Below are 126,189 nucleotides of genomic sequence, written 5' to 3'. Positions count from 1 at the left end.
ATCACTATAATAGTAAATAATTTGTATGTAAATACGTAATATTATTATACGTCCATACCGCTACAACCTATTTACAAAACTTATCTAAAATTATACCGAGATGATATGTGTCACTTCTTTGCGAGAATTTTCCGCGCACGTTTTTAACTACCAAAATTAGATAAATGCTTAGTATTAAGAATCAATTACTAATTACTCCGTAATTTCGAATGTAATTAGTAGGGTAAGAAAAAAAAAACTTGTGGATGAGTCGATTGGATATCTAATAATCGTAAACATGGATTTTATTAAACATGTTTTTTCTTCAATTTCCCCCCGAAAAAACTGAAAATAACAAAGTCTACATGTGTTTTGTATGTATGCAGTACAACATACACCATGTTTAATTAATATTGGCCAATTTAAACTAATTATGTTTAACACAAGTTTATAATTTTTATGTATTGTTATTTGTATTTGTATCTCATTTGGTGTTTAGTGTGTTTGTCACGTCAAAAGAAGAAGATCGAATTGTTCCATTTATGGAAAAGGTGAAACAAAACAAGACTTGATAGATTTAGTAGATTTGATGCAAAGCGTGATCAAACTTCTTGTTCCTCACCGAAGTGATCTATCTTTTCTCTCTTATCACTTAAACCATTTTTTCGACCTGATTAAAAAAGGTTGATTGGTAAGTATTTAATTTTCACTTATGTGTCACTATATTTTTCAATTTTCGATGGAGCTAGAGATTCATTTGTACCGAGACAATGGGATAATGATAACGATGATGATATTTGTATCTCATATTTTTTTTCAACCACACATAACAAATACAAATAAATTTTATTTCAATAAAAAATATTTCTCAGTTATAAATTATTGTTTACGAGTAATTAATAATACTCCGTAAAGAAATTTAGTAGCATCCGTGTGTTTCACGAGTCCTAACCTAGTTATATGCTACATTTTAGCCATTGTAAACTTATGTAATCAAGGGTAAGTAAGTAGCATAAATACAATTATTATCTAATGAAAATATAGAGCTTTCTTATGTCTCAACACATTAGTGATATACAGAGATATGGTGGTATGAGGTATCCGGCCTATTTTAATTGTAAACTAGTGGCTCTGCTTTGATTAAAACGCCCCAACTGACCATATATATTAACGCACCTTTCTACGTGTAACGTTCATTGTATGAAACACGATTAGTTGTTCCATCGGTGATATTTAAGTCACATAGTCCACCAAAGTATAGATAGAGTCATAGAGTTGATTGATAGAATGATACAATATCTCTTGTGCGCATTCAGTGTATAATAAAAAAAAATTACATCATAACAACTTTTACAGTTCACAGTTATATGCATGAGTTATGTACTACGTGAATGTGTGATTTACATCAACATTTTATCATCTCAAGAACTCTAATTATTAAAAAAAAATAGCTTATAATATTTATATTTATCCTTTTCTTTTACATTTTTTTTATTTTATAGCTTAATATGAATATATTTTATTAAATTAATATTTTTTTTATGTTAGTTAAAAATTAATTCTGATTTTATGATTGTACAATCATATTTGGACGCTCTCAATGCCCTAGAAAAAAAAACTCCCTTTCGATTAGATTAATATACTCCAACTTTGTGTAGAATCTATTAATATATACTAAAAGACACATCAGGAATGACACGTGTCACATCCTGCCATCCTGGTGAGTCCTTAATTTTCTTTTTTCTTTTATAAAAAATATATTTTAATTGAAGAATCTTTTATCCTTAGTATTTTTTGTCTTTTTTTAAAATAATACTTTAATTAAAAAATCTTTTAGAATATCTGATTTACTGAATTTTTTTTTCTTATTTTTTCATTCTATTTAATATAATAGAAGTATATATTAAAAAATAATTATGATTTCATGTAATACGACAAGGATAAAATAAATATATTAATACTGATTTGAAAAACATATATGTAACACCCCGTATTTTTAAACCTTTTTTATTATTCTGTAATTACGATTATTAACGCAATTACGTCCTAAATTTTTCCGATATTATTTTATTTATCGTATTATGTCTATCTTTTTATTGTGACATAATACCAATTAATTGAGCCCAATTTATTTTTGTACAAGCCATTTCATTACTCCAAAAATCTGATTTTTATTCTTTGATATGGAAATTATAATTTTATCCTTGGTTAATTAGATGACTAAAATTCAATTCTTTTCTCTCCTTCCATACGTGTAAATGGTGGAGCTTGCCACCAATATTTTGACCCTCTTTCTTTCTAAAAGCTGTCCAAATTAACATCAAAGTTCATTCTAACTTCTCCTTCCTTGCGTGGCTAGTAATTTGAATGCCAGATGTTCATGAATTTCTTCTCCTTCATGACTCATCCATGCCAATAACAGCTATAAATACCACCTTAATTTTTAAGCATTTTCAAGCTCAAAATTCCATCCCCATTGATGAATTTGTTGAGTAAATTAACATTGTTTCTTCTTCCTTATTTCGTGGGTTATGGCTTCCATGGCCAATCCATTCAAGCTCTATATTTCACCAATAATACCCACGAGAGTAACAATTTAAACCCAGAAATCTCAAACCCGAAACCCGAATTATTCAATTTTCTCTCACCTCTGTCTGACCACCGCCTCTTCTGCCACCACCTCCGCCGGCTTTGCGGTGTCCAGCCAACCACCTTGCTCGGCCTCCTCTGATGTACCTCCGCTGCCGAGGTGACGGAGCTGTTGGCTATGTTTCTTGTGTTTCGGTTGTTGCGTGCTACTGTTTTTCTTCCTCTTATGAAAATTATTCAAAAGAAAAGGGGATTGTTATGAGTGGGCCGTGAGGTTTAAACCAATGAGGACTTTTTCTTTTCGGCTTTCCCATGAATACAAAGGCTAAGCTATTTAAAAGAAGTAAATGAGCAGGAAATTGGGCTTTTCAAAGCAAGTTTCGTATAACAAAGTTAATAAGTTATCTTCCGGATTATTAAATTAATGATGGGGCTTATGGATGCCGATAATTTTGGGATTTGAGGAAATAGTATGAACGGTCAAGGTAACTATTATGTCCAGCAATTATATTTATGCCCGTATTTAAAAGTATTATTATGTAATCTTTATGTCCAGCATTTATGTTTATGTTCGTATGTGTATTATGCGAGACTACATGATTTTTATGTGATTTATGTGCTAAATGATATGATATATGTTTATGATTATGACCATGATGATATGTTAAAGTATTTTATTATTTTATGATGTTAACGACGTTGTTCGGAAATAATTATGATATTTATAAAGTTATTTTAAAGAAAGACGATGTTGCTTTTGTCGGCCTGGAAAAGTGAACTGAACTAGTAAATGGGCAAGTTACAGGTGGAGGCAAGTTAAAGTCAAAGTTAAAGTTTGGGAAACAGTTCCCCCCTGAAAATATGTAAGAAAAGTCCCGCCAAAGCCTGTACTTGCCAATGAGCTGTAAAGAAAATGATTACTTGCCGACACAGTTTTCAAGATAATGAGATTAAGTTAGTTATTTCCGAACAATAAATGCTAATGATCGATATGTGCCAAATGATTTTCAAAACAAAACCGTTTTGACGGGCAGGAGTAATATTACTGAGTTTTCCACTCATTTTTGGATTTTTCTATATTTTTCCTGTTTTCTATTTTTATGATGATGTACAGGTTCGGTTAAGGAGCTAGAGTTGCTCAAGACGAAAGTTATTACTGGAGTTAATATTTTATTATGGAGATATCGAGATGAGAAATTATTTATTATGGAAATCCTGTTACTGAGGTTGTTATAAGAATATTGATTTATATTTTATCTTGGGAATATTGTATTATTTGTGGAATGTTATTGAGGATTATTTTATTTGTGGGCCCATACCCACAGGTCCCAGGATTAATTATGCCCAATTCCGCTGTTAATAAAGAGCTAAGTGCGGTCTATTACAGATAATTAAGGATCCGAAAAGTCGGGGCGTTACAGTATGGTATCAGAGCGGAGCCCAGTCGGAAGTGCTCTGCACTGCCTGGGTATGATCTTTGGGATATAAGAATATTTTTGAGGTTTTAATAACATATTTGGGATATTAGATTTTATTGAAGATGGGATTAAATTTTTTGATGAAATGAAATGAGTCTATGAAGTTTTACTTGAAAATTATAGTAATAAGGTTATCTGAGTTTAGACTGACCTTAAGTTTTGAGATATCCAGTTTCGAGGACGAAACTTTTTCTAAGAGGGTAAGGATGTAACACCCCGTATTTTTAAACCTTTTTTATTATTCTGTAATTACGATTATTAACGCAATTACGTCCTAAATTTTTCCGATATTATTTTATTTATCGTATTATGTCTATCTTTTTATTGTGACATAATACCAATTAATTGAGCCCAATTTATTTTTGTACAAGCCCATTTCATTACTCCAAAAATCTGATTTTTATTCTTTGATATGGAAATTATAATTTTATCCTTGGTCAATTAGATGACTAAAATTCAATTCTTTTCTCTCATTCCATACGTGTAAATGGTGGAGCTTGCCACCAATATTTTTGACTATCTTTCTTTCTAAAAGTTGTCCAAATTAACATCAAAGTTCATTCTAACTTCTCCTTCCTTGCGTGACTAGTAATTTGAATGCCAGATGTTCATGAATTTCTTCTCCTTCATGACTCATCCATGCCAATAACAACTATGAATACCACCTTAATTTTCAGGCATTTTCAAGCTCAAAACTCCATCCCCATTTATGAATTTGTTGAGTAAATTAACATTGTTTCTTCTTCCTTATTTCGTGGGTTATGGCTTCCATGGCCAATCCATTCAAGCTCTATATTTCACCAATAATACCCACGAGAGTAACATTTTAAACCCAGAAATTTCAAACACGAAACCCGAATTATTCAATTTTCTCTCACCTCTGTCTGACCACCGCCTCTTTTGCCATCACCTCCGCCGGCTTTGCGGTGTCCAGCCAACCACCTTGCTCGGCCTCCTCTGATGTACCTCCGCTGCCGAGGTGACGGAGCTGTTGGCTATGTTTCTTCTGTTTCGGTTGTTGCGTGCTACTGCTTTTCTTCCTCTTATGAAAATTATTCAAAAGAAAAGGGGATTGTTATGAGTGGGCCGTGAGGTTTAAACCAATGAGGACTTTTTCTTTTCGGCTTTCCCATGAATACAAAGGCTAAGCTATTTAAAAGAAGTAAATGAGCAGGCATTTGGGCTTTTCAAAGTAAGTTTCGTATAACAAAGTTAATAAGTTATCTTCCGGATTATTAAATTAATGATGGAGCTTATGGATGCCGGTAATTTTGGGATTTGAGGAAATAGTATGAACGGTCAAGGTAACTATTATGTCCAGCAATTATATTTATGCCCGTATTTAAAAGTATTATTATGTAATCTTTATGTCCAGCATTTATGTTTATGTTCGTATGTGTATTATGTGAGACTACACGATTTTTATGTGATTTATGTGCTAAATGATATGATATATGTTTATGATTATGACCATGATGATATGTTAAAGTATTTTATTATTTTATGATGTTAACGACGTTGTTCGGAAATAATTATGATATTTATAAAGTTATTTTAAAGAAAGACGATGTTGCTTTTGTCGGCCTGGAAAAGTGAACTGAACTAGTAAATGGGCAAGTTACAGGTGGAGGCAAGTTAAAGTCAAAGTTAAAGTTTGGGAAACAGTTCCCCCCTGAAAAGATGTAAGAAAAGTCCCGCCAAAGCCTGTACTTGCCAATGAGCTGTAAAGGAAATGATTCCTTGCCGACACAGTTTTCAAGATAACGAGATTAAGTTAGTTATTTCCGAACAATAAATGCTAATGATCGATATGTGCCAAATGATTTTCAAAACAAAACCGTTTTGACGGGAAGGAGTAATATTACTGAGTTTTCCACTCATTTTTGGATTTTTCTATATTTTTCCTGTTTTCTATTTTTATGATGATGTACAGGTTCGGTTAAGGAGCTAGAGTTGCTCAAGACGAAAGTTATTACTGGAGTCAATATTTTATTATGGAGATATCGAGATGAGAAATTATTTATTATGGAAATCCTGTTACTGAGGTTGTTATAAGAATATTGATTTATATTTTATCTTGGGAATATTGTATTATTTGTGGAATGTTATTGAGGATTATTTTATTTGTGGGCCCATACCCACAGGTCCCAGGATTAATTATGCCCAATTCCGCTGTTAATAAAGAGCTAAGTGCGGTCTATTACAGATAATTAAGGATCCGAAAAGTCGGGGCGTTACAGTATGGTATCAGAGCGGAGCCCAGTCGGAAGTGCTCTGCACTGCCTGGGTATGATCTTTGGGATATAAGAATATTTTTGAGGTTTTAATAACATATTTGGGATATTAGATTTTATTGAAGATGGGATTAAATTTTTTGATGAAATGAAATGAGTCTATGAAGTTTTACTTGAAAATTATAGTAATAAGGTTATCTGAGTTTAGACTGACCTTAAGTTTTGAGATATCCAGTTTCGAGGACGAAACTTTTTCTAAGAGGGTAAGGATGTAACACCCCGTATTTTTAAACCTTTTTTATTATTCTGTAATTACGATTATTAACGCAATTACGTCCTAAATTTTTCCGATATTATTTTATTTATCGTATTATGTCTATCTTTTTATTGTGACATAATACCAATTAATTGAGCCCAATTTATTTTTGTACAAGCCCATTTCATTACTCCAAAAATCTGATTTTTATTCTTTGATATGGAAATTATAATTTTATCCTTGGTCAATTAGATGACTAAAATTCAATTCTTTTCTCTCATTCCATACGTGTAAATGGTGGAGCTTGCCACCAATATTTTTGACTATCTTTCTTTCTAAAAGTTGTCCAAATTAACATCAAAGTTCATTCTAACTTCTCCTTCCTTGCGTGACTAGTAATTTGAATGCCAGATGTTCATGAATTTCTTCTCCTTCATGACTCATCCATGCCAATAACAACTATGAATACCACCTTAATTTTCAGGCATTTTCAAGCTCAAAACTCCATCCCCATTTATGAATTTGTTGAGTAAATTAACATTGTTTCTTCTTCCTTATTTCGTGGGTTATGGCTTCCATGGCCAATCCATTCAAGCTCTATATTTCACCAATAATACCCACGAGAGTAACATTTTAAACCCAGAAATTTCAAACACGAAACCCGAATTATTCAATTTTCTCTCACCTCTGTCTGACCACCGCCTCTTTTGCCATCACCTCCGCCGGCTTTGCGGTGTCCAGCCAACCACCTTGCTCGGCCTCCTCTGATGTACCTCCGCTGCCGAGGTGACGGAGCTGTTGGCTATGTTTCTTCTGTTTCGGTTGTTGCGTGCTACTGCTTTTCTTCCTCTTATGAAAATTATTCAAAAGAAAAGGGGATTGTTATGAGTGGGCCGTGAGGTTTAAACCAATGAGGACTTTTTCTTTTCGGCTTTCCCATGAATACAAAGGCTAAGCTATTTAAAAGAAGTAAATGAGCAGGCATTTGGGCTTTTCAAAGTAAGTTTCGTATAACAAAGTTAATAAGTTATCTTCCGGATTATTAAATTAATGATGGAGCTTATGGATGCCGGTAATTTTGGGATTTGAGGAAATAGTATGAACGGTCAAGGTAACTATTATGTCCAGCAATTATATTTATGCCCGTATTTAAAAGTATTATTATGTAATCTTTATGTCCAGCATTTATGTTTATGTTCGTATGTGTATTATGTGAGACTACACGATTTTTATGTGATTTATGTGCTAAATGATATGATATATGTTTATGATTATGACCATGATGATATGTTAAAGTATTTTATTATTTTATGATGTTAACGACGTTGTTCGGAAATAATTATGATATTTATAAAGTTATTTTAAAGAAAGACGATGTTGCTTTTGTCGGCCTGGAAAAGTGAACTGAACTAGTAAATGGGCAAGTTACAGGTGGAGGCAAGTTAAAGTCAAAGTTAAAGTTTGGGAAACAGTTCCCCCCTGAAAAGATGTAAGAAAAGTCCCGCCAAAGCCTGTACTTGCCAATGAGCTGTAAAGGAAATGATTCCTTGCCGACACAGTTTTCAAGATAACGAGATTAAGTTAGTTATTTCCGAACAATAAATGCTAATGATCGATATGTGCCAAATGATTTTCAAAACAAAACCGTTTTGACGGGAAGGAGTAATATTACTGAGTTTTCCACTCATTTTTGGATTTTTCTATATTTTTCCTGTTTTCTATTTTTATGATGATGTACAGGTTCGGTTAAGGAGCTAGAGTTGCTCAAGACGAAAGTTATTACTGGAGTCAATATTTTATTATGGAGATATCGAGATGAGAAATTATTTATTATGGAAATCCTGTTACTGAGGTTGTTATAAGAATATTGATTTATATTTTATCTTGGGAATATTGTATTATTTGTGGAATGTTATTGAGGATTATTTTATTTGTGGGCCCATACCCACAGGTCCCAGGATTAATTATGCCCAATTCCGCTGTTAATAAAGAGCTAAGTGCGGTCTATTACAGATAATTAAGGATCCGAAAAGTCGGGGCGTTACAGTATGGTATCAGAGCGGAGCCCAGTCGGAAGTGCTCTGCACTGCCTGGGTATGATCTTTGGGATATAAGAATATTTTTGAGGTTTTAATAACATATTTGGGATATTAGATTTTATTGAAGATGGGATTAAATTTTTTGATGAAATGAAATGAGTCTATGAAGTTTTACTTGAAAATTATAGTAATAAGGTTATCTGAGTTTAGACTGACCTTAAGTTTTGAGATATCCAGTTTCGAGGACGAAACTTTTTCTAAGAGGGTAAGGATGTAACACCCCGTATTTTTAAACCTTTTTTATTATTCTGTAATTACGATTATTAACGCAATTACGTCCTAAATTTTTCCGATATTATTTTATTTATCGTATTATGTCTATCTTTTTATTGTGACATAATACCAATTAATTGAGCCCAATTTATTTTTGTACAAGCCCATTTCATTACTCCAAAAATCTGATTTTTATTCTTTGATATGGAAATTATAATTTTATCCTTGGTCAATTAGATGACTAAAATTCAATTCTTTTCTCTCATTCCATACGTGTAAATGGTGGAGCTTGCCACCAATATTTTTGACTATCTTTCTTTCTAAAAGTTGTCCAAATTAACATCAAAGTTCATTCTAACTTCTCCTTCCTTGCGTGACTAGTAATTTGAATGCCAGATGTTCATGAATTTCTTCTCCTTCATGACTCATCCATGCCAATAACAACTATGAATACCACCTTAATTTTCAGGCATTTTCAAGCTCAAAACTCCATCCCCATTTATGAATTTGTTGAGTAAATTAACATTGTTTCTTCTTCCTTATTTCGTGGGTTATGGCTTCCATGGCCAATCCATTCAAGCTCTATATTTCACCAATAATACCCACGAGAGTAACATTTTAAACCCAGAAATTTCAAACACGAAACCCGAATTATTCAATTTTCTCTCACCTCTGTCTGACCACCGCCTCTTCTGCCATCACCTCCGCCGGCTTTGCGGTGTCCAGCCAACCACCTTGCTCGGCCTCCTCTGATGTACCTCCGCTGCCGAGGTGACGGAGCTGTTGGCTATGTTTCTTCTGTTTCGGTTGTTGCGTGCTACTGCTTTTCTTCCTCTGATGAAAATTATTCAAAAGAAAAGGGGATTGTTATGAGTGGGCCGTGAGGTTTAAACCAATGAGGACTTTTTCTTTTCGGCTTTCCCATGAATACAAAGGCTAAGCTATTTAAAAGAAGTAAATGAGCAGGCATTTGGGCTTTTCAAAGTAAGTTTCGTATAACAAAGTTAATAAGTTATCTTCCGGATTATTAAATTAATGATGGAGCTTATGGATGCCGGTAATTTTGGGATTTGAGGAAATAGTATGAACGGTCAAGGTAACTATTATGTCCAGCAATTATATTTATGCCCGTATTTAAAAGTATTATTATGTAATCTTTATGTCCAGCATTTATGTTTATGTTCGTATGTGTATTATGTGAGACTACACGATTTTTATGTGATTTATGTGCTAAATGATATGATATATGTTTATGATTATGACCATGATGATATGTTAAAGTATTTTATTATTTTATGATGTTAACGACGTTGTTCGGAAATAATTATGATATTTATAAAGTTATTTTAAAGAAAGACGATGTTGCTTTTGTCGGCCTGGAAAAGTGAACTGAACTAGTAAATGGGCAAGTTACAGGTGGAGGCAAGTTAAAGTCAAAGTTAAAGTTTGGGAAACAGTTCCCCCCTGAAAAGATGTAAGAAAAGTCCCGCCAAAGCCTGTACTTGCCAATGAGCTGTAAAGGAAATGATTCCTTGCCGACACAGTTTTCAAGATAACGAGATTAAGTTAGTTATTTCCGAACAATAAATGCTAATGATCGATATGTGCCAAATGATTTTCAAAACAAAACCGTTTTGACGGGAAGGAGTAATATTACTGAGTTTTCCACTCATTTTTGGATTTTTCTGTGTTTTTCCTGTTTTCTATTTTTATGATGATGTACAGGTTCGGTTAAGAAGCTAGAGTTGCTCAAGACTAAAGTTATTACTGGAGTCAATATTTTATTATGGAGATATCGAGATGAGAAATTATTTATTATGGAAATCCTGTTACTGAGGTTGTTATAAGAATATTGATTTATATTTTATCTTGGGAATATTGTATTATTTGTGGAATGTTATTGAGGATTATTTTATTTGTGGGCCCATACCCACAGGTCCCAGGATTAATTATGCCTAATTCCGCTGTTAATAAAGAGCTAAGTGCGGTCTATTACCGATAATTAAGGATCCGAAAAGGCGGGGCGTTACAGTATGGTATCAGAGCGGAGCCCAGCCGGAAGTGCTCTGCACTGCCTGGGTATGATCTTTGGGATATAAGAATATTTTTGAGGTTTTAATAACATATTTGGGATATTAGATTTTATTGAAGATGGGATTAAAATTTTTGATGAAATGAAATGAGTCTATGAAGTTTTACTTGGAAATTATAGTAATAAGGTTATCTGAGTTTAGATTGACCTTAAGTTTTGAGATATCCAGTTTCGAGGACGAAACTTTTTCTAAGAGGGTAAGGATGTAACACCCCGTATTTTTAAACCTTTTTTGTTATTCTGTAATTACGATTATTAACGCAATTACGTCCTAAATTTTTCCGATATTATTTTATTTATCGTATTATGTCTAACTTTTTATTGTGACATAATACCAATTAATTGAGCCAAATTTATTTTTGTACAAGCCCATTTCATAACTCCAAAAATCTGATTTTTACTATTTGATATGAAAATTACAATTTTATCCTTGGTCAATTAGATGACTAAAATTCAATTCTTTTCTCTCCTTCCATACGTGTAAATGGTGGAGCTTGCCACCAATATTTTGACTATCTTTCTTTCTAAAAGTTGTCCAAATTAACATCAAAGTTCATTCTAACTTCTCCTTCCTTGCGTGGCTAGTAATTTGAATGCCAGATGTTCATGAATTTCTTCTCCTTCATGACTCATCCATGCCAATAACAACTATAAATACCACCTTAATTTTCAGGCATTTTCAAGCTCAAAACTCCATCCCCATTTAAGAATTTGTTGAGTAAATTAACATTGTTTCTTCTTCCTTATTTCGTGGGTTATGGCTTCCATGGCCAATCCATTCAAGCTCAATATTTCACCAATAATACCCACGAGAGTAACAATTTAAACCCAGAAATTTCAAACCCGAAACCCGAATTATTCAATTTTCTCTCACCTCTGTCTGACCACCGCCTCTTCTGCCACCACCTCCGCCGGCTTTGCGGTGTCCAGCCAACCACCTTGCTCGGCCTCCTCTGATGTACCTCCGCTGCCGAGGTGACGGAGCTGTTGGCTATGTTTCTTGTGTTTCGGTTGTTGCGTGCTACTGTTTTTCTTCCTCTTATGAAAATTATTCAAAAGAAAAGGGGATTGTTATGAGTGGGCCGTGAGGTTTAAACCAATGAGGACTTTTTCTTTTCGGCTTTCCCATGAATACAAAGGCTAAGCTATTTAAAAGAAGTAAATGAGCAGGAAATTGGGTTTTTCAAAGCAAGTTTCGTATAACAAAGTTAATAAGTTATCTTCCGGATTATTAAATTAATGATGGGGCTTATGGATGCCGATAATTTTGGGATTTGAGGAAATAGTATAAACGGTCAAGGTAACTATTATGTCCAGCAATTATATTTATGCCCGTATTTAAAAGTATTATTATGTAATCTTTATGTCCAGCATTTATGTTTATGTTCGTATGTGTATTATGCGAGACTACATGATTTTTATGTGATTTATGTGCTAAATGATATGATATATGTTTATGATTATGACCATGATGATATGTTAAAGTATTTTATTATTTTATGATGTTAACGACGTTGTTCGGAAATAATTATGATATTTATAAAGTTATTTTAAAGAAAGACGATGTTGCTTTTGTCGGCCTGGAAAAGTGAACTGAACTAGTAAATGGGCAAGTTACAGGTGGAGGCAAGTTAAAGTCAAAGTTAAAGTTTGGGAAACAGTTTCCCCCTGAAAAGATGTAAGAAAAGTCCCGCCAAAGCCTGTACTTGCCAATGAGCTGTAAAGGAAATGATTCCTTGCCGACACAGTTTTCAAGATAACGAGATTAAGTCAGTTATTTCCGAACAATAAATGCTAATGATCGATATGTGCCAAATGATTTTCAAAACAAAACCGTTTTGACGGGAAGGAGTAATATTACTGAGTTTTCCACTCATTTTTGGATTTTTCTGTGTTTTTCCTGTTTTCTATTTTTATGATGATGTACAGGTTCGGTTAAGAAGCTAGAGTTGCTCAAGACGAAAGTTATTACTGGAGTCAATATTTTATTATGGAGATATCAAGATGAGAAATTATTTATTATGGAAATCCTGTTACTGAGGTTGTTATAAGAATATTGATTTATATTTTATCTTGGGAATATTGTATTATTTGTGGAATGTTATTGAGGATTATTTTATTTGTGGGCCCATACCCACAGGTCCCAGGATTAATTATGCCTAATTCCGCTGTTAATAAAGAGCTAAGTGCGGTCTATTACCGATAATTAAGGATCCGAAAAGGCGGGGCGTTACAGTATGGTATCAGAGCGGAGCCCAGCCGGAAGTGCTCTGCACTGCCTGGGTATGATCTTTGGGATATAAGAATATTTTTGAGGTTTTAATAACATATTTGGGATATTAGATTTTATTGAAGATGGGATTAAAATTTTTTATGAAATGAAATGAGTCTATGAAGTTTTACTTGGAAATTATAGTAATAAGGTTATCTGAGTTTAGATTGACCTTAAGTTTTGAGATATCCAGTTTCGAGGACGAAACTTTTTCTAAGAGGGTAAGGATGTAACACCCCGTATTTTCAAACCTTTTTTGTTATTCTTTAATTACGATTATTAACGCAATTACGTCCTAAATTTTTCCGATATTATTTTATTTATCGTATTATGTCTATCTTTTTATTGTGACATAATACCAATTAATTGAGCCAAATTTATTTTTGTACAAGCCCATTTCATAACTCCAAAAATCTGATTTTTACTATTTGATATGAAAATTACAATTTTATCCTTGGTCAATTAGATGACTAAAATTCAATTCTTTTCTCTCCTTCCATACGTGTAAATGGTGGAGCTTGCCACCAATATTTTGACTATCTTTCTTTCTAAAAGTTGTCCAAATTAACATCAAAGTTCATTCTAACTTCTCCTTCCTTGCGTGGCTAGTAATTTGAATGCCAGATGTTCATGAATTTCTTCTCCTTCATGACTCATCCATGCCAATAACAACTATAAATACCACCTTAATTTTCAGGCATTTTCAAGCTCAAAACTCCATCCCCATTTATGAATTTGTTGAGTAAATTAACATTGTTTCTTCTTCCTTATTTCGTGGGTTATGGCTTCCATGGCCAATCCATTCAAGCTCAATATTTCACCAATAATACCCACGAGAGTAACATTTTAAACCCAAAAATTTCAAACCCGAAACCCGAATTATTCAATTTTCTCTCACCTCTGTCTGACCACCGCCTCTTCTGCCACCACCTCCGTCGGCTTTGCGGTGTCCAGCCAACCACCTTGCTCGGCCTCCTCTGATGTACCTCCGCTGCCGAGGTGACGGAGCTGTTGGCTATGTTTCTTCTGTTTCGGTTGTTGCGTGCTACTGCTTTTCTTCCTCTTATGAAAATTATTCAAAAGAAAAGGGGATTGTTATGAGTGGACCGTGAGGTTTAAACCAATAAGGACTTTTTCTTTTCGGCTTTCCCATGAATACAAAGGTTAAGCTATTTAAAAGAAGTAAATGAGCAGGCATTTGGGCTTTTCAAAGCAAGTTTCGTATAACAAAGTTAATAAGTTATCTTCCGGATTATTAAATTAATGATGGAGCTTATGGATGCCGATAATTTTGGGATTTGAGGAAATAGTATGAACGGTCAAGGTAACTATTATGTCCAGCAATTATATTTATGTATGTATTTAAAAGTATTATTATGTAATCTTTATGTCCAGCATTTATGTTTATGTCCGTATGTGTATTATGTGAGACTACATGATTTTTATATGATTGATGTGCTAAATGATATGATATATGTTTATGATTATGACCATGATGATATGTTAAAGTATTTTATTATTTTATGATGTTAACGACGTTGTTCGGAAATAATTATGATATTTATAAAGTTATTTTAAAGAAAGACGATGTTGCTTTTGTCGGCCTGGAAAAGTGAACTGAACTAGTAAATGGGCAAGTTACAGGTGGAGGCAAGTTAAAGTCAAAGTTAAAGTTTGGGAAACAGTTCCCCCCTGAAAAGATGTAAGAAAAGTCCCGCCAAAGCCTGTACTTGCCAATGAGCTGTAAAGGAAATGATTCCTTGCCGACACAGTTTTCAAGATAACGAGATTAAGTTAGTTATTTCCGAACAATAAATGCTAATGATCGATATGTGCCAAATGATTTTCAAAACAAAACTGTTTTGACGGGCTGGAGTAATATTACTGAGTTTTCCACTCATTTTTGGTTTTTTCTGTGTTTTTCATTTTTATGATGATGTACAGGTTCGGTTAAGGAGCTAGAGTTGCTCAAGACGAAAGTTATTACTGGAGTCAATATTTTATTATGGAGATATCGAGATGAGAAATTATTTAATATCGAAATCCTGTTACTGAGGTTGTTATAAGAATATTGATTTATATTTTATCTTGGGAATATTGTATTATTTGTGGAATGTTATTGAGGATTATTTTTTTTGTGGGCCCATACCCACAGGTCCCAGGATTAATTATGCCTAATTTCGCTGTTAATAAAGAGCTAAATGCGGTCTATTACCGATAATTAAGGATCCGAAAAGTCGGGGCGTTACATATATGTTACGGATATATATATATATATATATATATATATATATATATATATATATATATATATATATATATATATATATATATATATATATATATATATATATATATATATATATATATATATATATATATATATATATATATATATATATATATATATACTAAAAGACACACCAGGAATGACACGTGTCACATCCTGACGAGTCCTTATTATTTTTTAATATAGCAATTAAATATTTTTTCGATTTTCATATAAAATTTTCAAAAAAAATCATTATACAGTTAACCAACAATAGTTAATAAATAAATAAGTTACTATGAAATGTGCTACAGAGTATAATACGACCATACCCAAGCAAAAAAAAAGTATTTATTTTTTATTTTATGTAAAACAAGTGTTATAAAGTGGGTTCAATAAAATTACTTATAAACCTGAAATACAGTTATATACCCGGTCTAGAAAATATTTAGTCTCATTCGTGCTTTGCACGGGACCTAACCTAGTTATAATATAGAAAACTATTCCTATTTGGAGTACACTTTATTAAGTAGGCAGATCACTTCATTCTTGATACATTGTGACGTTAGTTTTTCATAGTACATTTGGTTTAGGAATCTATTATTATGTTGCATTAGGAATCTGTTACTATAGTATTTTTTAAAAAATAAATTAATAACTTTGTCTATGTTGCCCGCTCTATGCTTTGAAAAAGTCCTCTCTTATCAAGATAGTTAGATTATTAAAGTTATATTAGTAATTAATTAATTAAAATATTTACGTGAGACCTAATTATTTATCTACGTGGCAAACACAAAATTTTAATTCTAAAATAAATAAGAAATCTTATTTTTCATTGGTCAAAACCAATAGATTTCCTATGTGGCGTTTTAATAATTCAGCAAATATGCCTCCTTTATATATGTATATTAGATTTTAGATTGGGAGAGAAGGGAGAGAAAGGAAGAGAGAAACTATTGGTTATGATCTTATTTGTTAGGTTATGATACATATGACAAAACATAAATCATGCGGAAAAACCTTAATGCCAGGAAACATATTATTTACACATAATCATATAACATAATTTAGATGCATACACTTTGTAGCGTGCCTTCCCTAGCTGCGCCCGAACCGAACAAGAACAAGTCTTTAGGACTCCAAGTGTCGTCCCTCCGTAGATAGTCCACAGCACGTCCGAATCCGCCTTAAGCTTGACCAACTAGAATCGCCCTTAAGGTTCCTAGGAATTTCGGCTAATAGGTTGCAAGTGTTTGGCTGATTTTTGCTTCAAAATCTTACCTTTAGAATACTTCAATTGTGTCTATAAATTGTGACCCTAGGAACCTATTTATAGAGATATGGAAAAGGAATTATAATCCTACTAGGATACGGATTTATTAATTAGAATCCTATTTGAACTCTAAATAATAAATTTAATCTATTAGGATTAGGATTTAATCAATACACGAATTCCGATAGGATTAGGATTCGTCATGAACACGAGTGTCACACGACCACGAGGAACGCACGCACCCGCGCAGGCCTTGCGGCCCACACGCGTGAGCGCTGCCTCGCAGCCCACGAGCATACAGCCCGCGCGCGCCTGCAGCCTTGCTGGGCCTGGCCTTGCGCTGGGCCTGGCGAGGCTGTGGCCTTTCGTGTTGGGCACTTGGCTTGCTGGGCGCGGGCCTGGCTTCGTGTTGGGCCTTCGTCTAGCAAGCCTCGTCCGATACTAATTCATACATGCGCTTCCGATTAAATTCCCGGTTCCGGAATTCATTTCCGAACAATATTTAATATTTCCGATTCCGGAATTAATTTCCGTTTCGAACAAATATTTAATATTTCCGTTTCCGGAATTATTTTCCGATTCCGATAATATTTCCGATTCTGACAATATTTTCGTTTCCGACAATATTTCCGATTCCGACAATATTTCCATTTCCGATAATATTTTCCGATACGTACCATGTTTCCGTTTCCGGCAACATCTACGATTTGGATAATATTTATATTTCCGATACGATCCATATTTCCGTTTCCGGCAATATCATCGTCTCCGGAGTATTCATTTCTTGCTTATGACGATCTCAGCTCCCACTGAAACCAAGATCCGTCGATTCCGAATATCCATAGATGGAGTATTTAATGCCATTAAATACTTGATCCGTTTACGTACTATTTGTGTGACCCTACGGGTTCAGTCAAGAGTAAGCTGTGGATTAATATCATTAATTCCACTTGAACTGAAGCGGCCTCTAGCTAGGCATTCAGCTCACTTGATCTCACTGAATTTATTAACTTGTTAATTAATACTGAACCGCATTTATTAGACTTAACATTAAATGCATACTTGGACCAAGGGCATTATTTCCTTCAGTCTCCCACTTGTCCTTAGGGACAAGTGTGCATTTCCTAATTCCACTTGTCGCTCGATGCTTGCTCTTGAACATAAGGTAAGAGTTGTCATCCTTATTATGTCCAGAGGTGTTTCTCGGTTTCAGAGTTCAACTGATCAAATAAACAGATAATCATAACCTATGATTTATCTGAGCACGACCATGCATTTTACAGTTTCTAGCTCTCCGAGTGGCCTTGTACAACTTTCATCATCTCATCCCGATTTTTGGGAGGACAATCTCAATCTTGCGATCTTGAGATTAGACTTCGTTTGATAGGTGATTACCTGAGCGTTGCCTTTATAGCCTCCTTTTACGGTGCGACGGTTGGTCAACGTCAAAGTAACCAGTTCTCAAACAAGTAATCTCAAATCACTCAGGTATTGAGGATTTAGTGTCTAATAATTTTAATGAAATTTACTTATGACAGATTTTTATCTCTTACAGTAAAGTTTCATAGGTCTGTCCGATACTAGTCTTCCCAAAGTAAGTATCTATGCAAATGATTATGACATTGCCATGTCCATATAGTTCAAGAAACATAACTACTAGTCATCTTGCATTCTAGTCGTTTAATGTTTTCTATGCGTCCAATTTTATAAAAAACTCCGACCAGGGACCATTTTCAACCTTTGACATTCAAGTTCACTTGATAGACATTTCTTAGCCACAGGACTGGTCCTGACAGTCTATCTTGAATATATCGTCAAATTGAAGGGACTCATCATTTAATACTAAACCAAGATTAAATGGAATATGAAAATACATTTCATATATGATAAATGTTCAACCCTAATGTTTTACAACCATGGGCCTCGAACCCATCTTTAAAACAATTAATGGAATTCAAAGCTATGCTTGATTTCCAGTGCCACAATGTGAGTGTTGTTTCTCACTTGTTGCATAGGTTTAGTTATCGTGCTTTGCCAATCTTAATATCCCTTTCATCGAATGTTCTTCGAGATATGATGATAAGATCTTTTGAGTATGTTTATTTTGTGATCTAATCTTTCTTGCTACAATAGTGGTTCTACGCATTTTGCAATGAAGAACCATCAAGTCAGCAGACATATGATCCACCCAAGTTCAGTGAAGAACTCTTTAACATAAACAACCCTGTTTTATTGCTTCTCAGGCAATAAGTACTTTTACTTCAACTGTTTAGGTTGCTAGTGATGCTTTGTTTGGATTTACTTATCCAAGAAGTTCACATATATGTGGAAGACTTTCCAGCTGTATCTTAAAACATAGAAATTAATATTTTAATTTCCCACGCAACAACTCATGGTCTCTAATCCATGTTGCCATTTCAAAACACGATGCTCTATAGCTCGTCCTTGTCAATGGTTAACTCCAAAGGAATCTTGCTTGATCCTTTGCCAGTGTTTATGCGTGAAGCATCAATATTTAGCATATCTTTATTTCCTTGAATCAAGAACTAATCTTATATACCTTTTCAAGTACCATAAGTTTTTCTTGATCTCAATCTAGTTGATCTTTACTTAGACCAATAGAGATTGGTATATGTTCGTCATGCCTAAAGTCACACGATACGTTTTTGGCGATCCTCATATTATATCATACATGATAAATTATTTTGCAGAATAATTCCCAATTGAATTCTATTCATGTAACTTTAGCTTATCTAGTTTAAGTAGATACTAAATCCAGCTAAATTCTTTGACATATAATATAGGTTAAGAATCTCATTTTAGATCCTTTGATGTTTAACTTTAGTAAATGCTTATACATAGTTCAAACATTCATTACTTAGATTTATTCACATGGGTCGAATATCTCCAATGGAGTATTTCGTATTTGATTTAGTAAATGCCATTACTTAATCCAAAACAATATTATAAGATCTTTATAAATAGATCTTAAAACACAATATGTACTAAGTTTCACCTTGGTCCGTCATTGATGAATAATTTCAAATCTAAGTCATTAGCATTTGAATATTTATTTCACAATGGAGAGATATGTGTGTGATACACATAGGACCAATTAAGTTTTATGTACTCCCACTAAACTTCTTATACATCTATAAGATTTATGTACATTTTATGAAACTAAAATACTTATTAGCTTCATTAAAATACAATTCCAATTCCCAATTGCTTACTTAAACCTGTACTTAGATTTTATAAGCTAGCGTTCCTTTTCAAGCATTTATTTGGATCCACAAATCCTATGACATGCCATGTACATAGTTTCTTCCAACATTTGATTGAGGAATACGTTTTGTCATCCAATTGCCATATTTACCAATATGCAATCATTGCTTGAATTATAGACTTAAGCATTACGATTATGCATGAGGTTTCAACACAATCCACACCGTGAATTGCTTTGTAACCTTTAGAAACTAATCTAGCTTTGTGTGTGAACACAATTTCATGTTTGATGGTTTTTATCCTTAAAACAAACTTGCAACCAATAGGTGTGAAACTATTCTTGCAAATCAACAAAATTTCAATTTTGTCATCAAAACATTGAGTATGTTTTATGGCCTCTAACTATTTAAAACACTTGAGTCTATATATGGCCTCTAACCATTTTAGGGAATCTGGGTTTCGTCATAGCTTTCTTACAAGTCACAAACTCATTAATCTACATGATAATAGTTTGACTGCAAGTTGTAGGTTTCTTCACTATCTAATAGAAGAATCTCATAGTTTCAGTGACTTGAACTCTATGCCTACTAGGGTATAGAACGATGAATATCAACAGACACTTGAAAGTTCTTTGAATATTCTGTTCTCCTTGAAGCACTTGTAAAGTCTTCTAAGAGATGTCTATTCTTTAAAGCCACTTCTAAAGTCCTTAAAGAATAAGTGTTCGGATTTTCTGAAGAACTTCGAAAAGCCTCCGGAATGTCCGTTTATGTTTGTTGTTCGCCTCGAAGACTTTCGAGGTCTATTTTCTCCCACTTGTCATTTTGGAAACGAATCTCCAAAAGGACATTATTTCGAGCAAACAAACATTATGTTCTCAAAAATCCGTGGTAGAAACAATACCCTTGTGTCTCATTTGAATAAATCACAATGAAACATATATCTATACTTGGGCCTTAGTTTGTCGAATGACAAACACTAAGCTCCCACTGAGTTTTGCAACTCTCTAGATATATATTATGAAAAGTTATTCTGAAATTACTTTTCAATAGCTTTGACGAATTTGGTTTAGTTTGGTGGTAGTTGAGCATTTTTATTTTAGAATTTATAGGAAAAGTCTTTATGATTCATCATTGATCGAATCAAGTACTAATTGAGTTCGATCATTCCAACTTAGATATGCCATATCTTATGGAGCTAGATCGTGAAATTACAACACACAATCATTGATGATCATTTATGGTCTCAAGTAATCATTAACATGATCTATCCTAGATCTTTATGATTTCTTGCCAAGTGGATTTTATACTTCTGAATCTTTGAACTAGCCAAACAGATTCAAACTTATATCACTTTGAGTAAATAAACCTATATTCACTCAAATCCATGTGAAATAATAAAGTCATAAAATATTTCTTTAGCTTTGAACTCTATTGTCTAGGCGTTCTAACAATAGTTCATATCTTTTGTTACTTTCAACAAGTAAGACTAGCTTGTCTTGAATGATCTAGAAATCAATCAACTTTCAAAAGTCCATCAAAACAGAGCTTTTGAATGTTAACTTGTTGATATGGTCTAAGCAACAATGCCAAAGATTAGTGGAACTCAAATCAAGGGGTTGATTTGAACCTAGTAAAGTTTTTATTGTTAAAGAGTTGTTTGTTTTTAATCAAGCATATTGACTCAACCCGTAAATGACCATTTCATTCAAATAAACAAACAAACAAACAAACAAACAAGCATTGTTTTTGTTCTTCTGAATGTGAGTCTTTCTGTGTTTGAAAACAGAAATTTAGGTATGCTGATTATGGAACAAAATAGCCATTAAGTTCCATCCTTGAAAGGACTTAAAACAAACTAGACGACCCTACAATTAATGTAGCATTGCCATGCTTTATTTCCCACTTGTAGGTCAATAGTGTAGCCTAGCTTCCATTGTTTGGGTTATTACCGAAGTAAGAACCTCAAGCGGTATATGATACCAAGGAAGTTTGATTGGTAGGTCACTTCTCTTTAAACATAAACTTATAGGTAGAAACGGAATCGTAAATTCCTTTCACTTGTTCCTTGTTTTTCCTATTTCTTGTACCTTTTCTTATAGTCTTAAGAATTGACTTCTCTAGTGTTGACTTTTATACTTTGTTAGACATGTCCAATGTCACTCCAACAAGGTTCTTACCATTTTATGTTGAATATTTTGTTTCAACTAGATGATCTTACCAGAAGCTTCTAAAGTTCTCTAAGCATCGATCTATTCGAATGTCTAGGGGCTAGACTTATTCGAGAATTAAATGGACAAAGATATAAAGTTGTTAACCATTGGTAAAGCTGAGTGTTTAAACTCAATGCTTTATGATCTCAAAACTACATTGTATTTTGAATTCACAAGCACCAATCGGTTTGCCATTCGACTTTGATACTCGAAAACAACCATAAAAGTCGCTAAAAGAAACGTACATTTAAAATTGCTCATTTTCTCTCATTTCCGTGAATTGTTCTTGGATTCACTACCAATCGAGGAAATTTACTGTTACCTTTCTAAAAGGATTTACTGCAGTGCAAGATATTTAATTATAAACAATAATTAAAACATACAATGAAGCATGCAAAGTCTAAACATTTATCATGAATAATAACTTGAAAATTAAAGCAATCATGCAATTCAAACAAGTTATTAGCATTTTATTCGATTTTATTGTTCCGGCAGGTGTGAATAAAATTATTCCAAGACCCTAAAACCATTGAAGAATTAAGCACATTATGTATTTTGACTCAATTCTAAAACATTTTAAGTAAGCAAAAACATTTTGCTAATAGTCTAGAAACTACTCTTGGTTGATAGGTACGTCTAAGAACTTATTAGGTAAACCTATCGATTTTGCCACGACATAAAAGGACTCCTTACTTATATCGTTGAGTTTCACCAAAACTAACATGTACTCACAATTATTTGTGTACCTTACCCCTTTAGTATCGATAAGTAACACCTCGCTATGGCGGAAAACTATTACTAAGATCGATGTAAAGGATATCCAAGTAAGTGTTATTTTGGCATGGCACCTTTTAACTCAATTTTTAAGTTTGGAACTTAAGGCTCTTACTATGTTGGTTAGATTTTAAGTGAACTAAAATCCTTAATCATGCAACATAATCAAGCCACAATCTCATGCATAATTAAGACATATTTAAAGCAATAAATAACTTAAAACATGCATAAGATAAATGTGATCTAGTATGGCCCGACTTCATCTTGAAGCTTCAACTTCAAAGTCCGTCTCGAAAATGGAAACTTCGTCTTGAATTTCACCGTGGGAGGCGCCATTTTCTTCAAATAGGATAAGCTATAATTAAACTAATTACAACTATTTGATGGTACGGAGACCATATTTAATTTGAAAAACAAATTTGGTGCATTAGACCAATTACATTCAAATTAATGGTATGCAGACCATATTTACTATCCTATTTGGGCCATACTTAGTCACTTCATAACCTGCAAAACAGTACATATACAATATATACCATTCACCCATTCATTATCATGAATGACCCACATAGCTGGTTAGTAAACACGTTGTATGCATCACATAAATATTTGCAGCAATTAATCAAGGGCACCAATAATCTACCAATTATTCAGTCCTTATTAATTCTAATCAAGTTGTTTAACCTTAAAGGATTTGTAGACCTAATCAAGAGTTTATGACTAAAATTGCTCCCACTTAAACCAATAAATTCATATGCTTTACTAATTTTAAACATAAAAATGTATTTTTAGTCTAACCGGAAACATACAAATTTAATTAAAATTTAAAGCCCATATAAAATTTATAACCGAATCTATTAATTTAATTTATTTCAGTTGAATTAAACGAATTTAAATTAATTCAAGGTTTAATTTTAGTAAAATAATTAGTATAAATAAAATTTATAATAATTATAATATTCAAAATTAAAATCCGAGAAAAAAAATTTAAATTATTAATTTAAAAATTAATTAAAATCGTTTCCGAACTGAAAATTAAAATTAAATTCAAAGCGCATCAATCGGGTCAAGACGAAGCCATGGGCTTGCGCCCATGCCCCGTCGAGTCCACGAGGCAGCATCGCCCCTCACGAGTGATCGCACAGCAAGGCACGAGCAGCAGCCACGCGCAAACGCAACAAGCCAAGCCACGCTTGCGCGTAGCATCGCTCGTTGGGTTCGTAGCGCAGCAGCTGCTTGGCGAGGCTGGGCGAGGCAGCGCTCGTTGCTGCGAGGCACCCCTCGCTTCCCGAGCGCGCGCCTGTCATTGCTCGCTCGCCTTGCTTCTTCGCCCATCCGCCCATGCATCATCGCAGCACTCGACGCAAGGCAGGGCCACTGCCTTGTGCTCGCGTGCCACTCGCTTTGCTCGCTGCATTCGTACCGCATGGGCGACGAGCTCCCTTGCTCGTCGTCGCATGCCCGCACTATACAACACCCCTTAAGGGTAACACGTAGCGTCCATTGCTTTGTGCGTGCAAGTGTTATGAGCGGTTTTCATAAAAATTAAAACTTTTATTTCCAAAATTAATGACAAATTAATAAATCATATTAATTTCATAATTTTAGGGCGAAAAATCGAAAATTTATTAATCAATTAATTTCCGATTAACATGGATTCAAATCTAGGTCATAAAAATTTAAAATTTAACACAAATTAACAATTTTTATGGTGGTTTTTAATCATAGGTATCTAATTAAATTATTAATTAATTATGAAAATCAAATCAATTCTAAATTATTCGAATTTCAACAAATTAATTATAATTACAAATTAGATTGTATAATTAACAAGGCTAGGCATTCAAACTTGTTAAACATATACAGTAGGTCAATCAAAAATTCAAGATTTATCAACAAGAATCGCAAATATTTAATTTAACATCTTAAATTTACAAACTTTTGCGTTCGAAAAACTAAAACCTCTGAAAAGTCATAGTTAGGCTTCGAATTTGGGAATTCTGGGTTTCGGCGAAAAACACTATTTTTGTCAAACTTTTAGAACCCCTTTTACATGCGGAATTGACACAAAAATCACTCGATTTGGTTGAGTAACGAACCTTCTGCCAAAAACTGCGTACATATAATTAAATAAACGCAATTTGCAATTAATTAACAATTACGAAAATTAATCACCCCTTTTAATTCCTTGCAAATTTGTAATATTTAACCATGTTTATGCAATTTAGATTATGAAAATAATAAGAGGCTCTGATACCACTGTTAGGTTATGATATATATGACAAAACATAAATTATGCGGAAAAACCTTAATGCCAGGAAACATATTATTTACACATAATCATATAACATAATTTAGATGCATACACTTTGTAGCGTGTCTTCCCTAGCTGCGTCCGAACCGAACAAGAACAAGTCTTTAGGACTCCAAGTGTCGTCCCTCCGTAGATAGTCCACAGCACGTCCGGATCCGCCTTAAGCTTGACCAACTAGAATCGCCCTTAAGGTTCCTAGGAATTTCGGCTAATAGGTTGCAAGTGTTTGGCTGATTTTTGCTTCAAAATCTTACATTTAGAATACTTTAATTGTGTCTATAAATTGTGACCCTAGGCACCTATTTATAGAGATATGGAAAAGGAATTATAATCCTACTAGGATACGGATTTATTAATTAGAATCTTATTTGAACTCTAAATAATAAATTTAATCTATTAGGATTAGGATTTAATCAATGCACGAATTCCGATAGGATTAGGATTCGTCACGAACACGAGTGTCACACGACCACGAGGAACGCACGCACCCGCGCAGGCCTTGCGGCCCACACGCGTGAGCGCTGCCTCGCAGCCCACGAGCATACAGCTCGCGCGCGCCTGCAGCCTTGCTGGGCCTGGCCTTGGGCTGGGCCTGGCGAGGCTGTGGCCTTTCGTGTTGGGCGCTTGGCTTGCTGGGCGCGGGCCTGGCTTCGTGTTGGGCCTTCGTCTAGCAAGCCTCATCCGATGCTAATTCGTACGATGCGCTTCCGATTAAATTCCCAGTTCCGGAATTCATTTCCGAATAATATTTAATATTTCCGATTCCGGAATTAATTTCCGTTTCGAACAAATATTTAATATTTCCGTTTCTGGAATTATTTTCCGATTCCGATAATATTTCTGATTCTGACAATATTTCCGTTCCCGACAAAATTTCCGATTCCGACAATATTTCCATTTCCGATAATATTTTCCGATACGTACCATGTTTCCGTTTCCGGCAACATCTACGATTTGGATAATATTTATATTTCCGATACGATCCATATTTCCGTTTCCGGCAATATCATCGTTTTCGGAGTATTCATTTCTTGCTTATGACGATCTCAGCTCCCACTGAAACCAAGATCCGTCGATTCCGAATATCCATAGATGGAGTATTTAATGCCATTAAATATTTGATCCGTTTACGTACTATTTGTGTGACCCTACGGGTTCAGTCAAGAGTAAGTTGTGGATTAATATCATTAATTCCACTTGAACTGAAGCGACCTCTAGCCAGGCATTCAACTCACTTGATCTCACTGAATTTATTAACTTGTTAATTAATACTGAACCGCATTTATTAGACTTAACATTAAATGCATATTTGGACCAAGGGCATTATTTCCTTCATTATTTCAATAGACATAATATGTACAGATGCATATATTGTATAGGGTAATGGTATAATGTGCATCCACACTAATATATATCTACAACACCCCCCTTAAATAATACAATGCCTTATAATGCGCATGAAAAACTGCCTCATTAAAAACCTTACCAGGAAAACACCGTGGGAAAAACCATGGTTAAATGAAAAAGAGTGCAGTTTGCATTTACTCCCCCTAATGATAACATCACTGAAGATCTTTGAGACGGCGTAATCCAATGAGGTGAAATAACTTTAATGTAGCAGTAGGAAGCGCCTTAGTATACAAATCTGCCAAATTTTCACTTGAACGAATATTTTGGTGAGATGTGCTTTGTTATATCACCTTTGATGTATCCTTCTTTGAGATGTGAAATACATGCTGCATTATCCTCATATAAAATTGTTGGTGCCTCTTTTCCGGAGGATAAACCACAATCTTCTCTTATATGTTGAATCACAAACCTTAGTCGTACACATTCACGACTAGCCTCATGGATTGCTAAAATCTCAGAATGATTAGAAGAAGTAGCTGCAATAGTTTGGTTCATAGAACGCCAAGAAATGGCAGCACCTCCACATGTGAATAGATATCCATTATGAGGATCAGATAAATACACGACATCTGCAAAACCAAGTAAATATATTTATATCATTGTTATTAGGAAAATTTGCCAAAAAAGACCTTTTATAGCCCAAATTTTGCGAGAAATGATCTTATATAATTTTTTTTTTGGTAAAATCACACCTTAATGTAATTTTTTTGCGAAAGACAACCAAAAGAAAATGTCTGGCATTGACTGAGCTTTTATGGCCATTGGCTTGCACGTGAGCAACATGTGTGACTTCATTTTACATGTTAACTTGTGAAAACGAGCATGTTTAGTGGAAACGAAACAATTTCCCTTAAACAAGAAACAATATATCAAAATTAAGCATTGCCAAAATAAACATCACTTTAACAATGCGTTTTATTGAAAATGTAGCAAAATGATGCCAAACGTGTTGTTCACGTGCAAGTCAATGCCGGAAAAAACTCAGTCAATGCTGGAAACTTCCCTTAGGCTGTCTTTCGCAAAAAAGATTTACATTAATGTGTGATTTCACAAAAAAAATTATATAAGGTCATTTCTCGCAAAAATTGGATTATAAAAGGTCATTTTTTGCAAATTTTCCTTGTTAATATAATTTGAATTATAAAAGGTCATTTTTATAAAAGGTCATTTTTATAATTTTTAGAATTTAAATCGCATTTAAATATGATTTTAAATGTATTTTATTAATTAGAATATTTATTATTTTAAGTAATTATGAAACGAATTTAAAATTTCAAATCGGGAAATTTATTTGGGTTTCGAATTTTAAATATTACTAGAATTTACCTCGTGTGATGCACGGATTCTATTAAATTGTTAAGTTAAAATAAAGGTTCTATTACAATTTGCAACTTTTATATTTTGTATATTAGATTAGATTAATGTTTGATTTTCATTGAGTTTTATTTTAGAATTTTTTTAATTATTAGAGTGTTTAATTTTGGATGACTTTGTATATGTTACACCATAGTAATTAGTTAATTAAAATATCTAGGTGTCACCTGATTATTTATTTACGTTTCACTCGACTTTTTAAATTCAAAAATAATTTAGAAACTTATTTTTCATTGGCTGGAACTATTATATTTCCTAGGCGGCTCTCTAATATTGGATTAGTTTTTGATTTTGGATAGAATTTTATTTTAAATTAGTGTTTGATTTTGGATAGAATTTATTTTAGATTAATGTGTGAATTTTAAATTTGATTTTTAAAACATTTTCTTTGTATATTTTGTTCTTAATACTCGATAGTTTATTTTATTTTTATTTTATTAGTTTGTTAATAGTAAGCCTTATTAATATTTAAAATTGTTAGTTTATTCATGAGTAACACTTTATATGTATTGTGTAGGGTATTTACTCTTTAATTTTCTTTTTCAAAAATGGTCAAGGTATGTTTTTATGATTTATTCTTTATCAAGTTTTAAAAGTTTAGTAATAATTATTTGTACATTGCTTAAGGTATAAATTTTCGGTGAAATTGGAGCAAATCAAGTCAAGTAAGTATAATATTTTATGTAATCAAGGGTTCATTTTGCGCGTAACAAATTATCCAAAACCCAAATTATTACTTACTTGTATTGGTTTTGTTATTAGACTCACTTAAATATGCATTAAAATTGGAGAAATTTATGTCAGTGGAATGGGTCTAGAGTTTTGACACAAATATCACTAGGGGAAAAATCGTCATGTGCTTCCCTTCAAGTGCGGCTCATATAGTAAATTGGCAGCACTTGCGAACTCTAAAAAAAAAAAAATACAATTTCACAAGTGCGGGCTCATTTTAGAAAATTGGCAGCACTTGAGTTCAAGTATGGGCTCATTTTACAAAGGAGAAGCACAAAATATTTCTAAAAAATTTCCCAAAATCTTTTCATTTCCCGCTTCTCCTTCTTCCCCTTCTTTGGTTCCCGCTTCTCTCTCCTTCCCCTCTCTGGTTCTCTGCTCCTTCCCCTTCTCTATGCGCGAAATTAAACATTGACAACACACACCGTCGCTGATGTTCCCCCGCCGCTACTGTTCCCCCGCCGCTGACGCTTCCTCTTCCAGCCGTGGGTTAAAAACCCTAATTTGTAATTGTAACCTGCTTGGTGATATTGATTGAGGTTGGTTTGAGTATTTGAGGTTCATGATTCAACCTCTAGTGAGCGTGGCTTCTCTTGCCACACCTATCAATTATGAGGTTTGTTTACTTAATTTTTGTTTTACATAATCTTTCTATGTATTTGAAGTTTTATTTCTCTAGGGTTTCTCTGTATTCCAGACTCTAAATTTTTACAATTGCTTTTTGGTACGTTGATATATGGGAAGTAATTGTCCAGGCATTTGAGAAGGATCATATATTCCTTGGTAAGGCTACTCAAACCACGACCCAAAATGTTAATTATGAGATGTAAGCTCAAATTCTGATACTCTTATCAATTATCATTATGTGCCAATTTTTTGTTGTTGTCGATCTTATTTAGTGTGGATGGTGATTGATTTTTGTCTCAACTTGAAGCCCTTACCTAAAATAGCAGGTCTAGAAGATTCAGCAACTGCGTGTAGAGTTTGATCGCAAGGAAGCTGATATCAAAAGAAGTGCAACTTTATCAGCAGCAAAGTATGCAGAACCTTGTCTAGAACTAGGATTGGAGGTGTGTGTTTTATATGTTGGGTTGTATTACTAAACATCAGTTCTTGACTCATTTGAGATGATTTTTCATCATGATACTTGCAACATTTTTCAATTTTTTTGCTTTTAGGGGAATAATGTGAAATTATAACTGAGGGCTGTGGCATTTGATGAAGTGATGAAGTGTAAGGGCTTGTTATCAATAGGCGTCTAACTTGTTATCATTGCTGTTATTGTCCTTGAATCATTGCTTTCGGCCTCGCTGTTTCCGCTGAACAAAGACAAGCACTGTAAGTTTCCTATTTTCATTTCTTATTGCGAATTAATAGTCGCGTTGATCGTATTGTTTGAACTAGTAATTTGATGACTAAATTAGGGGGGAACGAGAAGTTTAGTTGATGGGTTAGTTAAGTTGAATGGTGATTTTTCTAACTTTGATTGGAATTCTTAATTACTAGATCTGACATAATTAGTAATTAGGGCATTTATATATTGATTTATTCTCACAAAACAGAGCATGTTAGTAGCATTTTTTCGTTTAATAATTTGTGACCAATTAGTATTAAATCGTGTGCTGTTTGTTGATCTGATGATACACTGGATATTTACCGAGTTATTAACATTTAATTAAGCTGAATGTCTGCTTAATCCTTGACCTTTAGAATGTGCTAGAATCTAGAAGTGAATCCATATGGATCATGGTGTTGGACTTTGTGTGTCACATCTTATTGAGTTTCCAAATAGTTGGAGCATTTATGATCTACCACACATGTAGCACATAAATTATTTGGTAATTTTGATTGTTAAGGCGAATCAGATTCGGAGATCAATGTTGTTTCGCTATCCACTTGTCATTAAGCTACCTCGAATTATTCAGTTTTGTTGTTGTTAGTTGGGTTCTTTCTTTTAGGAAACTAGCTCTTGAGCCCGTTCCAAGAACGGGCAATTAGTGGTTATTGAACTGTCTTTTAAAATTCTAATTTTTGGAGGGCTTGTATTTGAGTAGAAATACATGATTTAATAGAGGTGAGAAATTTGAAGGTTAAAAAAAAAATATAAAATTAAATTATAGATAAATTAATAATAGTTTTAAAGAAAGAGATGAAGTGGAAAAGATTGAATAATGTTATATGAATTAAAATTGAATGGAGAAGATGAAGTGAAAGAGGTGCTAGAGTTGTAAAATATAAACCTGAGAAACAATTGAAAAAATAAATGATGGATGAAAAAAAGTGATGCCACGTGTCAAAGGATGAATGAAAAAAGGGATACCACACGTCATCTAAACATCTATGGTTTTGCTTTTTAAATACTAGGTATAGATGAACTAGTTTACTTAGTTGTGACAGAAGTATCAAACTTATCAATGAGGTCTTAGTGTAACGGTTGTGTATCCGATGGCAGTACATGTTGTTATTGCCCCTGTAAGGAAGGGAACAAGGGGGTGCCATATTTCATATGTTTGTGATTGTAAGGAACTTTGATCTGCACTAGCATTAAATTGGATTCAAGTCATTACTTCTGGTTAATTTCAATTAGTTTAGTAGTATCATTTTTGTCTTCTTAGTACCCCGTACGTATTTGCTAAGAATATGCTTCAAACAGAAACGTAGCGCCGTTTGGTCAGTTTAGAATAGAAAGTGAGAATCATAGGACTTCTGAACTTATCAGTTGTTGTAATCAAAGGCTTCAAAAGGACTAATCTTTTGAAGATTGCGTTTTCCCTTCTTAATTAGCTGCATTATCAGCTCTTTGTATTTTTAAATTTCCATTCATAAATCACAGCATTGCATAAGAACATGTAAAAAATGAATGATTTGTGTTTGACCAGACCCATATTGTATCAAACCCGGACGCAAACTACAAGTATTGTCAGTATGATTCAGACATTGCCACGGGATATGGAGTTGGTGCATTTTTATGCCTTTTGGCTAGCCAAGCGGTTGTTCTGGCAGTAAGCCGATGCTTCTGTTGTGGTATGTCTCTCTTTCCTGGAGGATTAAGGGCGTGTGCTATATATCATTCTTTTCATTGTCTGTTGGTATGTATATTCTATTATGTCACCCATAATTATCATCGTTATGTTGTTGTCCGAGTCATGTCTCTAAATTTACATCTTGCGATCTACTTTTTTCTTTTAGTTATTTTCACATTTAGTATTTTAATTTTACATTTACTGATTTATGTGATTATGCATCTTAAATTAATATCATGAGAAAAAAAGTTCTAAAGCCTAAAATCAGTTTCTGATCATATATTCCGTGTTTTTTATGTGGCATTCTGATCTGCACATGTTATGCGTTTCTGTACTCATGCTCTGCATTAAGACATGATCATATTCTTCTTTTCTAATCTGCATTGATGCTTGCTGATCTAGACTGATGCTTAATGATCTACTTGTCTGTTATATCTGATCTGTACAAAATTCTGATACTTCCAGACATTCTCTTACCTACCAAAATCTGATGTTCAGGTTTTCTTACTTGAGACTTTGGAGCGAGTAGTTGGTATGCTAGAGCTTTACAACTGCCTTTTCATTGTCAATGAACATGAATTCAGGTTCACTTAAAAAAATTTAATCACACAAAAGTTAGTTAGTAATCAGTAAACATCCAAAACTTGAGTGGGTCTTGAATCATCTATTGACACTTTAGTAAAAGCCAGGAAACGACCTAAGTGTGCTAAATATCTTATTTCATTACGTAGTACGCATTGAACAAAAAAAATCCCGCCTAAAAATCCCCTCTTTAATGTAGCTCCTCTCTTCTCTCTCCCACTAACGAGAGAGATATTTGGAATTCGCTCGCCTTAGAATTTCAATTCAAATTCCCACTAAACCCCTCCTCTTCTTCCCTTTTATCCCCCTGCTCCTACTGTTGCCATCTGCGTTGTTGTTGTACAATTGTATTTGACATAAGTCAACTTTGTTACAACTTAATAATGAACAAATGGGTTATCTCAAAATGATTCTTTAAGACATTAAACTAAGTCTAATAATCATGTAAAGGGTTTTAAATATTTATTTAAGTTAATTAGTTGAAAGTAGGGAGCGAAATAAGCCAGTTTAGTCGGAATGTGACCTATAAGGCTATAACGATCAAACAAACTTTATATGTGCATAATTGACCAAAGTAGGTGATATTGAATCTTTGCAACATAAAAATAAATGTATTAAACATGTATAGAATTTTAAATATTTATTTAAGTTCATAAATTGAAAGTTAGGAGCGAAATAAGCCATTTTAGTCAAAATATGAACTATATTGAACTAACGAGCCTTAAATGTGCATAACTTGACCAAAGTGGGTGATAATTAGTCTTTGAAACATAAAGCTTAGTGAATTAATCATGTAAAGAATTTAAAATACTCAATTAGGTTCATTGGTTGAAAGTTAGGAGCGAAATAAGCCATTTTAGTCAAAATGTTACCTATGATGATCAAACGAGCCTTAAATGTGTATAAGTTGGCCAAAGTAGGTGAGAGTGAGTCTTGGAAACATTAAACTAAGTCTAATGAACATGTTAAGAGTTTAAAATATTTAGTTAAGTTTATTAGTTGAAAGTTGGGAGCGAAATAAGCAATTTTAGTCGGAATGTGACATATAACGATCAAACAATCCTTATACGTGCATAACTTGAACTAAGTAATTATAATGAGTCTTTTTAACATAAAATAAGTTTATTAAACATGTAAAGCATTTTAAATACTTATTTAAGTTCATTATTTGAAAGTTAGGAGCGAAATAAGCCATTTTAGTGAAATATGGACTATATTGAATTAACGATCCTTAAATGTTTATAACGTGACAAACGTGGGTGATAATGAGTCTTTGAAACATAAAGTAAAGTGTATTAAAAATGTAAACGGTATACTCATCTAGGCTCATTATTTGAAAGTTGGGACCGAAATAAGCCGTTTTAGTCAAAATGTGACCTATAATGATCAAATGAGCCTTAAATTTGTATAACTTGACCAAAGTAGGTGAGAATGAGTATTTGAAATATTAAATTAAGTCTAATGAACATGTAAAGGGTATAAAATACTTATTTAAGTTCATTAGTTGAAAGTTGGAGTGAAATAAGCCATTTTATTTGGAATGTGACCTATAACGATCAAACAAGCCTTATATGTGCATAAATTGACCAAAGTAGGTGATAATGAGTTTTTGAAACATAAAACTAATTATATTAAACACATAAAGGATTTAAAATACTTATTTAGGTTCATTGGTTAAAAGTAGGAATCAAAGTAGCCATTTTAGTCAAAATGTGTTCTATAATGATCAAACGAGCCTTAAATGTGCATAGTTTTACCAAATGGGTGATAATGTGTCTTTGAAACATAAAACTAAGTGTGTTAAACATGGAAAGACTTTAAAATACTTATTTAACTTCATTAGTTGAAAGTTGAAACCGAAATAAGCCATTTTTGTCAAAATGTGACCTATAATGATCAAACAATCCTTATATGTGCTTAACTTGACCGAAATGGGTGATAATGAGTGTTCAAACATAAAACTAAGTGTATTAAACAGGGGAAGGCTTTAAAATACTTATTTAAGTTCTTTAGTTGAAAGTTGGGACCAAAATAAGCTATTTTAGTCAAAATGTGACCGATAATGATCAAACGAGTCTTATATGTGCATAATTTGACCCAAATGGGTGATAATTAGTATTTGAAACATTTAAATAAGTATATTAAACATGTATAGAGTTTAAAATAATAATTTAGGTTCATTAATTTAAAGTTGGGACCAAAGTAAGCCATATTAGTCAAAATGTGACTGATAATGATCAAACGAGTCTTATATGTACATAACTTGACCAAAGTAGGTGAGAATGAGTCAATGAAACATTAAAATAAGTATATTAAATATGTAAATGGTTTAAAATACTCATTTAGGTTCATTAGTTGAAAGGTGAGACCTAAATAAGCAATTTTAGTCAAAATGTGACCTATAATTATCAAATGAGTCGTATATGTGCATAAATTGACCAAAGTGAGTGATTATGCGTCTTTGAAACATAAAGCTAAGTGTATTTAACATGTAAAGGGTTTAAAATACTCATTTAGGTTCATTAGGTGAAAGTGGGGACCGAAATAAACCATTTTTATTAGTATACGGTTTATTATTTCATTGCTATAAACAAATTGTCTTAATTTATTGTACGATTCAATATTTATTATATAACTAAATTATTTATATATTTTTTGATGGTTGATCTTTTTAAGGTATTCAATAATTCGAGGGAACAGCCTTTCACCATTGAGGAGATAAATGAAGTTCGAGAAAAGTTCGCAAACTTCATTACGAGTCATTGTCTTTGATATTTTTTTGTATTGAATCTTAGATTATGGATGCTAGTTTTTCTATGATTGTAATGTAATCGGCTTTTATATTTACAATTATATACTATTTAATTTAACTATCTATATAATTGGATAATTTTTATGTGATGTATGGAGGTTAATCAGTGGCGTGGTCCAATTGTAATATGTAGCAGGGAAATCGGTTATATAACAAATATGTAGCAGGGCTCATTTTTATGCTTGTGCTGCCCATTTCTATGTCAAGTGCGGACTCATTTTCAAATTTGGCAGCACCAAATATGTCAAGTGCGAGCTCATTTTCAAATTTGGCAGCACCAAATATGTCAAGTGCGGGCTCATTTTCAAATTTGGCAGCACCAAGTTTGTCAAGTGCGGGCTCATATTCTAAAATTGGCAGCACAAAATTAGTCAAGTGCGGGTTCATTTTCCAAATTGGCAGCACTTGAAATATCAAGTGCTGCCAATATTTTGGCAGCACTTGAGAAACATCAAGTGCGGGCACTCCATGTGCTGCACATGTAAAAGCCCGCACTTAATCCCTTAAAGTGAGCCCGCACTTGAGCTTTTTTTCTCTAGTGTATGAAGAGCATCTACGATGATATATTTGAGCTCTCAAAGCTCTTTAATGTTTCTGTAATTTCTTATTTTAAGAGGGTAGGGAATATGGTAAACATTGAACGTGAACACTAATTAAAAAGCCTTGATTTTTTTGAACACCCAAGCTTTCACCAAAAAGCCTTGATTTTCTTGAACACCCAAGCCTTGAATCGTACGAAGGAAACAATAAAAAAGATAAAAATAATAATAAAAAAATGATAAAAGATATATATTTGGTGTGCTCCAAGTTACATAATCTTTGATAGAATAAATTCAATTTTTTTGTTTTAAAAGAAAAATTTGAGGCTGAAAACTATTGTCAATTTTTGTTTTGGGGTTGGGGGTGGGACGGGGTTGACTATTGTCAAATTGTGGATATTTTTATAAACATAAAATTAATTAAAAGCGGATTTAGTTTTAAATTAAGATACACTCTGTAATTATTAAAAGGAATTAGAGTTTGGATCACGTAAGAAATCTAACGGTTTCAACAAATGAAAAATAATATTTCTAATTTACTTTTGAATTAAAAAATCGACTGCCATGTAGATAATTAATTAGGTATATACAACTCATCCAAAATATTTTAATTAATTAATTAATTGCTAATATATACAACTCCATCCAAAATCAAACACTCTAATCATTAAAATAAATCTTAAATAAAATTCATCCAAAATAAAAAACTAATCTAAAGTAAAATTCAATCCCAAATCAAACACTAATCCAATATTAGAACGCCTAATTGTTTCGGTATGTAGAAAATCTAATGGTTACGGCCAATAAAAAATAGGAAATTTTGTTAGAAATGACCTTTTAAAACCCAAAAATTGTGACAAATGACCTTTTAAAAAAGTTGTGAGATAGGACCAAATTTCTGTTTTTTGTTGTGAATAGGGACCAAAGCCCTAATTCCGGCATTGACTGTCACGTGCCCGGCACGTGACTCGTTTTAAACAACTTATTTTATTTTTTTCAAAAGAATTCCCTCCAAATCCCACCCCCCCTTATTCCCCCTTAAGTCCTTAACTAATAACTGACCTAAAAAAAAATAAACCCCTCGTTTTTCTCTCTCCTCTGATGCTTCTCCTTCCTCTACCACATTAATGGCAATCACCAGCAGTCTCTAGCCCATGAGACAAGGAGTAACATCCCGTAGCAGCAAGTTATGCACCTTCGCATTCCCTTCACCACTTAAAATAGCAGGCTGAACATCTACCCCATACGCCACAACTTCATCGGGGTTGATACTCTTGCAAAACTCTATCCCATTGAAGAAATCTTGGAGTAATTGCTGAACTTTTGGAATCCTAGCTAGTAGACTCACCAACAAGTACCGCATCATCAACTGTCACGTAAATAAATAATTAGGTATCGGTGTATCATGTACGCCTTATATATTTTTATTTATTTAATGGCAAATTTGCCAAATACAACCTGATAAAGTTCTCTCTTTGCCAATTACAACCTCAAATTTCTAATTTTGCCAATTACAACCTTAAACTTATTTTAAATTACAACCCGAAACTATTTTCCGGCAAAAATCATTGAAAAATGATGTCATAACGTTATTAAAAAAAATACAAAGTACATAATATCTATATAAAAAAAAAATTGATTTTATTTTTGTTTTAATTCTTATTTAACGATTTAATTATTTTTTATAGAAATTATGTAATTTTTTTTAATAACATTATGACATCATATTCCGGTGATTTTTGTCGCAAAATAACTTCGAGTTGTAATTTAAATTGGATGTATCTACAACCCTTTTAAAAGCAAGAACCCCTTCATTGAAACCGTAAAATTCTCTTATGAATAGTATATTTAGCACATTTACCAATTTACCCTCTTAGCTTTTCTTCTCTAATTGCCAACCTGCATTCACCAGCCCAGAAATCACTAACCCCTCTCTTCTTTCAGTATCCTCCTCTCCCCTTTCAAGAAACCTGGACTCCGGCCTCCATCGCGCCACCTCTTGTGGCCGAATTCTCCCGCCCCTCTCTTCTTTCATTCTCCTCCTCTCTCTCTTTTCAAGAACCATGAAATCCAGCCTTCATCGCGCCCTCTCTTGTGGCCGAGCAGAACAGAGGGAGGCGGCGGCGGTGGGAACTACGGTTGGAACTGACGGTGGTGGCGCCGGCGAGGCAGAGGCGACAGGGGAAAAAAATCTCTCTCCTCTCATTTGTTTTAGGTTTTATTTTGCGTCGTTTTTGGTAAGCTCTTGAGCTCCGAGTTGTTAATCCTTCATTTTTTCGTCTTTTATTCCAATTTTGGTTTAATCTGTTGGTGTTTTCTTCGCTAATTTTTTTTTGGTATGTGTTGTTTTGAACATTTTGGTCTAATTTATCGGTGACCTTTTGGCGTGAGTTTGATTGGTATTTTTGTTTGCAATCGGTTTGATTTACTTATTGTCATTTTTATGTTGGTGAATTGATGATGTTGATCTTTCAGCTGTCGAGCATCTCCATAATGGTCTTCTCTCGAATTATGGGTAAATTTATGTGCCATTTTGCTTGTTTATTGCTTAATTTTAGTCTTTTTAACCTAATTCTTGAAATATCAGCAACTGACGTTGTAAAGTGCTAATCAATAATCACTTTTAGAAGATCGGCTCTTGTTGAGCTCGATACCAAGTCCAGTCTTTCGAATTTTAGGGATATCTTTATGCCAATTTGGGTTATCAAATTAGACCAGATCGTTGTATATTACAAAAACAGTAAGGTATTATTTTGGTCCAGTTATTTTTGGGTGGTAGTAAAACTTTCTGATCTTGTCTGGAAGAAAGATGAACAAACATTTCTTGTGTTTTCCGCTGCCTCAGTCTATATTAGCAGATTATTGTCTACGTCGTCTTCACTAGAACAACAAAAAAATGAGCAAAAAGTAACTACAGAGATTGTTCGGAGTATTGGGGTTCAAGAGGGTAGTTTGTGTTTTGATCAAAGAGGGCTGAAACTCTCAGTATCGAGTATCATAGTATTAAACGAGTTATTGTGCGGAAATCCCACATCATTTGTAGACAATGTAGAGTTAGCGGATCAATGAACCTGGAAATGATGAATAGTGATGCAATCTTTAGAGAAAGGAGAAAGGAATTTTGTAATTTGAACGTTGATTGTTGATTTTGGGAATACTCTTTGACATATAGAGGCAAGGACTTTGTACGTCTAGACTTTCCAAGCCTCGCCTAAGCAAGATAGCTGTTGAGTACTGTTCTGGTTATTTTATGAAATGCAAGCATCTTGATCTTTTTTAAACCATAGTTCCTGTCTTAATTGATTGCTCAACTTTCATGATAAATCATACCCTTAATAGCTTATTTGAGGCCCTTGATAACTAATTAGTTAGAATTAGAAACAAACACGTGGTATAAAAACATAGCTTACTAATACTGGTGCTATTTCCGCATTGTTAGTTATAGAATATTTGATTTAGTTATCAACTTATGATTGAGTCTCTGTCAGTTATTATTTACCTATACGGAAAATGATTATGGCAAATGAATATTTGAGTTAGTTATCACTTATGATTAGGCTGAGCTGCAGTTTGACTAAATTTTGATACTTTGAAGGACAACAATCTATGCTCGTTTTTCCCACACCGTAATTCATTTGTGTATTACGGAGTATGTTGTATCTCACGTCTAAACCTCTAAACTTGTACAACTTCTGTTGAAAGGACAGTTAGATGTTCTATAGCAGGGCCTTGCAAAATTCAGAATTCCGATTTCCTTTCATAATTTCCTTCTCTTTCTCCTTGACGATATGATCCTGGTTAAGATGCTGTCTATTGTCAAGTACCTTGAGCTATTTCTATTTCAAGAGTAAAATGTCATTTTGTTTATTCTTTAATATGATCCTGTTTCACGAATTGGTTTTTCTTTATAAATGTATTTTGTGATTATCTTGATATATTGATGTTTAATTGTAATAGCATGTTGCTGAGATTCCGCATGAGAATCAATTTGTCGTAGACACCATAAAAATTGATCATGGAACAATGTCATATTTGGAGAAAATAGACTTCCTCCAAGGTAATCTACTGGCAGCTCACAGTGTTTGGGTCAATGATAATGAGGTAATTGCGCTGCAGAGTTTATTTTTGTTCTCTTCTCTGCAAAAACTTATAAGAGGGACCTAATGTTAGTTAGCATGTTCAATTTCTTGTCATGGATTAGGTAAATGTTGTGAGTCGTTATCTGACAATTTGTTACGCCAGTGGTTGGAAATTGAATTCAACTTGTTAGTAAGATATATCCTACATAACCTTATCAGACGTTAGAAAGTTCAAAGCTGCCTTTAGTTTCTCTTTTGAAGCTTTGTATTTACTTATATAGTGGAACAACTTTTGATATCCTTGTCAAATATGTTTGAGAGAGACCTATTTCATGACGATTGGGTAGAGTTGTGGTGGATCTATATAGACGAGAGTTGTAAACTGAGGGTAAACACCTCACCTGTTTGCGGTATATCCAAGTAGCATGCTTTCTTTAGGAAAAATTGTGCATATTAAATAATACTTGTATGTGACTACAGTCTATTGTCCCTCTAGCAGATTGATTATCTGTCAAAGGCTGAGTAAAGGTATCTCATTGTCCAGCTGCAGCAATGTGGATGCTTGGATTTGCACCTATAGGGAAAATGATTAATGCTGGAGTTTGCGTCTCTCTGGAACATATGGAGCTCCAATCGAACAATAGGTTGATTATGTTCTAAAATTATACCTTGTTTTGTCTAGATGTCAAGTCTTTGGTACGACATTACAATCCTGCTGTCAGTTAACAAACAACCTACTGTAAATTCGGTGTTGAATTTTTGATCAACCACCAGTCCACCAGTCAACCATATTCAAGATTGGAGAAAAAACCAGTAAACCAACCAAAAGTGTTTTATGTTTTCCTGTTATTTTTTGGGATCTCAGTGATGCTCTGAAGTTGTTAGTTGTGCTTCAGAAATTGTCTTCTTTTAATTTCTATGAATAGAAACTGCTGAAACATTGGTGATTTCACTTGTCAATTATCATTGTTTTCCTGAATTACATGTCAGCTTATGATAGCCACCAACCTTCTTTTCAAACTCTGGTTTTCATGTTTATTTGCTGATATGAAATTGAAATTTCGGTGGTGTATTTTTGTTTGTTTGTGTTCCAGACTCATGGAATACTGAATGCAGTTAGTTGGGGACTATTATTTCCAATTGGAGCTATCATAGCAAGATATGTGAGAACAATTGAGTTAGCAGATCCTGTCTGGTTTGATATTCATGTTGCTTGCCAAATATCTGGATATGCTATTGGTGTTGTCGGCTGGGCCACCGGTCTTCAGCTCGGAACAAGTCGGTTGGGATTGTATACACGAGCCATCTCTACACCGGTATTTCCCTCTTTGCACTTGCTACTCTACAGGGAACTAACTCATGCTTGCTTTTCAAATTTACGCTCATTTGAGCCTAACGTGTTGAACTGTTATACTTGAAAGATGTTATACTTGAAAGATCTGAACATTTCGGCTTATGTCCCACATATAATGTGACCGTGCTTGTGTTTTATTGGTTATACTTGCTGAATAATTGATGATATATTTTCCTTGGGAAATCTACAGGAATAGTCGTAGTTAAAAAAATCCACAAGGTGTTAATACAATGCATTCTTTTTTTGATTTGTACATGAGTTCATAGAATATCATAATGTTTCTACTCTACGAGATTGGACAGGATGAGTAAAGAGCTATGAACCAAAAGACCTTATTGGGAATGGGTCAAGGGTTGTTCTTTACAGTCGGCCCCATAAATGGCATTATTTTCTGCAAAGGGTCCCATAATAGAAGACTACAACTTCCGAGATGCAGATAGTTGGATCTTGGATCCCTCATATGGGGATTTTGGGGCCAAAAAGTTACTGACAAACCCAAATAACGCAGGTACAAATGTACATTAATTTATGATATGTTTAGCTAAGTCCTAAATTTCCCATCTAATGGAGGTTGGGCTAAATTATTAATCAATGCCACTTCCGTTACGACTGCAATTATTAACTGGTCAAGAAAATATTTTAAATAGCTTGTTCACTACTCTCATTGACAGAATGACTAATTAACACTTTCACAGTTTCACTACTATTTCTCTGTTTCGGAAGCCTTGAACCTAAAAATCATGTTCGAATTTGGTTTGACAATAATAATTCGAGCTTGAGCCCACTATCTGCAATACTTTCTGATTTAATTTGTTCCTGCTTATGGTGAAATTTCCATCCAGTTGCTTGTTTCGCTGTTTTTGGGTTCGCTCAAGTTTGGTATCCCTAAAAATCATGTTTGTGTTTGTCAAATCGTTATGTGTTGGACAGATTTCTCGTTTCTTTCTCTGTTTTGGAACTGAAATTTTGTCTTGTGTTGGATAGTTTTTTGTGTTTTCCTGATTTGATTTACTTTAATCTGGTTTTTTTCCTGGTTTTAGCTAAGCAAAGTGATTATGTCATTTAGTGGTGCATTACTGAGTATCTTACTGACCTGAAAAATGGACTATTTGCTTATTTGATATTTTTAATATTAACTGTTTGAAAAACCCAATCACAAGCAAATATTATAATTTTGTAACAGATTTCCAAATACTCTTGTATATGCTCTTTGGTAGGCTTGCTAAAATGGCTAATATTTAATGGACAAGAGTAATACTTCTAGATGAACAAGAAGCGTAACATTTTTTACAATTTTAGGCTTTTAGATTGTTATCGCTGTCCAACTCTTCTTCCGATCTGCTTCTTACAGATGATGAAGAAACAGAACAACTTGTTAAAGAGATATCAAAGGATTTTAGTTCTGCTAATACACCTGTCTTCTAAATTTTAGTTGGAAGGAAACCAAGGGTTGTGTAGACTCATGCTTTGTAGGTGATGCCATGTAGCTATATACACGAAATAGAAGGAGGCCACATAAGCTGAAATTAGCAATCGGGTTGCTGGTAGCTCTTACTGTCATGCTGGTAGCTGTGATGTCAACTTTGGCTGTCATATTGGTGACACTATCTCTGACCATTTGAAACAATGTGATTATGGTGATATTATCAATAAATATCGTGATGAATTTAGAATAAGAAAAATCAATTTCTTTTCTTAATTATTTCCAGTTGTAGAGAGTGTTGTTGCTGTTGTTTTTTGTTTGTTGTTGTACCTGCTGCAGACAGGTGATCTGTTGTTCTTTTCTTCTAATCTGCAGTTTATGTTCTTCTTCTGTTCTTCCCCTTCTTCCTCTGATATGCTGCTGATGCTTCTGTTTTGCTGCTTCTGCTTTGTTTCTTACAGTATGCTCAATGTTTTTGATGTATTCCCGGTCAATGTTCCAGGCTGTTTTTATTCTCGAGAATCTCGACTACTACTGTTTTATTCTTGCTTTGGCTGCTATTCTGCTCCACTATTGTTGATCTGCTGAGATCTGTCTTGTTATTTGAAGGCTGGACATATTGCAATGCGGTAGATGGAGCTTGTTTGAAGAGTCTTGTTTTTAGCAAGAGTTGCCTCATTTATCTTTTGGAGTTTGTATTTTTCATTGTTGAGCGTGTGTTTGCCCCTTTGTTTTGTTTTTTTAGTAGTTGTATAGGTTTTGGTTTGTTTTGTTTGTGAGTGGTTGTTTTTTTCAACCTTGTAAATACACAGTTCGTCTTTAGTTACCAATTTTAATACAATAATGATTTATCCAAAAAAAAATAAGTAGAGTTGGCAATTCGGTTACATGGATTGCTTTGGTGGTTTGCCTTTGGTTTAAGTTCAATGCTAGGGCATGCTAAAAAAATGGAAACTTTGATGAAGCATAATAATTTTCTGCAGATTTGTCAAAGATACTCCTCCAAAAACCATTATCAGGATCTCAAGTCCCTTTTAGAGCTCTGGTTTGATGGCAAAGGTCTTGCTCTTCCATTATGTTAATTTGTTTAGACTTTAGAGTTTGCTTTTGGTAGTCTCAACTTATCTTTCCTATTAACTTTGGTGAAGCATAATATAATGGGAAGAACAATGTAAGGGAAGAACATAAGTTACCATTTGTAACCAAATACATGACCAAAGTTACAATTTGTTTAGGCTTGTTAAATACTGCAATTCGAGCCTTAGAGATAACATTGTATCAAAGGTATCTTCTTTTGCTTACAAGTATTTCAACAAGTCCACTCTTCTCGCTTTTCTTCTTTTTAGTGAGAATATATGTATTTTCTAAATATTAGTTTTTTTTTGTAATTTTTACTTATGTATAATTCGAGAGAGTAAGAGTCAAAGTCATGTATTGGGAAGCGTAACGTCAACATGGAGTAATATTTAAGGAACTGGTGAAATATTCAGCATACATAACATGATTACGTGAGGATACTCCTTATCTACATGTCATTGCCTTTAGTTAGTTCACCTCTTTGACCTTTGTCCCTTTTATGATTTTCATTTTGGTTCATTTCTGGGTTGTTTCCTATATTTTATTGTGTTACTAGGTAATCTATGATTTTCATGCCGGGGTAGAGACACCGGTTATTCTAGACTAACATCTTTAGAAGAGGGTGACATGAAGATTGCGGAACAACAATGATCAACGATTTGATGGGCAGAATATAGTTGTGCTGGAAAGATATTTTTAAAGTACTTTAGTACTTAAAATAGATATATAGCTGAACTTTTTAACCAATTAAGAGTATGTAATTCATGAGAAAAGATTAATTAAGTCTTTGACATTGTTATTGTTGATGGTTCGATCTTGTTTCAAGGCTTAGTATATTTTCGAACCACCAATCTTTCTTGTTTAGTTTCTCTCGTAGCCTAGATCAGTTCGCCTTTGGGTTACAGTCGTCATGGCCCGCTGTTGTTTACCTTTCGTTTATTGCTTCTTTACTATCCTTATTTTGTTAAATGATATAATAACAAATGCAAACATCTAATTTGATTGATTATCCAACTCTTCAACCACTGAGCACTATATGAGAGTTTTCATCACCAGTAATGCAGTAGCAAAAAAATAATATTATTAACCTAAATCGTATTAATACATATATCATACATAATGAAAGACATCAATGGCTTTTTAAAGTTAAGATACCGAATGTAATTAGAATTATGCTACATTTGTAAACTTAGCTTTTTTCTTCTTCTCTTTATTTTTATCATGTTTGATTTTGGAGATTAGCATTCAGTCACTTTTTTAGGTGGGCATCATCGCGCGCGTCCGAATCCTAGTAAGTTTAAGTTGTAATAGGCAAAATTAGAAATTTGAGATTGTAATTAGAAAATAGACAACTTTATTAGATTGTATTTGACAAATTTTCCTTATTTAATTAGGCATTTCCCGTCACTAGTACAAGAAGTCTGGCTTACTTCCAATACAAAGCAAAAAATTAACAGCTTCATGATTCGTGTCTCATGATTCTACCTCTCAAACCCAAATCAGTTCTCCAATTTCTAACAACATTTTGTTCTCTTTCTTCATCAAATTCGACATGGGTATCTCATTTCTCGAAGAAATCTCCTCAAACTTTATCGGAAGCAAAAACCAATCTCTCATGTTTCTTCAATTCAACGAAGATTCAAATTGGAAGCCGAAATTCAAACAAAGAAAGCATTGACCATGAGCTGGAATTGGTTTCTGCTCTGAAATCATGTTCTTCTTTGCAAGCAGTTTTTCAAGGACAGCAAATTCATTCCCTAATCTTAAAATCAGGTCTTGATTCCAACATTTTTATTCAAAACAGTTTGATTAGTATGTATGTTAAGTGTAATCAGATTGGCGTTGCTAAAGCTCTATTCGATTCGTGTTCTCGATTGGATTCAATTTCGTGTAATATTATGCTTGGTGCTTATGTGAAATCTAGTATGTTAGATAATGCCCTCCAACTGTTTGATGTAATGCCTGATAGAGGTGGTGTTACTTACACCACCTTGATAATGGGTTTGGCCAAGAGTGATAGATGGAGTCAAGCAATTATGGTTTTTAAGGGTATGAAAGTTGCAGGTGTTTCTCCGAATGAAGTAACTATGGCTAGTGTCATCTCATCGTATACTCGTGTTGGTAGAATTTCGGATGGTAGAGCTCTCCAGGCATATAGTACCAAGGTTGGACTGAAAGATATTGTTCTTGTTTCTACTAATTTGTTACATTTGTACTGTCTTAAATCTAGTTTAGACGATGCTAGGAGATTATTCAATGAAATGCCAGAGAAGAACATAGTTTCTTGGAATGTAATGTTGAATGGATTTTCAAAAGCAAGGTATGTGGATTTGGCAAGGGATTTGTTTGAAAAGATCCCTGAAAAGGATGTAGTTTCATGGGGTACAATTGTTGACGCATATGTACAAGTAGATAGGTTAGTCGAAGCTTTAACACTGTATCGTACCATGCTAAGCACGGGTTTGAGGCCCAACGATGTTATGATGGTGGATTTAATTTCAGGATGTGGGCGAGTAATGGCAATTAGTGAGGGTCAGCAATTACATGCCACAATAGTAAAGACTGGCTTTAACTGCTATGATTTTATTCAATCTACAGTTATTCACTTGTACTCATCTTGTGGGAAAATTAACCTAGCTTGCTTGCAGTTTGAGGTAGCCTGTAAATCCCATCTTGCATCATGGAATGCCCTTATTTCAGGGTTTACAAGAAATGGAATGATTGAGAAGGCTCGAGAAGTCTTTGAGAAGATGCCTGAAAGAGATATATTCTCTTGGAGCTCCATGATTTCTGGTTATTCACAGGATGGACAGGCGAACATGGCTTTAGAGTTATTTCAGGGAATGGTGGAAACTGGTGTCCAGCCAAATGAGATCACTATGGTGAGTGTTCTTTCTTCCATTGCCACGTTAGGCGCATTGAAAGAAGCCAAATGGGCCCATGAATTCATCAGAAGTAATTCTATCCCCCTGAATGACAATTTGATTGCAGCGCTTATTGATGTTTATGCAAAATGTGGGAGCATCAGCAATGCCTTGGATTTTTTCAATCCATTGCGACTGAAAGTGACTTCAGTCTCCCCATGGAATGCAATAATATGTGGATTGGCAATGCATGGGCATGCTACCTTATCGTTGAGAATGTTTGAAGACTTGGAAAAAACGAGTATTCAACCCAACTCGATCACTTTTATTGGAGTTTTGACAGCTTGTTGCCATGCTGGGTTGGTGGAAGCAGGGGAAAAGTACTTTGAGAGCATGAAAAAGGTGTATAACATAAATCCAAATATTAAGCATTATGGTTGTATGGTGGACCTCCTAGGTAGAGCAGGGCGATTGCAAGAAGCAGAGGCAATTGTAGAGAGCATGCCAATGAAGAAAGATGTGGTTATATGGGGTACATTGTTGGCAGCCTGTAGAACACATGGTAATGTGGAGGTAGGAGAGAGAGCAGCCAAGAGTCTTAGGAGCTTAGACACCTCTCATGGGGCAAGCAGGGTCCTACTCTCCAACCTTTACGCAGATGCTGGAAGGTGGAATGATGCGACTGGGGTTCGGAAATCAATGGAAGGTGAGCATATGATAAGGTTGCCTGGTGCTAGTTTTGCATGACAGAGTACTGTTTTTAGATCAAGTTGGAAAGGTTTTACTGTTGTAATTCTCGAGATAGTTGTTTACTATGGCAAATAAGGTAGACTTTTTGAAATGGATAGGTTTTTCTTTTCTTTTCTTTTCTTTTTATGAGGGATATTTGGTTATTGATTAACTAATGGAGATTCTGCTTCCAATATCTTTTGGTGAATATTTCAGTTCCAAAGGCCACCTGGAAAAATGTAAAGTCTTGTTTGTAAATGTCATGGAACAGTCTTCAACCCCCTGGGCAATGGATCTTTCCGCAAAAACTACACTTACCCCCAGGGCATACCCTGGTATAGTCTGCATACCCTGTGTTTATAGTCGTTTTATGTACCTAAGATCGATACCGTAGCCTCTATTGTTTCACAGTTGCATACATATGGACCTAACTGGACTCTATAATCAATCACTTGAGATCTAGTAGCCTCGGCAGGTTTTCAGTTGTGTACATATGGATTAACCCCGTAATTGGAAAGAGTGTTGATTGAATTTGAGGATCTTACTGAATTGATTGTGTTCATTGCTATAAGTAATAAGTTGTTTAGAATTTATCATGTGGTTTATTGAACGAATTTATGTGTTTGTAGCTCTCTGCTCTCTGTTTTGTTTTATTTTTGCTGCAGGGAGGTTCTGAGAGGATGGTGTGGCAGGTCTGCTGCCAGTTTTTGACTGCTGAGCAGCTGCACTAAGATGTCTGCTGTGAGCAGTGCCGTTCCGAGGGGAGTCACTGGGGTTCTGCTTCTGTTCAACTCGCACTGCTGCTGTTGTTAAGTCAAGAAGACTACAACCTGATGCAGAGGTAATTATATTTCCTCTTCGTAAAAATTCCATTACTAGATCAGTATCACCTAAGATTTCCGAGCTCTCCAATCTGACACACATTAACCTTAGCATTAACCAGCTCAATGGTTCAATTCATGACAACATCAGGTCCATTTCTGGCCTCACACTCCTCCGCCTAACTGCCTAAGCGAAAATCTACTCATAGGGAGAATTCTATCGTCCATAGGCCAACTTAAGAGCCTTGAAATCCTTGATCTCTCTTCCAATAGATTACATTCTACAATCCCTTCCCAACTTGGGTCATGTACAAACCTAAGATTTCCGATCTCTCCAACCTGACTCACATTGACCATTTGACCTGAGCATTAACCAGATCAATGGTTCAATTCCTGAAAGCACCGGGTTCATTTCTAGCCTCGAACTTCTTCACTTAAACCAAAATCTACTCACAGGGAGAATTCAATCGTCCATGGGTCAGCTTAAAAACCTGAAAATCCATGCTCTGTAATCCAATAAATTGAATTCTACTATTCCTTCCGAACTTGGATCATGTACAGACCTTACTGCTCTGCATCTTTCTAGAAACTCACTTAGTGGGAAGATACCATTGTCCTTGACAAATCTCGGAAATATATCAAAATTTGAGTTATTTAGAAATAAACTGTTTTGCGAGTCCTCCACGTACTTTTTGACCAACTGGACTAAGTTGACTTCCTTACAGATTTATGGTAATACTTTTAGTGGGATAATCCCTCCAGAAATTGGCCAATTGACAAAACTTGAGTATCTTTATCTTTACCAAAACAATTTCAGCGGTTCCATACCGTCAGATATAGGAAATCTGAAAGTCTTGTTCGGGCTGGACCTCTCAACATATAAACTTTCAGGTCCGATCCCTCCAACCATTGGGAACCTACACAATCTTTCTGTCATCGCCCTTTACCAACTTACAGGAACAATCCCACCAGAAATTGGAAATCTCACCTCATTAACTACTCTTTATCTCAATATCAATCACCTGCATGGGGAGTTGCCATATACCTTGTCTAACCTGCAGAAGTTAATGCAGTGGTGAAAATAACCCAAAACTCTGTTATTTTCAAATCAGTAACTTCAACATAAACTTGGAGCTTAACTCCACTCTAAGAGTAAACTGATATTACCTTAGTCAGTGTTTGTTTAATTTTACCATTGGGAAGCTTAAGAATTTAATGTTTCTTTGGATGACTCAATGCAGTTTGATCGGCGAAATCCCAAAAATCTTTGCTGATCTTGCTAGCCTTGTGCATCTAAAATTGTTCTTTGATGATAACGTTTTGCTGCGGCCCCAATTCTCTGTCTTCTGCCTTTGTCTGTGATTTTCATAGATTTTCATAGAATTGTTCTTTGAATTTTGAGTCTTGCTGATTTCTTGCTTGCTATCTGTAAGTTCCTGTCAAGACTACGAACGACAACGTAGAATATAATGCTTGTGCTGGTGAATAATGCAGACAAGTTTGTTACAATCTTATACATATACTAACGGGATCGGAGTATATAGTATACGTAGCAGATAGAATACTCTTGAAACTTTTAGACAAACTTGGATGATTTCTTATACAAGAAGTTGAATTGGTAGTTGGTAGCATGTTCTGTTGTTGGGTGCTTTTTAGAAAGAGGAAACAAATGGATCCAAACTCAACTTTAGAAAAACAACCTCTGTTTTTTCTTTGATTAATTATATAATAAGATCTAATCTTGGCATATTTAGCAATAAATGATCTTGGCTTCAGGTGTTGTGGTATAAATCATTCATGCTTGTGCAGTGGCGGCTCCAGAAAATTTTCATTACGGGTTCGAAATTTTCGAACATGACACAACTTAGTTATTGATATCATTAAAAGGGGAAAAAATATAATAAAATCAAATATTTCTGTCCCAATGTTAAATTAACAATAATAATATGGGGGGTGTGTCCAAGGCCAAAAAAAATGAAAGAAATGTCGTTTTCATCCAAATGTATGAACAAAATAGCAAGAAAACAAAAAAGTTTGGGGCAAAGGGTTTGAACCCGTGACCCAACACAAAAGCAAAGCACTATTCCCACGCAGGTTAAGTACCACTGAGCCATCAACATTAATCTTTCATATTAAGCGTAAAATATTATATATACTGAGTTTGTTTTCTTCAGATTTTCAGATTTTCAGATTTTCCCCAGGGGCAGTACGGGTTCAGTTGAACCCACTGAACCCGTACTGGCACCGCCACTGTGCTTGTGTAAGCAAACAAGCTTTTGAATTTTATGAGCCTAAGGAATATCTGAAAGGCCACACTAACCGTACAAAACAATATCTACCTTAAATTGAAGAATCTTGTATTAGTTGCTGATCGAACGAGGTCTTGTATAGGCGGGTTAGAGTGAGGCAGGGTTAATTAACCTGATATTGCAATGCATATGCTGCCAGGCCACTTCATGGTTGCGCGTGCCTCCTGGCCGGCCAAGCCACCATAGAGCTGTTTTCTATCTTTTTTGCCTAATGTATGTGCCTCATTTGTGTAAATAGTGTGCTCAATATTGACGCAATTGATAGTGGTTATTATGTGATGAAATACATGCATGATGTTGGCATTGTATACAATGAATACAAGGAAAATTTGTCTGAGGTGAACACACTTATTTATAAGATTCGAATTTTCTGGCGACTTCTAAATTAATTTTCGAGTAACTAATATCAAGTTTTTGGTTTTTGAAGGGTTATGTACAAAGGACAATACCATACTCAATGAAGAGTTAGAAGAAACTCGAGAACAATGGGCAAAGCATTTTAAAGACAAGTATTTGATAAATACCATCGAATGAGTTCATTGTCTAGTAATGTTATGTTTCATGTTTTTGCTTTCTAGTATTTAATGGATGTTGCCTATGTACATTGATATTATGATGTTGGATATGACGTTGGATGCTAGCTGAAGCATATATATGTTGGATGTTGGAGCATATATGTTATGTCTTATACACAGGTTATTATATAAATTTCTTTTTTTGGGTTTTACAAATTATAAAGGAACCTATGGCAAAATTTCTGCCACATATTAACTATTTGTGGTATGTTTTAATAATTTGTTGGTTGTTGTCAAATAATGGCATTATGCTTTGATGCTACTAAGCTACTATATAATATATTGCATCTGAGCTATTATTTGTATATATTTTTTTTAAAAAATATTTAACTATTTGCGACGCGCACAAATGCTAAGGCGTTGCCCCAAAAACACTGCAAAAAGCTCATTTTACGCGCGCTAAAAATGACCTTTTTTTTTCTACCAGCTAGTGTAAGGGCTAAGTTACTAAACTATAGTTTGATCAAAATCAACTAAAATAATATTTCAATGACCATCTTCTCTAATATGTTAATTAAAATATAGTTAATATACACGCTACACGTGCTTAAAAGTATGCACATTTGCTAAAACATGTAAAAAAAATTATTTAAAACTAAAGAAAAAAATAAACATACTTATATGTGACTATTTAGAAATTAATGTAATAACAAATTAACTATAGTATACGTAAAAAATTGTGTTTTTTTACTGGAATTATCTAAAAAACGGGCATACTTTGGGAATTTCGACATCTTCAAAAATTATTTTCGGAAATCGCTCTAATTGACTTTTGGGTATTAAAAAAAAGATAAAAGAAAATAAAAAAAAGGTAAAAGAAACTCAATTTATGTGGTCCAAATTAATTCCCTTACCATGGTCATTTTTATTATGACTATCTTAGAATTTTGACCTTGGGAAAACTTACTTCCACTCCGCCACTATATCAGATAGCATCCTTAAGTCCGGAATTGATAGTCATATATGCTATTTTGCAAATAAGTCAGTTCTATGAAATCTCCTCCTGGATTCTCATTCAATTATGAATACTGACTTGGAAAACTTTGAGATAAACAAAACTGACTTGCCAACCAATCTAACAACTAAATGGCATTAGATCAGTACTGAATCTTACAATGGATACCTGCCTATCCAAAACTTGGAATCCGGATTAAAAGGCATAAGCCCCTTCATACATTGAGCAATATCAGCCCTGAATCTTACATTGTATACTCAAAAATCCACCCCCAAAGGAAAGGATAAAAAAAATAGCCCTAAAGAAGATTAAGAAAGGACACCTATCACCTATGGCTATGGTACAAAGATTAGCCGTTTAATCTCAATTTGAGTAAACATGCTGACTGCCCTATATCCTATGTGAAACTCATGTACAATTCTAGAAATTAGTAAGGCCACAATTCTATTATCAGGTGCAGATAAACAAAAAAGAGGAGATGCTGTCATTTCTCACTTTCTACTATGAGCTTTGCAGCTGCACCCATTGTATTCATCCCACCAGTCGTAAGCAATGCAAAAGCAATGTCCTCCTCATTCCACTGCACCAGTCCTTTGCTCAATCTAATTAATACATTCACGTCCATTTCCACCACCCAATTTGGTGTACACCCTACCATCAAGCTTATGAACCTCGATACATAAGCCTGCCAAACAACTGAATCACAACCCAGTGAGATCTTACCATCTAAAGCACTCGCTATAAATTCCAAGTAATGCCCCAGAATTATAGGACGTCTTTTAGATGCTGCTGATGACGAGTCAACACCCCAAGCAAAGGCTACACACAAGACTGCAAAATATGCCAAAGCATAACCTCTAAATGCTGAAACTATTTCTTCTGATTCTTCTTCTTCTTCTAGTGCACATCTCTGAACAGATATGAACCAAGAAGGTAGAGTTTCTTTTAGTAGACACTGAACCAAACTCTGTCCCCCAGATAACCACAATAGTGTTGCAGCAAGTGAAGCTGCAAGTTTCACTTTGGTCATTGCTGCATCAACTGAGACCTGCCCATATAATGGTCCAGTTTTAAGTTTCTTTCTTGTTTGCTTAAATGTCCCAGCACCTACTATCTCTCTAACAGACTGCATTAAAAGAGAGATTATTTCCTCTGCCATATACATAATCTCTCTAACTGAACGATATACACGCAAGTAAAGGATTCCTGGGGCAACAGGAGATATCCCCCCATTCAAATGAGACCCAAATCCATGCCCAAGAAGGGCAGCAACCCCACCTCTGCTTGTACTAGGGTTTGTGCTCAGCCCAAGTGTGCTGCTGAAGCAACTCCGGAAAAGCTGAACCACGGCATTGTTGTCATGGAGAAAGACCGTACGTGATGCCGAGAACACAAGGAAATCACTCCACCGCTTTGCCTTTTGTGTCCACAAAGAAGCCACAATAGGCATGCATGGCCATGGACAGTCAGCTGCCAGGGACTCCAGGGCTGGTCCCGCAAGATTCAGGAAACGCTGCGATACTTTGTCAAGTTTATAGGTTATAGTGAGGCTCAAAAATGCAGCCAACGGCAGAGGAAGGGTAGCTGGAGAGCTTACTTCTGTAACAAACAAGATACTTGTTATTCAGCTGATATAATAATAATAATAATACAGTACAATATTAACAATTAATGTGAAGAATACATGCAGATCACTATTGTGACATAAAACATTCTACAGCAGCAATACTAACCAAGCCTCAGATGATTATTGATTGGTGTAGCTGACATGTATGAATAATAAATTTAAAGCTAAGTAACAAAACTGTCCAGGAAAGCTAATATGGATTTATGAACATAAAAGGTTTTCTAACCAAAGTGAGGAAAATTCAAGTGACAACTTGACGAAATATTCTGTAAGGGATAATTTGTATGATACTCTAAATTATTGACTCTCTTCTTTCCCTTGAAACCTCTAATTTTCTTTGTTGATCATAGGGCAACCACTGGCAGTTGGGTGGTGATGGTATCATGGTAAGCCTCTCTTTCTCTTCAATTATCAGTTTTTAACTTCATGTTCACAATAATGCTCCTTTCTTTATTGGAGAGCTTTTCTATCAAACTTTATTGGGGTATATCAACCCATATATTGGGTTTTGTCTCTCTCCTTGGGAGAGTTTGGGGACTTTGTTTTTCATTTGCTGCTGTTACAAGTTGTGAGATTTGTGCGATGTCATAGCGGGTGTCAGTTCTTCATCTACAATTAATTGAATTTGATCAAGTTCTACTTCAAAATTACAACAGGCCGATATATCACCTCGTGGAAGGTTGTATTACAGTGATATCAACAAAGCAAAGAAGGTATGATAAAATGTCAAATCTCATCAACAACGATCATGATTTTAATGGAATAGAAAAAATTGATTTGATATGTATTTGTTAATTTTGATGTTTATTGTGATTAATAAGGTAATTTTAGTTTCAGTAAAAAGTGACAGCACGACAATAGAATTAAAACAATTCCTTTTATAACATCGGTGCATATTCACATGCATTTCTTTAATGTTCACAACATATATTAGCTTCTAGCTTGGCAGTCGAGGGACAAAAATTAGGTGCCATGTTCCACAATCTTAAAAAACTTCCAAGGATGGGAAGGCAACAAGTATAGTACCTGCAGCAAGGCTGGGAACGTCAACCCCGGTTGCAGCAAGTATTTTCTTGATCTGTTCCTCTACATTGGATAGATTTGCAGCAGGGCTTGGCCAATCTGTTCCATTCATAAGAGCAGGTTTCCATATTCCCCGTGTCACTTCAGCAGAGAAGTAACTCACTATTGTCGCCAAAGATGCAGGAAGAAAATCGGCAAGATCTTTAAGCCCTACATTAAGAAAAATAGAAACATGTTTAAGTCATAATTAAACAAAATCCAACGTAATTGTAGAATTCCTATGTCACAAATTAGATTTGAAATTCCACAACAAGGGATAAAAAGAATGACTGGAGTGAAAAGGCATACGCAAATTATTTGAGGGTGTCTCACAAACAGTTTCAGCATATAGCTATATTAAAGGTAAAACTATAAAGACATTACTAGAACCACAGACATTGAATGTAAAGGAGCATACCTGTGGCTAGCTCACGAGGAGTGACCTGTCCATGAGCACATGCACTTAAGGCTGCATCAACAACATAGGGAACAGCTTCCAGAATATCCCAAGCAGGCATCTGGGGTCTTAAAGAGCTATCTTCACTAGCAGGCCCAGAAGAACTACTACTTCCAGAGGTTGCAGAAGCCTTAACTCCTCTGCTGATCTTTCTGAAAATCATATTTAGAAGCACCTCAACAATCTGATGCACTGGACTTTCAGAAATTAGACCAGATAGAGGTGCGGCAATGCATGCTTGGTGCTGACGATACCAGACTTTCAATTTTGGAAATGAATCGACAAATATTGGTTTAGGGCATGATGCACCAACAATAGCTGAAAGTCTTCTTTTGTTATGGTCCTTGAGAATATTTCCTGAAGATGCAAGGAGAGAGTTCCGTACTAATAAGAGGTACTCCGGAGTAAGTTGAGACACGACGGGAGGCACATCCCCCACACCATAGTCAAGAGGCGGATGATTGAATCGCCAAAGCTTCAAAAGGAGAGCAAAAGCATTGGAAAAAACAGCATGAGCAGAAATTTCTTCCCCGTTGACTGTCCATGAAACATTAGGCACACAAGATCCAAAAACTTCACAGATTGTCATTAATGATGCAGCAAGTTGCGGTACCTGCAAAGAAGAGGGAGATTAAATGAATAAACAACAAATTTCCTATTTTCACCAACTTTTTCACAAATCTTTCACGAATACGATCGATAATAGACAGAACATACATATAATGCTCCCTTATATCTACTCCAGCAAAAGAAATCAGGTACACAGTTATGTAAGTCTTTTCTTTGCATGTTTAGCAAAACAGAAAGCATATTCTGCCAACAAATACAATCACAAATCACTCTTTTTTATAATTACCATGTCAACTTGTTCCAATGCTCAGCGCTTATTTTATTCATTTATTCATTGATTTATTTTCCTGTCATTCCTTTTTTAGTTGGCCCTTCTTACTTTTCTGATGACAGAGAGAGAGAGAGAGAGAGAGAGAGAGAGAGAGAGAGAGAGAGAGAGAGAGATGAGCATACCAAGCCATGCAACGAGAAGATCTGGACACAGTCAAGTGGTGCTATTCCAATCAAAAGCACAAAAAGCATTGGAGCATATGCTATAAGATGGCTGTCATCCCCCACAAAATCAGCAGGAACGGGTGGAGACAGTAACCTAGTTATAAATGACACAATATGCTCCTGCAAGACAAGACAGCAAATGTAACAATAACTCGATGTTCACTCATCACTTCATGAAATTCGTTTAAGATTGCATGTCAAATGTATTACCTGCACATTCCAGCCCCGAATTAAGGATGCCCCGCAAAGAATTGTGGCTGCATAAATCTTCTCATCCTCTGATCCACTCACTGCAAGCTCAAATATTTTCTCCAGCTCTGCTAAACTTCCATCAAGTGCATGAGCTTAAATTCAGTTGTTTTACCCTCAATTAATTTACTAAACAGATTAACAGAATATCTGATACACTTGATATCAAAAGGGAAATATGTAGCAAGAAGCCAGTATGAACAACAATCAAGAGGATTGTGCATCAATCAAATACACATAAAAGAGTAATCCAGAAGAAATAATGACCGGAAGAAAAACAAACGACATGTAACAGAAACTCCAATGAATAGGGAGATCATCATACAGATCACATAGTACTCAGCTCTATGATGACTGCAAGAACCTAGCCAGAAGCATCACACGCTACCTCAATTCAGTGAATGTGCTGCCGCTAAACTTATTTAAAGAATAAAATGAAATTGGTTGGCATAGTCTAAAGTCACAAAACATATCCCTCTATCCCAATATTGACTTCACACTTTCCAATTCAAGATCTCCAAGACCAACTTTAGACCATTATCATCATTAATAAGCTATCATGAACAAACAAAAATAGTAAAGCTTAGAATTTCAAAAATACACATTGAAAAAATCTAATAAGATCCACGTGTGAAATTTGTTGTCACATTATCTCAACTCTCTCCTCATAACTAATAAACTAAATATATGGTACTTTTTTACAAACAAAAAAAAGACCTTAATTCTTTAGTAATAATTGGTCCAATCACTTAGGTACCGTTTGATACTTTGATTCACCTAAATTTCACTTGTATTATCTTATCTTATCGGCCCCGAATTTATCTTATTTTATCTCATATTATCTTATTATCCCTTATCTTACCTTATCTTATTGGTCCTTATTGAAAGTTATAAAAGGTACCCTTTAAACTTATTAACCCTTATTTTATCTTATCTTATCTAAATTTATCCTATATTATCTTATATCAACTTATTGGCCCTTATTTTATCTTAAATAATTTTATCTTATTTTATTAGACCTGACATAAGTGAAAATAAGGTAAAAAGAACAGAGTCCAAATTAAAGCAGTGGCAAGTTGGGAAATTTAATCATAAATTATTTTTATTTAGAAAATGTGAACTTTTACAGTCGTCCTAAAACAGTATATGTGACTATTGGCTTCAAACTGAGGGAATTTATTGTAAAAAGTATACTGCAAAGTAAAAGTAGATGTATTTTGACTTTGAGACCTCAAATAACGAAGTATCGAGTTACCTTCGGGATGATGGGAGTAATAATCTTACTTAATGACTAAATTGTGTAAGCACTAAGCTGAAGAGGGAAGAAAGTCCTGAACGAAATGGGAGATTAGAGATAATCCAAACAAATGTGACTTTTGATTATTTTCTGTGACGAAAAATATTAACCACTGGAAGTGGTCTTCTAGAATCCAACACTGTACCCAAATTTAAGGTGTCTATGTGACTTGAGAAAAGGTCGCTTTTCCTTTTGTTACCATTCCTCCATCCTGTCCTTGCCTTCATTCTTATTAAAATTGAAGCTAGTTAGAGTTGCAAGCTCATGTTTGACTGTTGTTCAACATTCAAATCACCTACTCAACAGCATATGTGTGGTCCATATGCCAATTGCCTGGCAAAAACTCATCTTTACGAACAAGAACTATCTGGTGACTTGAGAAAAATCATTCCCCTTAACCTCATAAAAGGCACTCAATAGGGAGTGAAAACTGACTCATTGACACAGTGAACATTTTCAATTATCCTCAAGTTCGGAATTCAAAACCTCATCTACTTTCGGCAGATGTATGAGCAGCACCCTTAGGTTTAAAAGGCGCGCCTAGGCTCAAGGAGCAAGTCCTGGCACCTAGCCATAACAGTATCAGGCACCCTACAAAAGGCGCGCGCCTTATGTGCCTTTTCCCAGGCTCAAGGCGCAGCACGTTATACGCCCTTATAAATTTGTTTTTAAAAGCCAAACAGCATGCCTTCCCTACCAGTTACAATTTACTGGTAGGCAGCATCAAGCGCAAATTTTTCCGTTCATTTGACTGCATTGTCAAAGAACAAATGTGTAACTTTTTAATCTAATATTACACAAAAGTAGGAATAAGAGTAAGAGAGCCTGTAAATTTGGGCAGAACAGTTGGACTAGTGTTCAATTTAATTACAGTTTCTTGAGACGATATTGAACTCTTTTAACAGATAGCTGAAATTTTTTCCTTTTTCTTTAGATTAGAGGGCTATCTCATATTCATAAATAGTCAATACGCATGAAAAAAAAAAAGGTAATCTACGAAGTTGTCACAAGCAAGCATGTCATTTCAACATTCACTCGATTTCCATTTGCCTATGTATACAACACTCTCCAATGCCAAAATATTTCTTTCAGATCAACGTGCAAGTGTGCCTACAATCTGAAGCTTGATGATGATAAATCAGAAGTCATTCTTGCACTGAGGAAAGGTGGACAGTTATCTTGAGACATGAAAAATACGATTTAAGATAATTGAAAGTACGAGAGCTTTGTAGTAGAAGAATAATCACCATTCTGGAATTTCCCTAAGTCCCTAACTAATATAACCAGCAGTCCGGCACTAGGAGTAACAATAACCACCAAGAAAATCAACTCAATTAAGAACATTTCGGAAATACTGAACCTCTGCCTCACCACTTACACAACTTTAGAAGATGTATACAAATCATTAACGATAATGTAAAAAAATACATAAAAAATCATAAATGACAATGTCAAAAAAATAAAAATAAAAATATATATATATATAACAAAATCCATAGATAACATGTAGGAACAGGACAAACCAAAGAAGATTTTAATAAATCTAGGGAAAGACTTCACAGGTAAGTAGGAGCATACCTTGAAGCAGGAGCAGCGACCATAGAATTGATCATCACAGGTCTAAGTGAAACTCCCTGCACTAATGATGACCAGCCAGGCACTTGCGAAGGAATACGACTGGGAAACTGATTTATTTGACCATTCACATAGCCTGGCCAAAAATATGCTGACGTATCAAGTAAATTCCTGGCTATGCAAGCTTCAATAATTAAGTGGCGCATGTTCCCAGCTGCAAGTAAGAATAATAAACAGATCAAAATCAGGCAGTAAGATCAGCAGCGACCATGTTAACTTTCACATGTATCATCTGAAAAGCATGTGCACAGCAACTGATCTTATTTTTTGCGGTGCTGACTCTCAAAGAATATGCCCGCAAGAATTTGCTCCTCCGTCGTTTTTATCATATGAGCTCCTATTAGACTTGATTAATCCACTTAACCCGTTAACCGAGGACAGCAAATATCAGACATCTTAACAATCAAGTTCGGCCAATCATGTAACTAAGAAATAAGAATTAATTATTCAGTAGAATGTTAAACAAAGCCGCCTAATTACTTGGAAAAACAAATATAAGTAAGCAACAAACTGGAAGTCTGGAACAGATAAATGAGTAACTTTTTCCTCTTTCCATTTTTCTCAGTGAAAAGCAGGAAAGCTGATAATGTCCAATATTCATGGCTCCAAAATCAAACAATGCGAAGTTTGACCAAGCTTGAGACGGGGGAGCAGAACTCCCCCTGCTAGCCAGTAGCCACCCCCTCAGCCCCCAAATGATCACAGGATTGGATGGTCACCCCTGCCAGGTTGGACGGTTAGGATAGACAATCTCCCTTCCTGCCTTCCCCCCACCCCCCCAAAAAAAAATCAAAGTTTGACCAACTAAATGTCTAAATCACCAGCTGCATTTTTTCCAAAGGCTGTACAAAACTAGTAAAACATTGTAAACTACTGAATCTCCCCCACTCCTTTCAAACAACTCAATGTTCATACACCTGAACTACTCCAGTTTAGTTATTACCAAACCACAGATGGATCACGGATGGGAAACAGTGCATTCCACAACAGAACTACAAATCAGTAAACCAAGAAGTTGAAGGACAGGAATATAAGTGGAATCCGTACTGCCTTGAATACGCCTTAAAAATGCAACGGAAAAAAAAAACTGAAAAATATAGGGGACTTCACAAAAGTAAAGAGGCAAACGACAAAAAATCACACAGGCACACAGGAGAATAGGAGATTCGAACTAGACCTTGGCAGCTCCACTTACAATAGATGATGGTCAAGTATAGTGCATAATATTTCTAGTAATTTAGAATGGAAATTTTCTAAAAAATTGTAATAAAATCCTGAAAAATACTTACTACAATTAATTGGTAGATCATTCACGTTAATGCACTCAAAGTATCCATCAGCAACATCAATGCCTGCAACAAACATCATTGCTCTTGCAGCAGCCAAATTGGCAGAAGAAACAATAGATTGAGGTGGGGACAGCAAGGACTGGAAATCGCCAAGTATCTGCAAGCAGGAAACCAAACTTTTGCGACGTGTGTACGGCTCATGTCTTTCTTTCCAATTATCTGATTCATCAAGTGGATTTTCCTCTTCCTCTATGAGATCAGCAACCACTAGAGGAGTGATAGACAACAAAACGCACATTCGGGTATCAAGGCGAGGAACTGGCCCCTCCATTGGATCCCTTTCCTAAAATGTTCAAGAAAGATCAAGAATGTGAGACCTGCAGTTTATTGTTCGACCAAAAAAAGACATCACTAATTGCACAGGGAGTTGATGGTGTGATACTGTGCGTGAAGTGAAACAATAAATGTAGGGGTTACTTATCACACTATTTAGGGGTTACTTATTACCTTACTATGTAGGGGGATTCTTATCATATCTGGTTACTCATCAAATTATTTAGAAAGCTCACCTACTCATCTGGTCCATTTCCGATGGAGCCAAAGATCCATTTGTTCTTTTGGTTGTGGGATGTAATGGACTAAATCAAAATGGCTCTTAAAACCTCTTCGATTCCTTTCCATGAAGTAGAAGATGGTCTTCCCGTTGTCGTCCCGTTATCTCTTTTGGGTCAATTGGAAACAACCTCTCTGCAATTGCAGAGGTAAGGTTGCGTACACCCGACCCCCCTTACCCCGCTTCTTGCGGGAGCCTCTTTGAGGCAATGGGGTAATGATAATGATAACGATGACCTACTCATTAGACGATTTCTAAAATAAGATACTGATTTTAGGTTGAAGGGAAACTTCACTTAGCGTGGCTTAAAGGGAGATAAAAAGGATATAGACCAGTAAATACAATATTTCTATTTCCAATAAAGCTGAAAGATTCACCGTACTTTGGCTTTAGATAATATGAAATAAATCAAAATGGCATGTCAAACTAGTCGGTATTTCTTATTAATGATGAAGTAGGAAACGATTGGGTTTCAGATCAAGGTTTTACAGGGATAAATTGAGAACATTGATGATGAGATAAATAATCAATAAGTGAATGATATTTTAAAACAAAATCACCTCATGAAAGATGGTTTAAAGGGTGACAGGGAAGCAGGTGGCCAGATGTCTTACCCTCTGAACAAAGCGGAGAGCACCAATCCACAAGGCTAGAAAGGTATCATGCCAAGTGGTATTGTTAATCGCTTGAAGGGACTTCACCAAACCTGTTGAAAAATGGTCATTAGCTTATCATCCTCGCCGCATCACACTCTACATAAAACACTTCTTGCAGTATAAAATATCGCATGTACCAGTAATAATCTCAACCGCACTTGTTGCTGTAACTTGAGATCCATCCATCATATCCTCCAGAACTACATCAAGTGGAAGCCACAAACCCGAATGATAAGTCTCTTGACATTGAGCAGGAAAAACCATAGACCTGAAAGCCGATTCAGCAGAAAACACTTCCCCAGACTTTTTGTACTCCCAGGATGATACTTTACGAGCATCAGAAGTCAGTTTTGAAAGCATTTTGGGACTTAAAATCTCTGGATTCTTTAATGTTGATGAGTTTGTTGCAAGCAACTCTAATCTCTCAGTAAAGGCTGACCATTGTTTCGGCCTGAAGCAACGCAAAAAGAAAGGTATTGAGTATCTTTCGCATAACTAAATACAATAAGGCAATATACTGACAAAAGTTATCCCGGATTATTGGATCCCTTGATTACGCAACTGATATAAAATAGCAGAAAAAAAGTATAAAATCATTAAGTGGGCAGACAATTTCATCAGAGGCAGTTCCAAGAAAATTTTACTCGTCTGAAATTCTCATATGGAAGTTTGGCACAGTTAAGCATGTCTCTGCTTCTAAAGTAAGACAAGGGCTTTTATCTCCTCAATCCCGGTGTTCCAATCTATACTAATATTTTAAGACAGAAAAATTTGCACGTCACGTGGCACCCTCTTAAAGTTCCTTTTTACTTTTATTAATCTTTCATAATCTTCTCTGAATTTATAACTAAAAAACCTTTAACATTCTTAACCTCCCGACTCATCAATAATCCAAAGTTTATTAAACTGTCAACATCCAGTTAATTAATTTATTAAAAAATAAAATCCGTGCATCGCACGGGCCAAAAGCTAGTTGCTAATATATATCAGGCTGAGTTGCCTTCTATGTTCAACACACATCTGAGATTTCATGCTCTCATTATCAACTGTGCTTAATTTAATTTTCCAGAAGCACTAAACAGATTTCATAATTAAGATTTGACTATAAATTTTTGATATTTTATACAAACAAGGTCTTAAGTCGCACTGCTCCTTGCCAAGTTGCCAAAGAATCTTCGGGAATTTTGGTTTTTTAACTCCCTCTGTCTCATTTACTTGACCCATTTGACCAAAAAGCTCTCATAAAAATTATTCAACTGGAGCAAATAATATGAGACGGAGGGAGGATGTAGTTTTTCCTCTTCGCTTTTTTTTAAAGGGGGGAGGGGGCATAGGAGGTGAAAATGGAGTTCAATCAAAGGCACTACTAAAGTATTAAGTACTGCCGACAAAACATAGAGTGAGATCGATAAAGACTAGCAGCTAAAGACTAAAATGATGCAAAGAGTGGTAATTCAGGCATCAAAGCTGACCAGAAAAATAACTCTTGCTTAACAAGATCTACATTGAGGGACAAAAAAGAGAGATATAATTGGAGTTGGTGTGATCTTTAGTACGTTTTTGTTCTATAGGCCTGACAAAAGAATGGGAGAAGGTGAAATACTAAACAAATCTGCGCTTGTCTTTTTCAAAAGTTTGTGTGTAGTCTAACTGGTCTAAAAGAAAATGAGGAGCTTCCTTTTAAGGCCGTCATGAACATAAAAGAGACACCTAAACAGAAACTTAAGCCTTACATGTTATGGCGTACCAAGAAAATCATTCTAGAAGTAACTCCATTTTGAAAAAATTGTCCGATAATCTCAACGGCCATCTCAGTATTCATTCTTTTCAATCTGTCAAGTTGTTCGAACTTCTTCTCGTCGTAATTATCATAAGGGTCAATATCCATCTCTCGAGTAGTAATTGCCCAGAGAGATTTCTTCTCTGTGGTAAGTTCCAGTAACCCCTCATCATCTAACAGTGCATCAAGCAGCTGCCACACAATTGTAAACACAAATTCAACCAAAAGAATATCTGGTTCACTTGCTCGTGAATCAAATATCTGAGAAAGACAAAGAACGTGATCAATTGACATCATGACTCTGCAAGAAGAAAAGAATGCGATTAAAATCTCAAAAAAAAGACGAAATATTAACTAATCATCATAATTAAACAAAACCAACTGACCGTAAGAGAAAGTCAAACCTTAAATGGAAAACACCATTGTAAATATCAAAAGAAGAAAATACATCAATGAAAGAAGTGAAAGAGAATTTCAAATTCTATACAAATCATGCTTAAATTGCTGCATAACTTAACCTAATGGAAGATATAAGTCCAATGATTTACCAAAATAGGGTCTGCCATTTGCCTATTACTGCTATGTCACTAGTTGTTCATCACACAAGAGGTGATCATCCTTCCATAGTCTGCATTAAGGTTGAAACTTTTGATCTACCAGAAAAGGTCTGGAGCCCAAATCAGCCCACCCCATTTGGTGTTTCTAATCCAAATTTATGAGTACTAACCTGATACCATCTCAGTATTAAGAAACACAAAAAAGGAAGAAGATAAAGCTGACATTAACAGCAATGAAAATAATGTTGCATGCACAAAAAGGTTTATTTCAGCAAAGCAACAACTACAACCCAAAGGCTTTCTTGTGTGGATTTGAGTAGTTTTGGTCAAAACTCAAAGTCAACGATACTTATATGCAGTTGTTCGTGGTTGGTTTTATTGGCTATATGGTTATTTTTATGTTAGGGTAGTTGGGTGGCAATGGATGTTTGGTGTGCAGAGAAACTACTAGACTTATTCCTAGTCCACTTAGGATCAGCCACAGCCCACAGCTTTTAATGTTTTAGTACCAGTTCTACATGGTTTTACTAGTCCCTCAATTTGATGTGAAGGTAGTTGGGTGGCAAGGCAACGGATGTTTGGCGTGCAAGAGAGCTACTATGCTTACTCCTAGTCCGCTTAGGATCAGCCACAACTTTTAATGTTTTAGTAGGAGTTCTACATGCTTTTACTAGTCCCCTAAGGATTGGATTTTTACGCATAGAAAAAACGGATGTATTTTATTATCGTTATAGTCCCAGTCTAATTAGGTGTTTATTTTCAATGTATTTTAGGATTATTTGTTAGACTATTCTAGAATTCATATTGCATACACAAAGAGCTTTTAGGATGTCATTTTATTTACGTGTGTTTGAGATTAATAGAGTTCAAAGTATTGTGATAAAACTTACTCCCTCCGTTCCTGTTTAAGTGCAAGACATAAAATCATATTCGAGGAAGTTGTAAAAACTAGAAGTGTTGCACTTATTCTGGAACGGCCATTTAAGGCAAGTGTTACACTTATTCATGATAAGAGGGAGTATGAGAATAAGAGAGATGCTTATTCACCCAATCTATAATGTCTAGTTTGGTTTATTGTTCGGTACTTGTGAACAAAAACCGTTTTATTTTAGGTCCATTCGACTCAAAATTAACACCTCGGTTTTGTGAAGTCTGTTTGACGTAACAAACTCATCACTCACACTTCTCAAACAAATAGGTTATTGAGATTGACATGTTAAGAACTAAATAAAGCCATCTCCAATAGACCAGCTAAGTTGAGCACAAAGCAACCAATTAAGTTAACACATAGAATCCCCTTATTGTGCCACTATGAAGCAGAAAACCTGTAATACCAAAGTCAATGAAAGATTGAAAACATTGAATATCACAAGAAATGCTTATATAACTTCTTTTTTTGGAAGAACATCCCAAGATCCAGCAGCTAACAAACTAACGGGATCTTTGCAAGTAACAATTAGCTAACAATGCCTATCAACATGCATAATTGAATAGACAATCGTAAAATGATTTAACACATGGACATAGAACTAATACATTCTCTAAATAGCACTTACCCAGAGGGGGGGGGGGGGGGAGACAGCTCACTAGCTCAGTACCTCATATTCTAGCTCAAAGCAATCGACAACAATAAAGCTTAACTATCGAATTACTATTTTATTCAACAATATCATCTAATCCCATGAATAGCCTGATAGCATCGGTCTTCATAGCCAGTTATAAACACCATAAACTTGCTTTCCAGTGATTCTTTCAGAAATTATCCAACACCTACTCAGCATTGTTGCATTATTTGTGCACACTTCTTACAATTGCCATAAACATAAAACTGAAGCGGCACATTACTAAATGACATTTCCCTCTCAAAGCATATGTATTTAGAACTTACTTTCCAAAAGCAGGCACACTGATCTGAGACTTCAACTTAAAAGCATGTCTCTTCAAAAGTTCCATGTAGAGCCTATATCCAGTGGGTTGAGAATGTCGGCATGGAATGACCCTGTAGACAAAGAAAAGACATGTAAAGCGTAAGTATGAAACAAATTCAATAAGCTTCAATGGAAAATTCGTAGAGCAGAAGACATGAGAATTTAAATTCTAAGTTTATGGAAATGTCAGAGACCAGAATAATAGGAAAGACCACAAAAGTAAGATGAAGTCAGCAAAGCAAAAGCCACAATTATCATATATGGGATAGTGAAATGCATTACACATTAAAAGATAAAATCTAGGAAACAGCTGCGCTTTCCCTAATGAAGCTGACATGAGAGAAGATTTTAAAGGGAATAACTATCAAAAGTTGTCTGAATAACTTAATGGCATGTTTGGGAATCTGAATTTCATTTGAAGTTATGGATTTGGTCCAATTCACTTGTTTGGAAACACATGGAATTTGGAATTGGACTTGGTCCAAATCCAACCCTTACAAAAATAAGTTCATTTTAAAGAATTTGAAATGCCATTTCAATTCCACAGAATGGCACTAATCATGATCAACAGCTATCACCTCTCTCCTCCTTGTCCACTTTCTCCTAACAACTCATTCTCTCACTCCTCTGCTAAAACCACCACCGCCTTCACGACAGCTCCACCACCATCTTCTCGTCGACCACCTCCATAACCACCCTATCCACCTATGTAATAGCCGCCTTCACTTTCACAACTCACGAGCAGCAACCACCTCTAGCCGCCATTACTCATCCATGTTATAATTTTTACGATTTGCTAAATTATTTCTATCAAATTCTTCTATAATCAAAATCGGATCCTGATTCAGTAATTATTTTTAGCTCAAAGTGGCATAGAGGATTTCTTTGACTGATTCAGTTAGCATATCATTTGGGGAAATTATGGCTGAAGGTATAATTTCCATAGGAAGGCTACTGACCATTAATGGCTTGCCAATGTGAACTATCCTGTATTTTGATGTTCCACTTCATTACCTTTGGTACGCAGAAATCTTCCATTGGTAATCTTGATGATTAAATTTAAAGTTCAATTGGTAATCTTCAATAACATTTTGATGTATATTGAATTGTCGATCTATGTCTAGGACAAAGTTACACACTTTCTCTGCAATTGTACCACACTTTCTCTCTCTTTTTTTTTAATGGAATTTTGGGGATCAAGCTATACTACTACATTACTACATTTTTCTACTCTGCATTGTTATAGAAGAAAAAAACAACAATCCAATAATTTTTTTTGTAATTATAGAATTGAAATATCACTTATTACCCAAACACTATGTTCGAATTGAAATTATTTGTGTTTGCCAAACACTTTATCTGGAATTCAATTTTAGCATTTCAATTCCCATATTTGAATTCAAGAATTTCAAATGAAATCTAAGTTACCAAACACTACCTAAGAGTAAACCATTCCATTCTAGTGTATAGTGACATTAAATGTTCTAAATTAGAAAGAAATACAACACCTAGGGACAAAAGTGAATAGGAAAGGTAAACTCACTTTTATTAGCTTTAATCAACTGCTTGTCAACAAATGCACCAAGAATCATCATTAATTCATTGATACATGTACCACCAACATGAGCAAAAACACATTACTTTATTTCAAATAAAAGTTAGTAGAGATCGCGCAAAACACAACCTGCTTTTCTATCCACGTTTTTAAAGAAATTATTGTTGGAATAGTCATAAAAGACCAACCATACACGTACAACTCAGAAAAGAATTAGCACTTCAATTAGATGTTGGTTTGTTTGGCGAGTATGATGCCAAGTTGCCAACACTTGCTTGAATTTGGTAAGTGAGCCACAAGATTTTTCATATTATGAGATATGCATCCATCCAAGGAAAATACAGTTTTTCGGGTTAGTTCAAAGTATTAACCTCGTGAGTACATGAAGAACACAGTTTATAGGTTGCTTTCGAGGAAATGATATGACTAAGTTGTAACAATCAAATGACCGAACACATAGAGGAAGTGGATACACTTTCTGCAACATCCCTCAAAAGTCCAACAGTTTGAGTAAATGTTAATCACTATTAAACCACAATCCAAAACTAGTTTTACTACTCCATCCCAAAAGAAAGTTCTTCGGTACAGTCTTGCAGAACCCAGAGATTATCACTGTGATGCAGGCCTAAATTTTATCAAATAAAAACAATGAACTAGTAACAAAAGAAATGCACAAGATTGACAACAGGATCAAGAAAGAGAAAGTGTCAAAATTCAAACACCCAAAGACGAATTGGGAGAAGCTGAAACGACAAAGCCTAGGGCTTTTTAGCCTGCAAGACTTTGAAAGGGGTTTCTCCCGTATAAGGTACTACACTGTAACGTCGGCTGTTGCTTTTCTTAATGCTTCGCACTAAGCGTGTAAACAAAAGCATCTAAGATAATAAGACATAGGTTTGCATAACTTGTTACATATAAAGAACCTTAAATCATCCACCAATTTTCTGATTTCAAAAGAAAATAATGGGTACCAGGTTCAACCCATAGAACGTTTGGTTGACACTGATTGTTACCAACCCTTACAAGGAGGCCATAAAACAATTTCTTTAATACAACAGTGATTAAGCATAGTGTGGGAGTCAGTAACCGAGCTCCATCCAGTCAATCTCCTAGATTGAAATCCGAAACTGTTTAAGAATGTAGAAAAATAAGAGAAAATGCAGATTTTGAGATTGTAGACTCAATCATTTCGATCACTCAAATCCTTTGAAGAGGAATGAGAAAATCCAAGCGTTGATCCAAATTGCCAAGAAGATTACAAACTCAGATGCAAAAAGACAATAACAAAATCCTAATATACCCACAACACAAAAAAGCGAACAAAATTGCAAAATTCAGATCAAATGACCATTAAAACAGTGCAAAATAACATAACTAAAATGACCCAGAATAAAAATAACAATCAGAAACAAACCTAGTAGAAAGGAGAGCAAGAACAAGCAAAGGAGGAACCATGTTCAACATAAGGGCCCTTTCTAGAAACTTCCACGCAGAAGGGACGTTATTGTCCCACAAAATGTAGGACACCATAGTATGTGAAAGTTCTATAGAAGGCAAAGAAACACCTGCACAGCTTAAATTTGAGGAAATTTGTATCGCCCACAAAAAAGGGTCAGTGCCCTTTTGTTGGGCGACCTTCGTAAGGGCTACTACAGTTTCCCATACGGTGTTCTTTTCTGTCGCAATTGCCATTGAAGAGGATGAGAGAGAAAATGAGGGACCCCAGGAAGGAGGGAGGGAATGTGGGAGGGAAGAGGTTTATTCTACTAACTTTGTTGGGGTTTGTTAGCCTGATGATTTTGAACCAACAAATTATTTGAATGGAAGTCAAAGCAACTTTGCCACTTTGGTAAATTGATTTTGGTAAATTGATTTTGTTGAGTTTTTAATAATTGAGAACAAATTTACAATGGAACATGGACGTCATGGAGCAAGGTTCACTCTACTTTGGGGAACTTTTAATTTGTACTGAATTGAAAAAGTTTTAACTTGTAATTTTTTTTTATAAGGTACAACTAACTCATTAATAAAACAAATGTAAAACAAGTTTGGAGCAAATAAATTTCTAATTCTATAAAACCATGATCATTATGGATGAGATCTGACAAAAACTTTCTATATGGAGTCTTTCAATCTGTTGTAGATTTGAAATTGAATTAAATATGATTTGATTGATTATAGACGTTGAACTGTCATTTGTAGTAACATCGCACAAATCTTTTTCATCAATAAATCAACTTTTTCTGCGAAATAAAAGATATAGCCTTAAACTCTCACAAGGAAACAATAATAGCGTAGAGAAAACAAAACTTTTAACTTGTATTGTATTGTATACTAGAATTAAGCCCGTGCATCATGCATAATTTGTTACTTTTTATGGGGTAATTAGATAGCATGTCGTAGAATATTTCACTTAAAGAATGGGATTTGAGTCCGTAATAATAGCCTTCGTTAATGATATTTTTTTTGGTGCGGTAATGTAGCTGCATTATATAGAGCATGGTAGTTGACTCCTAGTAAAATTTATCTCATATTATCTTTTACTAAGCATTTTTTTATCTATTTAGACTCCGAACAAAATTTATCTCTTTTTATCTTTTTATTAGTAGTTGACTCATATTAACATTACTAAGTATTTATTTATCTATTGATATCTCCTCTATCTATCTGGACTCCTATAAAAAATTATCTGTTATTATCTTTTTACCAGTAATTGACTCCTATTAAATTTACTAAGTGTTTAGTTATCTTTTACCGAGTCTTTATTTATCTATTTTTATTTTAATAAATCTGAAATAACCCTAAATTTTACCCCAGATTGATTTTAATCGGATCTTGTAATTTAATTAATTAAAGTTTTGAATTTTATGTCTCAAATTATGTTAATTGATATTTGGAATATGAAATTGGTGCATAGTGAAATCAAAGTTTTCCATAATTTAATTTTATAGAAAGATTTGGAAATTATTGAAGTTAATTTAAATGGGGTGTATAATATAATTAATTTGAAGTAGTAATTTATACTAGTATTAGAAAGCTCATTTTACACTAGTTTAACATCGAGCTTATACTTGAAATACGTTCAAACTCAAATTAGTTCGAATGCTAATGATATCAAGCTATAGTGTAGAACTCGGTTCGACTCAACTCATTTAAAATTCATGTTTTATTAAGCTAGCTTAACCTTGTTTTGACGTTGCATGTGTACTACTCCCTCCGTCCCTTAATACTCGAACCGCTTTTCTTTTCGGGTCGTCCCTTAATACTTGCACCGCTTCTATAAATAGAACTTTTTAACAATATTATATTATTTCTCACACTTACCTACTAACTCACTTCCTACAAAAAATCATTTAAAAATTCACACCTCCACTACTCCCTTACACATTTCTCACTAACTATATTAAAAAAAATACTCCACTATCAACTACCACCCATTAAAGTCAATTCAAGTGTCTTACCTCCGCACTGGTCAAACCGGTGCGAGTATTAAGGGACGGAGGGAGTATGTTAACGAATTTCGGAGCGATGAGAGTATAATATTTTTCTAGGACATAACATTCGTAGTTGATCTGTTTAGCAATTGACACCCAATATCGTTGTAAGTGGTTAAGGGGTAGGTGTAGAAAGTGACATGGGTTGAGATCCCCATCACAGCACCCATTTGAGATAGTGATATTGATAGTGATAGTGATAGTGATGATGTTTTATTTTCATTAGGTGTGAAGTAAACTTCAACTTTTCCTTACTTCCCCCTCCAACTGCCAACTTTGGTGCTATTTTATTCCCATTTTACATTTGCTTTTTGTTTTTTTGGTTGGTGAAAGACTGAGAGTAGTAGTGGATGATTCTGTTACGCTTTTCATCATTTAATTGACAATGAACTAACTACTAGTACCATAAAAGTCTAATAAGTGATCATTTAATTACCTTCTTAATTAGGGGATAACGATGAAGAAAGTCAGCTTAGATCACTTTTCTAAAAGAAATAGATGGTTAATTTCTCAACAGTGAAAGTATATACCGGGGGAACATAGGTGTGGTTAGGGAACGGACATAAAAAGTTAGCTAAACACAACGTAGCATAAAAGTCTAAATAACCTTGTTTAAGTGATCACTCACCTTCTTAAATGGGGTTAAAGACGTATACAATTAGGGGATGATTACATAGATAATGATGAGCATTTTTGTACTATTGTTCTTTTTGGGTGATAGCAATATTTAAGCTTACCCACCAACATTGAGAACAAAACCTGACCTAAGTTGTTAGTTGTGTACAACAAATTTAAAATGCATGCAAAGGATAACTTGTGTTGAAAATTAGGAAAGGGATGCCACGACATTAGTGGTCAAAACGTTATTCGTATTATCGTGCGTATCCAACTTTTATCACACAGTGACTTAGGTCATGTTCTCTTCACCTGATCATTGTTACTTATTCAATCAGATCTTATTAAATCAGACCAGACCAGCAACATTCAGACCAGACCAGACCAGACCAGATCAGACCAGCAATATTCAGACCAGACCAGACCAGACCAGCAACATTCTGACCAAACCAGACCAGACCAAGAATTTTGAATTATTTATTATAATTATAATTATAATAATTAAAAAAAATATTATTAGTAATTAATAATATTATAAATTAATAATTAATTATTATATATTACTCCCTCCATTCCTTTTTGTTGTTCCCCTAAGGAATGTTGGGGGGTTTTTAAGAAAACTAGAATCTTGGGTTGTATTGGGATATGAGTAATGATTGGGTGTAAGAATAATGATTGGGTGTAAGAGATTATATATTTAAAATAAAGTAAGGAGAAAGAAAATATTAAAGAAATAAGATAAATGGGAGATATTTTATTATTAATAACAAAAAAACAGAGTAAATTCAAACCAGAAAAATCAACCAAATTTCGAACAAAAAAAATCAAGAAAAATCAAACCAGAAAAATCAAGAAAATTAACCAAAAAAACCCAGGAAATCGATAAACCAAACCAAAAAACAAACAATGAAATCATGAAAACAAGAATTCGACAAACATGAAATCAACAAATCAACAAACAAACAAACAAACAATTAAGAAAATTCAACCAAACAATACCCAAAATATTCGACAATCAAAACCCAGAATTTAACCCAGAATTCAACCCAAATTCAACCAAGTTCAACCCAAATTAAACCCAGAAAATACGAACAAGTTCAACCCAAATTAAACCCAGAAAATCGAACAACAAATTCAACCCAAATTGAACTATTTCAACCCAGAAAATCGAATAAATTCAACCAAAAATCGAGCACAATTCAACCCAAATTCAACACAGAAATGCGAACTATTTCAACCCAAATTCAACCCATAAATACAAACAAATTCAACCCAAAATCAACCACCAAATTCGACCAAATTTAACCCAAAAATCGACCAAAATCAACCCAAAAATTCAGCCAAAAAATCATCGAAAATCAACTGAATAATTCGCCGAAAATCAACCGAAAATTCGACAAAAACCACCCAGAAAATTCGACAAAAAAATACAAAAATAATAATAATAACCACTTGATACTTACAACACTCACGATTTTAAGGATATAGAGGTCAAATTCGACCATGAAAACTCTAGATCTAGAGTTTTTATGGTCGAATTTCACCATCTAAAGCCATATTTCCGTATTCTACACCTTTAACGGGGGTGGTGGCGGCGGCGGAGGCAGAGGTTTGGTTGTGGTGGTGGCGGCGATCTCACTCCCATATATGAAAGAACATAGAGATGTTTTGGAGGAGAGAGAGTGAAAAACGTGAGAGGAAGTGAGAAACAGAGCAAGAAAATGAAGAGAGAGGGAGAGTAAGGAGAGAGAAAATGAAGAGAGACATGTTTACTCGAAAAAAATCAGAGAGGTGAGAGGAGTGAAAGAGACGGGTAGTGGGGTGGGGTTATGGGGGGTGGGAAAATAATTAAATAAGGGTGGTGAGGAAAAAGAGGGTGGAAAAAAGGTAGAATCTTAGGGTTTTTTGGTAAATAATGGGGAATCTTAGGGTAAATTGGTAAAAAAATCATGGCTAAAAATAGTAAAGATTCAGTATGGGTACAACAAAAAGAAATGCCAAAAAAGGAAATGGGAACAACAAAAAGGAATGGAGGGAGTAATAATTAATAATTAATATTTAATTATAATTGTAAATATAATTAATAATTAATAATTAGTTATAATTAATTATTAATTATTAATTAATAGTTACCAATTTTTAATTATTAATTAATAGTTACCAATTTTTAATTATTGATTATTAATTAATAATTAATAAATAACAATTTTTAATTACTCATTATCAAAACTTAGGTACTAGTTAATTTTTATTAAGTAGTCATTAATTATTAAAAATTAATTTATAATTATTAATAATTTATATTTATTATTTCTTATTTATTGTTTATTGTTTATTATTTATTGTTTATTATTTATTATAATAATACTTAGAAAAGTTCAGACCAGACCAGACCAACATGAATCAGACTAGACCAGACCAGACTAGCATGAATCAGACCAGACCATACCAGACCAACATGAATCAGACCAGACTAGACCAAACCAGTATGAATCAGACCAGACCAGCAAAATGAAAAATCAGACCAGACCAGACCAGACGAAGAGAACAGAGCCTTAGGGGCTAGGGTACAGGGTAAGCAACGGAATATGATTCTAAATTTCAGATATAGTGTAATTAGTTTCTAAATGTAAAAAACACACAATAATTCTTAATTACACTCGGTGTATAGTAAATATTACAATTTATAAGGCGAATTAAAGTTAGCCTAAAATATTTAAAAGTTAACAAAAACTATATAAAAGTTACCCATATGTACAATAAATTTATTGTATACCGGGTGCGTGCAAGACCTGTGGCAATCAAAATTGGTGTAGTGGTTAAGGTTGTTGTTGTATAATCTATGATAATATCTCCATCGGTTTTGGTACCGGCATGTCATCTCGTATTTGACTTACATAATGAGTTGAGGCCTCATTTTGAAAAATTGTACAAGGACCCATAATCGTAGCGCCATCGTAACCCTGGAACTGCTTGCTAGTCGACATAATCTTAACCCACGCTTAGTAGGGTACTGGGGTGGGGTGGAGCGGGGAGGATAGGGAGAAATCCGAAAATTCCAAGGTGTGAATCCTCCTGCATCAAGCATGCTAGATAATCATATCAAACTAATTATCAAATAGTATTATGGAAGATGGATAACATATCAGTATGGACTATATAAAAACAATAAATAATAATACCTAAAAGGTTCACATATCCGATAAAATACAGATACACAAAAACAACTCCAGACTAGCAACATACAACAAGTGATCCACTATTATACTTTATACACAAAAAGAATGAAATTGGATCCACTCTTCTCAATATTCAAATCCGAAATGCGCCTCTAAAAATCTTCATCCAGCTTGAACACAAAGTTGTTGTTACCATCCTTTAAATTTGACATTACTGATGCTTTCTGATACTCACCCACCCTTCTCTCGAACAAGTTTGTCTTACCCCTGCAGATGTTATGTCAAATCAAGATTCATAGTCGTATAAATGCTACATAATTTCGAGCACAGAACAGATACTTTGTCTTGTTCTTTGTTTCATTTTGTGTCTCATATGATAAAACTACATTGTCCAGTGTTTACCAATAAACATTAAATGATAGTCCATACTTTAGTTAAGATATCATGATTTATGCTTACTCGTTTTACGCTTAATAATTTAGATTAATTAGCTCCAACAATTATAATACTTACGTCAGTGATATGAACTCCATCCAATCGAAAGGGTTTGTTACATTGTATTTCTTTTGGTTCCCTAAAGAAACCTGAAAGAGTACACATGAGCAACATCAATAATTATTGTATTCATGGGAGGAAGGCGTGAATGGAATCTCGACATTTGGATTTTCCCACAAAACAAATTTATATGACATCAATTGTACCAGGAGTCGATCAGCAACAAATTTTATGTACTGCCTCATCAGCACAACATTCATGCTAATCAAAGCACATGGAATTGCTTCACATACAAATTCTGTCTCAATTTCAACAGCTTCATGCACAATCTTTTCAACTTTCTCTGGCTGTAGTTTCTTACGTAACAAACTAGAAATAGTAATTTCATTGAGCATCAGTTACGTGTGCTAAAAACTTGTACTTAAGCATCAAACTTGTAATAATATAGCACCATTAAACAGAGGATGAAAATAAAATATCAAAAAGGAAACTGAAACTGGAGAGAAGAAATAGGCCATAATAAGCTCAGCAACAACAAACTAGAGTGTAGAGAATAGAGACCTGTACAAAAGACAGGCAAAATCAAAGTGTAGGCCTTCGTCTCTTGAAATAAGCTCGTTTGAATAAGTCAAACCAGGCATCAAGCCTCTCTTTTTAAGCCAAAATATGGCACAAAAACTGAAATTTATGAAACAATATATTACAAACTATAATGTGAGTTGCACAATGAATAAACAGAACAACGTTAAGTCAAATAAAAATTCACTTTCCTGAGAAGAAGATCCCTTCAACACAAGCAAAAGCAACAATTCTTTCTGCAAAAGAATTTGTACTGCACAACAAGCACATGTGGAGAACACTCTAAATAAAATTACTAATTTCTCATAGTCTTCATACTACAACAAAGAAAGAGAAAATGTGCAGTTTTAGCTTCTATGGCCACAAGATCATATAAGTAATTGAGTATCAGTTCCGTGTCAAATCATGTAAACCATTTTAAGAGGTCTTTTCCTGAAAGAAATTAAATCTGGACAACAGCTAAACAACTCAAACTTAAGCTGCTTGACCACAAGTCTAAACTCAAGATGATGTGTTGGGTGAAAATTGTATTTAGAACAGCTAGCACCTTTAGGAAAAGAAGAACTTACACATATGACCAAGTACGAAGAAAATGTTTCAAAGCAACTATCTGAAGAATAATGACTAACTAAAAAAGCATAAAATTCTTCAGAGTTACTTAAAAAGTTTCATATAACAGTCTTATCTTTGACAATTAAAAGATAAACAAAGTAAAGAAACAAGCAGATAGTGAAAGTGCCTAAAACCTAAGATAGAACTTTTACAGATTTTTGCTACAGGCATTAGCAAATTGAGTAGCAAGGTCCAAAATCAAAATGTAATGCTACCTCTGAATCCAATTTAAAGTCCAGTCTGCTTTCTTCAGTATACATGGAATCGTCTCAATGGCATTGAACAAGTGGTTCTTCTCAATAGATCGAGTCCCTTATATATGTGATATGTCTCCAATAACAAACTATACATCTCTGTGAACAGGCAGAAAATCACACAACTATAAGCCACATGAAGCATGCAAATAAACCCTACAAAGAGTCTTGGTCTTGCCATAATGTATGTTCTCCATTGAGATTTGAAATCCGTAGAAACCTCGAGCCTTGATTAGTAGAAAGAAAATAGGACAGTCAACTAAGGAAGCATCACATTATATCGATAAAGCATGCATGGATTCAAATCACACCATAACAAGAGGATACACAGAGACTGAAGAAACATTCCAACAGCATCATATCTTCCATCACAAAGGAAAAAGTACGTTCATCAACAAATAACTCAACAAGTTCCAACTGATAAATACTACGTAGTATCTACCTCTAAAGTGATGCTATAATATTAACAAACAAGTAACTGCATAATATTTAGTTAAACATGTAACTGAGCACGCACTACATTCCATGTTTCTCAATCATGGAAGTATAGCAACTTTAACATCATTCAAAAATCTTGCAGCAAGCTTAAGGTTCTCAAGAACAATTCCATCTGACGCAGCCAAAAAGGCCAGTACATGGGATATGAAATGTCTCTTTGAATCTGATAGAGAGTCCCACTGCTGCACGTCAGAGGAGAGGTCAACCTCCTCAGCTGTAATTAAACAAGAAGAGCGCAAGCACTAGTTGTAACTTCCACAGAAGAAAAAATAAAATCAAAGCTTAACAAGAGATGAAACAATAGACACAAGTAGCTACAATATATAAAGCTTCGTTATTTCCCTTGGTTGAACTTACTTTTAGTTGCAACTTGGTACTTTTATCTCAGAGCTCCTATCCTGAACTGATCTAACTTATTTTTTCACTGGGTAAAAAGAACAAAGCCTAAGACCAATAAATACGAATACAGGAAAGGCAAGCTACATTGCATATATGATCACATACTTGACCGTATTGGTCTAACATTAAAGCACTTGAAGTACTATTGCAAGGTGGAGATCGTAATTTGACATCATAAGAACATAATAGATGCGAATCTAAGAAAACTAAGTGTAGCATGTCATTTACGGGCAATCATCAAGATAAAGCACAAGAAAATATTTTACAGTCTATAACTCTATATGCTATAATCGCTACGAACCAATATTATGAAGAGGGGTACTTTAGGTAGTATCTTTATAAGTTAGTTACCGATAGCTTGGAGAATAAGTTAAGGAAGAAGTGTTATATAAGAGCATATAAGAGATGGGAAAGTCATATAAATATTATGGAAAGTGAGTACTAAGTGTAGATTGGGAAGTCTATAACTCGATCTATATGCTATCATCGCTATGAACCAATATAATATTATGAAGAGGGTACTTTAGGTAGTGTATATCTTTGTAAGTTAGTTACCGGTAGCTTGCAATTGGAGAATAAGTTAAGGAAGAAGTGCTATATAAGACCATCAGAGACAGGAAAGTCATATTAAATATTGTGGAAAGTGAGTAGTAAGTGTAGATTGGGAGAGTGTCATTCTTCCTCTCAAATTTGGCTAGGTTGTAATCGGTGATCTCCACTGTGATAATCATCAATACAATCATATCATTAGTTGTTCTTCCTTAATCCTTATTACTCATGAATCACCTTTTCTTCCATTAATCTTACTGTTTTAGATCACTAAGCTCTGTTAATTCATGCACTATACTAACTATACAGCTCTACAAAATAGCCAACAGTTAGACGGAGCTAAAAAGAAAGCTTCAAGAGACGTACCATTTGTCAACTACTAAGGTTGTTCAACTACTTTATAGTACAAACTTATGTGCCACTTAAACATGCAAAAGGATTCTTAATATGACGTGATACTAAATATATCAATCAGGCATCAGAAAGGGAAAAAAACGGTCTAAAAGAAACATACACCTTCCCCGGAAAGTATAATGCAAACGTTTGTAGACCGGGGTATAGGGAAAGACCTACAGAATTCAAAGAGCATAATACATATTAATTCAATTTAGTGTACAACTAAGCACATGATTGTTTTAGGTACTAGCAAAATCGAGTCAAAAACCATACCCACCAACACTAAGGATCAATTTTGTCCACAATTTACTCAAATTGCTCTGTTTAAGATCATCTTTATGATCCAAGCTTCCTCCTACGCATAGATATATGCCAGAAAAGAAAACTTTTTGGTCCATTGATCCCATTATCAACGTCCAAAGACTATTCATAAGCCTCAAACAGTGATCACATCAAACAAACAAAATCCAAGTGCTTCTGGAGAAGTTCCCTCCTAAGTGAGTTCCGAAAACTCCAACATATGCAACCTTACACTAACAATAACAAAAATCCCTATTTGTAAACATAATGGAAAAGAAAGGTGTGAGGGGGTCGAAAAAGCACGAGGCTAATGCGTGACCTCGTCCCTCGTGGGTGTGATGCTTCTCTTTGTCAAATCAAGTGTAATTGGATTTCCTGTGAGTTTAACCCAATTGACTAGTAATATAGGAGTCGCCATTCAGTTTTTAACGACAATGAGAAAAACTGACAAAACCCGGTTATCGTGACATAAAGGGAGTGCAATTATGTTTGACCACGATGGCCGTAGGTTCCCTTGTGATCCCTGGTGGTGGGGATCGCTCAACGTACACCCGCAGGGTAGAGATTGAGGGTTCGGGGGACTGTAACTACCGAGAGGAGTACTCGCTCTTCGATAACTCCAGAGGCAGGATATCCTTACTAGCTCAGCATAAATAATTGAAGGGACATGCGTTAACTATTAAACTAATCTGAGTTGATTTTAATAATATGCAACATATAGTACTAGATCGAACGCGATTATCTGATTTAGATTGTTTTAAGGGACCTAGCATGATAATCCAATTTCCCAAAAATATCATATTTATTAAGCGTGATCGAACAATCAGATTTTAGTTAGTTTAACAGTTCATAAAAGGGCGAGGAAAGCAATTAAACCATGGAAAAGGGACACATTACGACGCACCCTTGAGAGGTGCGTCATGGTTCTCAGAAAACTAACCCCTTTGACTTTGCTATTTCTCCTTTTATTTAACGAATCTCAAATTATGGGACAGGATACATTCTGTTCGATTTATGGATCGATTGCGACAGAACGCGTGATCAGTTTTGCAGCGTGAGGCTTAGGCTTAGGGGTTTAGAGTCAATACTCAGAATAATAATTGTGTTGTTGCGTGCTTTTCACGTCGAACTTAAGGCCCTATTTATATAAAAGAGTTCGTGGAAAGATAGAATTGTAGAACTCTAATCCTCGAGGAATTAGGAAAAAACACGTCCCAGGTATTTTAAGCGCCCAGGGCTGGGCGTCAAAGATTTCGGTGCCCAGCTCTGGGCGTTGAAAATAGGATCCATGCAATTTCAGCGCCCAGGGCTGGGCGTTGAAATTGATGTTTGGGCCGTTTCTTTGTCAGATTCGGATTCCTAGAATCCGGAGTATTTGAGATTTAATTGAGTCTTTTAGTGCGTATTAACCTTGTGACGGGATGCGCCTGGGCCCGTTACGAACTTGTGGGACTCGATTCTCGACTGTCCTAGATTACGGTCAGAATCCCACATAAGCCAACTGTTGGGCTTGTAATGTTTAAAAGTTTGGAGTCGCCACCCTATTTTATCCGATAGGGACCGGATTTTTGAAATCATCATTTTCAGGGGAAAAATAATTATTTGATAAAAATAAATTTCCGAAGACAATGATGGCTCCTTAAAATAAAAGGCTTTTTTCCTATGAGATCTGGTCTTTTGAAATCAAAGAGTAAGGTCCGGGGTATAAGTTAGGAAGATCGAACGTCTGGAACTCGTCTCTCCCTCTGTTCTAAAACAGGCTCCTACAATATGTTGTCCCTATTTTTCTTACAATAATTGGTTATGATCATTCACAATGTTATTAACTTAATGCATAATGTCACATAATTTACAAGTAGTCAAACACACTCGGAAGCAATATGATATAATATATGATGAGATAAATCTGGTGATGTATGGCGGGTTTGAGCGTTAAAGTTGCCCTACGTACCGTTCATTGTGGGATTTGAATCCACTCCCGGATCAAAACCCTACGTAGTTCTGACAGGTATCCCTTCCTATGTGGTCAATTCCAATGGGTGAAGGGAAATAGAGTGTTGGATAACTCAAGACAAGGTTGGTAATAGGTCTTTAACTGACTTGCTTTTGGGAATCAAATCGTTCCATTAAGGTTGTGGAAATCACCCCGATTAGTGACACCATAAAAGTCTTATGTGAAAGACAACTCAACGATAAAATGCGTCCCGATTGACGACTTTTGGATTGACTTGTTTCTGAAAAGAAAGTTGTTTTGGACTTTGTGACTTGCTTATTTTGGGTTGAACTTCACTCTATTGAGGATGGATAGTAATGTACTATTTGAGTGGGTTTTGAGGTAATGTGTTTGGGGTTTATGAAATTGACCAAATAAGTTGGGACACCTGATATGGCCTAAAATTGAATAATAGTTTCATAATAGAAATCATGTCATACTAGACTGAGAGTGATTCATTATAGGTAACAAGATTTGATGATAATAGGATTTAATCACTTCACAATCCTATATGACTAAATTTCCAATTTGACCCGTTTATTCAATTCAAGGTCATAAACCATAAGTCACTAGGTTTATCTCATGCAAATGTGAAATGATATATGGATCAAGCATGCAGAGTGATTTAACCAATTTAATAAAAAAAAAACACTCGAATAATTTATTATTAAGAAGTGTGCATGAGATAATTCTTTTGTTGTTTTATTACTTTGATGATGGAACTTTAGTTTACAAGTGCCATAAATAAAATAAATATTACAATAATCAGAATTCCTATCTAATGAGAAGCTTCAAGTCTTGATTCCTTCGCCTTGAACTATGTTTCCTTGACTAGTCTTCATATTTCTTCGCCTTGGATGTTTGGAAAGTAAAGACCTAAGTAAACAAAACTTATATTTAGATTTTTTTAGAATTTTCCACTTTACTTAACTTAACCTAAATTAATTTTAGGTAAGTATAACGAAGTGGTAAATGGTTTGGAGTATGTATACATACAAAATCTGTTATCTAAGAAAAATAGGAATTTATTTTGGGTAAATCGGATTTTATAAGAGAAAACTAATTTTCTTTTAAAAAAAAACTGTTGAGAAAATTACATCTCGTTGAACTTTAAATTTAATCCCAAGACCTCCCGAACTCGGATTTGAGCGTTTGATACCTTTTTGGAAAGATCTAAGTGTTTTCTTTAACGTGTTAAAAAATAGTTTCAAACTCAGAAGTAGATAATTTATAAATAATTTTTCATTAAAGCTGCTCCTTTTTTAGACCCTGAAGTGAATTTAAATTATAAATTAATTATTTGAAAACAAAATCACGTTTTTATTTTTAAAATAGACTTTAGAAACATTTTGGAGTCATGTGTATAAAAAGCTCAGATTTTAAAGTTTATTTGATATTTTTAATAAAATAAAACTTATTTATTTGAAACTGTCATTTTCAAGAAACTGTATTCCTAGATTTCTGTTTTTGAAAATCTAATATATATATATAAAGGGGAGTTTTTTGGAGAGATTTTAGAGCGTCCACGTAGGATTGTCCAGTCACATAATTAAATATTAATTTTATTTTTAAATGATAAATAATGAGATAAAATTAAATATAATAGTAGTCAAATACTGATAAAATACAATAAGGAATAATATTATCAGTAAAAGTATAGGATAATTATTATCCTAATCAATAACACGTTTTTAAGATAAACTTTATAGGTATTTTAGTTTACACCAAAAACTCATTGCTATAATTCCCTATATAAACAAAGCATCGTCACTTCTCATCCATCACCAAAAAAAAAAAAGTTTGAAGCATTCTCAATTGTTTAATTAAGTTCTAAACAAAAATATTAACTATGGGTAAGGGTGGAAATTATGATGTTCCTGCTTCCGAAAACATGGCCGCATGGCTTCTTGGGGTTAATAACCTCAAAATCCAACCTTACACTCTTCCCGCACTTGATAACGAAGGGCTATTTATGACGGGCTCAAATCCCGTGACAGGATATCTAATTGTATGTGATGAGTTAGTCAATTATGATAATCATGTTGTTATTTTAATACTTTTACCCCATAAAAAAATAACAAATCATGTATTGATCCGTGCATCGCACGAGCTTAATTCTAGTATTCTATAAAATTGAATAAAAATCGTGTGGAGGTGGGAGAGGTCAATTTATAAAGCTTAGGATTTTGTCCTTCTATGATATTCTTTGAGATTTTAGAAAATAATAAGTTAACCTACTCGAATTTCACCAAAGAAGAAATCGGAACCTGAAAAAGACAGTTTTGCTAGTCTGAAGTTTAGGATTTATTGTGATTTTTCTAAAACTTATTTTTGAAAATTTCCAAATGTCGTGGTCTTCAAAATACTTCAAGCTTCTGTAAAAAATTTCTTTTATGAATTTTGAAAAGTGAATATATTTTATACAGTTATCAATAAAATTGACAAAAAAAGAAAATGAAGAAATTGGCTAGTATTAAAGTTCCACCATCTTTCTGTTGAATTTTCTTATGCACCTTCTCACTTTAATTTTGTTTTGATAAAAACATTTTTTGGTGATCAACATACGTAAAAAAACACACTTCACATACACTCACCCTCGAGTCTCACCCGTGGTCGGTCAAATTCTAGTTGGTTTCCAAATTAGGTAACCGGCACGTATAGTGCCCTAACAGGTTATAGAGCACACATAAGAAAAAAGGTTAGTAATTTATGAAAAATAATTGGAATTCACAAAAATAAAAGAAACAAGAATATTACCTTTGGCTCTGACTAGCAATGTTTGAGAGATTAGTCCAAATGATCAATCGAAATAAAAAAGTGACTGCAAAGTGAATTGTCCAAGAAAATTGAATAACTTCTTTTTTTGATTTTCTGAATATTGATATTAATTAAACTAAAAACTTGTTTTTTTGATTTTTTTTTATTTTACTTTAACTAAAACTATTTTTTGACTTGAATGAAACTATTTTTTTTTCTTACTGATTTTTTAGAGAAACTTAAAAAGCAAGTGAGTGAATGAGAGCTTTTTTTTTAAAGAGCTTAGAATGATGGGCGTTGGGGCCTTTTAAGTGAGAAAAGATGATGGTATTTATAGGGGTGGAAAGGGACTAAGTTGCAAATATACAATAGTTGAAGGTTATACGAAACAAAAATAGATTAGTAGGAGGATTTTGTGAATGAATAAGCAAATTTGAGTAATCATGACTTGATTGACCCATAACTGCTTTTGTTTTATTTGCCAAACTGATAAGTTATACTGTCCTTGAGCTCAAACGGGCTAAACAAGGTACGCGTCTTAGAGAAAAATGAAGACCAGTAGCGTCGTTGGCTAAAGAATGTGTTTTTACGGCATAATAGATCAAAAATAAGATAATTATTTTGGAAAGAGGTTTGTTTGTTAAAAGAAACGTCGGGTGTTAGAAATGTAGGCCCATTATTACGAAGAGAGCGTCATATGAAAATTGGTTATATATACATTATTTTTTTTACCCGATGGCTCGTTGTAATACTGCGTATTAACAAGGTCGTCGTCACATTGTTTGAACAATAACGTATTATACCCCCTCTTAATAGTAATAGTACTTTTGGGAGATAGTATTTCACAGGGAGCACTTTTTAAGAGTATTACTCTCATGTTGTATATTCCGATATAGATACTACTCTTTTTAAAAGCGCCTAATACATCCCATATTAGTAGTAGGGAGACTAGTAGTCGTAAAATATATCAGTTTCGCCATTGGATAAGAGAAGAGAAACAAAAAAAAAAGTACGTATACCAGTTGTGTCCAATACATGAACTTTCATTTCTAAACAGATCAAAAGACGTTATATCAAAACTTACACCCTGGTAAGTATCATTTGTAAGTATCATTTATTGATACTGTACAAGGGAATCATATCAGTTATTTGCAGTAAGGAATCACTCAACCGATTTATGGATGCAAGTTCATCAAAAAACGTGACTTGAAAAATCGTCTCTGCGGCTTTTCACTTTGATTGCTCGTGAATGAGCATGTGATGTACTTCACGTACCGCCTGATATGTCATTTGATATATCATGATTTTACAAATCAATGGCTTATCAAACAAATTTATTTGTCCTCATTAGTTTAGGGGAAGGGGAATGTACACACGTGTAGATTTTTCATTTTTTGGTCTTAAAGTAGTTTGTCTTTTAGGTAGGTAGTTAGAACTTAGTTAGTTAGGAATTAGTTAATTAGCAATTAGTAAATAAGAATAACTAGTTAGTATTAAAAAGTAATGAGTCTTAGTTTAAAAGGCGTTGTTTTGTTGTAATTAGCCGGTCTCGTATGTTGGTACTTGGTAGTGTTACGTTAGTAAAGTAATGTTAAACCGGTCATAGCACGTTATTATTCCGGGTCCTAGGAATTGGAGTTCTTGTCTTTTTCGGGTATAAACTCATAGTAACATATAAATTTGTGCGACCCTAGACATTTACACAAAACACCTTAAGCAGTGATATTGGATTAGGGTAGACACGAAAATCTTTGCGTGTCGCTACACATAACAAACTCGAATTAAGTTATTGTTAGCGTGTTGACGTATTATACGGTAAAATCAAAGTATATTATGCAATACTGAATACGGAGTACTCCTTTATAAAAGGAGATTACCCCTATCCAATTCACCACTCACCACTTATTTCTTATCTCCACCTTATCCAAAAACATCAAAATCCTCCATTTTCACGGCACCCATGGCTCCCAACAACCAAGATCAACCACCTCCTTCTCCTTTCGACGAGCATTTTCGGATGCTAACTTTGTATTTGAACTTGCTCATGGCGTTATTTGTGCTACTAGTGGCGCTCGTGGTTTTCATAATTATGAACAAGTGAAGCTTGGAGGTTTCCGGCACGAAATGCGCACGATTTGATTTGTACTTCGATTTTTTTTTTTTGCTATTTTGGTAGATTAGAAGTACACATTGTAAGGATTTTGGGCATTTAAATAAAACGTCTTTGTTTTATTGTTAATATTTTCGGACTTTTAATTACTACCGTTGTTACTCCTTAAATCGTCTTACCATTACCGCCGAGGTAATGAACAAAGAAACTCGATCAAAAATTATACTAAAAAAATATTTTCCTTGACAGAGGATCATACAAAAATTGGGGATCAAAATTTGGTGTCTACAGAATGCCCCTCATTGATCGAGTTTGGAACAAACGATGATCAATGTTTGATAAAAAGACGCAAAATTTTGATCTAGAAGGAAAGTTTTGAGGTAACAAGTGCTTGATACTGGTTGAAGAACCAGCTCGAATGGACTCCGAATAGGTGCGAGCCAATTGTCGGCTCTAATTGCAGTTGAAAGAAAACTGGCTTTAATCAAAACAATGAGATCCAATCATTGGTTTGTTGCGGTTGAAAAAGGAACCGGCTCGAGAGATCTCAATTAATGTTTAAATTAATGAGACTTGATCAATGCAGTTGAAAAGAACTGGCTTAGAAAATCTCAATTAGTGAGACTTAATATGGCGGTTGAAAAACCGGCTTGTAAAGGACTGATTAATTACTTAATCATTTCCTTATGTGTGTTTGAAAAACCACATGATAGGTCCAAGAAGAATAGAGTTATTCATCCTGAAACATTGCAACTGAAAAGTTGGCTTGAAATGTCGCAACTGAAAAGTTGGATGAGTTCGCTTAATCTCGAGAATTGTTTAGTTGGTCAAAGCTCGACTATGATGTTCGGATTTAAAATCGAGGGGTTTTTAACTTGATAAATTCAGAATGGATTGAAGGAATTAAGGAAATCCATGACTAAATGGCTTGTACAAGGCCACGTATTGAGCGAAACCCCTTCTGACATGCTGATTTGGGCAAAACGTCAGATATTTGGTCCGACGCTTGCATGAGACTGGATGTGTTAGTGATTACGTTGAAAGTCAAAATGAAATCCATATAAAAAGAAAACATGATTGTGTTTTTTTTTCAAAAATGGTCGAAAATTTGAAAATTTTGACTTTCAGGCGAAAACGGGCTTAAGATAGCGTTTTCAGCTTGTGAATTTTGTGTTTGTTCTAGCAAATAAAGTTTGTAAAATATTTCATTTCATTTCATAAATGTATATTAAATGATTAATAAAGGTAAAATCAATGCAAAGAACAGTTTAGAAAAAAACGATGACGAAAATATGCAGATTTGACCTGGTATGACCTGGTTTAGGACTTGCAAGCTCTAATGGTGTATTAAAGATGGGATTGAAGACATATCCTCATCATTAATATACTTTTACAACATGGGATCATAATGGGAAAGGATTTTTGGGTATCATAAAAGAAAATTTTAGGAAAAAGACGAATTTGACGTGGCTTAGCTTGACTGGTTGCATGGCTTTCTTGTAAGATTGTCATGGCTTATGGGGAGGGTCAATATTTCTGATTTAAGAAGCTTTGAAGACATAAACATTAGTATATAAGTCGTGGCTTGGCTAAGCATGAAAATCAAATCCTTTACCTCCTTGTAATTCAAGCACTTTGAGCGCATTTTGAGTGTTCCTTCTCTTCTTGCCCCCTTTTCAATACATCTTCTTGTAATCATGGCCATGAATGCTAAATTTCCAAATAACCTAAGTGATATGAATGAAGTGGATTATAAGGATTTCTTGCATTCCATGGGAAAGGAGGTTGCTGACGGGCAATCTGGCGATACCAAGATATTCTTTGATTCCCTTCTTCCTCTTCTAAAACTCCCTCTTTGCTATGATCTTATTTATGCATCCACCAGGTGTTGGGATGAGAAAAAACACGTTTTTAACTTTAATGGTGAAGAGATGGTTCCCATGGTGGAGGAAATCGAGGGTCTACTATGTTTCAAAAAGGCGGACAAGCCGTTAGTTATCACGACAAAATGTAGCTCCTTAACTTGTTATCTGCGTGAGGTTTTAGGTCTTTCCCACTATATATGATGGTATGACTTTCCATCATGGATATTCTATTCTTATTAATTGTGTTCTTGAACCTTTTAGAGCCAAGGGTACTAATCTCGAACTTGCTATTTCTTATGGCTCGGCTAGAGTTAAAGCATGCATGATTGCTCTTATGGGTCTATTGTTGTTCAAAGAGGATCTTGGGCTATGTGACAAAAATGTGGCTGGTTATGTACCCCAAGTGTCTAATGGGCGTAGGCTAGGACCAATAATATTAGGAGAATTAGTCCTAAGCCTTGATCAACAAAAGGAAAAACCGTTCTCTTTCATGAAAGGGAGTCCGCTAGTGCTTCATTTGTGGCTAATGGAGAAGTTTAAGTTGGTGAATCCTTTGAGAGCACTTACTTATCATCCTAAAATCATCCTTTCCAGAGGATGCTCCAATCTATATCGTGAGGTGAGGGATAATAACAGGTGGAGTTTAGCGCTCTCAGGGGAAAAGGAATGGGTGACTCCACATTTAGTTATCAAGGAAATTGTGTATAGTACCGCCAATAAGAGGGGTGTAGTTCTTCCGAGTGTCAAGAAGATCACTTTCTATTATCCATGGAGGTGTCTTAGGCAAATTGGGCAGTGGCAAACCTTCATTAGGGACCTTCCCACTGACGACTGCACAACTCATTGGATTGATGATAAGTCGCTACTACAATTGCTTATTGCTTGGGAGCGAACAAAGAAAATTCCATTCCTTCCCGTTTTAAGGTACCCAATCGTTGATGCTTGCTATGAAAAGTGGAGTCGTGGAGATTTGGGAATGTATAAGAGGCCTAAAACGGAGGTTGAGTCTTCAAGTAGGGTCATCAAGAAGATAAAGAAGGAGGAGTGATGATAAGAAAAAATGGCTTCCTAATGGTTGTTTGTTTATTTATTTTTCTTATTTTGAAATTGTATTTCCTATGGATGTAATACTTGTTTAGGGACTGCCTTAGCAAGCTTTGTAGTGTGTTTAAGTATTAGGCTTAAGGTAATTTTAAAAAAAAAGAATCAATGTAATGCGGGAATTCGATGAAATAAAATGAAGCCATTAAGAATGTTTTTCGTTCTAAAAAAAAATCTGCATTGCACGATTTAATTAAGACCATAGTGACTTGTTAGTTTCCGAGATTGAATCCTCACATGATAAGGCCAAACATGCACTTATGACCATGGATGCAAAACAAAGTATTCACGCAAATGATGACACTAAATTACTCTAGTAATGCAAGGGACTTATAAAGATTTACACATGGTAAGTTTTGAATATCTTGTGATGGTAAAATTTAGAAATATATATATATATATATATATATATATGTACGTACTGACGTACATATACAATACATCACGTTCTTTTTTTTCTTTTTTTTTTTGGGCTTCTCTCTATTCTTTTCTTACGATCCATTTATTGCTTAGGCCTTTTTCTCTCATTTCTTTTCTATTACTCTCCTTTTATGCCCTTCTTTTTTTGGCCTAACGGATCTTGAGAGTTAAGTGGCATACATCAGGTGAGCTAATTGCCCCTTGACTAACGCATTGGCCTTCTCTCCAATGGCTGGGCCAGTGCCTTTTCAGCCTAAAAAAATAGGATAAGTGAATATGTAATGGATTTCACCTTTATTTTTGACCGAATCCATGTGGATTGCCTACGTATCCCATGAGAAGGGAATCAGGTCAAAGCGTAGTTCAGGATATTACGAGGCTTGCTTTTCTAACTAATATATCTGAAAGCTATCTTACTCATACTAGGATACATCATGGATCATACGATCATAAAAATACTAGACGTAATATTTCTTAAGCTGGTCAAGGTTGGTAAAATGGAGGAATTTGTCGCCGTTAAGATCGACCAGTTTCACTGCCCCTGCTGAGGTGATGTGTTTGACCAGAAATGGGCCTGACCAGTTAGGCTTGAATTTCCCACGAGGATCATGTATTGGAGCCCGATTCTCTTTCAAGACCAAATCTCCTTCTCGAATGCCCCTATCTCGCACTCTTTTATTGAAAGCTCGCGCGATACGTCGTTGATAAAGTTGGATGTTGTTTAGGGCCTCCAACCTTCGTTTGTCTGCTAGGGCCAGCTCGTCGTACCGAACCTTGAACCATTGATCTTCGGATATCTCGCTTTCATTCATAACCCGGAGTGATTGAATTTCGATTTCCACAGGAAGGACAGGTTCCATTCCATATACTAGAGAATACGGAGTAGTCCCTGTTGGAGTCCGAATAGAAATTCTATACCCCCAAAGGGCATATGGTAATTTGTCAGGCCATTCCCGGGTTTTTTCTGTCATTTTTGCAATTATCGTTCGAATGGTTTTGTTGGCGGCTACAACTGCTCCATTGGTCTGAGGACGATAAGGGGAAGACTGATGATTTCTAACCTTATATTTCTCAAGAGTTTCTTTTAAGTGCCCTTCAAAGTGAGAGCCGTTGTCAGAAATGATTTCAAAAGGCACTCCGTAGCGACATATGATGTTGTTGATCACAAATTTGGAGACTTGCTTTGCCCCTAGCTTTGCATATGACGCTGCTTCAATCCATTTCGAGAAATAGTCAACAGCAACTAAAATGTATTGGTGTCCGTTCGAGGCTTTTGGGTGAATTTGTCCGATGATATCTATACCCCAACTAGAAAACGGCCATGGAGAAGTGAGATTATGTAAGGAGGTAGGTGGCATGTGATTGAGATTTGCGAAAAATTGACATTTCTTGCAAGTCCTCACAAAATGGACACAGTCGCTTTCTAAAGTGGTCCAATAATAACCTGCTCGCAAGATTTTTCGAGCTAGCATCCTGCCATTCATGTGCGGACCGCATTCACCACCATGGATTTCTCCCATGATCTTTTGTATTTTTTTCGTCAACACACAATTGTAGAGTTCCATCAAAACCCTTGCGGTACAATCTATCTTTTAGTATTACAAAGTGAGCTGCCAATCGCCGGATAGCCAATTGGTCTTTTTTATGACTCTCTTCAGGATATCGACCGGTGATTAGAAAATTTTTAATATCAGCATACCAGGCATCTTTATCATCTTGCAAAGTCAATGCAACAATCATATGTTCAAGGTTGACTACCGGTGAATCACTTTCCTCAATAGTCACAGCTCGAATTTTTACGTTGTTTTCCCATGTTAAATTTACCGCTAAGTTTGCTAGTGCATCCGTGAAACTGTTTTGCTCCCGGGGAAGATGCTTGAAGTCAATATCTTCAAAGTACGGAATGAACTGTTTGAGATACTCGGTATACATTTGTAATCTCTCATCTCGGACTCTCCATACTCCAATTATTTGAGAGATAATGAGGTTAGAATCTCCATATACTGTGAGGTATTTCGCCCCTGCCGCTAAGGCTGCCTTAACGCCATAAATGCAAGCTTCGTACTCTGCCGTGTTATTAGTCGTTGGAAAACTCAATTTCACAGAAAAAGGGATATGAATTCCATAAGGATCAATGAGCAAAACACCCGCGCCATTGCCCCTTCTATTAGATGCTCCGTCAAAGTACATTTTCCACCTAGATATCCCAATGTTGAGTAAATGTTCATCTGGAAACTCGTCATCAAATTCATCTCCTGATATTGGTCCATCAGCCAATGCTTCAGATATCGCCCTTCCTTTAACAGATTTCTGGTTTACACATTGAATATCAAATTCTGAAAGCATTGCATGCCATCTCGCGAATCTCTCAGTGAGAATTGGTTTCTCAAAGATGTACTTGATAGGATCTAGTCTTGAGATAAGGAAAGTTGTATGAGCCTGTAGATAATGTCGTAGCTTCTTAGTGGCGTATATGAGGGCGATGCAAGCTTTTTCTAAAGGATTGTATCTGGTTTCATAATCCAAAAACTTTTTGCTGAGGTAGTAGATGGCAATTTCCCTTTTGGTGCCTTCTTGGTATTGAGCCAATAACGCTCCCATGGCAGTTTCTGTGACTGTGAGATATAAAATCAAAGGCTCTCCCGGCTTGGGTGGCATTAATACTGGAGGATTAGAGAGATATTCCTTCATCGAGTCAAATGAGGCTTGGCATTCTTCATTCCATTTTTTCGGAACATTTTTCCTCAACAGCTTGAAAATCGGTTCACATCGAGTGCTCAGTTGCGATATGAACCTGCTAATGTATTGAATTCTTCCTAGGAATCCCCGAATTTCTTTTTCCGTTCTTGGCAGAGGAAGTTCTTGAATGGCTTTCACTTTATCGGAATCGACTTTGATCCCATCTTTGCTGACAATAAAGCCCAACAGTTTTCCAGAAGTAACTCCGAATACGCATTTTTGAGGATTCAATATCAAATTATATTTTCTAATCCTGTCAAAAAATGACTTTAATGAACTTATGTGCTCCCCTCGATCGTGGCTTTTGACAATCATATCATCCACGTATACTTTAACCGTATCATGAATAAGGTCATGTAGAATTGTTGTTGCAGCTCGTTGATAAGTGGCCCCTGCGTTTTTTAAACCGAATGGCATTGCTTGGTAACAAAATGTTCCCCATGGGGTGATGAATGACGTCTTTGGCATATCGTCTTCTGCCATGAGTATTTGATTATAGCCCGAGAATCCGTCCATAAATGAGAACATGGCGTGCCCCGCGGTACTATCCACCAGTACGTCAATGTGAGGCAAAGGGAAGTAATCTTTTGGTGATGCAGCGTTTAGATCCCTGAAGTCGATACATACTCTGACCCTTCCGTCTTTTTTGGGAACTACCACTATGTTAGCCAACCATTCAGGGTGTTTGATTGGTTTAATAAAATTGGCGTCGAGTTGTTTCCGGATTTCTTCTTTGACTTTTAGACTAACTTCCGGTTTCATCCTTCGGAGCTTTTGTTGCTTCGGCTTGCTGTTGGGATAAAGAGGAATGCGATGTTCGGCAATGTTACGGTCAACACCTGGCATATCTGCATATGACCATGCAAATACATCTACGTACTCCCTAAGCAATGCAATGAATGCAGTTTGTTCCTCGGGGGAAAGTGAGGATCCTATTTTTACTTCTTTTACACTACTATCAGTGCCAATATTTACAACTATTGACTCTTCCATGGGCATCATGCATGACTTAGGCTCATCGAAAGATTCATTATCAGATAATTCATTATGATCAAAATTAACTTCTTGCATGCAAATATATTTAGGTTTATTAATACACTTAAGGTCTTCATTTTCAGAATAATCAGACTGGGTATGAAGGGATGATTGGCTAGACGATGAACTATCGGTTTCGTAACCTTCCGAGGTGGAGGAGTGGGTAAGGTGTGGATTTGAAAGATGCTTGGGGATTGGATCACCTAAAACGGGTGGAATGTAAGCTTCTTTGTTCTTGAGGTGGACATTGCCTTCAAGCTCAATCCTTGTATTAACCGGTAGAGTAAGCGCCATTGGATCAAGATTTCCTTCATTTCCAAAGTTCGTAAATAATTGTCTCAAAACTCCTTGCTTCAAATATTCGATCCAATCAATGTTCTCTTTAGGCTTAGGTTCCTTGTATAACCATTTTTTGATTAATTCCTCATCTCTAGCTTCAGCAAAGAAGATTTCTAGTCCTGGAAGTCTCTGCTTCTTAACTGGGTCATACCATGGTTCAGGAAATTCGTAGTAGGGCTCGGTATCGTGTTGTAATACAAATTGCCCATTCAATGTGAGGGATGGTTTCTTAATGACGTGGAGGTCCTTGCTTGGATCATACCCCAAACCATAGCGATTTTGCTTCTCCATAATGGGGATTGGATGTTTCATGCCTTTGCCGTCACGACCTAAACCTTCGCCTGGGATATATCCCATCTTCATCATTAATTGAAGGCCTTTGGTGAGGGGTTGAAAGGTATTTGTTTTTGGGTATTGGCTTGAAATATTTGGGTGTAGAGGGTGGTATGTCATTTAGCGGGGATTGAGGCTTCAATTCAAGGTGATATGCACTTCAAGGTTTTCACCTAAACACAGGATACCCAAGGTCAAAATCATGAGAGAAAGAAGATAGGAAAAAGAAAAATAGAAATAATAATAAAAGAATGTGAATGCAAGAAGCGAAAGTACACGACTTATTGATTTGAAAATTTGACTTTTTAAAATAACGTCATACTTTTGAAAAGAAAAAAAAATACTTCTACGGAACCAGAAAGATTGTTGGAATTTGACTCTGTTAGATTAGATAGGTGATTGTTAGAGGATCACAGTTGTTTCTTTTATTTGTTGGATAGTAACACGTCGTTTTGCTATTTTTTGGCGTTCATCTCCATTCCACTTATGGTATCCGAATGATTACTTCTTACTCCTAACATCAATAATAAGGAAAATAAAATAAAATAAAAGAGTAGGGCCTGTTTCCCTTTTACACATTTCTTCCGTATTGAACGTGTGTTTCGTGATAGGATTATGCACTCATGTTGTTTGTGCTAACATGCCCTTGTGAGTCAAGTAGAGTTCTCCCGTATCTTAAGAGCTTTGGTAGGGGCTCTTTTCCTGTTGAAAGAAAAAATTGTTAGTTGTTTAGGGTCGCACCAGAAGGTTGCCTACGTATCTCCACGTGTGTAGTCATTTTGAATAAAGTCTTATGAGTATTTGTGCATGTGATAAGCAGAGAATCAGACCCGTCGTAGTTCTGTACTAAATAAAAGTATTGTTTTGGTTTATTTAAGCAGCTGAACTCATAATTTGAGTTGCCTACGTACCCCCAACGATATAGGTGGGAAGTGTCAAAGGAAGAAAAAAAGAAATATGAAGGGTGTTTGAAATGAGGGATTTTAGGGGATCAAGCTGCACGTAGTTCTCAAATGGGGGATAACGATTTTTGTGTTTTTGTGTTTTTTGGCTTTTGTCTTTTTTTTTTCTTGACTTTCTTTTGTTTTTTGGTTTTTTTTTTTTGTTTTTTTTTTGTTTCATTACAACGCCTTAGCTTCTTTCAGACAGGAAACGCATGACAATATTCCTTCCTTTCTTTCCCTGGTGTCTTAGACCTTAGATGAACCTTTGCCGGCCTTCTCTTTATATCCATCAAATTCAAGAGCGTATAACCATTTCGCCCATGTCTTGCAGACCTGAGCACATGCCTTCTTAGTGTCTTTGTCAATTCTATTCAGGAAGATATGTGGTTCCATAATCGATTGGATGGAGGTCACAATAGTCGCGGGCGTTTCCTCATTGTTACTATTCACGGCTAAGTTCTCGTCATCCATCCAAATGGGCTTACACTGGTTGATCGATCTGCAATATCGGGGTGGAGGATCCCTTGATTCTGCCAAAGTTAGTCGTCCCATCTTTTCACTGATCGGTTCACGTGTCACAAGCTCAATGGGATCGCCTTCATTTGAACAAGTTGACAAAACATTTATGGATACTGATTCTTTATGACTCAGGTGTGATATTTTAGTAATCCGGTTAATGCGCAGACGAAGAGCGTGGCATTTGTCAGTGTCATGCCCATGGAGTTGATGATAGTGGCAATATTATGGAGATCAGGTCCAATGGGCTCAGCTCCTGGGCGACGAGGAAGTGGTTTGATAATTCCCTTGTCAAGGAGTCCTCGAAAAATTTCTGACGGAGACGACCAACGTCGTGATGAAAGAGGTTGGAAGTGGGTTTCTCTTCGTCTAGGTCTTGTAAGTTGAGAGTTAATCTCCCTTTGTCTGGGTCTTGCATGAACAGAATCAATAATGCCGCGATCAATGAGGTCTTGAATTTCACACCGGAGATCATAACATAAGTCAGTTATGTGACCATATTGATTGCAATAATCATAATATTTCTCCATATTCGTTTCAAGTGGAGGTAAGGCATGTACATATCCTTTTATTCGGAGAACTCCTTGTTTGCGTAACCGGCTATACACCACACTTAAAGGTTCGTCAATTTGAGCAAACACTCTTTTGCTTGACGACTCGGTATACGGGTTCACCTTTGGTCTTTCGTCAAGTAGCTTGTAACTGTCAATATCAAAGCCGTGTTGTTCCATATGACTGACATCACCATATCTTATCGTGACCATGCGACGATAATAGTAATCATTAAGGTTCCTTAAGATTATCAGCATGAACTCTCTATCGGTAATGGAGTGTCGGAGCTTAGATCTTTTCTGGGAACATCTAGAGCAGAAATGAGAAAACGTCTCATTATTTGTCTGTCTCGTTGCAATCAACGCGTGTTTCTCGGTTTCTCGAAAGCTTGTGCCACCTTTTCCCATTCTTGTCTAATAAGTGGGTTCAGAGTGCAGTACCATGACAATGCTGGTCCTTTTAAACTACGATCAAACAACTTAGGGAGATGTTCTTCCGGAATGCCCAAAGGAATTAAAACATTGGCAAACTTGTATAAATGTATTACTGGATCATCAGTTCCATCTGTTTTTTCCAATACCGGAAGTTCTTGATTCCGGGCATCATACCTGTACTCTGGGAAGGAGACTAATGCTTTTGTGCGGATTTTAAAACAGGAACTCGTAACATTGAGATCTAGATCATAGTCGTCATCTTTTGATCCGTCATGACAGCCTTCAATGCTATCTTCGTGAGAATTGCTACTATTCCAAGATTCACCTGATTGTTCTGGTTGCTCGTTGTTTATCCCAACATCTGGAGTTCTTAATTCATCTTCATCCGTTTCATTATGTGTTGGTCCTTCCTCATCTTCTCCTAGGTCTTCATCTGGGTCTTCTGATTCGTTGTGCATATTCTCATCGCCAGAGATATCTATCCTCCCATGATCAGAGTCGGTGCGAATGCAATATATATTGAATCCATCCAAACGAATTCCTTCTTCCTCATCTAGCTGGAGCACGGATTTTTCGACAGAGAAAACATTCACATCTGCCAAATCGCCCTGGATAGTGACTACTCCATGATCTGTAAGTAATTTCACCTTTTGATGTAAGGTTGAAGCCACCGCCTTATTGTCATGTAACCAAGGTCGTCCTAGCAGCAGATTGAAACATGCTTGAATGTCAATAACCGTGAAGTTCACTTCCCTGACCACAGGACCACACTCAATGAATAAATCTATGCAACCCAACACTTCTCGTTTTGCATTGTCGTACGCACGGACTATCTGGCTTGATAGTGATAAATCGGTTTTAGAGTGCCCGAGTTTAGCTAGGATTCGATAAGGGCACACATTGATAGCAGACCCATTGTCGACCAATACTTTCTGTATATTTCATCCATTACATCTTACCGTGATATGCAAAGAGTTGTTATGATTAGGATTCTCGGGCAGATCATCATTTGTGAACATAAGAGTGCGGTCCACACCATGGATGAGTCCTACAATTTGATCTGGGGTAATGGAAGGATTGATTGAAGCTTCCTCTAGGTGTTTAATCACGGCGGTTCTGTGGGGTCCCGAATGCCAGAGTAAATTCCATATAGAAATATTTGCGTTGACCTCTTTCATGCGCTTGATAGCATCATCCACTGCACCGTCTTCCTCGGTCAGTAACTCTTTTCCCTTATCCTTCTTCCGTAAAGCTTCTAACGGGTTGTCATCTTCTAGATAAGAAGGTTTGAAGTGACGTCCTGCTCGGGTCAAATGACTTACTTCTACTACCTCATCATCGCTGAGATCATCAAGGCATATAGGACGCCCGTAGTCATTCGTTGTGGTGGGATGGACCACGTTATTATTTTCAACAATAGTCATAGCAGAAGTGGAATCTTCATCTTCATCTTCATCACAGTCTAGAATGAAAAATGCTCCATCATACCCCAGCGTTCCACACATGTCACTAAAGGGATCTTTGCTGAGGGTGAAGTTGAGATCTTTGCAAGGTGTTATTTTAACCTTTTCCTTGGTCGAGAAATCATACATTATACATTTATAATTTTCTGACAAAAGTATCTCATACACACAGGGACTATCTCTAGTGATCAGCGTGGTTGGGTCGAAATCGTCGATAGTGGTGGAAATCATGTTTATGGAAACAGATGACTTGTGATTTGGGAGGGGATTATCTGTGATGTTTGGTTGGGAATTTTTGACTTTATTGGATGAGGCTCCAACAGAAAGCTTTCCCTCATCTATCAAGTCCTGTACACGATGCTTGAAAGCCGCACAACTTTCAATGTCATGTCCCTGCCCCTGGTGATATTCACAGTGCTTGTTTGGGTTATAGTTGGGGGGTGGATTCCTTGGTGGTCCCCTCGGGTTCAAGGGTTGGACGAGGTTGGCCTTTTTAAGCTTTGAGAAGGCTTGGGCGTAACTCATGTTCAAAGGGGTGAAATTCCGTTGAGGTCGAAGTTGAAACGCAGATGTTGTACTGATGTTATGGATCATATTCGTTGGTTTTGAAGGAGATGCATCATTGTTAACAACCTTCTTATTGCCTCCGTATCTTGGGTTGTACGAAGTATTACTGTTAAACTCTTCTCTTTTAATATCTCCCTTTTTTATGGCATCTTCAATCAAAGATCCGGTTGAAATCAAGGCCTTGAACGATGGGAAATATTGATAAGCCATTTGTTTCTGGTATACCGGGAGGAGGTTCTTGACAATCATTTGCAACTGCTCCTCTTCATTCGGCCTATTTATCATTTTGCCGCTTTATTTCTCCACCTTGTGATGAAAGATGAGAATGTCTCATTTGCATTTTGAGCCGTGGTCTCCAAATCCCTTCTTGTGACATCAATCTCCTCATTGTACTTATACTGGTTCGAAAATTCTCTCACAATATCAGCCCAGGTTGATTTCTTCGAGTTCTCTAAGTTCAGAAACCAATGCGAGGCAGCTCCATCCAAATATTGCTGAAATAATTGAGCCATAAATGGCTCTTCCACTCCCCATGGACTCATAGCACCAACATAAAGTTTCAAGAAATTTGTGGGACTTCCTGTTCCATCGAACCGCGCGAGGACAGGCATTTTGAACCCAATGGGAAGGCGCGCCTTGGGAAAAAGAGTCAACCCATGGATATCCATCCACGGCTCAGCTTGGGTCATGCCTTTCAATACTTCTTTCAACTTAGAAATCTCCTCTTCGAGTTTGGTCGGGAGTTCATTGTCATGATTACCTTGCTCAAGATGAAATGGTGATGCGACCTCTGAGTCAGGAGCTGGTGGGTGAGCTTGCACGTTCTGTCTTATGAAATTAACCACAGTCTGCTCAACGGTGTTTTGGCGATCTATTATGGACTGCATCATCCCTTTAAGCTCAGATAAAGGATCCGGATGGGGGCTTGAATTCTGATGATCATTGTCGGGATTCTGAGCCATATTGCTACAACTAGGGGACGAGAATATTGCCGATGTAGGGCAAGGAGAAAATTCTGCGGATAGAGATTTCTTGCTATGGAACGAAGTGCGGCGAATGAGCCTAGATCCAGCACGGGTCCAGGTGCAACTCCTGACAGAAAAACAAAAATAGCCATTGTAAGTACTCACTTGAATATGATGTTTAAAGTGGAAAGTAAAAACAGATAAAAATAACATAAAATAAAAAATAATCATCGGATATACATAATGATATTGATTTTATTTTTATTCTTAAGGAGATGAACGCCGATTTTTGAACAGATTTCGAGAGATTTGTAACTTTGTGTTTTACTGAAGTGACTTATTTAAAAAAAACTTTTATTGCACCCTTAAGATTTTACGGGTATTTAGGCTTCTTTGGGAAGTTTAAAGGATTGTGTATGTCGCAAGTTTGAGATTCTTTATGATCCTATGCGTCTCGAGTTTTGTGACACGCCATAGGTGGAACCCTCATGGTTGTTTGCCTATAAAAACTTAGACTCGATTTGAATTTTCTTCAAGCTTACGAATAACCGAATTCCTTTCTTCTAAAGCTATTCTCCCTCAAAGAATCATATAGATCTTAATACTCCATTTGAAGCTTCTTTGTCCTCCAACGTGCGAGAGTTGATCCAATTCTTCTCTGAGAATCCTGCTTCTTCCCTTCAGGAAATACGAGATAGAGGACGTGAGGCGATTCTTGCTTCCATGTCCCTAGAGGACCGACTTGTCGTTGATTCCTCTACAGGGTTTTCAAACCAAATTCTTCCTACTACTACTTCTCCCACTCCCTTGGTAAAGCCTGTTTTAGTGGGCAATTTTTCTCAATTCTTCCGCATATGCGACCCTTCGAATTCCCTATTTTTGTTTGTGGCTGACTCTATGGTATTCGCCATGTCTCTTTGTCTATACTTTCCCTTGAGTTTGTCTTACTTTATTTTGGCCGCTATAAACCAGCAAAAGTTTCCTTTTTCGAATGATCGCACAGAAAGTTCTAGCTCATCAACCAATTTGTCCTTTAATCTTCCAAACCGTAGTACACTTAGGTTGTTAATGTGGGATGTCAGAGATCAGTCAACATCTCGTCTCCTTGGTCATCTCGTCATGTTATCTAAAATATACCAACCTACTTGCTTCGTATTACTTCTTTCTGACTCGAAGACCGGTGAAGAAGTGGCTAGGGGCTTGGGTATCAAGACCTTTGGTATCCTCCCTGGGTCTGGTTCATTTCCACCCATGTTATTTTTTGGAACGATACTTGTTTCTTTTCTGTGACACAAATGGCTGCAGAGTCAATCACTTTATCGGTCTATGTTTCACCACAGGCTATCCCCACAAGAATTCTAGTACATGAGAGGCAGGGTCCGCGCCAAAGCACGGCTAATCGTCCATGGTTTAGTCTATTTGAATTTTCATCACTTGATCGTTTACAAATTGCAATGGGTGGTCCTTCTAGCTACCAAAGTTCTAAAGAAGACTTCCTTCGGAAGATTCCTCCTTCTAGGCTTTCCTCATTTGCCATTCCTGAGACTTTATGGTCAATAAGTCAAAAGGGTCTTTTTATATTGGTAGATAGGTTTACTAAAGCTTCGTCTTCTGGCCCTTGGCAACGTTCTAAACCGCATACCCTTTCGTTTGTTGTCATGTCTGATGGGTCACATAAGTGTAGGGGTGGGTTTATAGTGCGGGACCCAAGACAGAACTGGGTGGCCGGTTTTTCTTCTAAGGTTCAAGGGCAAAGCCTCTCCTCTTTTGTATTATCTATTTTGCAAAGAGGCTTGCAGAAAGCTAGAATGTTGCAAGTGAAACAGTTGGAAGTATTGGTGGATGTCGAACTCCATACTCTAGCCTTGGCTAAGCTAGACATCTCCACAACTGCTCCCGAGCGCGAATTATGCGGTATAATGCAATTAATGCGGTTCCCTGGGTGGGAAGTCAGTATCCGCCATCTTCCACAGGAAAGCCTCAAAGGGGCTATGCTTATCGTAGACTTTTGCCAAAGGTTTCCATGGGGTCATTCAGAGGAGTTCGAAGTTCCACCAATTCCTGAGATATTACTCGCCCAGTATTGAAAATTGTACATTTTATACTTGTTGTGATCGTACTTTGGAAGTAAATAAATAAATAAAAGGAGTTTGTGTATGTTGGTCGAAAGGGTATTTTACTTATCGTGGTTGGTTTGTTCAAGCATGAATTAGAACTTTTTGCATGATTTTGGCATAATTCAGGGGTTAAATTTGAAAATTCAGGATTTTCAACAAAATTGAAAACTATTTTCGCGAAGTGGAGAGGGAATGAAGAAAAATAAGTTATTTGAAAGATAAGTTATTTATTATTTTGCAAGACCAAATTCTCAAAGATAACTATCACTTTTTACTTTTCCATTTCCCGCCTTACAAAAGTATAGAATGATAAAGTGAAGAAAGAAAATAGAGAAATAGGGCCTGTGTCCTTGCTAAAATAGTGATGACACCGGTTTAGATGCTTGATTACCTGCGTACCTTGAAGCATCAAAAACAAATTGTTAAATATTGGGGTCGTGCCTGAAGGCTGCCTACGTATCCCTGGGTGCATAGGTGCTTGATGGTGTAAGAGTGTTTACAGGGAATCAGACCCAACGTAGTTCCAAAAATAACAAGAAAGAAAGAAATTATTTATTTTGCGACTGAACTCAAAGTGAGCTGCCTACGTACCCCTTTGCAAAAGTGGTGTGAAATGATGCAAACATACATGATGATGATTTTTTGTTTTTTTTTTAATTAATTAAAAAAAAGAAAGGGGGGATCAAGTCGCACGTGGTTCTAAAATTTCTATCTTTTTTTTTTAACATAGGAAAAATAAAGAACGCAATGCATAGGCTACAGGTGAGTGGTGATGAGGCATCTTGAACCGGTAGAGACGTGTAATCCTTAATCGTAACGCAAAGTAACGAATTCTCCGGTCTCCAGGCGTTGTTCCCAATCTTCTTTGCGCTTGGCAACATACAAGGGGTTGTCTTCTCGATCTAGGATCCATGATGCTCAGGCCTTGCATACCAATTGACACGAAGCTAAAGTCACGGGATCAATCTTGCGTAGGAAAATGTGAGGCTCCATAATTGACACGATGGAAGCCACCTCATTAGTCGATGTCATTATTCCTTCACATTGTACCGCATGTTCCTGATTGTAAAGCCACCCAAGTCGTTCACGCAGCCTTCGTGCCTTGATTTTATCTGGCATCCAAGTTGGATGGTCGCGTTCTGACTCCGAAACGGGCCAGTACATGCGGGTCAGCTTCATTACCGGCGTTGGCCATATTGTGATCTCATTGTTAGGAAAGTAACCTTCCTCGTTTTCGACGAGATTCATCTCCCCAAACTGACTTGTACTGGCATATTGGGTCGTTCCATCTCTTACATCTCCTGGAATCACGTATCCCCCTAATGGGAAACATAACATTCCTCTAACTTTCTAGTGCAATGTTGACGCAACCATCTGATTCTCATGTAACCACGGTCGTCCCAACAAGAGATTGTATGAAGTCTCGCAGTCTATCACACGGAAATTCACCTCATACACGACTAGTCCGTACTTCAAAGTCAATAATATGGTTCCCATTATCTCCCTTGGAGTATTATCAAAACCAAAAGATAAGCCCGAGTAATGAGTTATTTGGTTTGACTCATAACCTAGTTCGTAAAGGAAGTCTCGTGAAGTTATGTTGATCGCCGATCCATTATCAACCAGAATATTATCTATGTAGCCGCTGCTATGTAACAAGGTTATGTACAATGCATGATTATGATATGGATGTGGAGGCAAATCATCGTTTGTGAAGTCTAGTCTATTATTCCGATGCGGGTCGTCTCGGGAATTTTACGGAGATCAATGCATGAGACCGAAGATCCCAATGGTGCTTTGACATAAGAAGGGTATGTGTCAGCCAAGTAAGTCAGTTGATCAAGAGTTACGGGTATCATGGTCTTTTCTTCTATCCCCATGTTCTCATATGACAGTAAAAGGTCCAGATTCACAACTTCCTGTTCTATTGAAGGAACCTCCTGAGTGATGGTGGAGACTTCAAAGACTTTAGCCTTATTTGAAACCTTATATTGGCTACCGTCTTCTGGGAACAAAGGAGGACACGGTGACCATAATGAACCCTCTGACTGGGTGGCGAGAATGGCATGGATTTTGTACATCCACGGTTGGCCGAGCTTTATGTCATAGAGTGAGGGGATATTGAGGACTATGAATTCTGTGGTAAATGATATACCCTTATAGTCGACAGTAGTGCTCAGTTTACCCCATGCTTTTCCACTTGTATACTCATCGCCGAGATCTTCAAAGGTCACTGGTTCAAGTTCTTCTCGTTCACATCCCCACTTAATGAAGGTCTTATAGGGGCATACATTGATGGGACATCCTCCCTCCACCAAAACACCATGGTACCTCTTGTCGTCGCAGATCATTGTATGCTCTAAGGTGTCTTCTAGGAAGTCCCTCTCAATCAAATCTTTCATGACCAGTTGCCAATCGAGTTTGAACATTTTCATCAGGTCCCTAGCTGATGTCGTGATGTCAATCGCAGTCCTCTTGAGGTGGTCGATGAAGGCTTCGTGATGCATTTGAGACTTTGATATTAAGTCCCATAATGATGCCTTATTATCGTTGTTTCCTGTTCTGGGTGGAGCATGTTCGGAGGTTGAACCTTCTCCAGAACCAATCATGTTGCAAGACATTAGTGATACTTTTGGAACAGCTATATCCCCATGGATGGTCATTATTCCCCTTAGTGTAGACACCTACTTTGTCCCCATTCCCGCAAGGGAAAGGTTCGATGATGAAAGCATAAAAACTCCACTTGACAACGCATCTCCTATAAAATAAACGAGTCTCGATTCCCCATTTCATTTCACCCGAAACCTGCTATTTATGGAAACCTGCTAAAAATAGCAACTGCCGTAAAAGGTAGCTTCTAAAAGTGGAAAATCATAAAAGATAGAAACCTGTCAGAATTAGGTGTTGCATTCCAACATAAATCCTAAATGAGATAGAAAACTGCGAGAATCCTATTCCTAATAGGATTCGAAAATAAGAGTTACGTATTAATTAAAATCCTAACGAGCCTAGAGTTCGTAACGGGCCCAGACGCATTCCGTCATAAAATTGATACGCGCTAAAAGACTCGAATTAATCTCAAACTCTCCGGATTCTAGGAATCCGAATCTGACAAAGAAACGGCCCGAACAGCAATTTCAACGCCCAGCCCTGGGCGCTGAAATTGCCTGGATCCTATTTTCAACGCCCAGAGCTGAGCGCCGAAATCTTCGGCGCCCAGGCCTGGGCGCTGAAAATACCTGGGTACGTGTTTTTTCCTAATTCTTTATGGATTAGAACTCTGCAATTCTATCTTTCCACAAACTCTTCCCTATAAATAGGCCCCTAAATTCGACGTGAAAGGACACACAACAACACACAATTATATTCTGAGTATTGACTCTAACCCTTAGCCTAAGCCTCTCGCTGCGAAACTGTTCACGCGTTCTGTCGCAATCGATCCATAAATCGAACAGAACGTATCCTGTCCCATAATTGAGATTCGTTAAATAAAAAGGAGAAATAGCAAAGTCAAAGTGGAAATTAGTTTTCTGAGAACCGTGACGCACCTCTCAAGGGTGCGTCGTAATGTGTCCCTTTTCGATGATTTAACTGCTTTCCTCGCCCTTTTTATGAACTGTTAAACTAACCTAATCTGAATGTTCTATCACGCCTAACAAATATAATATTTTTGGGAAATCGGATTATCATGCTAGGTCCCTTAATGCTATTTAAATCAGATAATCACGATCGAATTAGGATTATATATTGCATATTGCTAAAATCAACACAGATTAGTTTAATAGTTAACGCATGTCCCTTCAATTATTTATGCTAAGCTAGTAAGGATATCCTGCCTCTTGAGTTATTGGCGAGCGAATTACTCCTCTCGGTAGTTACAGTCCCCCGAACCCTCAATCTCTACCTTGCGGGTGTATATTGAGAGATCCCCACACCAGGGATCACAAGGGAACCTACGGCCGTCGTGGTCAAACATAATTGCACTCCCTTTATGTCACGATAACCGGGTTTTGTCAGTTTTTCTCATTGTTGTTAAAAACTGAATGGCGACTCCTATATTACTAGTCAATTGGGTGTATACTCACAGGAAATCCAATTACACTTGATTGAATAAAAAGAATCGTCACACCCACGAGGGACAAGGTCACGCATTAGCCTCGCGCTTTTTCGACCCCCTCACAGTGGCGACTCCACCGGGGATAGTGAAGGAAATACTCGTGCTTGTAGGTAATCAAAATAGCAGAAGGGTGAAACGATCCTACCCCGCGTTTATTTCCCCATCAAGTTGGGACGACCTGAAAATCAGCATATTAATGTGAACGGACAGAACCGCATAACGAATCTCGGCTCCCTCGGGAGTTGGGACTAAGGATACCTTTTTTCGCCAATAGGGGGTGCATACGCCGCGCATGTTTCCCACTCGGTACTTGTGCAGGTAGTACACATATCCCGAACCCAATCGCTCGCTCATTAGGTCCCTCTCGCCTGCATGCCCCCTTGGCTTGCACTTGCGGGTTGGCCTCTTAGGCGAAATTCGTCTGTTGAAGACACTACCTCGACCGGGGCATGTGTTGGATCTACGATAGAAGCGGTACCAAGCCAGGCGCAAATACTACCCATAGAAGCCTATCATAAACTACGTGACATATTTAATTTTCAAATCCATGTTTGTAATGTAGTTATGTGTAGCGAAATATGTGATTGTGTGACAAACTATCCTAGAAAACCTTCATAGACTAATTTGCCAAAGAGTTATACCGAAACACGTGTTCCGCAAACCCGAATGGTCACCACAAAAATAAGCGACGCTCGGGATGGCCTGTAACGAATCCCACAAACGCTGCTACGCGTAAAGGACGTTATTAGGCAAGCACGCAAATCGAAGTCGCATAAACAGAAGACAGAAAACGAGAACCAGCCAGGGACGCATTTTCAACGCCCTTGGCTGGGCGCCAGAATTTCTCACGCCCCTCGCTGGGCGCTGAAGTTGCTGCTTGGCCTTCTGGTCAGGCGCAGCAGCCTCGGTGCCCGCGCAAAAGGAAAATACGTAGCACAAAAAATGTTCGTAAAAAGAATTGCTACGAGGGCGTAAGAAAAGCACTCGATTTCAAAAGCGACTCGTAAAAAAATTAATAACTCTTTGTGTCGTTGTTAGGCCTCCTACGACGACAATGCTCGGCACCAAAACCGTGCATGCTTATTAAACGACCTTGAATGTCACATGGGCAAAATACTCAAAAAATAATGTTCGAATAAAGTCTTCAAGAAAAAAAAATGTTCAAATAAATCCGAGTCTAGACTAGGCTATGCCAAAGTACAATCCAAATCCTAAGTCTTAGTTGTCTTATCCATAGAATCGGTCCTAATGCTTGGTGTCGTTCTGCAAGTTAAAAGGTTAAAACATATTGAGTCTCCCTTCCTAACATTTAAATCAATAAGCACCCATATGTAATTGTCATCCCTTGCTAGGAATCCGCGGCCTCAATACTCTCTCTCACCAATAAAAAGAATACATTATAGTATTTGCAAAATGGAAACGGTCACATTCTGGAAATCATTCCCCCATAGTCGCACAACCCCCAAAGTGAACCTAAGGTGTTAATACCATTGGCAAAGAAAAAAAAGTTAATGGCCTCAAGGCTTATAATCACAATGGGTCACGACTATCATAGTCCTCTCGAGTCACTCGCTCCTTGAAATACTACTAAGTACGGACTAAAAGATTTTCCATGAATGCAACATGACCAACCATGAAAATACCCAAATCGGCATGCCATAAGGCTACCATTGGGGTAAAAGCAATACACACTAAGAAAGAAGCCGCACTAATGATTCTAGTCTTGCAAAAATAAAAATTCGATCTCCCCAATTAACTACCTTGCCAACATTAAGCAAAATGGCGCATGACAAATGAACACCCAAGGGTTAAAATCTAAAGTGTCAACCAACAAAAGTTATGGTCCAATTAGCCTAAGTCTGAGAGTCGCTTGGTCAAGTATTATAGGCTTACGCCATGTCATTATTTTGAGTCTAGGCCACCTCCTTGTATTCATAAACGGGTTATAATCAGAAAGATTAATGAAAGTTTGAGTCTAAATCACAACTTCCAGTTAAATCCCGGAAACCGGAATCTGAAAAGAAGCAAAAAATTATCTTCGATGTAATTCTTTCGTTAAATTTCAATAAGGTAAAAATAATATTTTGAATCTACGCTATTTGCACATTTTAAGAAATGACTAAATACGCTTGCAAAGTAAGACAATTTAAAGGTCCACCCTAGGCCAACAAAAATTAAAGGTCCACCCTAGGCCTACTAAAGTTAGAGGTCTGCCATAGGCCTACCAAACGAGGCTCACCCAGTCTCGCCTCGTGACTCAAAGACCACAACCATCTACCTTTTAGCCCAAATAAAAAAAATTATGTTGGGGAGAAATCCCGAGCAAAAAGAAAAAAGAGAAAGAGAAAAGGTAGAGCGAAAAGAGCAAGCCACGAAATGCTTAAAAAAGAGAGAGAAAAGGGAGAGCGAAAAGAGCGAGCCATGAAATACTTAGCCCGTACCTCCCAAAGTGCGAAATTTACCCAAGTAAAACGAAGGAAAAGAATTGAGTCAACCAATCCAAATCATAAAATTCTACGATGTCTACCCTTTCCAATCCTTATGCTCTTAGACGCCTTCGCTCTGGGGTCCCTGTTCAGCTCATTTAACCCATCCATGCTCTCATTCATAACCCAAGAAACCACTACCTCGACTCTTGTTCTTGAACTTGTTGTCAACTGCAAACCACGCACGGCCATTGACACGTGCGTCATACCCATTATTTCCAAAACCTGCTCTTACACCACCATTAGCACAAGGACCATATAACTTATTTGGATACATCCTGTTGATATACCCTTGAGCCATCCCCATGCTATTCATTGGCCTTGGTTGATGTAATCCTCATGCTTGACCAATACCTATACAAATTATCCTATCTCATTCAACCCATCTTTCAAGCCGTCTTGAGTCACAAACCCAAAAAAAAGGAAACAAATGAAAATTGCAAAAAAAATAATAATAAAATGTGAATAATAAAAAAGAAACTTTGAAAAAGCGCCACTAAAAGTCTAAAAAGGAAAAGAAGCATTTAGCGCACCAAAAAAAAGATCTGCCCAGAAATTATTATTAGCGCCCACAGCTGGGCGCCGAAATCTTTAACGCCCCAGCCTGGGCGCTGAATCTCTCTGCCTGCCAAATTTTGTCCAAATGTGCTCGTCATTTTATCCGCACATACACAGAACAATAACGAACACTTGGGGGGTACAACACGTATTCAGACATACGTACCACCAAAAAATACATGTACTCAAAAAATATATAAAACAAATTTTTTACGGCAAAGCAGCAGATTAAAATAATAATAAACCTCACTTATTCTACCGTTTCAAATAATATGTTTCCATCTCAGAACATACTTATCGAATTCGGCATTCTAAGAAACCATTTTCTAGGCTAAGAACTACGCAAGACCTAATTCCAAATTAAATCTATTTAAGGCGGATACGTAGGCAATCCATGATTCGGTCCAACCAATTTGTAAAAACGTTAAAGCCTATAAAATAACAAGAATAAGAAATGGAGTCCCTTATTGAAATTTAATTACTTCCAATCCAAGTCGAAAGAAAAATTTAAGTCAAAAGGAAGAATCCAAGTCATCAAAATGCCAAAATTAATGAGCACACATCGAAGAATAATAAGGGCACGTACCCTTGCCAGAAGGAGCACTCACACTCCTAGGCACTTAGCCAAGACTCAAAAAGATCGCTTTGCCTCAATTGAATGGGGGCTAGCGCAAGCGTCCATGACCTCTAAAGTACTCGGCTTGACCCTCCCTAAAGAGAACTAACTCACTTAAAGACTTTCTTTCACCACTAGACATAGTCGTTCGCTTAAAGACCTTCTTTCACCACTAGACACAGTCATAATCGCCAACAAGTAGTAAAGGCAGTAAGCTTGCAATAAAGAGAATTGTTCTACGGCATTGCCCCATCGTTCCTTCGAACTCAGGGCACCCGTTCATGGAAATTCAAATGCTTGCGAATCCCCTTTGAAAAAAAATAAGACATTGTCAATAGGACTTGGCACTTAACCAAGGCTCACCCTACTCAGACATATGACACGGGCATCTAAAATCGAAATCTGAAAACATTATTAATGGGAAGACATAAACAGCAACTGGGGGCTAAAAATTGAAATGAAAGAGATAGGGAAGGAACTAAGTATACCTCGACCTTTTATACAGACATACACCAAGTAAATCTAAGTCAATTTGAAAACGGTTTATATTCCCGCAGTTCTGGAAAAGATGGCCCTAAAAGCCTGAAAGCATATGCCAAACGGGCACAAGTATATCTTGACGCCTGCACCCTGGCTTCCAGCAAATCCTTAGACAGTATTCCAAAAAACGTAACAGTATTTTGATTCACTCATGTAATCCTGTACGAACCCTTCTATAAGTCAACTTACTTAGGACACCTCGGATTGTACACAGTAGGACTCGGATTTTAAATAATTTTCAAATGATTTTCAAAGACTTCTTCGAACATAATAAAGTGTCGTTGGTCTAAGCTAAGTATGCGTTTATCTCAATGTTGCAAGTGAGTCAAGAGAGTTCTAAATATGATTATGGGTAAAGAAAGGCACCTAGCTTTTGGTCAAAGGCACACTTCAACATGTGACTACCTTGACCATGGCAATGTCGCACAATACGACATTTACAGGAAAAGTAGCAAATCACTACTCGAACGTACCTCGCACTAAACGAGTCTGGTTCAAACTATTCATGATCCATGTCACCATGAATGCATAAAAACGTATGCCAAGTATTATAGCACCAAGCCAATCCCGTAGCTACAGTTGGAGGCTTGAGAAAAACACTCTAAAAATGCTCGAAATGACGATTTTATCGCGAATTCTCGACGCTAATGCTATACATACATCACAGGGGCACAATCCTAAGCTTTAATCGTGTAAAACGAACCTTAGAATGGCTGCAACCCCTCCCAAATTCTAAAGTACTACTTAGAATATATAAAGTCACCCCACTAACAAGGGTAACTGAAAATCGCAAGTCACCAAAACTTCGATCAAACCACTGCACATAACGCTCGCCCTATAAAGAGCTCGTTACACAGTCTACATCGTTCCAAAAAAAAAGCGAAAGAAAAAAAATACTGTCAAAGTTCTGCCCAGAAATCATTTTCAACGCCCAGAGCTGGGCGCCGATATCTTTAACGCCCCAGCCTGGACGCTGAATCTTTCTACTAGCCAAGTTTTGCCCAGATACAAAAATAAGAAAGAAACACCTATGGATCATCGCATCGAACGAAGTAATAAGTCGTGCAAACCCACGCAGAAGGTGCTACACTTGTTCGAGCACCTGAACGATTCAGCACGATGAAGTACTCCAAATAATGATATCCCAACACTTGGAGGAATGTTCTAAGACACGCCGTTAGGCCACACAAGCCTGCGTTGCACCATAATCCCACAGTACAAGTCTAAAAAAGGGTAAGGCACATTGCACTAATGCAAGCACGACCAAGAGTAAGAGGCAAAGACTACTTATCGGCCAAATGCAAGCCACACGACTTCTACATTAAGGATTAAAGGTAGCAAAACATTACCTACCACGGAAGGGATAGCTCGCACCTACACGAGCGAAACCCAAAGGCATCTTTCTCGAAAGAACCTACAAAATCGTACGCCAAAAGGAAGCATCCCAACATGCATACTTAGGGGCTCCAAGCTACGAAACAACCATAACAAAAAAAAAATCTCGAAGCAAATGTTTGAACAATCGAAAGGGCACGATGTTTGAGCCCACTTCATGAATGGAACTGACCCCTATCAAGCTTCTAAGCAAACTATTCAAGATCAGTCATTGCTCAAAAAAAAATGATTCAAGCAAACTAATTAATGGACCGCACACAACGGCCATTCTATGAACGCTCGTTCGCACATACATATCATCATTCACGAACACGTTCAAAAAATATAAGAGCGATCAAAGTCTTACACCTCAAGGTATGTTCCTCGGGCCATATAGACTCGCCCGACTATTGCAATAACTGAACACCTTAAGAGCAACAGTTCCTTAAAATAATCGCCCCAAAGAGACAAGCACCGTAGTCCACCAATCGGCTACGGCTTCTCAAGAAAATCATCACGTTCTAAAAACAAAGAAAAAAACAAAAGAAAGAGAATACATAGAACTTCCAAGTGAAATAAGCGAATGAACAAGAGGCCAACTATGTCATCAAGAAACCTCGCCAGAAATTATTTTCAGCGCCCAGCGCTGGGCGCCGAAATCTTTAACGCCCAGGCTTGGGCGCCGAAAATGATCACAGACCCAACAGCTCTGACTTCTATAGGGCCCTGCCATATTCATTCGACTTTAAAATTGCCGAAAGTCGCACCTCACGGCTTTGTTAAAAGTAGCACGCCACTACAAAGATCGCTCGCACTTACGAGCACAATCCCAAACACGATCAAGGACATTACGAAATCCGTATCCCCAAGGAACCTCTTCAACAAGAAATGACCGTCAAGCACGAATTCTTGGGGGCTCGAAAGAAAATATAGAGTATACAAAGTTAAAAACAATATTCCCAAACTACGCTATACGAAGTCCCGTGTTTGGATGTCTCAAAAAATAAAAAATAAACCGGTTTACGACCTCAAGACAAAGGTCGCCGTTGATACCTATACATAGTCCCCTAATCAAGGACCCAGGTAGTGGCAAAATTGAGCCGTAAGGACTAACTCAAAACCATAAAGGATGATGACCACAAGACAATGGTCCGTCTAAGCATGTTGTCAACCCACATTCAGGTTGCAAATAAATCCTAGCATCCCTCGAAAGAATTCGCTCTTGCAAGAATGAATAAAAGAAATTCTCAAAAGAAATCACAAAGAACCAAAGAAATAGGGACTTGCCCACCTCAATCAGGCAAGATCGAACCACGCGAGTTCCAAATTAAAAAACGAATTCAGGGACGTCCACCCTCAGCGGACAGGGCTCGCCCACCTTCAGCGGGCGGGGTCTGCGTCACTAGCCGCGCAGGTCCTCAGTTTTCGAAAATGAAAAGTAAATAAAATCTTCAAAATAAAACAGGCTCGCCATCTTCAGCCGGCGGGGTCTGCGTCACTAACCGCGCAGGTCCTCAGTTTTCAAAAAATAAGATCTTCAAAACACAAACAGGCTCGCCATCTTTAGCCGGCGGGGTCTACGGCGCAAACCACTTAGGTCCTTATTTTCAAAAAAGCAAAATAAATTTCAAAACAGATTCGTCCACTTCTATCGGACGGGGCGTCCACCCTCAGCGGACAGGTTCGCCATCTTCAGCCGGCGGGGTCTACGTCACAAACCGCGTAGGTCCTTATTTTCAAAACATCAAAACAGATTCGTCCACTTCTATCGAACGGGGAGTCCACCCTCAGCGGACAGGCTCGCCCACCTTCAGCGGGCGGGGTCTGCGTCACTAACCGCGCAGGTCCTTAGTCGCTGCAGCGATAACTTTTTTCGGTTTTCCCTTTTTCCAAAAATTAAAGGATTGGTTTTCCGTTTTTCCAAAAAAGAACGATATGCTGGATTTTCCTTCGTTTTACGTCCCATAAAAACAAGGGGGTTTTCTCGTTTAGCTAGCCCTGAAAATGAGAATCTTTAAAAAACGTTTTACCTCGTGATTGGGCTTAGCCAGGCCCAATTACATTTTATAGCTTTGATTTCGAAAAAACTCTGTAGCTACTCCCAATGACAAAGTGAGGGAGTTTCTACGCACCTTTACATCCTTCCAATGACAAAGTGAGGAAGTTTCTATACTATCAGTTGACAAATCCAATGACACGTGAGGGATATGTCGGCACTTCAAGTGATAACCCTTAAGTCAAATGTTATCACTCGGGGGCTCGTGAGACCCTAGCAAAACAGGTCACGTACACCATGGCTTGTGTGACGCACTCCGTCTAATACTTTGACCATCGTCTTACTCCAAGACTCAGCCAAAGTGGGGGCTAACTGTAGACACCTACTTTTGTCCCCATTCCCGCAAGGGAAAGGTTCGATGATGAAAGCATAAAAACTCCACTTGACAACGCATCTCCTATAAAATAAACGAGTCTCGATTCCCCATTTCATTTCACCCGAAACCTGCTATTTATGGAAACCTGCTAAAAATAGCAACTGCCGTAAAAGGTAGCTTCTAAAAGTGGCAAACCATAAAAGATAAAAACCTGTCAGAATTAGGTGTTGCATTCCAACATAAATCCTAAATGAGATATAAAACTGCGAGAATCCTATTCCTAATAGGATTCGAAAATAAGAGTTACGTATTAATTAAAATCCTAACGAGCCTAGAGTTCGTAACGGGCCCAGACGCATTCCGTCATAAAATTGATACGCGCTAAAAGTCTCGAATTAATCTCAAACTCTCCGGATTCTAGGAATCCGAATCTGACAAAGAAACGGCCCAAACAGCAATTTCAACGCCCAGCCCTGGGCGCTGAAATTGCCTGGATCCTATTTTCAACGCCCAGAGCTGGGCGCCGAAATCTTCGGCGCCCAGGCCTGGGCGCTGAAAATACCTGGGTACGTGTTTTTTCCTAATTCTTTATGGATTAGAACTCTGCAATTCTATCTTTCCACGAACTCTTCCCTATAAATAGGCCCCTAAATTCGACGTGAAAGGACACACAACAACACACAATTATATTCTGAGTATTGACTCCAACCCTTAGCCTAAGCCTCTCGCTGCGAAACTGTTCACGCGTTCTGTCGCAATCGATCCATAAATCGAACAGAACGTATCCTGTCCCATAATTGAGATTCGTTAAATAAAAAGGAGAAATAGCAAAGTCAAAGTGGTAATTAGTTTTCTGAGAACCGTGACGCACCTCTCAAGGGTGCGTCGTAATGTGTCCCTTTTTGATGATTTAACTGCTTTCCTCGCCCTTTTTATGAACTGTTAAACTAACCTAATCTGAATGTTCTATCACGCCTAACAAATATAATATTTTTGGGAAATCGGATTATCATGCTAGGTCCCTTAATGCTATTTAAATCAGATAATCACGATCGAATTAGGATTATATGTTGCATATTGCTAAAATCAACACAGATTAGTTTAATAGTTAACGCATGTCCCTTCAATTATTTATGCTAAGCTAGTAAGGATATCCTGCCTCTGGAGTTGTCGGCGAGCGAATTACTCCTCTCGGTAGTTACAGTCCCCCGAACCCTCAATCTCTACCTTGCGGATGTATATTGAGAGATCCCCACACCAGGGATCACAAGGGAACCTACGGCCGTCGTGGTCAAACATAATTGCACTCCCTTTATGTCACGATAACCAGGTTTTGTCAGTTTTTCTCATTGTCGTTAAAAACTGAATGGCGACTCCTTTATTACTAGTCAATTGGGTGTATACTCACAGGAAATCCAATTACACTTGATTGAATAAAAAGAATCGTCACACCCACGAGGGACAAGGTCACGCATTAGCCTCGCGCTTTTTCGACCCCCTCACACTTGGTGCTGGGATTTTCACTTTCTGATGAAGGGTAGATGCAATAGCTCGTGTGTCATGAAGCCACGGCCTCCCAAGTAGAAAGGGAAATTGCGTAGGAGCTTCGATCACCTGAAATTGTACATCACATTCCCAACTCTTGTGCCCCAATTTCAAAGTAATGGTCCCAATTGATTTTCTTGGGGTGTTATCATATGCCACTAAAATCTTGTCGGAATGTCCTGAAGGTGTGTCTTCGTGTCCCACTTCATTTAAAATTCCTTTTGAACAAACATTGAATGCTGACCCACCATCAATCCAAATACCTGAGATTAAATAACAAGCGTGCCCCAAGGTGATGCGTAAAGGTCGATTGTGATCAATGACCTCCGGCAAATCTGCATCGCTGAATGATATGGTAGGGGGAACCCAAGCCTTTGGAATTGGAATTTTTCCGTCGTCAATAAGTTGTTGTATAGCATGTCTTGTATCCGAACAGGATTCTATATCATGTACATAGTCATGGCAGTAATTGCAATACCTCGCCATGTCCGCTGCGGGAGAAGGCATGGAATAATTGAGATGTTTTGGCTCAAGGAATCCTTGCAACTTCAGCCGGTGGTATATAACAGCTAAAGGTTCACTCTTTTCGGAGTAAATCTGACTTATTGACCTCCAGCGACCCTTCTTACTTCCAGCTTCGTATCTTGGCTTTGCGGAACTCATATTGTTTTAAGGACTTGATTAAGTATAAGTGAAGTACCTATCATTTCAAACAAGAATGATATTAGTATTGATATCGGGAGTTCAATAAAATGAAGTAAAAAAATGGCGGGAAATAGAAAAGTATCTTGGTGATATTATAAGTCCATTTTGAGAAAAAGGGTTTCTCTTTTGAAAATCATCATAAAAAATTGGTCAGCAGTAAAGCGAAGTATAAGTTTTTGGAAAAATCGGGTTTTAAAAAAAACAAGATAGTCATTCTGTAAACAAAAATTCTTTAGAAAGATGCGATTTGATTTTGGAGCATTAGAATCATTCGCGTTTTATGGAGATTTTATGTTTATGAAGTCAGCTGAATTTTGGCATTGATTTTTGACCTGGTTCATGAGAAATTTTTAAATAGCGATTAAGAATTAATCGCGACATTGTGAGAAATTCTTTGTTCGCTTTTGTTTTTGAAGGGAAATTTCTTTATGAAAAGTCGAAAATGGTTTTGACAATAAAACGCGATCAATTAGACTAGGAAAAAGTTTTTTTTTTTGAAGATATTACAAACCAAAATTTTAAAGAGCGAAAGAAGAAAAAGGTTAAAAGGAAACGTCATCGCGAATATATAAAGAGAAAAAAAAAAGCACGTGAATTAAATTAGTCAGGACAGACAATTAACAACATAAATAAAAAGCAAGCATGCGTTGGTCCATGTGTCCTAACACGTTAACTACAAGGGTTTGTTCAATTAAGGAAATAATTGTTCGAGTGGCCCCATACGGGGTTGGACGGTCCTGCATAGCCGGTTGTAAATAACGCACGGATACAGGTTTACGTCCTTAAATTCATTATAATTGTCTAAACTCCCTGAACCCCGCAAATTAGCAGGTCAGAGCCTAGGTTATGATAGTACCAGTGCGTGTGTGCGGACCGAATTTCACATAAGCAAACCCAAACACACGTAATTTCACATAAACATGATTCATACAAAAATTTAAACATTTCACGTGAATGATCATAACCAATTGGGATAGTTGTTTGTTTCCTAAAAGGGTAAAACATATTTTTGGGTCTATACCTCAAAGTTTATTTTTAAAATAAAAATAAAAAGTCCCCAGTGGAGTCGCCAGCCTGTGGGACCCGATTCTCGACTGTCCTAGATTACGGTCAGAATCCCACATAAGCCAACTGTTGGGCTTGTAATGTTTAAAAATTTGGAGTCGCCACCCTATTTTATCTGATAGGGACCGGATTTTTGAAATCATCATTTTCAGGGGAAAAATAATTATTTGATAAAAATAAATTTCCGAAGACAATGATGGCTCCTTAAAATAAAAGGTTTTTTTCCTATGAGATCTGGTCTTTTGAAATCAAAGATTAAGGTCCGGGGTATAAGTTAGGAAGATCGAACGTCTGGAACTCGTCTCTCCCTCTGTTCTAAAACAGGCTCCTACTAATATGTTGTCCCTATTTTTCTTACAATAATTGGTTATGATCATTCACAATGTTATTAACTTAATGCATAATGTCACATAATTTACAAGTAGTCAAACACACTCGGAAGCAATATGATATAATATATGATGAGATAAATCTGGTGATGTATGGCGGGTTTGAGCGTTAAAGTTGCCCTACGTACCGTTCATTGTGGGATTTGAATCCACTCCCGGATCAAAACCCTACGTAGTTCTGACAGGTGTCCCTTCCTATGTGGTCAATTCCAATGGGTGAAGGGAAATAGAGTGTTGGATAACTCAAGACAAGGTTGGTAATAGGTCTTTAACTGACTTGCTTTTGGGAATCAAATTGCTCCATTAAGGTTGTGGAAATCACCCCGATTAGTGACACCATAAAAGTCTTGTGTGAAAGACAACTCAACGATAAAATGCGTCCCGATTGACGACTTTTGGATTGACTTGTTTCTGAAAAGAAAGTTATTTTGGACTTTGTGACTTGCTTATTTTGGGTTGAACTTCACTCTATTGAGGATGGATAGTAATGTACTATTTGAATGGGTTTTGAGGTAATGTGTTTGGGGTTTATGAAATTGACCAAATAAGTTGGGACACCTGATATGGCCTAAAATTGAATAATAGTTTCATAATAGAAATCATGTCATACTAGACTGAGAGTGATTCATTATAGGTAACAAGATTTGATGATAATAGGATTTATAGGTGGGTGAATCACTTCACAATCCTATATGACTAAATTTCCAATTTGACCCGTTTATTCAATTCAAGGTCATGAACCATAAGTCACTAGGTTTATCTCATGCAAATGTGAAATGATATATGGATCAAGCATGCAGAGTGATTTAACCAATTTAATAAAAAAAACACTCGAATAATTTATTATTAAGAAGTGTGCATGAGATAATTCTTTTGTTGTTTTATTACTTTGATGATGGAACTTTAGTTTACAAGTGCCATAAATAAAATAAATATTACAATAATCAGAATTCCTATCTAATAAGAAGCTTCAAGTCTTGATTCCTTCGTCTTGAACTATGTTTCCTTGACTAGTCTTCATATTTCTTCGCCTTGGATGTTTGGAAAGTAAAGACCTAAGTAAACAAAACTTATATTTAGATTTTTTTAGAATTTTCTACTTTACTTAACTTAACCTAGATTAATTTTAGGTAAGTATAACGAAGTAGTAAATGGTTTGGAGTATGTATACTTACAAAATCTGTTATCTAAGAAAAATAGGAATTTATTTTGGGTAAATCGGATTTTATAAGAGAAAACTAATTTTCTTTTAAAAAAAAAACTGTTCAGAAAATTACATCTCGTTGAACTTTAAATTTAATCCCAAGACCTACCGAACTCGGATTTGAGCGTTTGATACCTTTTTGGAAAGATCTAAGTGTTTTCTTTAACGTGTTAAAAAATGGTTTCAAACTCAGAAGTAGTTAATTTATAAATAATTTTTCATTAAAGCTGCTCCTTTTTTAGACCTTGACGTGAATTTAAATTATAAAGTAATTATTTGAAAACAAAATCACGTTTTTATTTTTAAAATAGACTTTAGAAACATTTTGGAGTCATGTGTATAAAAATCTAAAATTTTAAAGTTTATTTGATATTTTTAATAAAATAAAACTTATTTATTTGAAACTGTCATTTTCAAGAAACTGTCTTCCTAGATTTCTATTTTTGAAAATATTCTATAAAATTGAATAAAAATCGTGTGGAGGTGGGAGAGGTCAATTTAGAAAGATTAGGATTTTGTACTTCGATGATATTCTTTGAGATTTTAGAAAATAATAAGTTAACCTACTCGAATTTCACCAAAGAAGAAATCGGAACCTGAAAAAGACAGTTTTGCTAGTCTGAAGTTTAGGATTTATTGTGATTTTTCTAAAACTTATTTTTGAAAAATTCCAAATGTCGTGGTCTTCTAAATACTTCAAGCTTCTGTAAAAAATTTCTTTTATGAATTTTGAAAAGTTAATATATTTTATACAGTTATCAATAAAATTGACAAAAAAAGAAAATGAAGAAATTGGCTAGTACTAAAGTTCCACCATCTTTCTGTTGAATTTTCTTATGCACCTTCTCACTTTAATTTTGTTTTGATAAAAACATTTTTTGGTGATCAACATACGTAAAAAAACACACTTCACATACACTCACCCTCGAGTCTCACCCGTGGTCGGTCAAATTCTAGTTGGTTTCCAAATTAGGTAACCGGCACGTATAGTGCCCTAACAGGTTATAGAGCACACATAAGAAAAAAGGTTAGTAATGTATGAAAAATAATTGGAATTCACAAAAAAAAAATGAACAAGAATATTACCTTTGGCTCTAACTAGCAATGTTTGAGAGATTAGTCCAAATGATCAATCGAAATAAAAAAAGTGACTGCAAAGTGAATTGTCCAAGAAAATTGAATAACTTCTTTTTTTGATTTTCTGAATATTGATATTAATTAAACTAAAAACTTGTTTTTTTGATTTTTTTTTTTTATTTTACTTTAACTAAAACTATTTTTTGACTTGAATGAAACTATTTTTTTTTCTTACTGATTTTTTAGAGAAACTTAAAAAGCAAGTGAGTGAATGAGAGCTTTTTTTTTAGAGAGCTTAGAATGATGGGCGTTGGGGCCTTTTAAGTGAGAAAAGATGATGGTATTTATAGGGGTGAAAAGGGACTAAGTTGCAAATATACAATAGTTGAAGGTTATACGAAACAAAAATAGATTAGTAGGAGGATTTTGTGAATGAATAAGCAAATTTGAGTAATCATGACTTGATTGACCCATAACTGCTTTTGTTTTATTTGCCAAACTGATAAGTTATACTGTCCTTGAGCTCAAACGGGCTAAACAAGGTACGCGTCTTAGAGAAAAATGAAGACCAGTAGCGTCGTTGGCTAAAGAATGTGTTTTTACGGTATAATAGATCAAAAATAAGATAATTATTTTGGAAAGAGGTTTGTTTGTTAAAAGAAACGTCGGGTGTTAGAAATGTAGGCCCATTATTACGAAGAGGGCGTCATATGAAAATTGGTTATATATACATTATTTTTTTTACCCGATGGCTCGTTGTAATACTGCGTATTAACAAGGTCGTCGTCACATTGTTTGAACAATAACGTATTATACCCCCTCTTAATAGTAATAGTACTTTTGGGAGATAGTATTTCACAGGGAGCACTTTTTAAGAGTATTACCCTCATGTTGTATATTCCGATATAGATACTACTCTTTTTAAAAGCGCCTAATACATCCCATATTAGTAGTAGGGAGACTAGTAGTCGTAAAATATATCAGTTTCGCGATTGGATAAGAGAAGAGAAACAAAAAAAAAAGTACGTATACCAGTTGTGTCCAATACATGAACTTTCATTTCTAAACAGATCAAAAGACGTTATATCAAAACTTACACCCTGGTAAGTATCATTTGTAAGTATCATTTATTGATACTGTACAAGGGAATCATATCAGTTATTTGCAGTAAGGAATCACTCAACCGATTTATGGATGCAAGTTCATCAAAAAACGTGACTTGAAAATCGTCTCTGCGGCTTTTCACTTTGATTGCTCGTGAATGAGCATGTGATGTACTTCACGTACCGCCTGATATGTCATTTGATATATCATGATTTTACAAATCAATGGCTTATCAAACAAATTTATTTGTCCTCATTAGTTTAGGGGAAGGGGAATGTACACACGTGTAGATTTTTCATTTTTTGGTCTTAAAGTAGTTTGTCTTTTAGGTAGGTAGTTAGAACTTAGTTAGTTAGGAATTAGTTAATTAGCAATTAGTAAATAAGAATAACTAGTTAGTATTAAAAAGTAATGAGTCTTAGTTTAAAAGGCGTTGTTTTGTTGTAATTAGCCGGTCTCGTATGTTGGTACTTGGTAGTGTTACGTTAGTAAAGTAATGTTAAACCGGTCATAGCACGTTATTATTCCGGGTCCTAGGAATTGGAGTTCTTGTCTTTTTCGGGTATAAACTCATAGTAACATATAAATTTGTGCGACCCTAGACATTTACACAAAACACCTTAAGCAGTGATATTGGATTAGGGTAGACACGAAAATCTTTGCGTGTCGCTACACATAACAAACTCGAATTAAGTTATTGTTAGCGTGTTGACGTATTATACGGTAAAATCAAAGTATATTATGCAATACTGAATACGGAGTACTCCTTTATAAAAGGAGATTACCCCTATCCAATTCACCACTCACCACTTATTTCTTATCTCCACCTTATCCAAAAACATCAAAATCCTCTATTTTCACGGCACCCATGGCTCCCAACAACCAAGATCAACTACCTCCTTCTCCTTTCGACGAGCATTTTCGGATGCTAACTTTGTATTTGAACTTGCTCATGGCGTTATTTGTGCTACTAGTGGCGCTCGTGGTTTTCATAATTATGAACAAGTGGAGCTTGGAGGTTTCCGGCACGAAATGCGCACGATTCGATTTGTACTTTGATTTTTTTTTTTGCTATTTTGGTAGATTAGAAGTACACATTGTAAGGATTTTGGGCATTTAAATAAAACGTCTTTGTTTTATTGTTAATATTTTCGGACTTTTAATTACTACCGTTGTTACTCCTTAAATCGTCTTACCATTACCGCCGAGGTAATGAACAAAGAAACTCGAGCAAAAGTTATACTAAACAAATATTTTCCTTGACAGAGGATCATACAAAAATTGGGGATCAAAATTTGGTGTCTACAGAACTCTAGGCTCGTTAGGATTTTAATTAACACGTGACTCTTATTTTCGAATCATATTAAGAATAGGATTCTCTCGCAATTTCTATCTCATTTAGGATTTATGTTGGAGTGCAACACCTAATTCTGACAGGTTTCTATCTTTTATGACTTTCCACTTTTAACAACTACCCATTACGGCAGTTACTATTTTTAGCAGGTTTCCATAAATAGCAGGTTTCTATAAATAGCAGGTTTCTATAAATAGCAGGTTTCGGGTGAAATGAAAAGGGGAATTGAGATTCGTTATTTTATAGGAGATGCATTGTCAAGTGGAGATTTACGTTCTCATCATCGAACCTTCCCTTTCGGGAATGGGGACAAAAGTAGGTGTCTACAAAAGGAAAGAACATACGAGGGATTTCCTTTCCCCCTTAATCCCCTTATAGTAAACCAAATCGTTCTAAAGCTAGACAGATTTGCAAAGACAATGATAGCCCACAGCCCAACACCTTCACTCTATTACAGATGGCCCTCTCCGTTGGTTTTCATCCTACGATTACGAAAACAAAGCTCCATCAACGGCACAATCCTAGTTTAATCCAATGTAAGGATAAGCAAGCAGAGCTATTCTCTATACTACTATATATTGATCAAATTGTTAACAAAACATTATCACCAAATTTCACACAAAATAAAGAAAACAAGTACTCAAATTTAGAACCTTCATCAACAGAAACCTGCCAACATAACTACCAATTGACAACAAAACCAATAAAATTCCTCTTTTTTCATTAACAACTCAATAGTATCTGTGTTCCAATTCAATTTGTTACAATACTAATTCAAATTACACTATTGGCATGACTTTTAATTCTGGACAAAAGGGCGTACATAATACATATATGATATATCAACCCAAAATTAGACATTTCCCACAAACCCAAACTAAAAAATTACTTGGAAAACCAAAACAACATATAAAATGAGAACTAAGGGGAATTTGGAAACAAACTAGTCCAAAAACTAGCGACGGATTTTTTATACATCTCCCAAAGTTGATTATAACGAACAGGAAACATGCAGAACCGTTCAGGCTGTTCCATTAAAATGGATTCATCTTCATCTTCTCCAAATTCATCATCTCTTTCTCTCTCCTCCCCGTTGTTCAAAGAACCAATTAATTCAATTTCCAGCACGAACTATGAGGAAATTGATAAGGTGCAGTGGGTTTTGAAATTGAGAAAACATAAAAACCCTACAAAACCCTATTTGAACAGGAGATAGAAAATGTGTAAATTTGTTAGGACGTTAATGGTCGATTTTTGTGGGGAGGTTTTGTTCCAACTTTTTCAATTCAATTCACGGGATTGTTTTTGTTTCAATTTTAAGTTGACGTCGTCGTTGTGTAGGTCAAATGATGTAGTGGGAAGTGTAACTGTTTCTCATGAACTTCCCGCGAAATATATGGGCCGAATTTTATTTGGCACCAAAATTGAAAATAACGAAATACTCTCCAGGTTCTTTTAAGTTGTTCCCCTAAATAATGTGGATGGAAATTAAGAAAAATAGAATCTTGGGTTTGTATGGGGATATGAGTAATGATTGGAAATAGGAGAGAAAATATTAAAGAAATAAGGGAAAATAGAGATATTTTATTAAAGTGGTGTATAGAGATACTCTCCAGGTTCTTATATAAGCCAAGAGCTGAGGTTAAATGGGAAAATATACTTTTCGTGTCCCCGAGAAAATAGACCAAAATACCCCCACTCCCAATTTAACCCCCAGCCTCCCTTCAACGCTAGATATTATGTGTCTCTTTCACCGCGCACCCTCTATCTCTCTCCTCCCCCTATCTTTTTCTTCTGAATTCTTCTACCCCCCCCCCCCCTCTCAAAACCTTTTCCTTGCTTCATTCTCTCCCTCGCCTCTCGTCGTCGCCATCACCATCACCATCACCGTCTGATCTTTGGGGTTTCGACCGCCGAAGCCGTTGAAAACGCCAAAAACATAGGAAACCGCGACAAAGGAGGTAAAAAGTGGCGATTACGATGAGTCGTTGCCATTGTTAAAGTTCGTTAAAAAGACCTCCACATTTTCTAGCTACAATTCGTATGTGAATCCACAATTTTTCTTCCCTATTATTTGTTGTAATTGAATTACAAACCTACGGAGAGTAATCAACGCCTTCCCTTCCCAAAAACTCCGTTTGTCTTCTATGGAGATCCATCAATGACGGTAATCACAACCTCTATGAAGTTTTAAGCTTGAATTCGTCGTTTATCTTTTAATTTCTTCTTTTAATTTCAATATTTTATTCATATAATTGATGTTATCGAAATCTAGGATTTTTTCAAATGAACTTAATTGGGGGAAAGCTGAAGACAAGATGGCAATAAAAGCAATTATTTCGGCAAGAAAAGGAGGGTAATTTACTAATTATTTTAATTATTTATCTCTTCAATTTGAATTTTTATTTCTCAATTTTGTTTTCGATTGCATGTAATTTGTTTGATTTTGGTCTCACATTGGAGTTTTTTTTTTATTTAACAGGCGAATAGATCGGCAAAATTGAAGCAATGTAAGTTTGATGCTCGTCATAAACAATGGCTTTCGCAAGGTACTGCATTCTGTTTTTCTGGATTGTTTTTGCTTCTGTTTTTCAATTACGGAGTAATTAGTTTGGGTTTCCTTATTTTGTAACTGTTTCATTTCTATTTGATGATTATATTATTCCATGGTTGCTGGGATTTATTTCGGGGGGAGGGGGTGATTAATTGTTGAAGATTTCTGGCAAGTTTTGCCAAATTTGGGTGAATTTAGCTGATTGGGTTTTCAATTGTTTGTTGACGGTGGAGCAAATCAATCCTGAATTCAGGATTTTTCTGTAGATGACAATTATGTTAGTTTGAGAATTTCAAATTCAGTTATATAACATGAATTTAAGAAGGTATTTTACAATTAGGGTCAAAGATTATTCAATCGATATTGCCTTTGATCTTGGTGCGAATGTCGATATTTTTCCTGGTTGCAGTTGTTGGTTTGAAAAAAACACCATTTACTTTCAGGAACTCAAACATGGCATGTCATAGATACAATCAATTCTATAACACCCCTACTCGAGTTAGAGAAGATGGTATAAGGAGGGGCAAATATGATGGAATTTGTGGGACTATAGTTATATATTGTATTTATCGTTTTGTTTTATACTTCCTCCGTTCCGGAAATATCGCAACATTGTTGACTTTTACTCCTGTAACCATTACTTTGACCCTTAATATCTCAAATCATGTGCAAGTAAAAATTATAAAAAATAATATTTAGAAAATATATATATATATATACGAATCTAACATGACCCCACATGACTAAAATATCCTTACGTAAAAATCACAAAAATGGCTAAAGTCGTAGTGTGAATAGTCTAAAAAACAAATGGTGCGATATTTTCGGAACGAGGAAGTATGACAGTTACTATTTTTTAATCTCATAAATTGAAAATATGATGGAAGAATTTCCTTTATATTGATAAAGAGTGTAGATAAATCAGGATTTCACAATGCAGATATTTTGAAATGATTTCGGTTTATTATGGAAAAATACACCAGCTTATATTTAGTTATGTGAAGATTTAGTTGTCAACATTCACAGTGAAATGGTGCTACTAGAATATCTATTTGTTGATTGATGCATTCATTTGTTTCATATGTTGTAGCTTTGTACCTCTCTGTTCATGCGTGATTAATTATTTGGATTTCCTTATTTGCTTTCGTCTTTGCTGGTTTGGAGTAATTGGTTTTGCTTCCGTCTTTGAATCTCGAGAAAAGGTTTGAATCACAATATGTTAATACATACACAATGCAAAAACTGAGAAAACAAATGAAAGTGCAACTTAAATTTATCTTAATGTACGCACATTCCTGCAAGAATGCCACTAAGATACATGTCTTCTGCTTCACGCATCATTTTCTTTTCATCGTTTTTAGTTTATCTTACATGATCAATGAAAATCAAAGCAGACATTGATGAATCCCATGATACCAGCTGGCCTCTATGCTTTTGAATCTACCAATTATTTGACCTTATTAGTTCTAATCGAGTTTATTAATCATAAGGTAATAAGGACCTAATCAAGAGTTTAACCAATATGAATAAAAGATCCTACTCAAACCAAGAATTACATGCTTTACTAATTTTAAACATAAAAATATTTTTCCAAGTCCAATCTGAAAACACATATTTAATAAAAATTTAAAGCTCATATAATGAATATTTTAAATCCCTAAATTAATTTTAGTTGATTAAAATAAATTAATTCATAATTTATTCAAGGTTTTAATTTTATTAAATAAATAGTATAAAATTAATTAAAATAATTACACTAATAAAATTATATTCCGAGAAAAAATTATAAGCACGAAATGAAA

The 126,189-nt window shown here is 35.9% G+C and overlaps 5 protein-coding genes across 29 annotated transcripts; 3 read left to right on the top strand and 2 right to left on the bottom strand.

Annotated features, from left to right (window-relative positions):
* The first annotated feature begins 37,636 nt into the window (after window positions 1-37,636).
* LOC110774902 (cytochrome b561 and DOMON domain-containing protein At5g35735) lies at window positions 37,637-43,494 on the top strand. 22 transcript variants are annotated; one of them, XR_008930198.1, is made up of 5 exons: window positions 37,645-37,988; window positions 39,709-39,852; window positions 40,925-41,146; window positions 41,487-41,692; window positions 43,217-43,494. XR_008930198.1 is itself a non-coding variant. In XM_021979496.2 (4 exons), the coding sequence occupies exons 1-4, from the start codon at window positions 37,815-37,817 to the stop codon at window positions 42,614-42,616; spliced, it is 621 nt and encodes a 206-aa protein (XP_021835188.1). In that variant the 5' UTR covers window positions 37,644-37,814; the 3' UTR covers window positions 42,617-43,062. The 22 variants fall into 22 exon arrangements, 4 of the variants coding, with proteins under 4 accessions (XP_021835188.1, XP_021835190.1, XP_021835191.1 ...); XR_008930196.1 differs by having other exon boundaries at window positions 43,110-43,494; XR_008930195.1 differs by having other exon boundaries at window positions 43,069-43,494.
* A 1,591-nt stretch (window positions 43,495-45,085) lies between these two features.
* Window positions 45,086-51,244, top strand: LOC110774899 (pentatricopeptide repeat-containing protein At5g19020, mitochondrial). Of its 3 annotated transcripts, none has more exons than XM_056839943.1 (3): window positions 45,086-47,254; window positions 47,943-48,118; window positions 50,835-51,244. In XM_056839943.1, exons 1-2 carry the CDS (start codon window positions 45,160-45,162, stop codon window positions 47,951-47,953), a joined length of 2,106 nt encoding a protein of 701 aa, XP_056695921.1. In that variant the 5' UTR covers window positions 45,086-45,159; the 3' UTR covers window positions 47,954-48,118; window positions 50,835-51,244. The 3 variants fall into 3 exon arrangements, with proteins under 3 accessions (XP_056695921.1, XP_021835183.2, XP_021835182.2); XM_021979491.2 differs by having other exon boundaries at window positions 47,494-48,118; XM_021979490.2 differs by having other exon boundaries at window positions 45,087-47,374; window positions 47,494-48,118.
* LOC130469575 (probable leucine-rich repeat receptor-like protein kinase At2g33170) lies at window positions 47,958-49,460 on the top strand. The gene is made up of 4 exons (XM_056838941.1): window positions 47,958-47,969; window positions 48,027-48,118; window positions 48,685-49,173; window positions 49,340-49,460. The coding sequence occupies exons 1-4, from the start codon at window positions 47,958-47,960 to the stop codon at window positions 49,458-49,460; spliced, it is 714 nt and encodes a 237-aa protein (XP_056694919.1).
* An 882-nt stretch (window positions 51,245-52,126) lies between the features above and the next one.
* On the bottom strand, window positions 52,127-69,649 carry LOC110774900 (mediator of RNA polymerase II transcription subunit 33A). 2 transcript variants are annotated; one of them, XM_021979493.2, is made up of 12 exons: window positions 69,122-69,649; window positions 66,113-66,223; window positions 63,621-63,968; window positions 62,025-62,338; window positions 61,846-61,937; window positions 60,619-60,961; window positions 59,273-59,483; window positions 56,359-56,473; window positions 56,107-56,268; window positions 55,045-55,696; window positions 54,591-54,797; window positions 52,127-53,533 (listed from the first exon to the last, which is right to left on the bottom strand). In XM_021979493.2, exons 1-12 carry the CDS (start codon window positions 69,397-69,399, stop codon window positions 52,422-52,424), a joined length of 3,945 nt encoding a protein of 1,314 aa, XP_021835185.2. In that variant the 5' UTR covers window positions 69,400-69,649; the 3' UTR covers window positions 52,127-52,421. The 2 variants fall into 2 exon arrangements, with proteins under 2 accessions (XP_021835185.2, XP_021835184.2); XM_021979492.2 differs by having other exon boundaries at window positions 52,127-53,536; window positions 69,122-69,646.
* Window positions 69,650-75,147: 5,498 nt separating this feature from the next.
* LOC130469574 (ribonucleoside-diphosphate reductase small chain A-like) lies at window positions 75,148-125,785 on the bottom strand. Its single transcript, XM_056838940.1, is given in 11 exon segments — window positions 75,148-75,262; window positions 75,509-75,579; window positions 75,697-75,859; window positions 76,052-76,168; window positions 76,257-76,322; window positions 76,897-77,000; window positions 77,003-77,034; window positions 77,114-77,162; window positions 77,490-77,647; window positions 122,778-122,964; window positions 125,759-125,785. Coding segments are annotated over 11 exon segments (1,089 nt in total).
* Window positions 125,786-126,189: the final 404 nt, after the last annotated feature.

The sequence above is a fragment of the Spinacia oleracea genome, chromosome 3 (assembly GCF_020520425.1).
Source record: "Spinacia oleracea cultivar Varoflay chromosome 3, BTI_SOV_V1, whole genome shotgun sequence".
Taxonomy (NCBI): Eukaryota; Viridiplantae; Streptophyta; class Magnoliopsida; order Caryophyllales; family Amaranthaceae; genus Spinacia; species Spinacia oleracea.
Note: the sequence above shows the minus strand (reverse complement) of the source record. Positions and strands in the feature narration are given on the sequence as shown.

What these genes read in the sequence shown, in the direction of transcription:
- LOC110774900 (XM_021979492.2), bottom strand. Translation starts at nt 69,399, where the DNA reads ATGGCAATTGCGACAGAAAAGAACACCGTATGGGAAACTGTAGTAGCC. An exon ending in AGTGTGCCTGCTTTTGGAAA is followed by an intron (nt 63,969 to 66,112) that starts GTAAGTTCTAAA and finishes TTCTTCTTGCAG; the next exon opens with AGTCATGATGTCAATTGATC. An exon ending in TTCGGGGCTGGAATGTGCAG is followed by an intron (nt 56,269 to 56,358) that starts GTAATACATTTG and finishes CTTGTCTTGCAG; the next exon opens with GAGCATATTGTGTCATTTAT.
- LOC110774902 (XM_021979496.2), top strand. Translation starts at nt 37,815, where the DNA reads ATGAAATCCAGCCTTCATCGCGCCCTCTCTTGTGGCCGAGCAGAACAG. An exon ending in TTTATTTTGCGTCGTTTTTG is followed by an intron (nt 37,989 to 39,708) that starts GTAAGCTCTTGA and finishes TAATTGTAATAG; the next exon opens with CATGTTGCTGAGATTCCGCA. An exon ending in TTTGGGTCAATGATAATGAG is followed by an intron (nt 39,853 to 40,924) that starts GTAATTGCGCTG and finishes TTTGTGTTCCAG; the next exon opens with ACTCATGGAATACTGAATGC.
- LOC110774899 (XM_021979491.2), top strand. Translation starts at nt 45,160, where the DNA reads ATGATTCTACCTCTCAAACCCAAATCAGTTCTCCAATTTCTAACAACA. An exon ending in GGTTCGGAAATCAATGGAAG is followed by an intron (nt 47,255 to 47,493) that starts GTGAGCATATGA and finishes TGAATATTTCAG; the next exon opens with TTCCAAAGGCCACCTGGAAA.
- LOC130469575 (XM_056838941.1), top strand. An exon ending in GACTACAACCTGATGCAGAG is followed by an intron (nt 48,119 to 48,684) that starts GTAATTATATTT and finishes GCATCTTTCTAG; the next exon opens with AAACTCACTTAGTGGGAAGA. An exon ending in CTGCAGAAGTTAATGCAGTG is followed by an intron (nt 49,174 to 49,339) that starts GTGAAAATAACC and finishes GACTCAATGCAG; the next exon opens with TTTGATCGGCGAAATCCCAA.